This window comes from Odocoileus virginianus, chromosome 4 (assembly GCF_023699985.2).
Source record: "Odocoileus virginianus isolate 20LAN1187 ecotype Illinois chromosome 4, Ovbor_1.2, whole genome shotgun sequence".
In the NCBI taxonomy this organism is placed as follows: domain Eukaryota; kingdom Metazoa; phylum Chordata; class Mammalia; order Artiodactyla; family Cervidae; genus Odocoileus; species Odocoileus virginianus.
In genome coordinates this window covers 6,755,207-6,882,135 of record NC_069677.1, presented here as the reverse complement: position 1 = coordinate 6,882,135, position 126,929 = coordinate 6,755,207, and the positions used below count along the sequence as shown (strand labels likewise).

At 43.6% G+C, this 126,929-nt stretch overlaps 1 protein-coding gene across 1 annotated transcript; it reads right to left on the bottom strand.

The window, feature by feature from the left end:
- Positions 1-6,452: 6,452 nt before the first annotated feature.
- On the bottom strand, positions 6,453-126,182 carry ARHGAP31 (Rho GTPase activating protein 31). Its single transcript, XM_020891750.2, has 12 exons — positions 125,306-126,182; positions 57,045-57,147; positions 54,466-54,610; positions 46,037-46,119; positions 44,766-44,873; positions 43,742-43,884; positions 39,835-40,033; positions 33,084-33,208; positions 23,227-23,289; positions 20,131-20,706; positions 13,523-13,803; positions 6,453-11,151 (listed from the first exon to the last, which is right to left on the bottom strand). Exons 1-12 carry the CDS (start codon positions 125,403-125,405, stop codon positions 8,722-8,724), a joined length of 4,356 nt encoding a protein of 1,451 aa, XP_020747409.2. The 5' UTR covers positions 125,406-126,182; the 3' UTR covers positions 6,453-8,721.
- Positions 126,183-126,929: the final 747 nt, after the last annotated feature.

The following is a 126,929-nucleotide window of genomic DNA, read 5'->3' as shown; positions in this document are numbered from 1 at the left end:
TTGTAAAGTGGTTCAGCCTACATATGGTGGTTCTTGGAGTGGGGGAAGGTGGCAAAGCTGCCATTTCAGTGTACTTTCCTTAGACTCTTGATGATATGCTTTTTTTTAATTTTTAAAATATTATTATTTCTGGCCACACTGCATGACATGTGGGATCTTAATTCCCAACCAGGGATTGAAATCATACCCCCTGCATTGGAAAATGGAGTCTTAACCACTGGACCACTGGGGGAGTCCCAAGATATGCTGCTTTTGACTAACATTTTGATGAGATGACTTGACAGCTAGGAGTAAAATGGGTGGCCGAGGCACAAAGGTGTTTCATCACAATGATCCCAAATTGGTTCTGTCACTGTGAAGTAGCCCAGATAACTAATTATAGAGATTAATAGACTGGTCTTGAAAGCTGACATGATTCCTTCTTCCAGTTTGACTTGGCTATGTTCTAAAGAAGTAGCACTGAAGGACCAGATGCCAACCTGGCCAAACAAATGAGCGAATATAATAAATACAAATAAATTTTGACTAACGGTATTGCACGGTACCCCCCTTCTCCTTCCAGATACAACAGCATCAGAGGTAAAACCTTTCGGTTTTGTCTGCCTATTTCAGCTGACATTTGTAGGTGTCACATTCGGAGGAGAGAATTACTAGTTACTTGTGTATCCTATTTCTTAGGGATCATGTGAAAGGACACCATCTTTATTTAGTGATGGAGATGCATGTCCATTAAATAGCTTTTTAAAAATTGTTAAATATCGGGAAATGGTGTGTGAAAAAAATGGTATAGGTTAGGTGAACTTGGGATACTGCAAAAGGGAAGATTCTTGACCAGTTATCTGGATGGTTTAAGGTGAGTAAATGTGTCTGAGTGAAGGAGGGTGGGTAACATGCATTAGCATGTATTAGCATGATGGTAACATGCATTAGCAATATGTTTACTGTGATTCCATGTTTCCTAAGCTGCTTTCCGTTCCCTCCCTATCAATTACCTCTACACAATCCCTCTCATTTCTATTTATTGAGCAATTACTATGTGTAAATATTGTTGAGTACCAGAGATGCTGATGTTTAGAGTGCATTAACTAGAAGGCAGAGAAGTCAGTCAATTATAACACAGAGGTGCTTAGTCAAGGAAGTACATGCAAGAGAGTGCAGAAAAGTGATCAACTTTGCTGGGGAGCTGTAGTGTCAGGGGATGCTACACTGCATCAGTCACACACGTGATGCCTTTTGAAGGAGCTCTAGTTTACTACAGAGATGAGGGAGGGAGGGCTTATGCAGTGTGAACAGTATATACAAAAACTCACATAGATTTTTAAGGAAGAGTTCAGTAATGCTAAAGAGCTAGGCAAGGAATAGATTGCAGAGGAACTTGAATTCCACATTAAGTGGTTCAGATTTTTATTATCTTATAGGTCACAGATTGTCAAAGGAGTGACTCTTGGGCTGCATCAGATCTACTAAGAATCTTGAGGGTGAATCCCAGTAATAAACACTTTTCACAAGCACTTAAGATAATTCTTAAGTGGACAGAAGGACATCTAATGAGAGATTTTAAGCTGAGGATTTAGGATGACCCAAAGAGTTCTCAGGTCAAGGGTTCTGGAAGTGTAACTTCTGGACCAGCAGCGTAAGGATCACCTACCTGGGAACTTGTTAGAAATGGAAATTATCAAGCCCTACCCCTGAACTGAGTCAGAAACTCTGGATGAATACAACAGTCTGAACACACCCTCCAGAGGATTTTGATGAGAACCACTGTCTTAGATAACTTTAGCAGCTGTACATAGGCTAGGCTTGGAGAATGGGGGGTGTGAGACTTAAAGCAGGGAGATCAGTTAGCCAACCATTCTGAAAGTCCATGTAAGAGAAAACAGGAAAAGCGAGGGTGGGGTGTCACCACTACTGGGTGATAGGAAAAGCTATGGACATGCATACAGTAATGTAGGGAAAGTATATGGAGTGAAAAGAGGACAGAATTCTGATGAATAACAACACTCAAGGGAAGAGGAAGCTTTCAAATGAATCAAAGGGAATGGAAGTCCAAGAGATAAGATGAATCAAGAGGTTCCACAGAGTCATGATTACAGTATCGAATATGAGGTAAGTCAAGAATTGACTTGGCTTTGGTGTGATACCGCTGGTAACTTTAGCAAGAGAAGTTTAATGGAGCACAAGGGTGGACTGCTTCCTCTCAGAAGTTTAGGTACACACATGAATAAGGAGACAAGCATTGTGTGAGGTAGAGGAAACATAAGCATAAACTTGTGAAAGTTGCTCAGTCGTGTCTGACTCTGTGACCCCACTATAGAGTCCACAGAATTCTCCAGGCCAGAATACCTGAGTGGGTAGCCTTTCAGTTCTCCAGGGGATCTCCCCAACCCAGGGATCGAACCCAGGTCTCCCACATTGCAGGTGGATTCTTTATCAGCTGAGCCACAAGGGAAGCCCAAGAATACTGGAGTGGGTAGCCTATCCTTTCTCCAGCAGATCTTCCCAATCCAGGAATTGAACCAGGGTCTCCTGCATTGCAGGTGGATTCTTTTACCAACAGCCATCAGGGAAGCCTGTATAAACTTGTGAAGTAAGAAGCCATTAGGTTTTGAAAGGAGCAGTCCATCTAGAATACTGTGTGAGTTTTGAGAATGAGGCCATCCTTAGGTGATAAACTATCAATTTACAATGGCTTTCATCATGGTTTTATGATTTTCTCTAGTTGAACTCAATAGACACAGTAAAAGAGTAGAGAAGTTGGGTGGTAAGAGTCCTGCTCCTGGTTTGGAGTTTTGCCGTGCAGGTATAGCTGAAGGATGAGTGGCCAAGGAAGTTATGAGAATAACTGAGATGATGGAATGATGTACTTGGGGGTCTGGAAAGGCTAAGGATGAAGGATGAAGTCTGGTGGGGGTAATGGCCATCAGAGAGAGGCAGGCTGGGGCAGGCATTCATAATCTTGAGCAAGTAGAAGAAACAAAGCAAAGACAAGTTCTGAGAAAGGAATATGGGAGTTTAAGATCACAGACTTCTGTGTTATGAAACAGCCTGATGTGTAACTGTGGAAGCAACAGTTGAGGCAAAAGCTGTAAGCAGTTGTGGCAAATTTTCCTCAGGAACATTAAAGGCATCCAGGATGATGATGGGACATGAGGTAGAAAGGAAATGGAGCCTGGTACCAAAGACTGGAAATCTGGGACAAGGATTACATCAGGGCCACAAAGAATGGAAAAATTAAAATAGCTGGATGCCATAAATTCTAGTAGTGAGACTTTTGTATGAGATGGGAAGAAATGGTGCAGAAGCAGGAGTGGGAAACTGGGTAAATTTTCTGGGCTTTTCCTAGTCTGTGTAATGTGGGAGAAATGGGCAGAGAAAGAATTGTCCTCAGGTGAATGTCAAGGTTTTATTGAAGTCGAAGAAGTGGAGGCAACATTCAGTGAAGAAGCTGCAAGGAGGGGAGGACCCTGGGAATTGGAGGAAAGATTAGGAGTGAGGGGAACTGTTGTTGCCAGACTGGAGATGGGGAAGGGTGGTGGGCTCACTCAGGAGAGAGAAACAGAGGAGTGTGGGGATCTGGGAGTGCATAAGAAAAAAAGGCATTTATAACAGTAATGAAGGAAGAGGAGCAGGCCTGACTGGTGTAAAGTTCTAAATAGGATATTGCCAAAATGCTTGAATTTTAATCCTCTTGGTAACTACTTTTCACTGCAAATATCAACAAGTTGTGAGCCTAGGCAGTATCTTTTTTTTTTTTAAAGTCCTCCCTGCAACCCCCTTCTGAGGTAATATATGCCAGAATAGCAAACTTTTGCTTTTTTTCCTTCAGAGCACCATTAACAAAAATCACTGAAACAAACAGTCCTCCCTAACTCAAGTAATAGAAAAACTTGAATGTGAGTTCATGTTTCTGTAGGTAGATCCACACAACTCCTTAAGCTGTGGAGTTCTGAGAATAACTTTTTTCTTCTCATTTTTCATTATAACATCCATTGATTTATACTGGGTATCTTGGGTGACATGTATGACTGCAACAGTAAGAGAGTGAAGTTGTAAATATTTGACAATTATTAAAATGCAAGATAACAAAAGCAAGAAAATTTTACTGAAGCAAATCATCAGGATTTTTGCCTTGAGGAGACCAAACCTTGAAGTAATAAAAAAAAAAAACAAACAAAACAAACTAGAAAAAGAGCCAGAAGGCATATAATCCACTTTTCCTATTATCAATGTAGATGACCCATGTCCTCTAGTTCATAGTGCCATCATGAGCATTATATAGCATTTATTAGAGTACACTTTAAAGCATAACAATCTTTTAATTATACTTAAATGTCTCTATGGATAGGTTTAATATTTATGCTTCTTTAATCAATAGAAAAACATTTTGATTATATCTTTGGAAACATTTATCAAGCTCAACAAACAGCTGAAATGTGGCTTTCCGATAGACTCCTTTGAGAAAGTGCTTTACCTTACAGAATTACAAGCCAGGAAGTACTATGGCATTAAGTTAATGTGAAGCATTTTGATTCATCCAGTAAAACACATGACTCTGTATTTCATGGGTTTCTTATATTTAACTACACCCTCCATCCTCCTAGAAGTGATCCCTGTATTGCTCATAAACTTCAGTGCTACTAGATGATTTACCGTGTGTCAGTCAAATCAGTGGTGGCCCCAACTTTACACCATCTGGACCGACCCTGATCTTAAATCATCATGCTTCTACCATCTCCCATTTCTCTCCATGCTTGGAAAGGTATTGGCTCCCTCTTCTACCTTTATTAGGAAGGTGTTGACAAAGGACACATTCTTTGTCATTCCACATTTTGAACTGATCTTCCTGCTGGAGATGCCTAAGATCACACTCCTGGCAACACTTAACCCCAAGATTCACACGGTAGAACGTGACTCTAATCAGTCCCTAGGGGGAAATGGACCTTCCCTGAACCTCTCCCATTACAATCCCAGACAAATTAATCCCAAGTTTCCCAACAGCTTTTCAAGCAGAACAGGCCTGTGTAGGCAAATGACTGCTCCACCCAACTTGAGGCAAATGTTATTACCATGTGTTAAACATTAGACATGAAAGTAATATATCTTGGACCTATGACTTCATTACCAACAGGAGTTAACCCATTTTGTGATGAATGGAAGTGTCTAAAACCCCCTCTCAAGGAGTATGGAACCCTGATGTTACCTGGTTCATCTGCAAAGATCCAAGAGGATTTCACAGCCAAACTAATTAAGACCACACAAAACCTCAGAATTATTTATTCTTAGTCACCACTCTAATTGTGTTAATTGACCAAAGCAGAATTCTCAACACCTGAATGTCTTCCTAGTACCTTCTACTGGATTTGTAATTGTGTTTCATTTGAGTAGAGTCTGGGTAACTTGCGCACTATTAGCAATCATATTACAAGGTGCTAAGTTGCTGCCTGTTTTCCCCTTCTGCTTTCATTTGGTAACTTAATGGGTCTAAATCTTGCTACTAGTTGCTTATAGGCCATTTCATTTGCTACCATCCTTCTCCCCCTTTTCACTAGAGTCTTCAAGAATTTCAGAGTTCTAAAGTGCCCAGTTATTACTAAATTCTTGCCAAATATTGTCTGTGAGGATGATGTTTACATTTTTAATCTCCCCAGAATACGGAATTTTGCCTCGGCCAATATTTTGAACTTTAAGGCTTAGATTAGGATAACAGTGTCTTAATGGGGTTTTTGGTCAGGCCTTTTCATATTCCATTTGAAGCAGAGAATAAAAGCCAAATTCCTTCTACCTGGTACATTTTGGCAAAAAAGTTGGGGGGAAAGGTTGGCTTGCGAGGGCCATTTTGCCAAAATATAGGTTATTATCCTCTTAAGCAGCCATTAACACTGAAAGAAACATTAGAATATGCATGTTTTCCACTTTAAATTCAAGTTTTAAATCAGTCACCCCCATGTTGAGGACCAATAGTTGAATTTGAGCCACCCCCATATTGAGGATCAATAGCCCTTTGAGAATCTGTTTCTGTAGCCCTTTCTAGGGCACCATGTAGATCCTCCTATAAACAGCAGCACCTCTTCTCTTCCTTCCCCTGGATAGAAGCAGGCAGTCTTATTTCCATCCAGCCATTCTCAGAGGGGTTCATTTTTCAGCCCCAAGTGGATATCCAAATAGGTAATCTCAGATTTGGGGGGAACAATTTCAAGAGAGAAATGTAATGAGTTTTCCCTGTCATGCAATGGAATGTCATCAGTGCCAGGCTTGCCCCAGGAAGCTTATGAAGATGGAGAGGTCCACACTATAGCAGCAGGACACTGACCAAGAAGGTGAGTCAGCTTCCAAGGCCTTCTGGATTGATTGGCCAGGAAAACTCAGAGTAGAGAATATCTTCAGTTGTTATTTCATGATGACATCCACACATAAAAACCCCTGAAGATGCTACAATGAAAGATGTCACAATCTAAGCAACATGGCAGTCATTTAATAAATTTACATGGGTGCTTCAAGTTGAACTCACTTGTTAATGGTGACTTCTCAGTCTATCCCCAAATTAAAATATATCCTCTAAGTGTTACAAACGAAAATTTAACATCATAAACTTGGCTCAGAGTTCTGATGGTGAAGCAAAGTGCAGTTCCCTCCTTCTCTCACCTCCTAACTGGAACATGATCTTTATCAAAACGTAGATACCACGGTGTACTGAGATTGACATACAGCCTACTGGCCACATTTGATAAGGCAGAAATGTCCTTTTCAAATCTGAATGTGGCCTTTCTCATCTGGCATCACTATACTCCTTCACCTTGCTTGCCTAGGGGGAAAAATATACTTGAAGGACTTTTTTTATGGGTTTACATCTCACTGGCTGTTGGTCCAACATCTTGCTCACCCAATGAGAATGCAAAAAACACAGACTAAAGGCCTATTAACTGTTCCCCTTACTCACTCAGTGCCCTCTGAAAGCAGAGCTCATCGGCTGGCCTGCCAGTTATCTCTGCCATAGATACTGATTTTAAAAGTATAGGACAAGGTTTCAAAACTCAGTAAGACTTATCAGAGAAGAAGGGAAAGAGCAATATGTAACTGTTGGAGGGCATTAGCTTCCAATTTCTCACTCAAGGAGGTAACTTCAGTTCAGCCCCTAATCCAGCCCAGTACCAGCCTTGGTGGTGAGGTCAGCCCAGAGGTACTGCTAGCTCTTAAGAGAAATATGTGCAGTGACTGAGCTTCTGGACAGAGTTCAGCCAGCCTTGAACCTGAGAAGAGGTGCACAGGGCTAAAAATAGGTCCTATGCTTTCTTTGTTTCTCAAACAAGATAGTTGTCCTTGAAGGTCTGAAAGTGTTGATACCTTGATGGGTTTTGCCTTGAGCAGGGCTCCTGTGAAGATGCCCTTTTTGGAAAAAGCACCAAAAATCTGTCAGCAGGTTATGTTAATCCTCCTTTCTCTCTCCAGTTGGAAAGAACCACTTGATGTTCTAAGTAACTAAAATAAGATCAGATTGGTTTATTGCTTCTGCTTGCGTACAGACAGGAGGAGAGTAAGGCTGAGCACTGGGGAGGGTGGTGGATGAGGAGGACTATGGAAAGGGGAGGAGTGCCTCAAAGCTGCTGTTCAGCAGTGGAGGGACAGTGAGGAAGGCAGGCATCAAGAAGCGCAGCGGTCAAGTGGGCATGATGGCCGCCCCACATGGGTCCTTCTCTCTCCTCCTGGGATTCCCCCCTTATCTTCTCCTATACTCTGGCCCCAGCTGAGGAAGGAGAGTGAAGCTGAGCTAGAGGTGTTTTTTACGAATGTCCCATTGACTTAAGCACTGCAAGTTTAGAATGTAGTTCTGCCTATGTGTGAGGCTTTTCTCTATGATGACATCCTGTTCATGAACTCTGACACTGGAAGGAGAGCAGATCACTTCACTATCACACACCTAAATGAATATTCAGCACATTTCACTGAGGTAACCCTCAGCTCAGCTCCCATCCTCCCCAACTACTGAATTTATAAATCAGAGGCAGGACAGTCGAGTCCCAAATTAATAAAAGCCAGACCCAGAAAGTCTTCTTGAATTGTGCCAGTCTCAGAGTTTGCTCTTGAGAATACATTCTGATTTTTCTATGCTGGTGTATGGAGCCATCTGGGATAGGTCTGCAGGGATTCAGGGAAAGCATGGGTAAATTCACCCACTTGGATATCTAAGTGTACGTTAGTTTGCATTTCCAAACCTGCTTCTACTCTGGATAGTACACTTTTACAAAGCTTATCAGAAAATCATCTAAAAGAACACATGCTTTAAAGAGCATTAAAAAGCATGAAGTAAATAGGAGGCCTTCAAACCTCAATAGCAACATTTGTCAACATAGGCAAAAGGTTTCTCTTTCAAAAGATATTCTCACATCCCCTCTTAACAGCACTAGATAATGGCAATGGGGGAGTGATGCAACATGTTTAAGCCCCGCATATCACTGGAGGCCAGCATTTCATCCTTTTCCCTTATCTGAACTTTCCCTGCCTGCTCAAGTAGGCTTATTTAAATGTCATCTCTTGTCCTTCCCCTGACCTCTCTTCTGGAAAATGGCCTAATTAATAAATGGTCAAAAGGCTAAAGAAAGAGAAGAAGAGGCCAAAATAAGCCCAAACTTGGATAACCTCTGCCTGGAATATAGGCAAGGAGCCTTTGTAATAACTTCCAGATGAATCATGACATTTTCTCAGGTACCAGCAGGCGAACTGATATCATTCTATTTGCCTTCCACTTCTTCCATCCAGAATCACTGATCTCCGCTGGGGCTGGTAAAAACAGCTTGTTGAGGTCTCCAGTCTCTGGCCATTCTTAGGGATGGTCATTTTATTCCTAAGTGTAACCCCTTCTGGTGTGACCCATGTGTTTTCTGCCAACTCCCCGCAAAGTAGGCCAGGGGAAATTGTCTGCGTGGGACTTCTGATAGGGGACAGCAGGACCTTGGAATCTGTCCCTGTAGATGAGGGGGGTGGGTGGTCCATAATGGGGAAAGGAGGACTGAATAAGATTAGGCTCTGAGGTCTTCCTGGTCTAGACCTATGGAAAGGCTTAGAACCCCCTGATGAGCGCTCTATTTTTGAAGAAAGAAGGTTGTCCCCAGATGGCTCTGTCTCTGATGTGCGCTTTCTACACTGCACTACTGCATCCTGAGTGGTCAGCAGGTTGGTCAAACCTGGTTCTGGAGAAAGGGTGGGTCCCTCGCACACACGAGATGCAGTGGTATCCACTGGCAAGGACTCAATGGCTCCTGTATCTTGCTTTGGCTTTTCTTCCTTTGGGCTTTCCAAGGAGGAAAGAGAATCATCTTTGCTAAGTTTCTGAGAGGTCCCACCAGTGAAGCCAGGTTCCTCTTGGTTCCTCTCCAGGGGCTGAGCCCCACTCTCCTCTGAGCTCTGAGAGGGCAGGGGCTGTGGGATCTGAGTGTACTGAATCTTGGGTGGGATGACTGGGACTGCCCTGGCCTGGCACATTTTGACCATGAAGGAGGTTCTCACAGCTGACACACTCACAGGAGCTGAGTTACGGCGGCCCGTCAGGGCATGAGCAACCATGTCCAGGTCCTGAGAGTCCTGGGAGTAAACCCTCCAGGGGTCTACTTTACCATGAGATGAGGTCAGCCATGTGACCTTTGGGTCTCCTGGCTCAGAGAGTTGCACTTCAGGTGACCCAAATGAGGCTGCATTCTCAAACCGGAAGAGGTCAGTGATGGGAATGGTGGAGTCCAAGTTGAGAGACGAAGGCCTATTTTTCCCCTTTGCGGCCCCACCCTCAGTGCTCTTGAGCTGGAACTTAGGGGGATGCTCTCCAGGTGAGGTGTGGTCCTGCACACCAGGTGAGTTCTCCTTGCTGCTTTCTGGCTCAGGATCACCACCATGCTCAACCTGAGGGTTGTGTGGCCCCAAGTGTGTCCCCAGTTGCTTTCCTTCTGTTAGACTGACAGGGCTGGATTCTGCTGATGTGGGCTGCAAACCACCTGGTGCCTGCTGCTTGGGAGGAACCTCTGTCCTTTTCAGGCCAGAAAACTCTTGAAAGGACCTCATGGCTTTCTCATTCCACCCAGTAATCTCACTCCTGGGTGCCAAGGGCTGCAGGGGGTTGGGATTTCTCTCTGCTTCAAGATCAGCACAACTGCTGGAGGAGGAAACCTTGAGAGTCCACTGGCTCTTAACCATGGTTTTGCCATCTAGAGAATGGCTCTGGCGAAGGCTGGGTCTGTGAGAAAGCCTCTTTTCTAGTCGGTGGCCCTGGGGGCCCTGCATTTGGGTCTCTTGTATATCTTTAAGGGTGGGTGAGTGCAGGGGGCTTGTCACCCACTGGGGCTCCTCCCAGGGCTCCACCATCTCCAGGCCATGCTGGGCAATGTCTGTCACAGTGTCATCGTCATCACAGTCTGAGGGCTCCTGTACTGAGTGGGCAGCATCCTCCTCTCCTTGTGGGGAAATCTCAGCCTCCCTGGTTGGGCTAGGAGAACTAGAGCCTTTGCTCTCAGGAGCAGCACTCTTTGAATTTTGCTTTTCACTTTCTTCTGAAGAGGCCTTGTCTCCCTGACAAAGACTGGGGATCCCAGTGCTGCCTTTGGACTTCAGCTGGTCTGCATATGGATTGGCTCTCAAATTCCCAGATAAGTCTTCTCTCTCAGGGCCACTCTTCAATAGCTGGACTCGAGGTTCCTCCTCTAAAGGTGTTGGAGTGGGAGCAGCAGGTGGGAGCAGAGGAGACAGATTCCTTGGGACTCCCACTTCCATCCTTGCTTGTGGAGAAGACTTCTCCAATGGAACTATTTCCAGAGGAGTCAGGCTGGCAGGGTCTGGGCGCTGGCCCTTTTCGGGCTCTGGCTCAGATCTAGGGAGGATGCTGGCTGTCTCCAGCTTTTCTCTATTGGCTGCTGTGGAAGTGCCAGGTGTGCTCTGATTGGTTGGATTCTTAGTCCACTCCTCCAGAGGGGTGGAGACTGGAGCTGGGGTGGAGCTCCCAGGGGCCTCCGGGGAAGCAAAAGGCCCTGGACTAGATTCAAGAATACGCTGAGTTGGGCTGATCTTTAGAGCAGGTGGTGCCAAGGAGGAGAGTTCCTCCTCAGATTCAATAATTTTCAGCTCCTGTTGAATCTCAGGCCAGATCAGGGCGTTGACTAGATCATCTTCATCCTGAAAAACATCAAGAAACTGATTACTTTAGAACCAAAGACACTGGCACAGTTTCCCAGGGACAGAAGGGACTGCACTACCAGCTGCGCTACCCCAGCACACAAAGGATACAGCATTAATGGTAACTGAGGATGTTTATTCATGCTTACGGTGCACCACAACACACATTAAACGTATTTTCTTAATTGTCCCAAGAACCCTAAAAGATAAATGCTACTGTAATTACTCCCATTTTGGAGATGAGGCAACCTATGTTCAAACAGATTAGACATTTTGCCAAAGTCACAGCAGCAGATCAGGATTGAAATCCAGATTAGTCTACACCAGAACATAAGCACTTAATCCCTGTTTATTGTTGCCTTATGAAATCAACCCAATCCCTGATCTCATATAACTTCAGATTGATCTAATGGCTCATAAGAATGAGGTTCTCCCAATGGAATGAAATGTTAACTCTTGCCCTGACACCTGATTTCCAAATAAATACAGCTATCCCTTCTCACTACTGAAAAAATACACATTTCACATGGAAAAAAGATATGGTACATATTAAAAAAGAATGAAAAATAGCAAAATGGAACTTCCTGGTGGTACAGTGGTTAAGAATCCAGCTGCCAATGTAGGGGACATAGGTTCAATTCCTGGTATGGGAAGATTCCACATGCCATGGGCAACTAACATTTGTGTACCACAGCTACTGAGCCCAAGCGCTGCAACTACCAAGGCCCCTATGCCTAGAGCCTGTGCGCCACAAAAAGAGATGCCACTGCAGTGAGAAGCCGTAATGAAGAGGAGCCCCCACTCACCATTAGGGAAAGCCCAGGTGCTGCAACAAAAAATAGATAATAATAAAATAGCTGTTCTTTTTTAAGCTATAAAATTCTGAGCAAATCAGAAGAGTTTCCATTGCCCTTAGGTTAAGCTCCAAATCCCTTCCAAGCAACCCTGCATGACGTGACCCACACTTTGCTCTGAGCCTCATTTTCTCTAGTTCATGTTCCCATTCTCCAGCCTTGTTTTTGTTCCTTGAATGTTCTGTGCTCTTTCCCATTTCAGATTCACGGCACATCTTACTCTTTCTGCCTGGGAGTCTCTCCCTCCTCATTCTGCTCCCTACTCCTTTCTCCTAGCTTAAGTTTTGAATAGAAATATCTATTCTTCAGAGATGCCTTCCATTAGCCCCCTCCTCCCTCTGACTAGGTTGGGCCCTCCTGTGACACGCTCCCACAGAAGCCATATTTCCATAGCATCCTAGAAAAGACTTGGTTTGTGATCTTTCTATCTATTAAGCTGTCAGTTCCAAGAAAACAGAGATGGTGATCATCTTGTACACTGCAGTGATCCCAGTGCTCAGCAGTGTGTCTCACACGATATAGGTATTTAATACATGTTTTTAAATGAATGAATTGCTGCTTTTACTTGTTCTCATGAATCCAGCCTGGTTCTCCTAGCATAAACTTCATCTGCTTCTCAAAGCAATGTCATTCATACTTTATCCCTCCCAGAATTCAATCCCCAAAATAATCTTTGCATCTTTCTGCTTCTATAAATACAAACATAACTTACAGGAACCCTTAATCAGCCCTCCGGAGGCCACTGTGGTAGCCCTGCGCTGCCCTAACTTCTAGCCCATAAGCCTTTTATACCCGTCCCAGAGACCAAGTTCCTGAAAGCTACTTAAAAGGCAAAGTTCTTTTCTCCTCTGGCATGCTTCTCCAGGTCACACTCAGGTCACCAGAGCTATTTCCCAAATGCAAGACTCCTCTCTCGGTGTCCCTGGAAAACCTCCTCAAACTTCAGCATGAGCAATGATATCCCTTCCCCCAGAACCTTGGAAAATCCCACCTCTGAAAGGTGGAAAAGGTTCAGCATGCTCTGGCATCATACTTAAAAGCTCTCCAGAGCCATGGGAGGAAGGAATAGATCCTGAAAATCTTACAGAAGATTTTTATAAACAAGCATAGATAACTGCCTATCCAGAATGTCTGGAAGAGAGTTGGCCCCCATGAGTGGTCATCATGTTTGGGACTAGGACATGACAAGCAGGTTTTGTGCTGCTTTCTGATTGAATGTCATTACATTCCCAGGACAAATTACTGATTTATGGTGACTTCAGATCAGAAATATTTAGAGCTGAGTTTGTCCTACGGGATTTGAGCTGAATGGTTACTTGTTATCACCACAGAACCCCTGAAAAGTTCACTGCAGGAAAAAGAAAAAATCCCAGACCTGATCAGAATGCTGTGCTCTTTGGCAGAAACTGGTTCTTCAAACAAATAAACAAACAGCAACAAAAAACTTTAAACTGTACCAAGAGCCCTTGAGAAAAAGAAAACCCTACTGACTGGACCAGGCCATGAGTCTACCTTACCATCTCATGGAGAAACACTGCTTCGGCTCTGGCCCCGGGGTTCTCCTGAAGATCAGTGGCCCCCAGCTGGCTGGTCTCTCCCCTCTCCTCCACCACCTTCTCCGCATCCAGCTTCTTCTCTAATTCACTTGAATTCTGAGAGTCTAGGAGGCTTTCTGAGGTTTTCTTCTCCTCCACTTGGGTGCCTTGCTCCAGGGGAAGGTCTTTGCTGCATTCCACTGTTCTCACTGTGTCTGGTCCTGGCTTGGTATTCTCGAGAGCTGCCTTCTTAGGTACAGATGCTGCAATGAGGATAAGAGTTATCAGCTGAAGGAGACTCCATGTCAAGAGAGGCCATTCCCAGCACAGTCATAGTCTTGGACTAGCTCTGCTATACAAGGATGGAAGGGATTCTCCCAGCTCACTACTCCCCTCACATTCTTTACTCTTTCCTCCTATCAATGATCTGTCCTCATATCCCAGAGTCTCAGACTGCTGGAAGTGGGAGGGACCTCGAAGATCATCTAGTCCAGTTGTTTTCAACTGGGAACCATTTACTCCTCCCCTCTCCAGGGGACATTTGGCAATGTCTGGAGACACTTCTTCTTGTTGCAACCAGGTGGGGTAAGTGGCTACTGACATCTAGTGGGTGGAAGCCAGGAACACTTCTAAATATCCTACAAAGCATAAGACAAACCCCCACAAAGAGTTACCCAGTCCAAAATGTCAATAGTTTTGAGGATGAGAAACCTGGTACTAATCCAATCTTTTGCTTGCTGTCTAAGGTCACAGAAATCTGTTATCTACACTAAGCTACAAAGATGTATTATGATTATAACTGCAGCTTCCTATGTGACTCTTTTCAGGGATTACCTGCACAGTTACTTGGATATATTTTTACATGTAAAGTGATTAAGCTCTGATCTTCAACAGTAGAGAGAGACAGTAGAGGCAGCAGATCTCATGTTTGGCCCCTACTGCCTTTCATGAAGAAGGTCCTATTTCACCACACAAGGCTGTTTCCACAGTGTAGGATAAAGTCTCCATACCTTGCAGAGTGCTGGTTATACAGAAGATGCTCAGTGATATTATTTACATTGGAATTAAAGAAGTCTGAGTTTAAATGTTAGTTTCTCAATGAATCTTGTAATCTCGGTACATGGCATAATACTATATAATAATATATTACAGGACTGTTGTGAAGATAAAGATTAGGGAGGCAAAACACCTAGTATAGAGTCTGACATAGAAGTTTATTGATTAAGAACAAATTCTTTTCATTGCCACTAGTTATGCGGGTGACTTAACGCAAGGCTTCTGACCACATGATGGCCTTGAAGCTCAGTCAGACCCAGTAACAGCATCCTGGTGTTGGAACTAATAACACTTCAGACCTGACAACAGTGCTATTTTCTCCTGCCCATCACTTAGCAGGCTTGTTTTTTGAAATTTAATTTAGTCTTTGAATATGTAAAACAACTACAGAGTTGAAAAGTTAAAATTATATGAATCAATGACTTCAGAAAAGTTTAGCTTTCATCCCTGTGTTGCTTCCAGTCTGTTCCACACCCTCACTGTCTCCTATGGATAACCATTTTTATTAGTTTCTAGTTTATTCTGCCATAGTTCATTTCTGCATAGATAAGCAAATACTTGTACCATCTATTTTTTATTCCCCACCTTTATTACACAAATGTGTAATATGATCTATATTACACATGTGATCTATACTGTTCTTGCTTTGCATTTTTTTACTTAAGAACCTGTCTTGAAGTCTATGCCATGTTAGTACATAATGAAATTGACTGTTCTTTAGGATGTGGGCTTCCCTTGTGGCTCAGCTGGTAAAGAATCCACCTGCAATGAAGGAGACCTGGGTTCGATCCCTGGGTTGGGAAAATCCCCTGGAGAAGGGAAAGACTACCCACTCCAGTATTCTGGCCTAGAGAATCCCATGGACAGTCCATGGGGTCACGAAGAGATGGGCATGACTGAGCAACTTTCACTTTCATTTTCTTCAGGATGTGGCTGAGTTTGAGTTCCCCTCAAAATAGAGCCTTAGTCAAGGTCCTGGCAGCAGGCAGCTTATTTGAAAGGTGGTCCCTGGAAACAGGAGTGAGGAGGTGAGACAGAGTTCGAGGAAATGTCAATAAAGTGGTTACCACAACTAGAACAACCAGAATGCAGTCCTTGGTGACCCTCTGAAGAACCGTGAGTAAATGTGCCACATAGTTATTCCACCAAGGGTGGGCAGCAGGCTCATTAGTCCACTGACTCCCATCGCCTACTGGTTGACAGCTGCCTTAGTTAAACTCCACACTTCTGGGTTTTCTTGAGCAAGGGCTGGGTAAGAGTCTCCCTTCAGAAAAAGCCCTGAGGCAGAAAACCAGAAACACAAGGCAGACACTTGAGACAGAATACCATCTGTGTGCAAAGAAACTATCCCTTGCAGATGCATAAGAGTCTGAGGAAGTGGTGCAGGGCTCACAAAGCTATGAACCCCATGGAATTCAACAATGGGAATGCATCCTAGTTATTCAATCCATCTCCTAAAGATGACACTTGAGGTGTGTCCTGTCTTTTGCTATTATAAATAATGCCATGATATGCATACACATTTTGTGCTTGTGCAGCTACTTATTTAGGACAAATTCTTGGAAGTGAAACTTTTGGGTAAAAGGGTAATGTATCAGTGATTTTAAGAAAATATTTTCTTCCCCCTTTACTAAGATCTCTTGGTTGGATGTTGGCCAGTGTCTCTTTCTGCAAAGCTTGGGATCTTCCATTTGTTGACCGTAGACTCTTATAGCGAGGGGTGGAAGAAAGGCCTGCATTTCATGTGAGCTTGTTCAGGCCACTCTCTGTCCTGCTCAAAGCCCTCCTCACTCTGGCCCAGCCACATGTCCACTCCCCTCCCACCCCCTGGGGTAGATGCTGAGCAGACCCAGTACCCCTGACCGGCCTTATACTCCCCTGCTCTGGTCCTTCCTGAGACTCAAACCTTCCCCATTTCAAGATATTAACCTAATAACATATCTTTTGGAGCCTCCCCAGACCACGCTCTCCTTCTCCACTTCCTACAGCGTTCACTGTTATTACCTGTGTGTGGCTAAGCCATCAGGTTACCATTTTCTTTCCACTGGTATGTGACACCCATCCCTGGGTTAAGCTTCTCAGCACAGAGGCAGTACCTATGTCAAGAAACTATCATGTAAGGGACTAGGAGTTCGGTACTTGTTGTGGCTGGATACTTGTAAGCTATAAAGGAGTCTCTGTAGCTCAAAAGAGGAGGAGAGGCATTGTCAGATTGCCAGCATAGGATGCTTTATATATGAAGTTGGTGACCATGGAGATAGAGACTTCTAATGTCCCCTAGTGTCCTTTCTCTTGCTTATTTTGAAATAGAACCATCTCAGCCACTCAAGTTTAGCTAGGTACCTGACCATCCACTCAGCCACGCTTCTCAGCCTCCCTTGAAGGTCAGCATGGCCATGAGAGTTTTGAGATGAAAGGAGAAGTTTGGCCAAAAGTAGAAGAATGGGTTTGAGCAGAGTGACTAAAACTTTGAATCGGGTTACCTGGAAAATTGTCTTAATTCTTTTTCTTTTATCTATTGCTATTGCACAGAAGAAATAAAAAATAATGTATTAAGGAAGGTGGAGTTCTTCATTTGGAATAATTATGAAAGAAGGTAATTAGAACCAATGTTAACCTAACCCCACCAGAGACAAAGGTGAGCCCCCCACCCGCCCCACAATGTCCCTGAAACTTTTGGCATCTCCCTCTGGCCACTGGTCCTAGATTCACATGGCTGCCTCCTGTAAGGTCCCTCATTCTGCCCTGGCTGTCACTAGTCACAGTCAGGGAAGCAGGCTGGAGCCTCCATCAGTGTCTTTCCAAGACCAATTTGATACAGACTGGGTATTCTGATTTACAAAGAGATGAAAGGAGAGAGGGGGAAAAAAAAGGTAACAGATTGTCTGCCAAAGACCCCTTGGGGTTTGGGGACCCTCTCTTTTAAGAAGGACAACCAGTCACATAAAAGCCTTTAGAAACATTTTTTTCCTAAAAGGTTTCACTTCCTCTTCTAGCCCTCACCCTGTTCCACCCATACCAACCGACAGAGCATTCTCTAGACAGGGTATCACTTAACACCCCTAAGTTTTTACTCCTCTTATGCTCCATCCTGAAGGGAAGGGGGAGGAGAATGTTTACTGAGCATCCTGAGGGCCACACTCTAAGCAGGCATTTCATGAACAGTCTCCTGTGCAGAACTCATCCCAGCCCTTGAGACGAGAGCCATCTCCACTCTGCAGAAAAGAAACAGGCTCAGAGATACCAACCAGCTCTCATGCTGCCCCAAAGTGGTGAAGCTCAAATCTGGACCCTTCCAGCTGGAGTCCAAAATCTATACACTTCTCGTAACGGTCCAGTGACTCTCAGAGCAGAACGCCCTTTTCCATATCTTCTGCATTAAAAAGTCCTACACATTAATGAAGGGCCAAATGTCACCACTTCTAAGAATTCTGGAATCCTCCTGAGAGGACTGCTTCAGGCTATCTTTTCTGAACCCCTCTTTCATAATACTTTGGGAACTTATGCGCTCCCTCATTCAAAAAGCCCAATGGAACATATATCCAGACAAAACTACAATTAAAAAAGATACATACACCCCTGCATTCATAGCAGCACTATTCATAATAGCCAAGATATGGAAAAACCTAAATGCCCATCAACAGATGAATGGATAAAGGAGATGTGATACATATATACAATGGAATACTACTCAGCCATGAAAAGAATGAAATAATGCCATTTGCAGCAACACGGATGCAACTAGAGATTATCATCCTAAGTGAAGTAAGTCAGAAAGAGAAAGACAAATACCATCTGATATCACTTGTATGTGGATATTACTTGAATACAGAATCTAAAATATGACACAAATGGGAACGTCCCTGGCAGTCCAGTGGTTAATACTTCACCTTGCATGGTAGGGGGTGTGGGTTCAATCCCTGGTTGGGGAACTAAGATCCCACATGACTTGTGGCCAAAAAACCAAAACATAAAACAGAGACAATATTGTAACAATTCAGTAAAGACTTTAAAAATGGTCCCTGTCAAAAAAAAAAATCTTCAAAATATGACACAAATGAACCTATCTACAAAACAGAAACAGACTCATGGGCATAGAGAACAGACTTTGCCTGCCAAGTGGGAGGAGTTTCGGGAGGATGGGGTTAGCAGATACAAACTGTTATTTATGGGATGGTTAACCAACAAGGTCCCACTGTAGAGCACAGATAACTATATTCAACATCCTATGACAAACTTTAATGAGAAAGAATATTAAAAATGTATATGTATGTATAACTGAATCACTTTGCTGTACAGTGAAAATTAACACAACACTATAAATCAACTATACTTCAATTTAAAAAATAAAATCTCAAAAAAGAAAAAAATAAAGCCCAAAGAGGGTGTTAGGCTACTTCTACCAGTTGACCCTGTGCTGCAGGAGGGTGCAGGGTTTCAGTTTCCCTTCCTAGCCTGTGAGCTTGCTGGGGGAAGGGATTGCATTTTAAGAATCTTTGTAACCCTACAGCCCGTTGCAAACATGAGAGGGAGCATGGCAGAATGCTTGGATTTTTTAAAAGTCTGGATTAAAATCCTGACTTTTATATGTCCTTGCTAGGAGCCCTCAGGCAAGTTAACAATTTCCTCTTTTAGCAAACAGGGATAATGGTAACTATATAATAACCTCAAGGAGTTGTTGTGAGGAGAAATGAGATAACACATGTAGAACACTTAGGACAGTGCCTGACATCATTAAAAGTAATCAGAAAAAGTTAGCTGATATTAATTGAAATAGAAATATTCTTAAACCATAATGAGAATCTGTTGGTTTGTCTCTCAGTCATCCTTTCCTCTGAGGTTCTTATTATTTCCCTTCTGTGTTGCTCACAGTTGGTTGTTGGTTCTCATTCCAGAGAAGACCTGGAGACTCAAGCTTGGCCAATCTTAAAATCCTACTCACCCAGCCACAGTGACTGGCCCAAGGTTGGGGGCGTGACCCAAGCAGACCCAATCAGAATCCTTGCTGTGTCTGATACAAGGAAAGTGAGAGGTAGATGCTCCTTCTCTTGCTAAGTCTGCTAGCCATGTTCCCGGCAGACATGAGGTAGAAATTTGGGATGGGTGGATGGAGAGATTGTGTCTGAAAGAGCTGAATCCTCATTTCCAGCTCTGCATTCCATTCCGTGAGCTTCCCTCCCCTTCCTTCTCACTATGTGAATGAATAAAATAATAATAACAAGTAACATTTACATAGTACTTGCTATGTACTAGACCCTCTTCTGAGAGCTTTACATGTATTAACTAATATTCACAATTTAATATTCGTTAACATTATTCCCATTTTATAGATCAAGAAGCTGAGGCATGGAGTGGTTATATAAACTTGTTGAAGACTGTACAGCAAAATGGCTGAGCCTGGACTTGTAACCAGGCAGTCTGGCTCCAGAGCCCATGGTCCTAACCACCTCACTACGTTGTCTTGCAACAAGACAATGTTTAAGTCTGGTTTTTCCTCTCTTGCAATGGAAAGAGACCCTCTCCTCCCTTTTTACCTGTAGAAGTCTCAGCGCTCAGTGACTTCTCCTCTTCGGGCCACTCTCCACTCTCTGAGCCTTGGAAAGAAAACTCTTCCAGGCTGGAAAGAGACTGTAGCTCCTTTGGGGGGGTTCTGCATGGAGTGCTGTTGGTGCTGATGACAGCTGACACGCGAAGTGGCACAGACACAGCGAAGGGCTTGGAAATGTTCAGGGCCTTGCGCTGGTGACGGGGAGAAGGCTCCATTTGGAAGAGGCTGCTGGTAAAGACAGATCTGCTGGGGCTGTCGTTTGAGGTGTAGAACATACCCAGCATCTTCGGGGCTGTTTGCTCGCTCTCGGGATCTTCAATGGGTCGGAACACCTTCAGCTGCTCAGGCGGGGCCCGGGCCTGAGCGTCCTGCAGCTGGCTTCGGTCTCCGCTCACATCAAAGCCGCCCTCGGCCCCTGCCGGCATCCCCTCCTGGCCCCATTCACCCTCCTGCTTGCTGAGGTCACAGGAGCTGCCAGTGCTAGTCGAGTGCATTTTCGCTGCTGGGATGAAAAATCCACCAGTGGTGACGGTTCGACTGAAATTTCCTTTGGTTTCTTTCCCTAGTGAAAAAGCAAACAAACGTGGTCAGCAGCCTGAGTATAGGCATCACTGCAGAGACTTCCAACAAGGGCCGGCACACAATATTTGAATATTAGAAAGACTGAAAAGATACAGCATGCTAATAAGGGTATTTTGTTGTTGTTCAGTCACTGAGTCGTGTCTGACTCTTTTGTGACCCATGGACTGTAGCCCACCAGGATCCTCTGTCAAGGGGATTTCCCAGGCGAGAATACTGCAGTGGATTGCCATTTCCTTCCACTGGGGATCTTCCTGACCCAGGGATGGAACCTGTATCTCCTGTATTGGCAGGCAGATTCTTTACCACTGAGCCAGCAGGGAAGCTCATCAGTAAGGGTATAGCTATCCTAATAAAGACAGATACATAACATTTGATTGACAAGAGGAAACACGTGCACAGAATTCTGTTATGATATCTTGATAGAACCTTCTTCTGTTGCGTCACATGTATCATAGCCAAACCTATGATTTTTCCAGTAGTCATATATGGATGTAAGAGTTGGATCATAAAGAAGACTGAAAGTTGAAGAATAGATGCTTTCTAATTGTGTGTTGGAGAAGACTCTCTTAAAAGTCCCTTGGACTGCAAGGAGATTAAACTAGTCAATTCTAAAGGAAATCAACCCTGAATATTCACTAGAAGGACTGATGCTGAAGCTGAAGTTCCAATACTTTGGCCACCTGATGTGAAGAGTCGACTCACTTTGGAAAAGGACCCTGATGCTGGGAAAAGTGGAGGGCAGGAGGAGAAGGGGACGACAGAGGATGAGAAGGTTCGATGCCATCAACAACTCAATGGACATGAATTTGAACAAACTCTGGGACAGGGAAGGACAGGGAAGGATAGTGGAGGGCAGGGAAGCCTGGCATGCTGCAGTCCAAGGGGTCGAAAAGAATCAGACGCGACTGAGCAACTGAACAACAACACATGTATCTGAATTAAACTTTGCAGGTAGAGCAGTTTCCAAAAGAAAGATACTGCTGAAATGGCTAAACGGAACAGTCATCCACCAAGCATTAGATGTAGATCATGAAAAAATAAAAAGATGATGGGAGATGACAAAATGATGTTTGCTCAAAATGAAGGTGAAGACAAAAAGTCCAAAATAATAGAGTCTTATTTCATTTTAAAACTTTAAAACTTATTGTTTTAAGTTTTCTCTGGCAGATGGACCCAGACAGGGGTTAGATTTCCCAGCAAGGAAAGAGATGCTGTCTTCAGCTAGACCTTTCTGCCTTTTCACAGACTTCTTCCTGCTGATTCAGAGGCTCAGAAACTAGAAATGCAAATTAACTAAATGTTAGAAATCACAGTTGTGAGGAGTGAGTTCCTGACTGACTTAGAAGTGAAGACAAAGAAAAGTCTGTATGGGAAATAACGAAGCTGAGGCTACAACAACCGAATTGCCAGGGATCTGGAAAAGAATTCTCACAAAGTGCTACATCTTGGATAACACGGTATTTAAAATTCTTAAAAACGCTCTGTAGAAGAAGTGTAATTATCTCCCTGAACACATGAGGAAATGAGACTTGAGAGGTTAGATAACCTCCCCAACGCCCACGGAAGTGGTGACCTAGCTTTTGAAATATTAAATTCTGCAAAACTAGGCAAGAACTGCCCCCGAGAGGTTTCAGAACCAAGCAAATTGATGAATATAAAGGTGAGAAATGCTAAAAGGATCATGTCTGCTTAAGAAGACCTCATTGAATATTTTACAAGTTTAGAATTATTTTTTGAAAGTTGTTTCTAAAGATTTTTTGTTTTGTTTCAGGCTGCCTCATTTATCAAAGAGCAAAATATCTTGTATTAAAGGGATTGGGAAGTTATGGTTTAAGTATGGGGGAGTTTAAACAGCCTGCTGCTAAGGAAGCCCTGGGTCTCGCATGTAGCAATGCTTGCTAGCTACAAAACTGCTTGCTAGCTTGTTAGTTAACAAAAACAGAAGTGACGGCGACAGCACGTCAGTCTTTTAAGGCTGAAGCTGTAAGAACCAACATGGTGAGGTGCTGCTTTGGTGATGGGTGTCAGCTGGCATGCAACTGTATGCGCATCTACTACAATAAGCAAGGACCAGCTGTGTGCCAGGCTGGTGCCCTTGGTGTTTATTAATGAATGAAGGAATGAATCTCCCAAATCAAAATCCTGAATTGACAAGCACAATGAAGCCAATGCCTATGGAAACACCTATTCAAATTCAAAACTCTTCTTTATGCCCTAAGAGGGAGCCACTTCTGCCTTAGTTTTTAGGTGCTGACCTATTATCTGCTTCAGGATTGAATGTAAAGAGGCTGTTGTCTCCAGCTAAGGTTGGAGCAAAGCTGTAGAAAGGGGCTATGTGGGCGTCTGAAGCTCAGGGTCAGGGAGGAATCTGGGCCCGGGGGATTGCGTGTGAGCAAAACTGGAGATGAGCAGCTTCTGGGGTTGATGAAGCAAGTCCTGTGTGGGGGCAGCTCTCCTCCAGCTGTAATCCCCAGTTTCCAATCCAGCTGTGAGATCTTACCTTCCACAGGCACTGAGCACAGTGAGTCCATGCTTTTAGCTGGTCGGATGGTAGCCTTTTCCACTAAAGACAAAAAGAAAAAACATCCCTGATGAATGCACTTTTGGAGGAAGTGTTTAGAACAATAGGTCAGACTGTAAGTACAAAAGAGAAATTTCTTTGGGAAAATTTTTTAAGTATTTATAAATTTCCCCTTTGGAAAACATTCCCCATGCCACCTTAGATGTTCTCACTTTCTTAAGGGGACTGACCTTATAAAAATAGGGCAATTATAGATCAAAGGTTTATTAACATTTTACAGATAAAGGTAGATTACAATTTTGTCACAAAGCTCTGAGCCAATGAGGAGTCCTGAACCCAATTTTACTTTACAGAAAAGATTCAAAGATTCATCCATGGGGCAGAACCCATGGGGCTCCAGGTAATGCCTCCTAGATGATGGACCAGGCAGCAGGATTCTTGACTGTAGCCACATTGCTCAACAACCAGAAATTTAGCACAACAGGTGAGAGGGGTCAGGGAACTTTCCCCTCTGTCTCTCATGAGTCACCTTTTCTCTGTGGGTCACCCTTCTCCCACAAGCAGCTCTGCTCCTTGAGGTCCACAGTCTGGTTGCTCCCCTAAAGCTCTCACCCACCAACCTCACCCTGGAGCAGATCCCAACCAAACAAACTTTTTTTGAGCACCTGCTATGTGCCTGAAGGATTCTATGCATCTTTGTAAGTCACTTAAGCAGGTTTTCAGAAGAGTGTGAAATTTTATTAGTCCATTTATAGGCATAGGCATTTTCACAAAATCATCTCTTTTCAGGAAGCCAAACTGGCTGGAAGGTAGTTCCCTCCAGGTCAAACTTGCTAGGATGGGAGAAAGGGCAATTTAGAAGCTGGCCAGGGCTTCTAAAGTAACTCTTTAGAAGTGGCTTTAAGGTAACTCTGGATCCAGACACATCTGACTTTGAATCCCAATTCTCCCACTGTTGGGCTCAGATAAGCAGCTTACCTTTTAGAACTTTCATTTTTTTTGGCATGAAAAGGAAGAAAAGTAGAGCTGTTATGAGGATGAAATGAGTAATGCATATAAAGTAGATTGTATTAATCTAGACTCAAGTAAATGCTGAAGGAGTCATTATTGTTTATTGTTGTTGATGTTATTCAAGATAAACCAGAGTTCAGCAACAAAGGAGAACCCAGGAAATGGTTCTAAAAGAAGCACTCAGAATTGCCCTAGCCCCAGTTGGGTCTTAACTCACACTTGTTTAATCCCTCTCTCAAAGTTCCTTTTTTCCTTCTTGATCCACATCCTGCTTCTTTTGAGAGGCTCTTAATTAACCCCTTAGCCTCCCAGGCTCGGCGCTTCTCTGCCTGGGGCCCATTGGGCTCTTCAAGGACTTAGCAATGATGATGCCAAGACTGCCTTCTACCTCCTTCCTTTCAGAAGTAAGAAGAATTCTCATCCTTGGAAGATCAACTATTCCCACACGTTTACAAAATGACTTCTAAAACTGCCTGGCCATTGGGACTTCTCTGGTGGTCCAGTGGTTAAGAATTCACCATCAAATGCAGGAGACATGGGTTCGATCCGTGGTGGGGGAACTAAGATCCATATGCTGTGGGGCAACGAAGCCTGCTTGCTGCAACAAAAAGCCTATATGCTACAACAACCAAGACTCGACGCAGCCAAATAAATAAATACTTAGAAACAAACAAAAAATCTTGCCTGGCCAGCCTCCTTTCATTCATGTATTCGTTTTTTCTTTTGGCTACACTATACGTTTGCATGGTAGCTTCTCTGGTAGCTCAGCTGGTAAAGAATCTGCCTGCGATGTGGGAGACCTGGGTTCGATCTCTGGGTTGGGAAGATCCCCTGGAGGAGGGCATGGCAACCCACTCTAGTATTCTTGCCTGGAGAATCCCATGGACAGAGGAGCCTGGCGGGCCACAGTCCATGGGGTTCCAAAGAGTCAGACACGACTGAGTGATCAAGCACAGCACACATGCAGCTTGCGGGATCTCAGTTCCCTGACCAGCAATTGAACCCCAGCCATGGCAGTGAAAGTGCTGAATCCTAACCACGAGATGCCCAGGAGATCTCCATTCATGGATTCGGAGACAAAATTTTTCCTGGTGACCCTGAGTGTCAGAGAGGACGGACAACAGTTCTAGCTGCAGGGCCATCAGTGTTCAGCTTTCCCTTGGGACCCTCTGTCTGACCATGAAGCTCCCTGTGGCCCTGGCGGACACAGAAGTGAACAGTCTCCAACAATTCCCTGGCTCCTTGCCTGGACAGTGACTAAGCACTCAGGGCTCTGTGGTCTATGACCATAGAGTTGTCCCTCAGTATTTGCAGAGGATTGGTTCCAGGACCCCCACAGGTACCATAATCCACTGGATGCTCAAGATCCTTATATAAATGGTGAACTACAATCAGCCTTGTCTACCCATACATCCCACATATGCAGATATGAAGGCCTAACTGTAGATATTTATTCATTCATTCAAAGACCTGAACTCCCCTGGGCTTTCAGGCAAGGGCTTTGTTTGTTTGTTTACTTATTTTTTTTTGGCTGCACTAGGTCTTTATGGCAGTGTGCAGGCTTCTCATTGCGTGGCTTCTCTTGTTGAAGAGCACAGGTTGTAAGCACACGGGCTTTGCTGCTCTACGGCAAGTGGGATCTTCCCAAACCAGGGATTGAATCCATGCCCCTTTCATTGGCAGGTGGATTCTTAACCACTGGACCACCAGGAAAGTCTGGCTAACTGTATTTAGATTATTTTTTCTGCCTGGGACCTTGGCCTCATGGCAATGCACTCACCCATTTTCTTTGGGTCCTTGAGTCCCCTCTCTTAGATTATCTCTGTGGCTTTATTTCCCTGCTCAAAGGAGTTCACTTTAGAGAGTTCCCTGGAATCTTCCTGTTTGATAATATATTGACACAAATTCCAGTACACGTGTGTCTGGGAGACTCCAGACTTTATGTGTCTCCATTCAGTCAGTACCAAAGTTTTTCTTACCTTTTCAGTCAGTTCAGTTGCTCAGTTGTGTCCAACTCTTCTTGACCCCATGGACTGCACCATGGAAGGCTTCCCTGTCCATCACGAACTCCCAGAGCTTGCTTAAACTCATGTCCATCGAGTTGGTGATGCCATCCAACCATCTCATCCTCTGTCATCCCCTTCTCCTCCTGACTTGAATCTTTCCCAGCATCAGGGTCTTTTCCAGTGAGTCAGTTCTTCACATTAGGTAGCCAAAGTATTGGAGTTTCAGCTTCAGCATCAGTCATTCCAATGAATATTCAGGACTGATTTCCTTTAGGATGGACTGGTTGGATATCCTTGCACTCCAAGGGACTCTCAAAGAGTCATCTTTAACACCACAGTTCAAAAGCATCAATTCTTCAGCGCTCAGCTTTCTTTATAGTCCGGCTCTCACATCCATACATGACTACTGGAAAAACCATAGCTTTGACTAGACAGACCTTTGTTGGCAAAGTAATGTCTCTGCTTTTAAATATGCTGTCTAGGTTGGTCATAGCTTTTCTTCCAAGGAGCAACTGTCTTTTAATTTCATGGCTGCAGTTACCGTCTGCAGTGATTTTGGAGCCCAAGAAAATAAAGTCTGTCACTGTTTCCATTGTTTCCCCATCTATTTGCCATGAAGTGATGGGACCAGATGCCATGATCTTCGTTTTTTGAATGTTGAGTTTTAAGCCAGCTTTTTCACTCTCCTCTTTCACTTTCATCAAGAGACTCTCTAGTTCCTCCTCAGTTTCTGCCATAGGGTGGTGTCATCTGGATATCTGAGGTTATTGCTATTTCTCCCGGCAATCTTGATTTCAGCCTGTGCTTCATTCAGCCTGGCATTTCGCATAATGTACTCTGCATATAAGTTAAATAAGTAGGGTGACAATATACAGCCTTGACATACTCCTTTCCCAATTTGGAACCAGTCTGTTGTTCCATGTCCAGTTCTTACTGTTGCTTCTTGACCTGCATACAGATTTCTCAGGAGGCAGGACAGGTGGTCTGGTATTCCCATCTCTTTAAGAATTTTCCACAGTGTGTTGTGATCCATATAGTCAAAGGCTTTGGCATAGTCAATAAAGCAGAAGTACATGGAACTCTCTTGCTTTTTCTATGATCCAAAGCATGTGGGCAGTTTGATTTCTGGTTCCTCTGCCTTTTCTAAATCCAGCTTGTACATCTTGAAGTTCACCGTTCACATACTGTTAAAGCCTGGCTTGGAGAATTTTATGTATTACTTTGCTAGTTTGTGAGATGAGTGCAATTGTGTGGTAGTTTGAACGTTCTTTGGCATTGCCCTTCTTTGGAATTAGAATGAAAACTCACCTTTTCCTGTCCTGTGGCCACTGCTGAGTTTTCCAAATTTGCTGGCATATTGAGTGCAGCACTTTCACAGCATCATCTTTTAGGATTTGAAATAGCTCAACTGGAATTCCATCACTTCTACTAGCTTTGTTCAGAGTGATGCTTCCTAAGGCCTACTTGACTTCACATTCCAGGATGTCTGGCTCTAGGTGAGGCATCACACCGTCATGATTATCTGGGTTATGAAGATCTTTTTTATATAGTTCTTCTGTGTATTCTTGCCATCTCTTCTTAATATCTTCTACTTCTGTTAGGCCCATACCATTTCTGTCCTTTATTGTGCCCATCTTTGCATGAAAATTTCCCTTGGAATCTCTAATTTTTCTTGAAGAGATCTCTAGTCTTTTTCATTCTATTGTTTTCCTCTACTTCTTTGCACTGATCACTGAGGAAGGCTTTCTTATCTCTCCATGCTATCCTTTGGAACTCTGATTCAGATGAGTGTATCTTTCCTTTTCTCCTTTGCCTTTAGCTTCTCTTCTTTTCTCAGCTATTTATAAGGCCTCATCAGACAACCATTTTGCCTTTTTGCATTTCTTTTCCTTGGGGATGGTCTTGATCCCTGCCTCCTGTATAATGTCATGAACCTCTGTCCATAATTCTTCAGGCACTCTATCAGATCTAATCCCTTGAATCTATTTGTCACTTCCACTGTATAAACATAAGGGATTTGCTGTATGTAGGTCATACCTGAATGGTGTAGTGGTTTTCCCTACTTTCTTCAATTTAAGTCTGAATTTTACAGTAAGGAGTTCATGATCTGAGCCACAATCAGCTCCTGGTCTTTTCACTGACTGTATAGAACTTCTCCATCTTTGGGTGCAAAGAATATCATCAATCTGATTTTGGTATTGACCATCTGGTGATGCCCATGTGTAGAGTCTTCTCTTGTGTTGTTGGAATAGGGTGTTTGCTATGACCAGTGTGTTCTCTTGGCAAAACTCTGTTAGCCTTTTCCCTGCTTCATTTTGTACTCCAAGGCCAAAGTTGCCTGTTACTCCAGGTATCTCTTGACTTCCTACTTTTGCATTCCAGGCCCCTCTGATGAAAAGGACATCTTTTTTGGGTGTTAGTTCTAGAAGGTCTTGTAGGTCTTCATAGAACTGTTCAACTTCAGCTTCTTCAGCATTACTGGTTGGAGCATAGACTTGGATTACTGTGATATTGAATGGTTTGCCTTGGAAACAAACAGAGATCATTCTGTCGTTTTTGAGATTGCACCCAGGTACTGCATTTTGGGCTCTTCTGTTGACTATGAGGGCTACTCCATTTCTTCTAAGGGATTCTTGCCCACAGTAGTAGATACAATGATCATCTGAATTAAATTCACCCATTCCAGTCCATTTTAGTTCACTCTTGCCATCTCCTGTTTGACCACTTCTAATTTACCTTGGTTCATGGACCTAACATTCCAGGTTCCTATGCAGTAGTTCTCTTTAGTATCTCCCATTTCTGTTCCATTTTCTAAACATGGTTAAACATCCCTTCACCTGCACCCCCCCCACACACAAAAAACTCCAGTACTATAAACATGGTGAATGAACTTTTAAAATGTTCTTAATTATGAAACTTAAAAAAAAGATTTAAAAAATTATTTAAATATGTTAATCCACTGATTTCCTTTTTCACAAGTATATTTCAACAAATAATCAGATTATTACAGGGTTATGACCACCCCTATCCACCCCCTACCCAGTTTTTAATTTTTAGGGTTTCAACAACACTCTTCTGGTGAAACATGGCCACTCAGGCAATAGTCAAGGTCACAGAGAGCTACTTATATTGACACTGATGGTTCTTTAATTTCACCTCTGCACCCCATCAAAAGCCAGCCAGTTTGACGAACTATTTCTGGCTAGCTTGTTCATGAGGTAGCAGTGGTTTTCAACTCTGGCTGCATATCAGAATCTTCTGGGGAGCTTGTAAAAAGTTACCAATACTCTGACTTTATCACAGTCCTCCTGATACAGAGCTGCCGTGGGTGTGAACCACATCCTGTGGGTGATTCTGAGGTGCAGCCGAGCTGAGAAGCCAGCCAGGGACATCCTGTACATTCTATGAATTTACCACTGTTTGATCCAGCACCTGGAGCTTCTTCCTTTTGAAAACCACATGGGGGTGGAACTCTTCCTAAGTCAAGATCAAAACAAATCATTTATTCTATTTTTACTCAATTGTTTTGTTCTTTTAACTTTTTGGTACTTGGTGAACCTCTTACATTGTGGCACTAATTCTGTAACTGAAGTTCTTGATGATGTGCTTCAGCAAATCTATTATTAGATCAGGAGTTTCTTGCCAGGTACACCCCTTAAATTCTCCTTTGAGAATCCTAACTTCTAACTTGTATCAGGCCTTCCATACCTATGGCGACCTGTCCTCTTCACCTGGCTATCTTGCCATTTTGTAAAAGACATTTTCCCCCATAAAATGGATATTACAGATGCCTATCCAGAATCCATTTCCCTTCCCCTTCTCACAGAGCCCTGTCCAGCTTGGGTGTACCTCATTCCTCACCCAATGGGTGTAATGCCATTCCTCATGCCAATGATTGGTTCAGGAATCCAGTCCTAAGCTGGTAAGCCATAAGGATCCTGGCCATAAGGATCGACCCATGTGACTAAGTGAAGGCTACTATTGTGGGGTGGGGGGTGGCGAGGGTGACAGACACTTAATGCGGAGGTTCTGGGAAAGAAGGGTCCCTGCACCAAGAAGCAAGCTACCAGAAATGATGTTCTTTCTCCTTCTGGTCATAATGATAGTCAAAGGTAAAACCTAGAACTATTAATACTATACCCACTTTATTGCTGCAAAGGGAGCCAGTGTGAGGATAAAGCTGACCCTCATAGGAGGGCATAGCTGAGGAAAACATGGAGAAATGGAAACACAGTCATTAGACTAAATGGTCCCTGAAGCTTTCCCTACATCTGGGTGTCCCAATAAGTTACCTCCTTGCATAAGCCAATAGAGTTGGATTTCCCCTTCTTGCAGTTGAAACCAAGCTTCCCAGGTAGTGCAGTGGTAAAGAATCTACCTGCCAATGCAGGAGACACAGATGTGGGTTCAATCCCTGGTTCGGGAAGACCCCCTGAAGTAGGAAATGGCAATTTGCTCCAGTATTCTTGCCTGGAAAATTCCATGGACAGACGAGCCTGGCGGGCTACAGTCCATGGGGTCACAAGGAGTCGGACAGAACTGAGCACACACATACAGCCTAAACCACTATAGCCACTATACCTGGTGAAATCCCTCATTACTCCAATAGGACAACATGATGACTTCTAACATCTATGCTTTATGATCCTTGGCGTACAATTATAACCAGTGTTGAGGAAGGTTCTTAAAGATATTCTCTAAATTTCCTCCACAGATATTAGTTTTTTCCCCCAAAATCTTTATTGTTAAGAATTTCAAACATTCAGAACCGTTGAAGACCTCTAAACCTACCATCTAGGTTCACATTTTGCCATGTTTGTTTCATCTATTTCTACTTACATTTTGTACATACTTACATTTTGCAGAATCATTTAAAAGTGAGTTTCAGTATTTTGACACTTCATCTTTAAATACTTAACTTTAGCATATGTCTCTTAAGCACCAGCAAGCTATAAAAATTTACTATTTTTAATATCATCTAAAATCTAGCCTATTTGTCCTCAAAATTATCTTTTGTAGCCTTTAAAAATTTTTTTTTAAATTTATTTTTGGCTGCACTGGGTCTTCATTGCTGCTTGCGGATTTCCTCTAGTTTTGGCAAGCAGGGGCCACTCTTCATTGCAGTGTGGAGGCCTCTCACTGTGTGGCTTCCCTGGTTGCCGAGCATGTGCTCCAGAGCGCGGGCTTTAGGAGTTGTGGCACACCGGCTTAGTTGCTCTGCAGCACGTGGGATCTTCCTGGACCAGGGATTGAACTCATGTTCCCTGCATTGGCAGGTGGATTCTTAACCACTGGACAACCCGGGAAGCCCTGTAGTGCTTTTTATTTTTTCAAACTAAGATTCAATCAAGGTTTTCTCATTGTATTTTGTATGTTTACCTTTTACTACTTGTTTTCATAACTATTGCTCTCATTTAAAAAAAAAAATCATGCTTTCAGTCTATAGCACTAAATGCCACTGTGTCAAATTTCTTTGGCCTTCCCTTTCTGATATAATATTCAGCTAGATTGATTTTATTCCCCATTTTATAGTGGTTCCCTTGGTTCCCTCCTGCATCAGTTCTACTTACTACTCAGATATAATTCCCACAGGGCAGCATCCTTATTTAAATGTCAGATCTTCCTTACAGTAAAGTTCATTAATAAATATAGAAAGAATGATGGAAATGGAAAATTACCATATGGTAAATACCATAGTTATAACTGTTATAGGCAAGAACCACTGAAGGATACTAAAATTCATGGATGAAAGTATGATGAGGAAAAGGATATTTGCGTGGTCTGAAAGTATCTCCCACAAGACACTTATTAATTGCAAAGGAAAAAAATAGTAACTTCATAGGAACAAACCTTGTAGACAGCACTTTAACTGAGTGATCAAAGTTGACATCACCAACAATAAAACACTGACCTCATGCACTCTCTGATATGGCACACTGTGACAGGTACAGCATTTGTAACCTCAATCTAACCATGAGAAAACATCAGACAATCCCAAACTGAGGTATATTCTACAAAATAAATGCCAATAACTCTTCCAAAGTGTCAAAGTCAGAAAGACGGAGGAGCTGCCTAGGTTGGAAGATTAAGGAGGCATGACATCTAAATGCAATGTGGGTTCCTCGACTAGATCCTGGCCCCGTGGGGCCTGGACATTAGTAGGACAAAGGGCCAAATACAAATAACATCTGTAAATTATTTAATAGTATTACATTGATAGTAACATTATGGTTTTGATCACTGTATTACGGTCATTTAATACATTAGCTTTTGGGGAAGCTGCATGAAGGGTATATGGGTTCTCTGTGTACTATTTTTGAAAACTTTTTGTAAATGCAAAGTTATTTTTTAAAAAGAAGGACTTCCAAGGTGGTCCAGTGGTTGGGAATTCACCTGTCAAGGCAGGGGACATGGGTTCCATCCCTGCTCTGGGAAGAGCCCACATGCCTCAGAGCACCGAGGCCCGTGCGCCACAACTACTGAGCTTGTGCTCTAAAGCCCACGTGCCACGACTCCTGAAGCCTGCACACCTAGAGCTAGAGCTCCGCAACAAGAGCAGCCGCTGCAATGAAAAGCCAGCGCACTGCAGGGAAGAGCAGCACCTGCTCACTGCGACAGAGAAAAGCCTGTGCGGCAAAGAAACCCAGTGCAGCCAAAATAAACAAATAAACTTAATAAAAACCAAAACCAGCTCTTCAGTTAATTTATAAGTTTCTCTTCTAGGATTAGTGAGCTTGACCTAATCAAACCAAAGACTTAAGAAACAGAAACATATATATCTATATCTCTTTTATAAACATAACCGTTGTTGATTCTTACCTGAGAGCCTCTGTCCTCTCACAAATACACTCCCGTTTCTACTCAGCTTTGATTTGGAGTCTGATCCAGAACGTCCCAGGTTAAATATTGATTTCCACTTCTTGGATTTACTGGAGAGCTTTCTTCTAAAAGAGCCAAGCCACAGGGGGTAAGTTGGATAACTAGCCATTTCAATGGGACTCTGAACTATAGAAGGAATATCCCAAACATGTTCTTCGTTATGAATGACTCTGACATGGTAAGAAATTCTTCTAAAAAATCCAAGTTAAGCCTGACTCTCACCCTGTCCAAGGATGCCCTTGATGACCAAGTCGGGTTTTCATGAGTCAGAGTGAAGGACCACATTTTTCAGATGTGCTATTAAAAGCAGGAAAGAGAAAGTGGCTTAATTGTATTAGACTCTTAGTGACCCCACGGACTGTAGCCCACCAGGCTCCTCACTCCAGGGAATTCTCCAGGCCAGATACTGGAGTGGGTTGCCATTTCCTCCTCCAGGGGATCTTCCTGACCCAGGGACTGAACCCAGGTCTCCCACATTGAAGGCAGATTCTTTACTATTTGAGCCACGAGGGAAGCCCATTAAAAGCAGGGGATGGGGGCAAACAGAGGCAGGGGTCAGTGGGAGACTCAGAGGTCACAAGCAACCACAGTTCTGGGAATTCTGGTAGAAATTCTGATGAGCACTTTCCTCCTGGATTTTCAAAGATATCTATTTCTTACAGGAGTAAACACTAAAGACCAGATACCTCAGTCCTTTTATGCTCCCTGCACTGCAGCCACACTTCTGGGACATACACAGGTGAGGAGAAGGTTAGGGAAGCCTTCAGTGGGCTGGACAGGGGGTGGATGAGAAAGCAACTTGAAAGAGAGCTGGTCTGGGAGAGATGCAGACTGCTGGGTGTGGTCAGTGGTCACTGCAGAGAAATGCAGAGGGTGGTCACTGTGTCTCTGGCTTTGTCTCTCATTTCCTTGATGAAGCAGGGATAGTTGAGTGCTAGACTTAAATTGAAGAAAATGGGGAAAACCACTAGACCATTCAGGTATGACCTAAAGCAAATCCCTTATACAGTGGAAGTGAGAAATAGATTCGAGGGATAAGATCTGATAGACAGTTCAGTTCAGTTCAGTTGCTCAGTCGTGTCCGACTCTTTGCAACCCTATGAACCACAGCACACCAGGCCTCCCTGTCCATCACCAACTCCTGGAGTCCACCCAAACCCATGTCCAATGAGTCGGTGATACCATCCAACCATCTCATCCTCTGTCATCCCCTTCTCCTCCTGCCCTCAATCATTCCAAGCATCAGGGTCTTTTCAGATGAGTCAGTTCTTTGCATCAGGTGACCAAAGTATTGGAGTTTCAGCTTCAACATAAGTCCTTCCAATGAACATCCAGGACTTATCTCCTTTAGGATGGACTGGTTGGATCTCCTTGCAGTCCAGGGGACTCTCAAGAGTCTTCTCCAACACCACAGTTCAAAAGCATCAATTCTTCGGTGCTCAGCTTTCTTTATACTCCAACTTTCACATCCATACATGACCACTGGAAAAACCTTAGCCTACACTAGATGAACCTTTCTTGACAAAGTAATGTCTCCGCTTTTTAATATGCTGTCTAGGTTGGTCATAACTTTTCTCCCAAGGAGCAAGTGTCTTTTAATTTCATGGCTGCAGTCACCATCATGCAGTGATTTTGGAGCCCCCCAAAATAAAGTCAGCCACTGTTTCCACTGTTTCCTCATCTATTTGCCATGAAGTGATGGGACCAGATGCCATGATCTTTGTTTTCTGAATGTTGAGCTTTAAGCCAAATTTTTCACTGTCCTCTTTCACTTTCATCAAGAGGCTCTTTAGTTCTCCTTCACTTTCTGCTTTAAGTGTGGTGTCATCTGCATATCTGAGGTGACTGATATTTCTCCCAGCAATCTTGAGTCCAGCTTGTGCTTCCTCCAACCCAGCTCTTCTCATGATGTACTCTGCATAAAAGTTAAATAAGCAGGGTGACAATATACAGCCTTGACATACTCCTTTTCCTATTTGGAACCAGTCTTGTTCAATGTCCAGTTCTAAATGTTGCTTCCTGACCTGCATACAGGTTCCTCAAGAGGCAGTCAGGTGGTCTGGTATTCCCATCTCTTTCAGAATTTTCCACAGTTTATTGTAATCCACACAGTCAAAGGCTTTGGTATAGTCAATAAAGCAGTAATCGATGTTTTTCTGGAACTCTCTTGTATTTTCGATGATCCACTGGATGTTGGCAATTTGATCTCTGATTCCTCTGCCTTTTCTAAAACCAGCTTGAACATATGGAAGTTCTCGGTTCATGTATTGCTGAAGCCTGGCTTAGAGAATTTTGAGCATTACTTTACTAGTATGTGAGATGAGTGTAGTTGTGCGGTAGTTTGAGCATTCTTTGGCATTGCCTTTCTTTGGGATTGGAATGAAAACTCACCTTTTCCTGTCCTGTGGCCACTGCTGAGTTTTCCAAATTTGCTGGCATATTGAGTGCAGCACTTTCACAGCATCATCTTTTAGGATTTGAAATAGCTCAACTGGAATTCCATCACTTCTACTAGCTTTGTTCAGAGTGATGCTTCCTAAGGCCCACTTGACTTCACATTCCAGGATGTCTGGCTCTAGGTGAGGCATCACACCGTCATGATTATCTGGGTTATGAAGATCTTTTTTATATAGTTCTTCTGTGTATTCTTGCCATCTCTTCTTAATATCTTCTACTTCTGTTAGGTCCATACCATTTCTGTCCTTTATTGTGCCCATCTTTGCATGAAATGTTTCCTTGGTGTCTCTAATTTTCTTGAAGAGATCTCTAGTCTTTCCCATCCTATTGTTTTCCTCTATTTCTTTGCACTGATCACTGAGGAAGGCTTTCTTATCTCTCCTTCCTGTTCCTTGGAACTCTGCATTCAAATGGGTATATCTTTCCTTTTCTCCTTTGCTTTTTTGCTTCTCTTCTTTTCACAGCTATTTGTAAGGCCTCCTCAGACAGCCATTTTGCTTTTTTGAATTTCTTTCTCTTGGGGATGGTCTTGATTCCTGTTTCCTGTATAATGTCAAGAACCTCTGTCCATAGTTCATCAGGCACTCTATCTGTCAAATCTAGTCCCTTAAATCTATTTCTCACTTCCGCTGTAAGGATTTGATTTAGGTCATAAGGGATTTGATTTAGGTCATAGCTGAATGGTCTAGTGGTTTTCCCCACTTCCTTCAATTTAAGTGTGAATTTGGCAATAAGACAGAATGCCTGAAGAATTATAGACAGAGGTTCGTGACATTGTTCAGAAGGCAGGGATGAAGACCATCCCCAAGAAAAAGAAATGCAAAAAGGCAAAATGGTTGTCTCAGGAGGCCTTACAAATAGCTGTGAAAAGAAGAGAATCAAAAGGCAAAGGAGAAAAGGGAAGATATACCCATTTGAATGCAGAGTTCCAAAGAAGAGGAAGGAGAAATAAGAAAGCCTTCCTCAGTGATCAGTGCAAAGAAAGAGAGGAAAACAATAGGATGGGAAAGACTAGAGATCTCTTCAAGAAAATTAGAGACACCAAGGAAACATTTCATGCAAAGATGGGCACAATAAAGGACAGAAATGGTATGGACCTAACAGAAGTAGAAGATATTAAGAAGAGATGGCAAGAATACACAGAACTATACAAAAAAGATCTTCATAACCCAGATAATCATGACGGTGTGATGCCTCACCTAGAGCCAGACATCCTGGAATGTGAAGTCAAGTGGGCCTTAGGAAGCATCACTCTGAACAAAGCTAGTAGAAGTGATGGAATTCCAGTTGAGCTATTTCAAATCTTAAAAGATGATGCTGTGAAAATGCTGCACTCAATATGCCAGCAAATTTGGAAAACTCAGCAGTGGCCACAGGACAGGAAAAGGTGAGTTTTCATTCCAATCCCAAAGAAAGGCAATGCCAAGGAATGCTCAAACTACCACACAATTGCACTCATCTCACACACTAACAAAGTAATACACAAAATTCTCTAAGCCAGGCTTCAACAGGATGTGAACCGTGAACTTCCAGATGTTCAAGCTGGTTTTAGAAAAGGCAGAGGAATCAGAGATCAAATTGCCAACATCCAGTGGATCATCGAAAATGCAAGAGAGTTCCAGAAACATCTATTTCTGCTTTATTGACTATGCAAAAGCCTTTGACTGTGTGGATCACAACTGTGGAAAATTCTTCAAGAGATGGGAAAAACAGACCACCTGACCTGCCTCCTGGGAACTCTGTACACAGGTCAGGAAGCAACAGCTAGAACCAAACATGGGACAACAGACTGGTTCCAAATCAGGAAAGGGGTATGTCAAGGCTGTGTATTTTCACCCTGGTTATTTAACTTATATGCAGAGTACATCATGTTAAACGTTGGGCTGGATGAAGCACAAGGTGGAATCAAGATTGCTGGGAGAAATATCAATCACCTCAGATATGCAGATGACACCACCTTTATGGAAGAAAGCAAAGAACTAAAGAGCCTCTTGATGAAAGTGAAAGAGGACAGTGAAAAAGTTGGCTTAAAATTCAACAATCAGAAAACTAATATCATGGCATTTGGTCCCATCACTTCATGGCAAATAGACAGGGAAACAATGGAAACAGTGACAGATTTTATTTTTGGGGGCTCCAAAATCACTGCATGATGGTGATTGCAGCCATGAAATTAAAAGATGCTTGCTCTTTGGGAGAAAAGTTATGACCAACCTAGACAGCATATTAAAAAGCTGTCTATATTAAAAGCATTAAAAGCAGAGTTATTACTTTGTCACACAAAGTACAGCCTTGACATACCCCTTTCCCTATTTGGAACCAGTCTATTTTCTCATGTTTGGTTCTAGCTGTTGCTTCCCGACCTGTGTACAGATTTCCCAGGAGGTAGGTCAGGTGGTCTGTTTTTCCCATCTCTTGAAGAATTTTCCACAGTTGTGATCCATTTAATGTCTGCATTAAAAGCAGAGGTATTACTTTGCCAACAAAAGTCCATCTAGTCAAAGCTATGGTTTTTCCAGTAGTCATGTATGGATGTGAGGGTTGGCCTATAAAGAAAGCTGAGTGCCAAAGAATTGATGCTTTTGAACTGTGGTGTTGGAGAAGACTCTCGAGAGTCCCTTGGAGAGCATGGAGATCCAACCAGCCCATCCTGAAGGAAATCAGTCCTGAATTTTCATTGGAAGGACTGATGCTGAAGCTGAAACTCTAATACTTTGGCCAACTGATGTGAAGAACTGACTCATTGGAAAAGACCCTGATGCTGGGAAACATTGAAGGTAGGAGGAGAAGGGAACGACAGAGGATGAGATGGTTGGATGGCATCACTGACTCAATGGACATGAGTTTGAGTAAATTCTGGGTATTGGTGATGGACAGGAAGGCCGGACGTGCTACAGTCCATGGGGTCACAAAGGGTCAGACACGACTGAGCGATTGAACTGAACTGAACTCAGATGTGGCCCAGGGAACCTGGTGCCACCAGAGGTCACCAAAGAGGCCTTGCCGGGCTCTGGCTGGTCTAGCCATTATATTTCATAAAGTCCTGGGATGAAAGCCTGCAACCTGTAGGCTCCACAGAGGACCTCTTCTTCACAGGGTCTCATAGAACACATGCTTCTACCATCAGAGATAGACCTGCAGTGCTTTGCAGTTTCTCTCAGATCTAGCCTAATGTTGACAACTTGGCCTTGGGGTAGATTTTACAGTATCGCCTATATCTTGAGGTATGGTGCACCCCAGGTGTGCTTGACAGCACAGAGTAGGTATACTCGATTGTCCTTCAGAGGTATCCTTCTTCCTGATCCCTGGATGAAAGTCTCATCCTCCAAGGATTTGGGGGAGGGGCAGTGCCATCTGTGCCCTCCAGGAAATGGAGGGTTTCCTGCCAGGTGAGATCCAGTCACCCTTCCCAGGCACTCAGCACACTCTCCCTCCCCAGAGGGAAACAGCCGTGCCGTCACATGGAGGACACTGACAAGAGGTCTGAGGCGTCTGTTTTTACACCTCCTTTCACTGAGCAAACAGCAAGGATGATACTCTTCAAGGGAAAAATTGCCTTTCAGCTCCTCCACTTACTGTTTCCCCAGACTTCAGGACTCCTGCTTCCATAACTGAGGAATGTGTGGAGACCAGGGTCACAACAGAAGAAATGAAAAGGAGAAGTGAGGAAAGACATGAGTGAAAATCATGTGTGTTTTGTTTTTGGAGGGAAGGGGCTCTGATAGGAAAAAGAGGAGGAACAGAAGCCAGGATGCATGTCCTCAAGTGCCGTGTCCTCAGAGTTTTCAGTCCAGAGTGGTGCTTTGTCAACTTGTCCTCTGTCCACCTCCATGCCTTTTATGATGTGCCATGAAGGTGAAGGGTGGGAGGAGGCAGCCAAATTTTTCCATTTAGCAGCCTTCCTTTTGAAAACATCAAGGCTATTTTGTCTAAGCTAGGAAATAAGGGATTTTAGTTATGACTCTTGACACCTATGAGCCATCTCCCCACCACAGTACTAGGGATCTCTGGTGGGAGATCAAGGTCTCAAAGACTTTGGGGCAGTGAGGGAATGCACCAGTCGCTGGTGGATGTTGTGGCATCAGCTCCCATCTCTTCTGGAAGGCTTCCTTACCCCCCAAACTAGACCACAACTCCAGTCCATGCTGCCATTATAGCCCTGAGACTCTAACTGCTTCCTCCTCTGTCCCCCGCCACCCAAACATCTCCCAGAATTTGAAAGGAGGCCACTTACTTGTTGTCTGGTAACTCAAGGACAGTGTGGAAGAGGGTGCCCATGGGGGGGACAATCTCAGGCAGGCTATTCTCTCTTCTTTCCTTCCTGGCGGGATGGTTAGTAGCCAGGCTCCGGGCCTGAGCTTCCTCCAGACTCACCAATTTCATGGGCAGTGAGAGGGCAGGCAGGGTCAGGCTCTTCATGATCGGCCGGTTTTCTGTAAAGAGAAGATAAGAGCTCATAGACCTCCTGGGAGTGGACCTGTTCACCAGTTCCAGCCAGATGCCACAGCTCCCCCATTCCTAACCTCCTAGCAGGGGCTTCTCTTGGGCATGGTGGGGTCTGTGGCAAAGACTACACATAGGAATGTGATAGCAATCCTGGCCAGCCCAGCCAGAGGGCACACAGAGGCTTCAGAAGGTAACCTGCATTCCTGTACTTTTCAGAGACGGACTATTCATTCACACAACATACTGAACACTTGCTATGGGCCAGAGTAACAACTGAGGGTATTTGCCCCTGGGTACTGCCTAGTCCTTCGGTCAGGTGAGAATGTGTGTTCAGCCACAGAGGTGGTCTCACTTAGCTAGGGTGGGGAGGAGACGACCACCTTCTCTCTGCAGCTGTAGGCATATAAGATGTGAGAGCTGGATCATGAATAAGGCTAAGGGCTGAAGAATGGTTTCGAACTGTGGTGCTAGAGGAGACTCTTGAGAGTCCCTTGGACTGCAAGGAGATCAAACCAGCCAATCCTAAAGGAAATCATCCCTGAATATTCATCCCTGAATATTCATTGGAAGGACTGATGCTGAAGCTGAAGCTCCAATACTTTGGCAACCTGATGCGAAGAGCTGACTCACTGGAAAAGACCCTGATGCTGGGAAAGATTGAGGGCAGGAAGAGAAGGGGGCAGCAGAGGATGAGATAGTTAAATAGTATCACTGACTCAATGGACATGAATTTAAGCAAATTCTGGGAGATAGTGAAGGACAGGGGAGCCTGGCATGCAGTACATGGGGTGGCAAAGAGTTGGATATGAACAACTTAGTGACTGAACAATGACAACAAATGACTTATTCCATTTTGTGTAAATGTTAAGTATGGTACCAAAGTCAATAAGAATTCATAATTTAAGTGGAATGCACTGAATAATATGGAGGCATAATAATAATAATATCGGAGGCTGTCAAGAGTTAAAGGCTCAGAGGAAACTAAATTTCAATATGTGGGACAAAAGCTGATTAAGGCAACAGTCATAAAAAATGAATTTTATGGCATTTCCAGGTTGGAATTAGGAACACCCTTAACACTAACAGTCATGGGTGGAATTTGCTGTCAAGAAGAACATTTCCCAAAGTCATTAATTCTCTACAATGGTTTATTTATTTGTTTTCCTATTTTTTTTTCCTCCCAGAGGCATCACTGGGTAAGGAAAAATCACAGGCTGGAAGATTTAGGTTCCATATTCAGTCCTATAAGTTGCTAAGCTTTTCTGGTTCTCTGGTTCTTCATGTATAAAATAAGGTTGATAACTTTAGAATGGTTGTTGTGATAAGACAAAGAGATGATATATGTGGAGGGTCCGCCATAGTTCCTGGCATACAACCAGTGAATTACTGGTTGATTCAAAACGATGAACGAATGAAAGCATACTATTTCTCATTCCCAGGTGGCGCTAGTGATAAAGAATCCACTGGAGACTTAAGTTGTGGGTTCAATCCCTGCATCAGGAAGATCCCCTGGAGAAGGAAATGGCTGCCCACCTGGGTATTCTTGCCTGGAGGATCCCATGGACAGAGGAGCCTAGCAAGCTACGGTCCATGGGGTCACAAAGAGTCAGACAAGACTGAAGCAACTTAGCACAAAGTGCAAGTTAAAATAAAGATAAAAGAAATGTCAGCCATTCCTAGGTATATAGTCAAGACAATTAAAAACATACGTTCACACAAAAACTTGTGCATGATTGTTCACAGCAGCATCACAATAACCAAAATGCAGAAACAACCCAAATGTCCATCAACTTATAAGTGGATACATAAAATATGGTATATCCATACAATAGACTATCATTCAGCTATTAAAAAAATGAAATGCTGATCTATGAGAACAGTGCTAAGTGAAAGAAGTAGGTCAGTAAAAGCCATATATTGTATGATTCCACTTATATGAAGTGTGCAAAAGAAGCAAAACCCATAGAAACAGGAAGTAGATGACTGGTTGCCAGACTCTGGTGGGAAGGGAGGACAAAACGTGGAGTGACTACTTTACTGGGTGTGGGGTTTCTTTCTGGAGTGATGAAAACATCCTGGAATTAGACAGTGGTGATGGTTGAACAATTCTGTGAATACACTAAAAACCACTGAAATGCATACTATAAAATGATTAAAGCGGTGAATTTTATGGTATGTGAATTTGAAAAGAAAGATCATAAACCACATAGAGAACAGGGTGGGGGTAAGAATTATTATACCAGGAATCAAAATGGTGATATTAATTGCAATTGATTACTTTGATGGTTATAATTGATTTTCCCAAGCTTATTAGCCAAACTAGAAAAGAATGCTTTGATCAACTCATACAAATATCTTGCAGTTATAGTTCTCACACACACAGGTTCTTGAGGTATGGACCCGGGCCAGTAGCAGCAGCATCACCTGGAAACTTGTTAGAAATACAGATTTTCGGCAGCACTCCAGACAAGCTGAATCAGAAATTCTGGGTATGAGGTCCAGTAAACTGTGTTTCAACAAGCCTTCCCAGTTATGTGATGTATGCTAATGCTGGAAATTGTACCCTCACACAAATGGTAGTTATCAGGTTTACTGATCAGCTGTATTTTTAATTTTTACAAATTAGGCTCATATGAGTTCAAGCAGCATAAACCAATACCAATGCATCCCTGGGGTTCATTATGCTATTACGAGAACTGGAACATCATGTCTTGCATCTCATTACATCCAATCTGAAATAGCTATATGTTTCTCACATATAGTGGGTTTCAATGCTAGCTAGTCTCTATATACATGCACCCACAAACACACACTCATTGCAGTATGCCCAGTGTCCAGCGCAGGGCAGAACAAAGCAAGTGCTCAAGAAATGCTTGCAAGAAAGACAAGTATTATATGATACAGCTTACATGTGGAATCTAAAAAATAGTACAAATGAAGTTATTTATAAAACAGAAACAGACTCACGGAGATAGAAAACAAACTTATGGCTACCTAAGGGGAAGTGGGGGGTAGATAAACTGGGAATATGGTATTACACAGATACACAGTACCATATGTAAAACAGACAATAAAGATTTAGGGTGTAGCACAGAGAATTATATTCAATATCTTATAATAAACTATAATGGAAAAGAACCAAAAAAAGAATATAGGTGTGTGTGTATGTATAAATGTAATTTATATTGTAAATATAAATATTCACAATATTGTAAATCAATTATATTTCAGTTTAAAAAAGAAATGCTTGCAAAGAGAAGGCATTCTGAATATATATGCAAGCATGGACAGGATGCTTCTTAACTCACTCACTTAAGCCTTCTGCAATATCATACTGGAAGTAAAAATAAAAGCTAATAGTTGGGGGGATATTGCCAGTACCTCTGGATAACAACTGGAAGAGTTTAAGAACTCACTAAAAACAACAGAACAGCAGTCAAAGTCACCACACCACGTTCATGGGATAGGCCATGTATGCAACTGATCAGAAGCATACTAGAGCCATATCTGCACACACCACACCTTTGTTGCATAGGCATACACATACACATGCATGATCCTCAGACATTTGACACACAGTGTTGTCAGCACACACACATAGCTGACACTGAGAGCTAGATCCCAACCCACTCTAACTTATTCTTGGATCCCGTGCCTCAGGCAAAGAAGAAGTGTATGCCAGGAGGAGCCATTACCATCGTTCTCCAGTGACCCGGGTGTACCGTTGTTAAAGATTTGATCCACATGATTCAGTATGAATTCAATCACCACCTGCTGGACCCGGACTGCGAGGAAGGCTGCATCTCCATTGCAACCAGTGGCTTCAATTTCTTTAGACCTGAACGGCAAAAGAGACACATTCAGTGAATGAATCTGCCCTACTGACTGAAGCATAAGCGGGGAGCCAGCAGGCCTTTTGCACAGGCCCTAATTCCTAAATGTATACAGCTTGTTAATTTGTATTAATATAACTATTTAAGATCAACTGAAGACACTCTTCAAAGGTTGTGAAGCCCAACACACTGGAGAAATTGGAAATAGTCACCAGGTACTATAAACTGCAAAGCTGTAAACACCGTATTACTCAGTATATAGGAATTGATTTTGCTTTTTTCATAGGATCTCCTTCAAGCTCCAAAGAATTGTTCTAAGGGCAGGTCATCATTTACAAAGTCATGTGAAGCAGCTAATTCAGGTTCTATCTACCTCAGTCCAGTTCAGTTCAGTCGCTCAGTCGTGTCTGACTCTTTGCGACCCCGTGAATCGCAGCATGCCAGGCCTCCCTGTCCATCACCAACTCCCGGAGTCTCCTCAAACTCATGTCCATTGAGTTGGTAATGCCATCCAGCCATCTCATCCTTCGTCATCCCCTTTTCCTCTTGACCCCAATCCCTCCCAGCATCAATCTAGGACCCCACCAAAACCAACAAAAGCCAAGGAACCCCAAAGACCCAGAAAGACCTTTCCAGGAAATTATAACATATGATCCATCACACTGGCCACATCATGATTGTAGCCAGAATATACTTCTGGGTTCCAGAGTTTCCAAGGTTAGCAGGCAAGGGCTGTTAAAATCACCTTTAATTCCCCTGTGTGACAAATAACCACTTAGCCAAAGGTTTGTCTACCAGGGGACTCAGTTTTGAGGAATCCAGGCTTCGTTTGAATTGGGGGCTGCTTGGAGCCCACTGGGGCAGTGAGGTGAGGGGAAGTGGTTACCTGAGGAGGTTTGGTGCCCACACCAGGGCCAGGTTCCTGGCATGCATGTTGGTCTTGCTGCTGAAGGATGCAATGTGGGCCAGGTGTCGAATCAGGTATTCCAAGGTCCTATAACGGTTCATTGAAAAAAAGAAAAAGTAGGAAACTTCAGAGTCTGTGTGAAACCTGACATCTGGAGATAATTTCTAAGGTTGAGTTAAGAGACTCTAAATATGTCTATTTCATGAATTTTGGAAGGTTATCAGGAAGATATCAAGATAGATGGAAGTAATTTTCCTGGCCCTGGGAACACTGGCCATGGGTGGGGAGGAGACAGTCTCGACAGAAGTCAGCTGAGGATGCCAGTGCAGCCAGAGACGGATCCGGGGACTCACAGTGCTTGGAGCCTGTGCCTTCAGTTAACCAGGGCAGCATGGCCTCCACACAGTCTTGAAACTGACCCTCATCTCAGCTTTTATTGTAATTCTTCCAGCTATGGGCACCCTGGTACTGGTTAAGGAACTTGTTTGATAGATGAATAACATCTGTTATTTCTGGGATGTTCTTATACTACATCAAAATCTGCACTCTTATAAAGACCTGGGTAGATGTAAGAACCACTGGGATTCCCTGGTGGCTCAAATGGTAAAGAATCTGCCTGCAATGCTGAGAGACTGGAGTTTGATCCCTGGGTAGGGAAGGTTCCCTGGAGAAGAGAATGACAATCCACTCTAGTATTCTCAATCTGAGAATTCCATGGACAGAGGAGCCTGACAGGCTATAGTCCATAGGGTCACAAAGAGTCGAACATGACTGAGTGACTTTCACGGGGAAAGGTGGCACAATTAGGGACTGAACTGTGAGGAGACGAGAGGATGACAGGATATAAGGGCTGCTACTGATGAGCATACAGAGACAGCAGGCAGCCAAATGCTCAAGAGTGATAGTCAAACCCTGTTTAGAAACCACCTTGGTTTCCACTGATTTGGTTAAGCTCTGAACCTGGGTAAGAATCTAGACTATCTCTGTGAGACTGGCCTGTGCAATCAGAAATGATTCTTATGGGACTCTGAGGTATACTCTGAAAGTAATTTAGACATGGGCTGTCCCTTCCCATCAGGGTCTCTGGTCAGGCACCAACACGCTCTGATACAACTGACCTTTTCGCCTACCTCAACCTACTCCAGAAAGCTACTGTCCACTGAATTTGTCCCCTTTTATGATGCCAGCCTGCATCTGTGGTATTACATCACATTGAGAGTCTGTGAATTTCTTTTACCAAGAATTCTTACCTGTAATGGGATGGGGGGAGCTCCTGGATAACATTTTGGATTCGGGCCAGTTGGCCTTCTTCTGGGCAATGAGACACCGCCTCCTGTGGACAGGAAATGAAGCAATCCAGTGAGCACTCAAGAAGGGGGACACTCCCCTGAACCTGCGGGTTTTATTCAGGCTTCTGGCACTCCAGCCTCTCAGCCATGCCTAGAGACCATCCTCCCAGGAGGCATGCTTTTCTAGAAACAATAAACCACTAAAATCTCCAAGAGTTCATGATGGAAAGCGTCTCTAACAACGTGGGCACACAGGGTCTCTCTGTGTCCTCAGATGGTAGATAGGTGTCTGGTAAAGATGGTATGGAATCTTGGGTGTGTCCTGCGTGGCAGACAGAGTCCTCACACTGGGAGAGAGAAACAGAGACAGAGACCGAGAGAGGTGGAGATGACAGGGTGGCTGCATGTTTATTCAACCAGCCGTCTTTTTGGGTGTAAACAGCCACTCCCATCTAGCCTGAGACTTTCCTGTGACCAGGCAGCCTCTCGCTGATTCCAGGAAGTGGGGACCACGTGAAGACGTGCCTTCTCAGCAGGATAAGAGTTTTGTCCCTGAGACCCGGTGGCCTTGTCCGGACTTGCTCTCTGGTTGTTTCCTGTGTGGGTATGTGGTTCCTAGCTCAGCCCAGGCCCTCAGGAGAGGCAAGGGCTTCAGTACATGCAGTGTGATTCCAGGCCTGCCTGGGGCTCCTGCACAACACAGGTGCCCCCGACAGATTCCCCTATACCCTGTCCTGTGAATCTGTCCTGCCTGTGCTCAGGCTCAAGGGCCCCTCCCAGTGGCTGAGTACTCAAGACTGACCACATGGGAGCAGTACCTAAGTTCAAGGTCAGTAGTCACATTTTTTTTTCACTACGTTATAGTTTACTACACTAAAAATGTACAAATCTTCTGCCACAGCTTCCCGAGTCCTTTCATATGCATAATAACTGTGTAACCCCACTCAGATTAAGACACTCAAACTACTGGCTCCATTTTCCTAAGTGGGACATCACACCAGAGTTTTGGCCACCAACCTGTTTTTGTTTGACTTTTTTATTTAATTGAAGTAAAGCATTCACAGAAGCTAACCATTTTCAAAGGCAATCAAAAATCTCTATGTGGGAAAACTACTTCATTTCCTACTCAGAAGTGGGGAGAAACTTGGGGCTCAGAGGGTCACAGTTGTCTCAGTCTTCTGCTGGGTTTGCAAGCCTCAAAACGGAGCCAGCATAAATATGATCTGTCTCAATTCTTGCTTTTTGAGATGTGCAGATGTAGAGGGTGAGGACCAGAATGGGGCCTGAAGTAAGCACCTGATACCTCTGCCCTCTTCCTGGGCTCTGTCACTTAGAAAATAGATTTGTGGGGGAGACCCTGACTCTCAAGACAGGGAGAATCTCATAAAGCGAGTGAAGGGAGAGAGCCTCAGAGGAAGGAGTGGCGAAGGAATGAGGCGTGGACCCTCCCACCTTCTATCCTGTGAAGGGCGGGTGGGGAGGCCTCTCTTCCTCTCTTGGCAAAGAGAGGATGAGCTTTGCAAAGCTTTACACCCACCCCCTTCCCAAGCCCCCCACCCACCCCACTTTCTAAAAGTGTGTCTTAGGAATAAAGGTGTAGGTCAGTTTAACAGAGTTCATGGAAAGTTTCTTTAATATTTTAGGAAGCTGTTAGTCACCTCTGTTCTGAGAGACTGGGCGGGCTCACCCCTGATGCCTGCAGGTCCCATATGGGATCATTTTATTATTCACAGCTTCTCCCCTTCACACCCCAATCCTATTTGGAAGCTCTCTAGATCTTCATTGTTTTCCCAGAGGGTCTGCTCACTGCAAAGCTATTTTTCCATCTCTTTGTGTTCCCACATTAGGACAGCACAGAGTTCATCACTGGGGAATTGAAGGAAGGGTTGAAACTTTGCCCATCCCAATCTTTTGCCTAAAAGAGAATTTCACTCAACATTACCCAAGACAATCTTGCTGATGGTTAAACTTTAAAAAATCCAGGTTGGATCTGTGACCATTTGTTCTCTTCCAGTCAGTATCAATAAGACCAGCTTTCCTGAACTTTGAGGACTCTGGCGAGGGCTGGTCTCCCATCCCCTCTGGCCAGGCCCAGGCTCTAGTTTCCTCTGTTTATCTGAACACCTCCTGAGCTCCTGAGCCTGGGCAGCCCCATCCCCAGGGTGGATAAGCAACCCGGGTCTGTCCCTTCTAATTGCACCCTAGCTGCAACTCAGTTTTTACCTTTTATTTTGTATTAATTATTTAAAAATTATTATAAAGCCACTTTTGTTATTTTTAATTATTTTAAGTGATTAGGTTAAAAAGTTATTCATGCACATGATTTAAAAAATGTAACGTATTCAAAGGAATACACAGAAGAAAGTGTCTTCCTTCCAACATCAGACCCTCAGTCTCCAGAGACAACCACCACCATTGTCTTCCAGACAGTTGTCATACTTCCCTGTCTTTGTCACACCTGTAGCAGCAGGCACCTGGCCCATCTGCAAATTCCTCATCACCCATCATTTCCTCCTTGCCTGCTCCCTACGGGCCGTGCTGGCCTTCATATATTCCCTCAAACAAGCTTGGCATGTCCTTGACAAGGGCCTTGGCACCTGTTATTTCTTCTCAGCACCCTCTTCCACCAGATACTTGCACAACTTGTTCCCTCGCTTCATCTTTGTCTCTGTTCAAATATCACCTCATAGGAGACCTTTGATTATCAGTGCCTAGCATCCTCTGACTCGTGTACACATGCGTGCTCAGTTGCTCAGTCGTCTTTGACTCTTTGTGACCCCATGGACTGCAGCCTCACAGGTTCCCCTCTCCTTGGAAATTTCTCAGGCAAGAATACTGGGGGGAATTACCATTTCCTACTCCAGGGGATCTTCCTAACTCAGGGATCAAATGTGTGTCTCTCGTGTCTCCTGCATTGGCAGGTGGATTCTTTACCACTAAGCTACCGGGGAAGCCCTCTCTGACCTGTATCCTGCATTTATTGTCTTCATAGTGCTAATCAACAGTTCTCACTATAGAGTTATGCTTTGGATTTATTCGTCATCCATCTCTTTAATTAAAATGTAAGTTTCGTGAGAACCTTGTGGCTCAGCTGGTAAAGAATCCATCTGCAATACGGAAGACTTGGGTTTGATCCGTGAGTTGGGAAGATCCCCTGGAGAAGGGAAAAGCTATCCACTCCAGTATTCTGATCTGGAGAATTCCATGGACTTCTATGGGGTCACAAAGAGTAGGACACAACTAAGTGACTTTCATTTTTCATGAAAACAAGGATTTTATCTGACTTGCTTACCTAGCACCTGGAACTGTGCCTGCCTATATATATGGCAGGTGCTCAAGAGATGTTAGTTGCATGAAGTGAGTAAGTGAATGAATCTGTATTTTGCTTTGCATTTAAAAATGCCAGAAAGCCCCACTTTGGGCCACACTTCCAGGGCAATACCATCCGAGGACCAAACTTCCTTCGTGGGGAGCATCAGCTTTACTGAGATAACTCCCCTCAACTTTCAGCTCCTGGAGAGGTGACTAATCAGCCTGGTTTGCCCGAGATTGAGGAGAAGTGCCCTGGAACTCAGGACTTTTCTGAGTTAAAAGTGGGCGAGTCCCTGGCAAACCAGGACAGTTGGCTACTGCCACGTTGGCATACATCTTGAGCTCACAGCCAAGATGTGGCAGCCTCTACCTGACGCCACACACCTGTGGTCCACCCCCATCGACACTTCAGATGACGTGTGTGAGCCAACCAACCTGCCAGCAAATGTTTACTAGGCAAGAGTCACAACATTCTCCAGTAGCTGGAAAGCAGGGAAAGGAAGCACAAAAATCAGTAAAATAAATATGCTTTCTGTCCTTAGGAGGCTTACAGTTTAATGAGGGAGACAGATACGCAAAGATGCTATTTCAGTATAAAATGTAATGTCTCTTTAAACTGCCTTCTCTAAAGATCCTAAATCAGCAAGCAACTTTTCTCTATCTTGGGTTTAATTATTTTAGCTGAATCAATCTGATCCAAATTGAATTCTTCCTAAAATGAACTTTTTTCTGATAAAAATAAAATGTAGTAGGTTGAACAGTTACTTCCAAAGATATCAGGTCCTAATCTCAGGAAACTGTAAATGTTACCTTATTTGGAAAAAGAGTTTTTGCAGGTGTGATTAAGTTAAGGCTTTTGAAATAAGGAGAGTCTCATGGATTATCCAATATGTGTGTATGCATTCAGTTGTGTCCGACTCTTTGCGACCCCATGAGCTGTATAGCCCACCAGGCTCCTCTGTCCACTGCCTTGTCCAGACAAGAATACAGGAGTGCACTGCCATTTTCTTCTCCAGAGGATCTTCCTGACCCTGGGATCTAACCCTCATCTCTTGGGTCTCCGGCATTGGCAGGCAGATTCTTTACCACTAGCGCCACCTGGTGGGCCCTTAGAAGAGGGAAGCGGAAGGAGATTTGACACAGACCATGGTGGCTCAGAGGATAAAGCGTCTGCCTGAAATGAGGGAGACCTGGGTTTGATCCCTGGGATGGGAAGATCCCCTGGAGAAGGAAATGGCAACCCACTCCAGTACTCTTGCCTGGAGAATCCCATGGACAGAGGAGCCTCGCTGGCTACAGTTCATGGGGTCGTGACCATGGAGGCAGAGACGTGGCCACAAGCCAAGGCATGCCAGCAGCCACCAGAAGCTGGAGGAGGCAAGAAACAGGTTTCCCCCTACAGTCTCTGTAATGATCCATGGCCCTGCTGACACCTTGATATCAGCCCAGTGAAACCGATCTCAGATTTCTGGACTCTGGAACTGTGAGAGAATAACTCTCTGTTAAGTCACCAAGCTTGTGGTTTGTTACTGCAGCCACATAAAACTAATACATGTACTTAAAGGACATAAAAATCACGTGCTAACTCATCACTCAGACATAACTACTGTTAACCTGTTCACACTGAGCCCTAAAAGAAGCAATCTGCCTGGGGCTTCCCAGCACCAAAGATGAACACTGCCATCATTTCCTATTTATTGCATATACTGCTTTTTTCCATTTAACTTTGTACTGTGGCCAGCAAATAGTCTTCAAAAATATGACTTTTCATGGCTACACAGGATTTAAAACAATAGATTTATTATCATTTATTTAACCCTTCCCTTACTGTTGGACATGTAGATACTCCCCAATTTTGTTACTGTTACTACAGCAGTGAAATATTGGTAAATCAATTATCCATGTGCACATCTGATTATTATCTTAGAATGGAGTCTGGGAATAGAATAACTGTATTTTAAAAATATGAGCATTTTAGGACTCTTGATAGTAATTTCAAATGACTTGCTAGATGTCCAGCCAATTTACACTTGCAATAGAAAACTATGACAGAGCCAGTGTCACCACAGGCTTGGCAACATGAAATACTAACATTAAAAAAAAATTTTTTAAATATGAAAATACATTTTTTCTAATACATTTATACTTTTAAAATAACTATGTTTCTTTACAAACTGTCTATTGAGGTTTTTGCTCATTTGTTTAGCAGGGTGTTGTGTGTTTTTTCTTTTTTATTGATATGTAGGAGTTTTATATAATTAAAAAATATTCATCTCCTGTCATCCTTATTGTAAATGTTTTCCATAGTTGGTCATTCACCTTTTAATTTTGTTAATGTAATTTTAATGTAGAAAAATCTAATATTTATGTAGTTTAGTTTGTTAAATTTGTCTTTGGTGATTTTTTTCCTTTGCTTTTATTCTTAGAAAATCTTTCACCCTGAAATCTGTTAAATGGTACGAATGTAACTTGACTTCTCCCCTCTCCCAGCACTTAGCCAATTTTCCTAACATTGTTTATTGAATTGTTCCTTCATTAGTTTGGGATGTTTTCTGTATATCATATTAAGTTATTTAATACCTGAGCCTATTTAAGAGCTGTTAAATCTATTTTAAAAACACTGTGGCAGGTCTGAGACAGAATGTTAAATCTTTACTTTCATTTACTATCTGTATAAACCCAGGCAAGAGTCACTTCAGCCCCAATTACTCATCTGTAAGAGACAGTAAAATCTGTTTCACAGAATTATTTTGAAGATTGAATGTAATAAGCTTATCATATAGTAAGCACTAAGTAGCAGATATCATCATCATCATTACTTCATTAATATTTTTATAATTCTATTATATTCTACTGAAATATTATTCTACTTCATCTGTGCAAGTAAGTTTAAATAAATCATTGTAAGAATGTGTGACAGTGTAATAGAGCTGTTCCCATGTCCCTGGAAAACGTTTGCTTATATTTTTATAATTCATCACTGTGATTTAGAGAAATGTACTCAACTATAAATTCAATGATAGTTAGTCACAAGATCCTACCTATGTAGAGTTCACCTGTCACAATAAAACATCTTTTATTTCTTAGTGTCCTTAAACTATGTTTAAATACAATGTTAAGTTCTCTTGAGATCTGATGACAAGTGGACAGTTACATTGCTTTGATATTTTCTGTTGCTGTGGAAGAAAGAATGATTAGCAATGTCAGGGAACAGAGGCAGAGAGAGATAAACATGGACTTTGTTTTGACTCTATAAACAAGATCTGAGAAGAAACTTCTATTTCTGAAGTTTCTAGACAAGAATTCCTATCTATCCCTAACTATCATAGAATTAAATTTAATTAAAATAGGTTGGACTCATTCAGCTATTTAACATGTGATGTTGTAGTCTTATTTAAGGATGAAACTATTATACTGTACAAAGATTAAAATTATGTAGAAAACAATAAAATCTTATGCACAAATTAAAACAACAATAAGATATTTTTTGGTTGATTGAGATTGGCAAACAATTTAGCAAATTAAGAATATTCAGTGTTGGCAAGGCTGCAGGAAAAAGAACATTCTTGTGTCTCTGCAGAACTTGGCAACATGTGACAAAACTTTAAATAAGATCCTTTTACTTAGTAAATGTACTTCGGTGATTTAAACAGAATAAAGTATAAGGATATATGTACAAAAATGTTTACTATAATGTTGCTTATAAAAGCAAAGTGTTAAGAAACAAAATGTCTAAATATCCATCAGTAGGAATCTGGTTTAAGAAATCACTGTGTATATGAGAGAATACCCTGTAAAAATAGTGTCTCTCTGTATTTTTTACCATGGTAGGATGGTCAAGTTGTTGAATTAGCACTGTTTCATAACATCAGAATGTATTGAATAGTACTGAGGAACAAATGTAGGGAGAGAGAAAGGGAGATAGAGACAGACAGACAGACAAGACAGATCTGTAAGAGTATCTTCTGAAATGTGAACAGCACTCATTAACTCCTATATAATTTCAAATTAAAGAACATTTATATGTCCAAAATAGGTTTATTACAAGAGATATAAGAAAGATTCTTTCCCATGGTAGGAGCCTTGGTCTGGTCCTTACCAATAATTTCAAGTCTTCCATAAACTTAATTTCAAACATCCCCTCTGACCACCCTACTCCAACAGTTTACTGATTTCACTGGGATGAATGATCCATTGATCTATTTTTTCATTGTTACCTGCCTTAGGCCCTCCTTTCTCTTCCTATCCAGACAAAATTCTATGGTCAATTATTTCAATCACTTGCTTGCACACACTCTGATCTCCCTCCCCCTCTTTTTCTAGCTGAGCCTCAACCTTGGTTAAACCCAACTCTTGACCTACTCGGCACCTCCCCCACCCCCATCACAGCCAAATGTTCAAGCCCTATTTTTAAGGTTGACACTACAGACAGGCTCTAAGCATTTATTCTCCTTTTCCTGTGGGGGTGGGATTTGGTGATGATGCAACTGTTAGGTAGGCGTTCTGCTCTTGCCCGTTCGTCTTGCACCACCCAACTCACTGGCCCAATCTATATACTCCCTCTTAGCTGCTTTTTCCAGAATCTTTTCTCTCCTCAGCTTTCTGACCTCTCTCTTGATTTCTGTTTGTTCTCTCTCCCCTCTCTACCCACCCACCTCTTTATACAGCTCCCAACAGAAACACAGAAGGAATAGCCTGAAATGAATTAACCATGGGGGTAGAATCTGAAGTCTCAGGTTTCTGTTCTGTTTGGGGATAGAGCGTGACATTGGGCCAGTCACTTCATTCTCTGCTTCTTTGTTTCCTTCTTATCTACTGACACACATTTGGTTACATAAATATGGAGATGGTTTAAGCTAGCTCACGCAAGCAAACAAACATGATTCTGAAAATTTAAGATAGGAAAGATATAGCAAACAGTCCCACCACCCTGCTTTCCTCACTATACCATCCAATTCCATCACCAAGATAAAGGCAACCAGCTGGTAAGTATTATTATTGTAATTTTAGTGCTGAAACTTTCTTTGGCTCATCCATGCATCCCACCCAGTAACTATAATGGAAATCCAAACACTTACCGTGAATTTCTCGTAGAGCTCGTAAGTCAGGAGGGGGTTGGGCAGCTCCCGAAAGTACAGCTTGCAGAGGGAGCCCACACAGTGGATGTCCTGGAGGTACACTTCCCTTGTCAGATCTGGACATTGATCTGAGCCAAACTCCTGCCTGAAACAACACAGACAGAGACATAACAATCCCAGGAACATGTGTTCCATGTCAGCAGCTACTTGGGCTGCTTAGAGGGTAAAAAGACCCTAAACTGCTGATCTGACCATATTTTTGACCTTGATTCAAAAAGACCTTCTACTCCAGGCCTAAGAAAGCTACAAAAGATTTCCACTTCAGGTCTGGATCTTCCCTGCAGAAGCTGCTGTAATGAGAAAGACATAATCCCATTTACGAATGGATTTCTCATGGCATTATGTCTGTAGTTTCAATTGTGAACAGTGAAGAAATATGAAAACAATTTTCCAAAAACCCTGTTGAGATTTCAGTTTTCCAAAATATTGTTCTAAATGAACTTCTCTCTCTTGGAGGAGAAACCAAACCCAGGGTGAGTCAGATTGTTATCATTCATGTCCACATATTCATGTCAGCCAACTTGTTTTATCTGGAGACTCAAACTCAAGGTCTGAGAACTTCAATCAACTCTCTCTTTGATACTTAGTGGAAACTTCTAGGCTGCCTGACAGTGACTCCCACAGGGCAAATAAGCTTATAAATATCTTCTTAAACAATCCATAGTGGGGTGTTTGAGAACCTCATCAGATTCCAGGCCTCATTTCTAACTGAAAAAACATTTCCTAGCATGATTAATGAATATACTGCCTCAAATGGTATATACTTGCAAGTTAAAAATTTATTTAAAAGATGATAAATCTGAGCATTAATACAAAAGAGAAGTTAGGTTTTTTGAGAGTATTCACTTGGTCAGACAAGAGGTGACAACGGCAACTGGACTCTCAAAATCAGCATCTGGAAACAGCTTGCTGCCCCTTCTCCTGTAGTCTGGTTCTGCCCCTTTAACAAAGAGAAGGGAAATCCCTGATGCTGTCAGAACCTGAAAAGAACTCTGTGAGGCCTTGAAAAGAAAACCATGCAATGGCCTCATAAATTCATAGGCATGTGTTTTTTTTACAAGGGCAGAACACAAACAACTTAGATCTTATTCATTTAGTTAGCCAAAAATTTCCCTTGTCAAGGCTAAGGTCAGCCTTAAGTGAAAAAGAATTGGCCATTGTCCAAGTGTCCTTCCACAATACCAACTACTGTGCAGTATGTTTCAGAGCTGAGAGTAAACCAACACTTGCTGTTGAAACTCTGAAAAATATCACATGAGTAAATTAGTGAACTGATGTAAGCACACAGATCTGTTAAAATCTACGGCTGCAAAAAACCAGTCATTTTTTAAATAGTTATCACTTCGCCAGGAGTAAAAAGGATGTTTTATTCCTGTGGTATAGTTTTATGACAAGTGAGATTTGAGGAGGAGGGGCAAAAAACAAAACAGGAGGAAGAATAAAAATTTGCACAATGTAAAATTTATATATTAATCTTGTAATAAGAATGTTTTATTTTAAAAGTCTACATTTGTAACTAAAGAATATGTAATAAATATATTAAAATGTATTCTTTTGTATTAAAGAACAATATCTAAAATACATAAACCTACGACTTTAGTCCTAGAACAGTATATATATTATATATAAAGTATATATTCTGTATATACACCTATGTGTGTGTGCTAAGTCGCTTCAGTCCTGTCCAGGTCTTTGTGATGCTGTGGACTGTAGTCACCAGGCTCCTCTGTCCACAGGCTTCTCCAGGCAAGAATACTGGAGTGGGTTGCCATGCCCTCTTCCAGGAAATCCTCCAAACTCAGGGATCGAAGCCACATCTCTTATGTCTCCTGCATTGGCAGGCAAGTTCTTAACCATTAGTGCCACTGTATATAATGGATATATTCTATATATACACTACATATACTACTTTTATTTTACAGCTATAATATCAATACATATTTGAAGATTAAAAAAATTCTAGGATACATTTTAGAATTGTTTAGGATAAATCCATAGAATTGGAGATAGTTCCTCTATCAGTGATTTCAAAAATACAGGCATCAATTAGAAAAATGCACAATCATGCAGACTTCTGATTTTTCAACCAGATGAAATTATCAAATGTTGAGTGTGTGTCAACAGAAAAACTCACATTGACTTCTAAGTTCTGAATACCATGTAACGGGGATCTGAGCTTTGGATAGGCAAGTGAGTAATAATAAATCATTTTTTCCCAACTTGTAATTTAAATCATTTGAGTTCAGCTGAATCCACCTAAGAAGAATAAATCTGGTGCAAGACACAGGAACAGATTAAAAGCCCCCAGGAATTTCTGTTGGAAGGAATTACATCAGATTGGAGAGCTTCCTGATTAGATTAAGAACAGTTAGGCATCTGAAAACATTAGCACTTGATCTTGTGCCCTGACATCCTTCCCTCAACCCCTTCAGTTTTTAGTACTCCCAACACCTGCAGATAGACGTATGGACAGAGCAAGGATCATGGGAAAATTCTCTGGGGGCGATTCTTGGACTTACCTTAGCCGTTGTATGTTTGAGGTGACTCCTGAAAGACGATAAATTCCATCCACGATGCCGTGAGTCTCTATAAATTCTGCACAGCTCTTCAATACATATGGAACTATGCAAAGGAAAAGAAAAAAGCATTAGGTTTAAGTGTGACTGTCTTTTAGAGATAGGCTTTTAAAACTCCAGGTAACTTCAAAGAGAAGTATGGAACGCATATGAGTTACAAGTGGAAACAATTACGTTTAAATGGAAGATGATGTTCTTTGGTATTTTAAAAAAAATCATAGGGTTTTGTTAAAGTTGGAAAATGTGTGTGTTTTAAGAGTTAGGTCTTAAAGAATTTGAAAAATATGCAAACACTTGGATTTTTGAAACCAGAAGTGACCTTGGAAATCCCACAACTCAGTCTCATTTCACTGATTCTCCCAGTGTGGTCTCCTGACCAACAGCACCAGCCTCTCTTCAGAACTTGTTGGGAGTGCAGATTCCCAGGCCCCACTCCAGACCCACTGAATTGGAAATTTTAGAGGTGGTGCTCAGCAAACAGTGTTTTAAAAAGCCTTCCAGGTGACCTCTGTGATAAAATTAGAGAACTCTTGCCTATGCTACACATGAGGAAGCCAAGGGGCAGGTAAATTTATTTACCTCACTTAAGAGTACTTGTTGCTTGCAAAACGTAATTAACATATGGAAAAATGCTTATGATGTACCTATTTACCTATGATGCAGATAGGTGAAAGAAAAACAAGGCACAAAATCAAATATATGTTGTGAATTCAGCTATATTTAGAAAACTGCAAAAGAAAAAAAGACTGGAAGAATATTTGCCAGAATGTTAAAGGTGATTTAAAAGTTAAAGTGTCTTTTTTTTTTTAAAGGTGAGAACCACCCCCCACTTCACCACCACCAAATGGGTCAAAGAGTCATTGACTGAATGGACCTCATAAAAGGGACCAACATGGCCTGTTGAGCTCCTGCCGCTCCATAAGTCCAGTGTCTGGGTAGAAGGGTCTGGCTGTGCTGTTCTCCACTCAGGGCTGGACCTGATCAGCCCAGCCAGCTCAGTGACCTAGAATGGAAGCCACAGGCCCTCTGGATGGCATGGAGAGACTGGCAAGTCACTTGCCACTTTGGTCCTTGGGCAGATCCACCTGAGGTCCCTCTGTGAGCGTTCTGTGGATGGTATGGAACTACTAAAGCCTTGGGTGCTGAAGTCTTCCGGCATAGAGGTAGGGTGGAAATTCCATTACTGCGCTGTGCTCACTCCCCCAAAACATACACAATCCATTAATATCTTAGATTAGACTAATACCAATCCATCAGTGCTTAATGCACTTGATCACACCTGCACACAATTCCAAGCTGGACTGAAACTTTACATGAGTAGATACTAGGCATTCAGACTCAACATTCTTCTTGGATTCTCTATTACAACACTTTACACACAACTCCCCCACCATTTCAACTACTAATCATTTTAAATGCTAAGTAAAACTCATCATACTTACCATATCCCACCCATCTTTCAAAGACCATGCATCTCTAGAGCCTTTCCCCTCCAGGACACACCCATGTTTTGTCCCTGTCATTCATGACCAACTTACCTCAGGTGGAAAGAGGGCAGGGAGTGAACTTGCGGTTGGAACTTTTTTTTTTTTTTTAAGTTGTTTCAAAGTAGTTTATTTAGGGGTTCCATTTTCATTCCTCAAGTGGTTTTTGCCATATACTGACATGAATCAGCCATGGATTTACATGTGTTCCCCTTCCTGATCCCCCTTCCCACCTCCCTCTCCATCCCTTCCCCCCGGGGTCTTCCCAGTGCACCAGCCCTGAGCACTTGTCACATGCATCCAACCTGAGCTGGTGATCTGTTTCACCCTTGATAGTATACTTGTTTCAATGCTATTCTCTCAGAACATCCCACCCTCGCCTTCTCCCACAGAGTCCAAAGTCTGTTCTGTACATCTGTGTCTCTTTTTCTGTTTTGCATATAGGGTTATTGTTACCATCTTTTTGTTGTTGTTGTTGTTACCATCTTTTAAAATTCCATATATATGCAGTAGTATACTGTATTGGTCTTTATCTGTCTGGCTTACTTCACTCTGTATAATGGGCTCCAGTTTCATCCATCTCATTAGAACTGATTGAGGCCGGAGACCACAGAGGTGGAACTACTCCCGGTGAATGAATACAGGGTGGGAGTAGGGTGTGGTACATGAGGGGCTGTGAGTGTGGGCAGGGGTCCAGAGTCCCTGCCTGGCTTCAAGCTGAAGAGCTTTACTTTCATATATTTTATGAAAAAGGTTCTTGGTGAGACTTTTGTCTCCTACCCTTGTGCCTCTAAATATATTTTATAAATAAATAAGTAAATGGCAAACAGAGTTCCAATGCTTAAAAAATTTGTCTTGTTTAAAAACAGATCCCTATTGTGCACAACAGGTTGACTTTTTCCGCCACACCAAGCTGCTGTTCTATAACCTGCCACAGGTGGTCACGATGGAGACCAGGTTTGGACTCCTAAGTGCCTTTTGTAACCTCGGGCAAAATATGCAGTAACTCTGTTTCTTAATTTCCACATCTGCAAAATGAGGATAACAGTGATATTAACCTCATAGCTAAGACTGAAATAATACTTGTTAATAGTTAGCACAGACCCTGGAATACAGTATGCATTCTACAACGACAGTTGTTTCTGTTTGAAGTTTCTGTATGATGTAAGTATTATTTGTGAGATGCAGTCTTGGTGAAAACAGTGTACTACCCTCCCGTCTGGTAGACAGTGGGGCAGAGCTGACCAACTGCTTACAAGTTCACATTCACCTCCACTATGCGGAATGGGTTTTGCATCTGTCTATGGTCCAGTGTTTCCATTTGAAGTGATTCTGCTCACCTGATGCCACTTTTCTTTGCACTGAGGTATATCTTCATAAAATAAAGGCAGGGGCACCCAACAGGGTACATACTTTGTTAGATTTCTGAGCTATGCTTGCCCTTGATGTGTTTCTCAGTGTGTGTCCGTACCAAGGAATATGGCTGTTGCAGGGCACAGGTGGACTTGAGAGCTTGGGGACAGTCCCAAGGAGGACTCAAAGACAAAAGCCTCAGCCTCGAAGGGCCTTTATACAGAAGGGCGGCGCAGGGTCACAAGTCTGTCCTATCCCCTTCTCTAAGAGCCACCTCCCAGCACCAGGGCACTCCGCCACAGCCCCTCAGGCTCTGCTTGTTTTCAAGGTGAGAGAAACACGTTCCCGGATGGAGCCTCTGCCATAAATTTACTCTGGCTTCGGTACAGAGGCCCTAGAACCTCTCGTCCACAGCTCTGTTTAAACAGGAGGCAATTTTAAAACAATCCAAGGGAAAAGGTCCCAGTCACTGAGGAGTGTTGGCCTTCCTGGATTCTCGCCTCAGGTCAAGTTGGAAGACGCACTAATTCTCCATCATGCACAGTGAATGGAAAGGAGCCACTTGATCTCTGTAACCATCCAGCTCTAGAGCCAGAGCAGAGCACTTCTCAGACTGTGGTCCCGAAGAGGGCCAGCAGCAGTAGCTGCCTCCCAAGTGCCTCAACGCCGAAGCTGAAGAATCGCTGTCTAGACCAGTGATCCTCATTTTTTAACACTGATACAACCCCCTGGGGTCTTGTGAACATGCAGATTCCAATGGGAGGGTGGGAGTCAAGAATCTGCCTTTCTGACAAATTCCCAGGTGATTCAGATACAGCCAATCTGTAGCCCTTGCTCAGGGTAGCAATGCTCTAAAGGTAATACTGACCAGTGATATTTCAGGGGCTTACTAAGAGTTTAGTCTCAAAGTCTCAGAATTCTTTAGACTATTGTTCCTGGGGTCCAATAAAATTGGGGACAACCTAGGATTCTGGACAGGATAAAAGCTTGAAGCAAAATAGCTGAGTAGTTAAGAGATGGAAATAAAGCGTCCATTGTCTATTTAGGTTGCCGTTGGAGGTTGGAGTCACAGAGCTAGTTTTGTGGGATTTACCATGGACCCAAAGAACTTCAAGTCTCCTCCTACAGAGGGGCACACAGTTGCTGATTATGATACAATGCTGTAACTTCTTCTAATTGTTGCACTGATGGTTCTCTAAGTCCTTTTCTTGTTTTGTTTTTCCTGGATCAGCGATCTTAAACGTTAAACTTTAATCTGAGTACAAAATAAATCTTGAGGTGGTTTTTTATGATGGAAAAGGGCACTTTGATTTACGCTTTACAGTTTACAAAATGTTTTAAAGTCCTTTGTTTCATTTGATCCAACTTGGTATAACTAAAAGACATTGTGTACTTGTAAATAAATGTGGGGGTACTTTCCTCAATTCTCAACCTCTTCAAGGGTTTAAGGAAGAAAAAGTCAGCAGTCAAATCATTTCTTTGACTCGCCCCCAGAGGTAATGTCTGCTAAGCTACCCCAGCCCCCTGCATGGCCAGGATCTAACCAGATCTGGCAATGGAAATTGGAAAAAGCACAGTTTTATTTGGTCAGTTATGTGGTCTTGGCAGCCACATTCTTTCATAATACAAACTGCATTTGTGTTTTAGAGAAACATGGCACTTCTCCCTCCCCATTCTGGATTTTTGTTAAGGTCTTGGGCTGCTCAGATTTCATTTCCTCTCTGGGGGCTGCATCCTTAATCTTCAAAGTAAAGTCTAGTGGTGCAAACACACAATGGACTACTACTCAACAATAACTAAGAAAAACCAGACTACAGAAGAGTACATACTATATGATTCCATCCACACAGAACTGGAGAAAATGCAAACCAATTTCTAGTGGGAGAAAGCAGGGAAGAGGCAGGACTGCAGAGGGGCTGAGAACACTTGGGGCATGATGGATACATTCATCATCTTAATTGAAGTAATAGAAAAGACCAAGGATCACTGGTGGATAAAGAACTGATACTTGCAGAGGGAAAGGTAAAGAGAGACAAGCCGCTAAACAGGGAGGAAAGCTTTGAGACTCGTCTGCTGGGCACAGGGGAGGGAGGGCTTCAAGTAGCTCTGCTGTGCTGTGAATGAGCCCACTCTACAAGGGCAGTTTTTCAAGAGATGAAATAAAGATTTAAATCACTTTTCTATTATTCTTGGTAGTCAGCAGAGAACTTCCTAGCTTTCCATCCCCCAGGAATCCAAAAGCTGTCACAGTGGCTCCCGTACTTCTCCCCCTGCCAGCTCCCACTCCGTATTTCTGTTCCCTCCTGCCTCAGTCCTGCGACCCCATCTCTCCTGCACTGTGTGAGTCTTGGCTTGGCTAAGAGGTCTCTGTCCCCGTGCAATTCTCCCTCTTTGATTCTCCCCCCTCTTTACTTCTTATTCCTCCTCTCTGTTTTAACCTCTTTCTACTCCCTTCCTCCTTGCCTAATGTAGAATTATAGAATTTGTGGTGTTTATTTTTTAAAGTACAATGTTTTCTGTTTTTTACAAAAAGCAAATTAACTGCTTTCTAATTTTCCAAGGGAAAAGAATTTAAGTATGCCCTGTCTTCTTTGGAGTAGTTTCTTTTTTTGTTCTTTTAACCTTAAACAAAATTTGAGTTACAAATCAAATGTCATAAAGTTCACCCTTTACAAGCACACAATTAAGTGGTTTTCAGTATATTGACAGAGTTAAGCAACCATCACATTTCAGAACATTTTCATTACTCCAATTCCAGAACATTTCTCTACGTACAAGGTTATTCACTGCAGCAATATTTGTAATAGCATGAGATACTCCATCAATAGGGAGCTATTTATATAAATTATGGAATAGCCATATAATGGAATACTATATAGTCATCAAAAGAATGAGGAAACCTTCATGTACTGATATCCAGCAGTCTCCAAGATAAATTGTTAAGCAAAAAGAATGAGGTACAGAGCGGTGTAGTAGTATGCTAACATTTGTTTTTTAAAAAGAGAGAATAAAAGAACAGCTATAAAACACTTTGTACATGCATTAAATATCTATGGAAGGACACATAAAAAACTTTAGTTGCCTGCAGGAAAATGAACTGGGAAGCTGGAGTCAGGGCTATAAGTAAGAGGGAGACTCTTCATTATATACTTTTTATACTTTTGAATTTTGAACTATCAGAGTATATTACCTTTCCCCAAATTTTTTCATAAAAACCCAATTCAACAAATACTTACTGCAAGTCTGTTCTTACCCAGCACTAGGTGCTGGGTGTTGCCTGAAACTATGTCATCTCTGTCACTAAGTTGTGAGTTCTCTAGGGACAGTAAAGATAGCACTGTCTTTTTCACCTAAAATAGCCTTGAAAACACAAGTACTTAAAATGTTTTGCTAAACAAGGGATTGGTCATTACTCTCCAGATAAGTTTTCAGTGCTCCATTGATATCTGGGTCCTTCGAAGAAGAAAACACTTTTTATGTGTTATGAAATAATAGTACTGCATAAGGTGTTATTTTTCTCTTTCAGTAGCCTTCTCCATAATCATAGCCAACCCACAAAACAGGTAAAATTCTTGATTTTGAAAATGTGAAATATGATTCTCAGAGAGGTTATGTAAGTTGCCCAACATCACACAGCTAGTAGGTGCCAAGTACATCTATCTGATTCAAACCCTCCTTGTCAGGAGGACAGGTTCCATGAGTTAGTGGCCAGGTATAGAGGCACCATTTAACCATTTAAGGAGAGCTGTTTGATTCCTTGCCCTCAACTACAAAAATGGCTGAAATTCTACCACTGCAGTCCCTACCTTATGGTGGTGATGGCTTTTAGGTCAATTGTATTTGACAAGGAAGCCAAGAAGACTCAATGGAGAAAAGACAGTCTGGGAAAATTGGCACTGGGAAAATTGGATACTCACATGTAGAAAATCAGACTAGACTTGTATCTTATACCACTCACAAACATTAACTTAAAATGAACTAAAGACATGAAACCATGGAACTCCTAGAAGAAGACATAGGAAAAAAACTCCTTGACATGGGTCTTGGTAATGACGTTTTGGCTATAACATCTAAAGCACAAGCAACAATAAAAAATAAACAGGCAGGACTACATCAAACTAAAAAGGCCCTGCACAGCAAAGGAAACATCCAACAAAGTGAAAAGACAACTTATGGAATGGGAAAAAATATTTGTAAACCAGGTATCTGATAAAAGGTTAATATCCAAAAATTTAAAAGAACTCAAACAACTCAATAGCAAAAAACTAAATAATACAATAAAAAAATGGGGAAAAGATCTGGATGGACACTTTTCCAAAGAAAATATACAAAAGGCCAACAGATACATGAAAAACGCTCAACATCACTAGCCATTAGAAAAATGCTAATTAAAACCACAATGAGATGTCACCTCATGTTAGAATGACCATCATCAAAAGGATAAGAGATAGATGCTGACAAGGATGTGGAGAAAAGGGAATGCTTGTGCACTGTTACTGAGATTATAACCTGCTATAGCCACTATGAAAAACAGTATGGATCTTCAGAAAATTAAAAATATTAACAAAACTGCCATATGATCTAGTAATTACACTTATGGAAGAATATCCAAAGGAAACAAAACCACTAACTTGAAAAGATATCTGCACCACTCAGTTCACAGTAGCATTATTAACAACAGTCAAGACATGGAAACAACATGTGTCTCTCAAGATGATTCGATAAATAAGTTGTGGCATACATAGATAACAGAATAATATTCAGCCATAAAAATAAGGAAATTCTGCCATTTGTGACAACATGGATGGACCTTGAGGGCGTAGTCAGACAGAGAAAGAAAAATACTGTATGATCTCACTTATATGTGGATTCTAAGGGGAAAAAAAGAAACTCATAGAAAAAGAGATCAGATTTATGGCTACCAGAGGCAGGGATGGGGGAGGTGGAGAGAAGGGATTGGAGAAAGGTGGTCAAAAGGTACAAATTTCCAATTACAAGATACAAAAGTACTAGAGTTATAATGTACAGTATGAAGATTATAGTTAACATTGCTGTACATTATATATGAAAATTAAGAGAGTAAATCCTAAGTATTTTCATCATAAGGAAAAAATTTTTTCTTTTCTTTCTCTTTATATTATATTTATACGAGATGATGAGTGGCTAACTAAACTTAGCATGGTAAACATTTCTCAATATATGTAAGTCAAACCACTATGCTGTACACCTTAAACTTAAGTACAGTGGAGTATGTCAATTACTAGCTTCCCAGATGGCTTATTGGTAAAGAATCGACCTGCTAATGTAGGAGACGCGGGTTCAACCCCTGGTTTGGGAAGATCCTCTGGAGGAGGAAATGGCAACCTGCTCCAGTACTCCTGCCTGGAAAATTTCATGGACAGAGGAGCCTGGCAGGCTACAGTCCTGTTGCAAAGAGTCGGACACAACTAAGCACAGATACACACATATCAATTATATCTCAATAAAACCTGGGGAAACGAATAAAAAATGAAAAAGATACACAAATATAAAGAGCAAAGAGTGACTGTACAGTCAGTCCCTTTTACACAACATTCCCCAATATCTTAAACAGTAAAAGAGACACACAGTAAAAGTTAATAGCATGTTTTTACTTTTCTATATTCTTAATTTTGCTTTTCTGAATTTTTTGTAGTGAGGATGAGGTACAAAAAATTTTTTTAAAGAATAGGTTTTTTTCAAAAAATAAGTTTCAGTAGAGAAGCCAAAGGGCTTTCTAAAGTTAGTGAGACAATTTCTGCATGTTTGTTGAAGTCCTTTCCAATGACCCTGGGAGGTAATTACTCCTGGTTAAATAGAAGTATTTGCCTAACCTGCTGGCCTGGTGTGGCAGGACGAACTCTGCCCCACTGCAAGGTGAGGCTGCTGACGTCAGACTGCATCCTGGAGGCCCCTCCTCTCCTCCCCTCCAGGCTCTCAGCTCCCAAGTCAAGAGGGTTCTTTCCCACAAAAGTGTCCAGGCCCTCCCTCTGGCCCACAGCCTCACTCATCCCACCTGAGCCCTCTGCTCTCTGCTATCCATACGCCCACCGCTCCCAGTGACAGTGATTCTCCTTCCATCAAAAACACGTACTGAGAGTCTATCCAGCCTAAGGGACAAAAAGGCAAATAAGATCTTTGCTCATGAGAAACCAAGAAGGGAAGAGACGATTCCTGTGCACCTACTAAGTGCTGACCCCTGGGCTCACCACTTTCATGCATTATTTATACACAGTGCAATCCTCCCAACCACTCTCTGAGGAAGGTATGTCCTTGTTTTATGGAAACTGAAGTTCAGAGGCGTTAAGCAACTCAGCCAGTAGGAAAAGACCAAGCAAAATATCTTAAGTGCCCTTGAGAGGCACAAAAATGTGACAGTGTTTCTTCTAAAAAGATTACACAAAGATGGGGGAAGTCAGGCAGGGTTTCTAGGTGTTGATCAAGAACAGGAAATTGTGTGCATTACAGAGAACTGACAGTAGCCGAGGACCTTTGTTAGAGAGGACTGAGGCAAGGCCTCACCTGGGGGCCTCACGATGCTGTGAGATCACTGGATAAAGAAGGACCTACAAGGCTATGCAATAAGAACTCTGACATTGGTTCCCAGAGGGTAATTTGAGATACTGTGATGTGGTAAGATACAATGTGATGCAATATATATTGCGATACATGCAGAAAGCTTAAGTAAGCTTCCAGCATATAATAAGCACTTTGTAAACATTACCCACTTTCTGATGGGAGCTAGGGCAGGGAATGGTATAAACAAGGTAGGAAAACAAGAAATAATGTGGTGAATTCCAAGAATGCTGACTAGACCTGTCCGGTGGAGGGGAAGGTAAATTCAGGTAAACTGGGGGAGTTTTGACAGCTAAGGAAGACTGTGTTCTGTCTTGAGCTTCACTGCCAGACACACCTTTCTAAAACACTATGATAAAACCCCCCTACTCTGAAACCATCACTGGCTCCCCACTGCCTATAGAATAATGTCCAATCTAGACAGTTGCCTACTCAGAGGTAACCCTGGAATTCTTCCCTTCAAGGGAACAGGCTTTTGAGAAAGTTGGGTCAGGGAGTGGGTAATACAAAGGGAAAGTGAAGGTCGCTCAGTTGTGTCTGACTCTTCACAACCTCATGAACTGTATAGAATTCTCCAGGCCAGAATACTGGAGTAGGTAGCCTTTCCCTTCTCCAGGAAATCATCTCAACCCAGGGACTGAACCACTCAGGTCTCCCACATTGCAGGTGGATTTTTTACCAGCTGAGCTACTAGCAAAGTCCTATGAAGGGAAAGATTTGCCACAAACATATCACTCCAACAAGAGAAAATAAGGTGTCCCTTTAGGGTCAGTGTAGAGGACCTCTTAAACTTTGCATAAGATGAAAGGGGAGGTGAGAGGGCCCACTCTTTTCTGGTTGCTCCTGAAAATTCCTTTAAGAAAGGTCAGTGCTTTTGTGACTCAAAGATAAAAGGCTGGTTGAGGGCAGCCGAACACCTGGGGCGACACACCATCAGTTAATGAGCAACTGGAGACGGCCGACCAGGGCCTCACAGTGGCCTCCGGGGTGTGTTTTGGTTTCGGCGAGGGGAGGGTTGTGACCATGAGGAAGGGTGGAGCTGACCAGAGAACCTGGGTGAGGTGGGATGAGGCCACATGGAGAACAAACCTGGAGCAGCCCCCACGTGGTCTCGGGCTCAGAGCGGGCCCTGCCCGCCTTGTACATAGGAACTGTGCAGGGAATGTCACTCTTGTCCCTTGCTGAACATGGGGGTTGCTAGGCTTGCATAATTTATGAAGACTTTTTTTGGCTTGTCTTTCCTACTGTCTGACTTTGCTCTCAGGGGAGTGTGGAGCAGACATCACTCACTCCATAAGGTTGCTCACAGATGCCAGAAAAGTTCTTCCGGGCATGCCCCAGCACACTCCCAGGCCCAGCTGGGAGCATCAGTTCCCTTCTTATTGCCAACGAATCACTGAACTCCTCAGTTTAACTGCATCCAGACCAGTCAGCTTGGCTCACCCGATCAAGATTTTATTTCCTGGACTAAAGCAGACCCTCTCTTTCTTCCCACCTGCTCCTTGAGATGCCATGGATGGAGGCTCTTCACAGTGATGGATAAAGAGGATGGCCACGTCTGCCTACAGAGAGAGTCCCAGAAGGGGGAAAGATGGAGCTGAGTGGGTTAATGAGACAGAAATAGGGAAACCAAACCAGCTTCTTGAACTGCATGCTCACTTATACCAGTCATCTTAAGAATGAGGACAATGTAAGCTTTCTTTCTCATCTGAGTATCTCTAGGCCATCTTTTTTTTTTTTTTTTTTTCCCCTGCATGCCTTAGTAAGTGATCATGGGATGCACTAACCAAATGCTCTGTGGGGACTCATGCTTAACAGTCATTAGTTCATTTAATTCTCACAACTCTGAGGTGTAGGCATTGCTATTCCTATCATACAGATAGAAAACTAAGGTTTGTTGTGGTTAGATGGCTTGCTCAAGGTCAAACTGCTAGTGGCAAAGCTGGGGTGCAATGATGAGTCTGTCTGGATTCCAAGTTCACGCACTTTCCAGTACATTGTATAAGCCTAACATCTATACCAGGGAAACGCAGGCACAGACCAGGTATGGGGAAGACCAGAAAGCTGCAGAAAATTGAGGTGACTGGGGTTTCCCTAGTGGCTCAGACGGTAAAGAATCCCCCTGCAATGCTGGAGATCCGGGTTTGATCCCTGGATTGAAAAGATCCCCTGGAGAAGGAAGAGGCTACCCACTCCAGTATTCTTGCCTGGAGAATTCCATGGACAGAGGAGTCTGGCATAAAGTCCATGGAGTCGCAGAGTCGGACATGACTGAGCAACTAACATTTTCACTTTCATGTCCGAAAGCAACTTGATGAGAAAGGACCTATGACAAGGAATTAAGAAACCTGGGTTCTAGTCCTGACCTCCAGGTACTAGATTTCAGACCTTTAAGGAGAGTATCCACTATGTTCCTCTTTGAGTTGCCCCCAGCTGACTCACAGGTACTAGGTGCTAAGTACATATGAGTTAAAACAACATGACCAGTTGTATATCCGGAGCAAAAATACAGCTACTCCCAGCCTCGGGCTTTCATCTGCACAGGTTCAAGTTCTGGATCTAGATGATGGCTAATGTTCCTTCCAGGTCTAACATCCAATGACCTGTAAACTTCCTGGATGAAGCTGGGGAGAAGCTGGGCTAGAAATTAAGAAGCCAGATTTGACTTTTACCTTCGATATTCAGGTCCTCATCCTACTGGTTCTGGTTTATATCTAGGACTTCCATGATAAAACACTTGAGTTCTTGTTAGTTTTGTTTTTGTTTCTTATTTGTATTGTTCACTGACTCCCCAACTTGTCCCATCCATAAGAACAGAAATTTGTATTAAATAAGTTTCAATCTCAGCAGGTTTACATGTATCTCCTTTGCAATGGCTGGACTCCTATTAACCCCAGTGCTATTCTGATTATTATGGAGCCTGGGATCCTCCAGGAACTTGGTTTTAAATGGTGCTGAGTTCATTTGAAGGTCCCCCTCGACTGATGGGACCATGTCCTGAGAGCCAGAAATATCTGCTCTTGCTTGTTGTACCTTCTGGTTTCCTGGGAGCCTCAGCTTCCTAATGGCTTCCAGGTCTCTGGCACCATGGGTTCTTTTCATTTCTAGGTTTTCCCAAAATCATCTTTGCTAATGAAAAAACATTTAGCAAAAACATTTAGCGAAAACAACTTCATCGTTGGCCCACTGTGTCTAAGGGAAGAACAGCCAGGTAGCCCTTATCAGCTTCTCCCGGCACACCCTCTCCTAGCATCCTTCCATTTCCTGCCCAGTACTCCCGAGCCACAGGCAGCCATTGTTTCCAGAACTGCTCTGCTTGGAAGCCCTGGTACCCCAGCCTCCCAGAGCTTCCTGTTGTTACAAGGCCTCTCCTTCCTGCTGAAAACAACAGCATTTCCCTGCCTATGTAACCCTTCTGAGGCAACTCATTTCTACCATGAGCTTGTTTTGTGCTTGCAAATACTCGGTGCTCATTAAACTTATTTAGTTAGCTTTTTTTCCCCCCTTATTATACAAGGGCCACAAGTAAAAAAGAAATTAAATAGAGATAAGCAAAAGAAAAAAAAGTCACTAAATCTCATGCCTTGCTATTGGCACTTGAGACCTCTTTGGTGTTCAAGGTTTAAGACTATGCATCTACATATGCAGAATTTACCCTGGACCCAGGGCCGCCCATTCCCAAAGGCTGAAACAGAGGCAGGGAGGCCTGCCTAGAAACCAGCCTCTCGGAGGTTCTCATACATTTGTTTGCAAAAGAGGCTCTGAGGAGCTTAAGGAAAGTGCAGATTCCCAGAGATGTCCCTGCAAATTCTCAGCACTATTCTTAGAGAAACTCTGAAAGAGATCCTCTTCAAAACTCCACTAAAAAATATGGCAGGAAGGCTTCCCTGGTGGTCCAGTGGCTAAGACTCTGCACTCCCCAGTACTGGGGGCCCAGGTTCAATCCTTGTTCAGGAAACTAGATGCCACATGTTGCTACTAAGACCCAGTGCAGCCAAATAAATAAATAAATAAAAATTTAAAAATATGGCAGGAGCTCATGCAGCAACTGAACATGAAAAGGTTGGGGAGGTGTCAGAATGGTGACATTGTTGGGACTTCAAGGGCCAGAAGTGAAAGAAAGAAAAAGTCGCTCAGTTGTGTCTGAATCTTTGCAACCCCAGGGACTGTAGCCCTCCAGTTCCTCTGTCCATGGAATTCTGTAGGCAAGAATACTGGAGGGGGTTGCCATTCCCTTCTTCAGGGGATCCTCCCCACCGAGGGGTCAAACCTGGGTCTCCCAGATTACAGGCAGATTCTTTACCATCTATGCCACCAGGGAAGCCCTTAGGGTTAGGAGATTCCCCAATCCATCTCCCTGCAGGCTGCCACGACGAACTTTCAAAGACAGAGATCTGACTGTGTTTGTCCCCAGTGAAGACCAAGAACCACACTGGGGGCATGCTCCGTTCTTTGTGATCTTTTCCTCCGTGCTAAGCTCTCTAGTCACAGCACACTCCCCGTTGGTCCTGAAGACCACCCGTCATGCTGCACTCTTCTTCTGCCCGAGATACACTCCTCAGCTAGATGCTTCATGGTTCTTCGGATTACTTCTCTAGAGCCTTTCCCATAACCTCAAAGAGAGTAAATCACCAAAAAACAAGACCCAAAGCTCTGCTGTTTTGTCTAAAACTCTGGACACCATTTTATGATGCAAGGAAGATCGTCTAACTTCTTTGAGCTTCTGTGTTTTGGCCTCAAGAAACATAGTTGTGGGATATGAGGTAGAGCATTTTGGAGACTAGCATCCCTCCCTTCCCCACTTTTCTCTCTGAATCTCTGACACATCATAACAAAAAGATATGCTCTCCAGAGACTGCACCTTTATCTTGGCAGGGAGAGCATTATTCTTTACACAAAATCAGGCAAAATTAACAGCGATCTGCAGTTTGTTAAAAGGTCAAGGGAAGATGATATCCAAGGTTTTATCCTGGTTTTGTAGCTCATGAATTACTTAGTATTCTCTGAGTGTCTCTTACACAGAACCAGCTTCATTCAGAGGCCAGACACTATAATTCTCCGAACCTGGTCACTCCTTTCCTTACTCACCACTCTTAGACCCTTTCTCTCAGCTCTGTCTTTAGAAGTGATCCTCACCAGATATGTTTAAGACTAAGGCTCAAAGATAAAGATGGCATGAAGGATTACTGTCAAAGTTCTGGGCACCTTCTTAGAGGAGGAGGCAGTCAGAAATAATACCTAAAGAACATAGGCAATTAATAAAGAAAATACTAGTTTACCATGCAGACTTATTTCTAGAGTTGGAGAAGCTGGAAATCAAATATTAATACTTCTCTATACTTTAAGTTTCTAACTTTTGTTCTCTTCACTTTTTCCTTAGCAGTTTCCAAACTGGAATTTTCTGGGATTTCTCTGAAAATCCAGTGATTAAGGCTCAGTGCTTCTACTGCAGGAGGCAGGGTTTGATCTGATCCCTGGTTAGGGAACGATGATCCTGCATGCCTCATGGCAAGGCCAAAAAAAAAAAAAAAAAAAGGAATTTTCTGCTGCTTTCTTTTTGCTATAGAAAATGTCAGCAGTCAGATTCTGATCCAAGGATAGCCCAAGGATGACAGCTTTTAAATGGTAAGACTCAGATTCTGGTCCATTTCCTTGGGTACACAGAAGGGCTCAGGGAAGCCCCGGGGTCCTCTGGCAGATGGCAACAGCCTGTGCTGGAAGTAACAGCCTAAAGAGGCTTCAAATGGAGACTGAGTCTCTGCCTAAGCTTGCACACAAGGAGGCCACTGTAAAGCTTCCACAAAGAGAAAAATGACAAGAAACTGGTGTTGTGAAAGATTTGTTAATCAACTATGCTCCAATATTAAAAAAAAAAAAATCTGTCAGTATCAATCACAGTGAGGAGAAGCCAGAAGCAGAGAAGTCTTCTGGGAGAGAGTCCAGGCACAGGGTAACTCACCTCCAGACTGCCTCCTGTGGTAAGCCATCCCTGATCTCCAAAAGGAGTGAGTGGTCTTAGGGCAACCTGTGCAAAATTCATACTTGATTGAGTGGGTTTTGTTTTGGTGTTTTTTAAGACATCTTTTTTTTATTCCATAAACTCTTTAAGGAGCTATGTCTATCTTGCTCAACTTGTATTGCCCATGATCTTGGCTTACAGTCTGGTCTTCAAGCAGCACATGAAACAAGGCAAAGCTCACACATGGATAGATGATGAAAAGAAGGCTTGGCCAGGTACAAGAATGTCATCTGGACCTTACACAGGACATGATGAGATGACACTGTCCGAGCAAGGACCAGATTAGCTGCAAAGTATGCATCTGTCTTCAGGGCTCTTTTCCTTCCCAACTCCATATTTATTTTCTCCTTCCCAACTGCCCCATCCTTATCTGCAAGCATCTGCTCCATACCTCATTCCTGTTTTCCATGCTTGGTCAACCAGAATCTTTAGAATTTTGGAATGTCAGAACTGGAAGGGACCTTAAGATCACCCGCTTGATTCAGTGTCAGGAAACTGAGGTTCCAGGAATTTGGAGACTTATCCAAGGTCACTCGGCTGGACAGCGGTAAAGCCCTAGCATTAGAGGGAGACTGAAAAAAGGGTATCGGAGTGTTGAAAAGTGATTAGGACTTCCTTTCTTTCAGATTTGTTAGATTAGGGTTTTAAATGCCTGGTAGGCCTCTCTCTGGCCCAGACTGACTAACATTTTGGTGTCAGAAGTAATTTAGGATATTTAAATTGAGGCACACCCTTAGCAGTCAAATCAAATTAAGTATGTTTATTGGATCTTCACGTGTAAAACCATGTGCCAGATTCTGTGGATTCAAAGAAGTATCCTGGACTTATAAGACCCTGCCCATGGCCTCAGTGTACAGTCTAGTTAGTCCAATTACACGCAGTTAAATTGTGGGTAGAACAAAAAAGTCAGGAAGAGCCCTTTCTTGTTCATGCTACAGCTGTCAGGCAGGAGTCAGCTGGGTTTAATGATATCTTTCTGCAGAGAGAGGAAAGGGAGTCAGCTGCCAGAGGCTGACTCTTCCTTCTATAAATTTGCTTTCTCTGCTTAAAAAGTGACTAGCTAATCCTGAGCAAGGAGGAGGGATTTGCTTATTGTTTTAAAGACTCCACAATTCCTGTTTAAAGAGGGTGTGGGCTTGCAATGGCTTAAATCCCCTGAAGACAGAGAGGCAGAATAGCAGCCTTTGAGGGTGCTCTCAGAGCAGAGTGGCAGGTGAGGCCAGGGGACACAGAGGAAAGCAGGCCTGAGCCTGTAGAGGAGATGGGGGACCTGCCAGGAGGATGAGCTCTGTACAGAAGAAGGAGCAGTTCTGGTGCCCCAGAACCCAGCGGAGGGCAGCTGACTGCCCAGGATGCAGGTCATGTGACTGACTCTCCATCCAGGGGATCTGAGAGGGATTGAGGGGGCAGGCAGCAGGTGCCTGGGTGTCCACACAAAGGAGGTGGGCAAGGGCTGATGTACCCCTCATGACTCAGTCTTGAGCGCGACTTCATGACATATGTCCTCCTGTCTTGGTTTGGAGCCCCTTGCTTATTAGCTCACCCAGTGGTCCTCTCTTGCTTACTGTCTCTCAAGCATCTGAGAAGAGAGTCACATCAGGGAAGAGAAGAAGCTCCCTGCTTTGGAGAAGGAAATGGCAACCCACGCCAGTATTCTTGCCTGGAGAATCCCATGGACAAAGGAGCCTGGCGGGCTACAGTCCCTGGGGTCGCAAAGAGTCGGACCCGACTGACGAATATCGCACTCTCTCAGTGGTCCTCTCTTGCTTACCTTCTCTCAAGCATCTGGGAAGAGAGACACATCAGGGAAGAGAAAAAGGTCCCTGCCTTAGTTGTCTACATTGTTCAAGCTGTGCTCACGTCCCACCCCCTTCACAGACTCGTCTGTCCATCAAGTATGTTTTGGCACCCACTCTACGCTTTGGGGGCTGCACACTAGTTGCCAAGGATGCCATGGAACCAATAGGCCCCCTCTTCAAGGAGCTTAGAGTCTATGCTCCTGCTGCTTAGTCACTTCAGTTGTACCTGACTCTGTGTGACCCTATGAACTGTAGCCTGCCAGGCTCCCCTGTTCATGGGATTCTCCAGGCAAGAATACTGGAGTGGGTTGCCATGCCCTCGTCCAGGGGATCTTCCCAACCCAGGGATGGAACCTGGTTCTCCTGCACTGCAGGTGGATTCTTTACCTCGGAAGTGAGTCACCAGGGAAGCCCTTAGAGGTTATGGAGTGGGGAGGGCAGTTCATCTAAATGAATCTCCTCCTGTACCACGCCTGCTTAAGAGCACGGTGTCTGGAGATTTTAGGCCTGGATTCAAATCCTCCCACTGACACTTCTGGCCGGTGAGATGGGCATGTCTCCTGGAGGTGAGTGCCATAATCCTGGTATGACTGCTGGCTTTCAGGTTCTGCCTGCCTTTCTGTGTAATTACCGACAGCAATCCTTTTCACTTTAAAATGTTCCCCAATTTGGGTCAAGAACTATATGGTTAGTTCAGTTTTCTGAACTATATGGAAGGTTCGGTTTCCTTATTGGTAAACTGGAGTTAATAATAAAGCCTATCTCATAGAATGGGATTTAAATATACTTATCTGAAAAGTACTTGTAACAGTATCTCGATAAACCTCCATTACATATTAATAATCTCCATTGCTATTCACATAGTGACTATCGTGCCATCGGACTTGGTCCTTCCTCCACCATGAATGGATCCTTACATCCAGAGCTGTTTTACTCCTCTCTGGATCCCTGGCACCCAGCATAGTGGTGATTCTGACTCTACGTCTGCCCAAAGGCTCACAGGCTTTAGCTACACCAGGGTGCACTTGCAAAACAGCTGATTGGTGACCTACCCCAAAATGTTGCTTCCTACTTTGCATAAGACTGAATCACGGGAGAACATTAGAAGGATATTCTTCTAATTCCCTTTCTGAGTAGGGTTGCTGGAGAAAATACAGAGCACCACTTAACTTTGAATTTCAGATAAACAACAAATAATTTTTAGTGTAAGTATATTCCCAATAATGCATGAAACATATATGAAACATGATTTGTAATTCACCTGAAACTCAAATTGAGTCCATCTCCTCCTGTTTGCTATCCCTTCCCCTCCAACAGTGTTCTCTTTAAGCCTAATACTCACAAAGTCACATCCATAAATCTTCCCTGACCAACCTGAAGAGTACATCATGAGAAACTCTGGACTGGATGAAGCACAAGCTGGAATCAAGCACAAGCTGGAATCAAGAAATATCAGTAACCTCAGATATGCGGATGACACCACCCTTATGGTAGAAAGTAAAGAAGAACCAAAGAGCCTCTTGATGAAAATGAAAGAGGAGAGTGAAAGAGTTGGCTTAAAACTCAACATTCAGAAAACTAAGATCATGGCATCTAGTCCCATCACTTCATGGCAAACAGATGGGGAAACAGTGGAAATAGTGACAGAATTTATTTTGGGGGGCTCCCAAATCACTGCAGATGGTGACTGCAGCCATGAAATTAAAAGACACTTGCTCCTTGGAAGAAAAGCTACAACCAACCTAGACAGCATATTAAAAAGCATAGACGTCACTTTGCTGACAAAGGTCCATCTAGTCAATGCTATGGTTTTTCCAGTAGTCATGTATAGATGTGAGGGTTGGACTATAAAGAAAGCTGAGCACCAAAGAATTGATGCTTTTGAGCTGTGGTGTTGGAGAAGACTCTTGAGAGTCCCTTGGGCAGCAAGGAAATCCAACCAGTCCATCCTAAAGGAAATCAGTCTGAATATTCATTGGAAGGACTGATGCTGAAACTGAAACTCCAATACTTTGGCCACCTGATGCAAAGAACTGACTCATTGGAAAAGACCCTGATGCTGGGAAAGATTGAAGGCGGGAGGAGAAGGGAACGACAGAGGATGAGATGGTTGGATGGCATCACCGACTCAATGGACATGAGTTTGAGTAAACTCCCGGAGTTGGTAATGGACAGGGAGGCCTGGCGTGCTGCAGTGCATGGGGTCACAAAGAGTCGGACACAACTGAGTGACTGAATTGAACAGAACTGAGGCCTATCCATGGGACACCTCTCACAATTTAGCTTTCCCCAACAAGAAGAGGAACTGAGAAAGGTGTGGGGATATGTCAGCGGGCCAGAATCCTTGTTGGGTCAGAGGCATCTGAATGTCCAGCAGTGTTGGTGGGCTCCCCTCCCTGTAGAGATAAGGTGAGCTGTTTCCCCACTTGGTCTCTGGGGGAAAAAGGAGAAAGAACAAGGATGAAGCCAGTCTTGACATCCTGATCAGGGTTTCTCTTCCCATAGGTTTCTCTGTCTTCAAAACCTGCCTCTGCTTGTTCCCACCTCCTGGTGGCCCTTCCCTTGGCTACCAAGTATATTTTTGATTATATGAGTATGTGGATGGGTAAGAATATTTTCGAGCACTCTTTTAGAAAAGGAAGGAGCAAGATACCAGGGTATCCTCTGACTTTAGGGAGTGTGAATTTTGGGAGTACCACCTACTTTTTTCTTAGAACATTTACTGTGTGCCAGGTACTGGGCTAATCTGGTATGTATTACTTCATCCAACCCATACAACCCTGCAAGGCAAGTATAACTATCCTCATTTTACAGTGAGAAATGAGGATCTGAGAGAAGTTTACTGCCTTGCTGAACATTATTTGGTTAGAAAGTGGTGGAACTGGTACTGAAGCTGAATCTCTCTGAGACTGAATTCCCCTCGTAATTAGCCTCCCACTTCACTCTTTTTTCTGAATACACCTTGGCACTTACTAGGTACTCAATTACTATTTCCTGAACAAAGGCTTGATTGAATGTGTAAATGAACGTATCTAGACCCAAGGAGGGAGAAAGAAATGGCAACCCACTCCAGTGTTCTTGCCTGGAAAATCCCAGGGACGGGGGAGCCTGGTGGGCTGCCATCTATGGGGTCGCACAGAGTTGGACACGACTGAAGCGACTTAGCAGCAGCAGACTCAAGGAGACACACTTACTTCTGTAAACTTCACCAGGCAATGATCTTCAAAAGAATGATTTGCCATGATGTGTCTATATATTTTTTATTTTAAAAATTCATCAAAGTATAATTCATGATCAAATATTTCATGTCTACTAATTTCATTACAATATTTGGCCTACTTGTTTTTAAATGAAAATGTTTTGGTGGTAGGTCCTGACTCCCACAGACTTTGATGCTCCTAGTTATAGTCTGCATTTATTACAGTGTTTTGGGGAAACATATCCCTGTGTAATTCAGGAGTCAGCTGGCTTTTTGAGGAATCATCCTTGTGGGATTCTCAAATCATAGCCTCTGGCTGGTCACTGCCTTTTTAAGAACTTTACTGAAACATGCTCTGACCTTCAATTTTATGTGAACCAGCAGTAACCAACTCTCTGCATAACTCTGAGTATTCTACTGAGAAATTTATTTTTCTTTTGATCTGGATGTACATTTGGAATTAATTTTTTTCTTGGTGTGTTTCCATTTACACATGAATGACCTCAGTCTGTTTCTAGCAGAGCACTGCTACAGCTGGATGAAGATGCAGAGCTTACTGAACAGAAAAAAATCCTTGAAGCTGCTGGCCTAGGATAGAACTGTTTTCTCAAAGCACATACAGTCACAGCACACATTCTGTTACATGCAAATACACATACACTTTCTGAATCATAGGACATCAGGCTGTGAAACACAGATGGACTTGACTTTGAGGAATGTGACAATGAATATTAAAAAAGTAAAACAGTGATCATCTTAAGAAAAAAGTGGTGGGGACTAGGTTGGGTACAAGCTGTGATATGCAGTTTGATATGGTTCAGATCAACATTTTTGGAGAGCCCAGAGCTTCTAAGTCTTGTGTCGGAAAGTGAGATGACAGCTGGGAGACTCCTGAGAGGTGGCAGGAATGTCCTGGGCATGGATTTCTGGTTCTTACATAACATCAACGATGGGTTTTTCAATCCAGATATGGGTTTGGACAAGCATTAGCTTACTTAAGAGAAGAGCTAGGCAGAATAATAAAAATGGGATTGTCTCCTGTTCTTGGCCACATGGTCAACAGCAATAAACTGCTCCAGAAAGAGTCATTTAAATTTCTCCTGGAGGCTGCAGCCTTGACAAGTGTGTGAAAACGATACCCATATTCACACTGAGAAAACAAGGCTGGATACCTCATGTCTGCGTGTTTTGATCTGATCCTCACAACACCCTCATATCATCATTCTCATTTCCAGAGAAGGAAACTGAGTTTCCAAAAAAGAGGTCCCTTGTCACATCACACAGTTGATAAGTGGCCCAGATTCCATCCACCTCACCAAGCTGCTACTATTTTGATGGCTAATGGGATCAAATGGTGCTGATTTGAGCTACTCCTATATCTAACTAGTCATTAAGTTCTACTGGAAGTATAGACTGAATTTGGAAGAGCTGGATCTGGAGACCTTTGTGGAGCTCCAAATTTGGGGATATAACTAGAGCACCGAATTTACATGATAAAATGAGAAGAGAACAAGTCACCTTAAGGGACGGCCACTGGGGTGAACCATGCTCTTCTTCTGGCTAAATTTCTGCACATCAGACCCTCAGTGTCTGCCGTAAATGTGTGCCTCAGCAAAATTAGAAGTGACTACATGACAAGTATCTCATTGTAGTTTTTAAGCTGCATTTCCCAAGTGGCTAATGTTGGTAAATACTTTTCATATACTTATCCATCTGTATATCCTCTTCAATGAAATGTCTGCTCATGTCTTTGGTCTATTTTCTAATTGGATTGTTCTGGGTTTTCTTTTTTTTATTGCCAAGTTTTGAGAATTCTTTATATATTCTACATACTAGTCCTTAGTCAGATATGTTTGGAAATATCTTTTCCCCTTCCATAGCTTGTCTCTTATCTGTTAACCAGGATCTTTGCAAAGCAAAAGTTTAGAAACTTTTTTTTTGGCCATGTGGCACAGTATGTGAGATCAGAGATCCCCAATCAGAGAGAGAACCTGTGTCCCCTGCAATGGCAGAACAGTCTTAACTACTGGGCTGCCAGTGAAGTTTCAAAGTTCTTAATTTTGGTGAGCTCCAATTTATCAATATTTTTTCTTTTAAGGATCATGCTTTTGGTGTAAAGTCTAGCAACTCTTTACCTAGTCCCAGATCCCAAAGATTTTAAATGTTTTTCTAAAAGTTTTGTAGTTTTGCATTTTACATATAAGTTCATGATCCATTCTGAGTTAACTTTTATTTTTTTGCTACTCAGCACAGCATGTGGGACCTTAGCTCTCCAACCAGTGACTGAACCTAGGCCCCCTACATTAGAAGTGCAGAGTCTTAACCACTGGAACACCAGGGAAGTCCTGATTTTGAGTTAACTTTTGTGTAAGGTTGAGGCAGAGGTTTATTTTTCGACCTGTGAATATCCAATTGCTCCAGTACTATTTTTTGAAAAGGTTAATTTTTCCTCCGCTGTATTGCCTTTGTATCTTTGTCAAAAACAAGTTGGGTGCACTCATGTGGGGCTATTACTGGGTCTCTATTCTGTTCCATTGGTCTGTGTGTCTATCCCTTTGCCAGTACCACATTCTCTTTCTACTGTAGCTATGTATTGGGCCTTAATATTGGGTAGAGTGATTTTTCCCATTTTCTTCTTCTTTTTCTCAAGATTGCTCTATTTTAGGACCTGTGTCTTTCCATGTATATTTTAGAATAACCTCGTGTTTGTCTACCAAAAAACCTTGATGGGATTTTGATAGGAATTGCATTCAATATATAGGTCAATTTAGGGGGAAACTGACATCATTTCCTGTGGTGAGGCTGTAAGAACCTTTTGATTTGTTCCCTTCTCTATTCCTATAACTGCCACCCACAGGAGAATGTCATTAGTTCATGTCTGAATTACTTGACTAAACTTACAGCTTGCCTTTGGATTGTGCTCCTCTGTCGCTTCCCCATTCATCCTGCATATTGCTGCTGAAATGATGGACCTCAAACCCTCCTCCACAAAGTTCTTGTCTGGGAGTCTCAAATGGCTCTCTACTCAAGTTTACCCTCTTTGCAGACTCCCGAAACGTCCACTTCTCATTCATTCTTGATATATTCAGTAACTCATGACTCTGGAGTTTTCCCTATTCCTAGAACTTAGTCAGGAACTCCTTCCACACTGCCAAGCTAATCTGTTTCCATTTGCTTCTACCAAGTCAAGCTCACTCCATGCAAGAAACATTCCCTAAATAATCCAGTCATCTTGCACATGCTCATATACAGTGGCACACCAGCATATCCAACATCCAGAGCAGGTCCTTTTTAATACCATTTTCCTTTATGTAATGGAATTACTTTCAGTGATAAACATATAATAGTAATACAGTAATAATTGTTATTTTCATATTTTATTCTTTAATTTTACATCAATTTACCTACAAAGGAAAACAGAATTCTATTTTTAAAATATTCATGTTCAGTAAAGTTTTTCATGTATGAACTACAATTTGCACTTATGAAACAAAAAAATTATACCTTGCCATAAATTTTAATATAAATATTAAACAAAAATACACTCTACTTCACTATTTCAAATTTTGACCACAAGTATAAACCTCAAGTGCTCATATAATGAATTAAGTTTGGTTTCCCCCTATTTGTAATCACTGTGCTGTTGTTGTTTATATGACATCTGCTATTTAAATGCAGGGATGTGTAGAACCACTGGAGCTGAAGACATAAATTGCACCTGAAACAAGCTCAAGCTATTCAAACCAATATAAACTGTTAAAATGAGCACCTGTAGTTGAATCCTCCTGTGTTAGGGGATGGCTGTAAAAGTTAGTGGTCTCCAAGTCAACATCCACGTAGAATACAATATTTACTAAGTGATAGGTATTAAAAATGTACTAACATACTAAATATGCGTGCATATGTATTATTAAAACTCATGGTCCCTCAAAATGTTAAACATAGAATCACAGCATGATTCAGCAATTCCACTCCAAGATATATATATACCCGAGAAATAAAAACATACATCTTCTCAAAACCTCATACATGAACGTTCACAGCAGCATTATTCACAATAGCCAAAAAAGTGGAAACAACTCAAATGTCCGTTAACTGATGGACAGATAAGTAAATGGTGGAGTGTCCACACAAAGGAATATTACATGACAATAAAAGGAATGAAGTACTAATACATGCTACAACTGAGTAGTCCCTGAAAACAGCCTGTTAAAAATGAAATAAAACTTTATATAGTTAAATGAGTTTTCTGTAGACTTTTTGTTCAGAAATCACTGTTTTTAAACTCAACCCCAGGATTCAGATTTGCTATGCAGTTGATCAGCTGAACAATTCATAAATGTCTGCTGCTCTTTCCAAACTCCACAACAGTAAGAGTCCTCTATTCCCACGGCTTTGGAGACTCTGATCCCGGGATTATCCCACCCCCGACACCAGCCATGGCCCCGTGCCCCTGGTCCTGAGTCCAGATGCCCATGGAGCATGGCTACCACATACCCTCAGTATTATATAGAGGAGTAAACCACAAGCCCCTCTCTTGACTGTGCCCCAAGTCTGAGGGAGCCTATGTGTTCTCCCCGCCCACACTCTTCTCCTCTGGTATTCCTCACTCCCCTACTCACAGTGCCACCAGCTCCAGCTCAGGACGACACATTTCCCCAGAGGCTCCCAGGCCTACCCACGACTCCACCAGCTCAAAAGAGATTTTGTCTCCACTTTGAGGGTCAGGGTTAGCTAGCGTTTTTGGAATCCTGACTTGCCTCCTGTCAATGTCATAAATGGTTGTCGGTTCTTACAGTGCTATAAGTGCTATTTTTAAATGACTTTCATGTACACTGCCTCCTGTGATTCTAGAACGTTTTAGGAGCTACACATTTTTCTAGCTCCTAGAACACTTCCTAGACATTTTTTCAATGTTGATGATAAAACTCAGGTTCAGAGAGGTTAACTAACTTATTCCAAATCACACAACCAAGAAGTAAAGGAGCTATGATAGAAACCTATGGTTTCTGCTTCCTATCCCAGTTCAGTATTATATAGAGGAGTAAACCACAATGAAATTATAAGTCTGCACAACTTTTGTTGATTGGTCTTGGAGCCTAACCACCATTTTAGACCCCCTTTTATTTTTTCTCTCATGGGAAAATGCATTTCAAATTCCAAGCATTCAAAGTATAAGTGTTCCTCTAGAGCATAAGTCATTTTTAATTTGAGGGCTGACTATCGTCTCTATAGTGAAGTTTCACTTTTATTGATTCCATTATTACACTAGTCAGGACCCAAATAGAAGATTCAAGACAAAGACTGTCGAGTCAGACTTGGGCCTGCCACTTATTAGATGTCACCTCAAACAAAGTATTTAACTTATTTACTTTTTGAGCTTCAGTTTCTTCCTCTCAGGGTGGGTTAACATTACACACATATGATTATCAGGAGAATTAATGAACAGGCAGGCAAGTAAAGTGCCTTCTGCAGTGTTTGGCACTGAGTCCATCTGCAATGTGTAATATTGTTTTAATCGTGGAGTCAGGCTTACTACAACCCAGAATATATCCCCATTGGCCAGGAAGGGCCCTTGTTTATCCTGCTCTGCAGGCGGAATTAGTAAAGATGCCTCCTTTCACTCTTAAGATGCCCCAATATGGATGATAAATTATATGGTCACTTTACCTGCAAATGGCTGGCCAGTGGGGCCCAGGAACAGTGACTTCACAGGATCATACAACCCCAAGGCCAGAGCTCCATAATTATACGAAAGTTGGGCCTCTGTCAGGAGCATCTCACCAGGGAGCTGGGAGCTACTGTTTGGATGTTTCCAGAAGCAAAGTTGAGGCTCTGAAGCCAGGAAGAGAGCTCACAGGGATTAAGGAGCCCAGCCAAAATAACCGACAGTCACGCAAATGTCTGGTCAGCCAGGAGTCCTGCCAAGGAGCCAGGCCACAAGGGCAGGGTGGGGGCTGGAGAGTAGGCCAAGACGGCAAGCCAAACAGGAGGTGAGGGTGAGCCAGCAGACAAAGTGTCAGAGATGTCAGTATGGGAGGTCAGCAAGGTGCTGGAATGGGTCTCACTGTGCATGGAGGGGGTACCTGGGCATTAGGCCCCCATGGTATCTTCTCCATCCTTCCTTATCTTTAAAGGAGCTGAGGCATTGTCTAGGGCACATCTGGGTTGTACCCTCCATGACATCACATATGTGCCAGGGTTGATCAGTGATTCTGAGACTGCCAGAGGTAACAAAGACTAAACAAAATGTAGGGGACTTCCCTGGTGGTCCAGTGGCTAAGACTCTCCTCTCCCAATTCAAGGGGCCAGAGGTTGATCCCTGGTCAGGGACCTAGATCCCACATGCTGCAACTAAAAATTCTCATGCTACAACTAAAAAGATCCCATGTGCCGCAACAAAGACTTGGCACTGTCAAATACATAAATACATACTAAAAAATAAAAAAATAAACATCATGTAGGCAGCATCATTTAAATCTCCCAAGGCAATGTTTCCTCCATCTGCTCATGTCAATTTGCCACATTTAATAAACAGAATTGGCAGCATATTTTAATTTTACCTGAGTACTACTCACAAAGTACTGACTTCTCATGAAGTAGCTATCTCGTAAATGAGGAGTCATGATTGAAAGCCCTACTGATCAAGAGGCAAGCTTGATTAGAGAGAGGAATAACAGGGTAGGAGTCAGAATCCGCTTCTATCCTGGTTCTGCCTCTTCGTGACATTCATTTCATTTATTTTTTCCTTTTGAACATTTTATTTTGCATTAGGGTATAGCTGATTAGGGTTTCCCAGGTGGTGCTAGTGGTAGACAACCCGCCTGCCAGTGCAGGAGATGTAAAAGACTCGGGTTTGATCCTCAGGTCGGGAAGATTCCCTGGAGGAGGGCATGACAACCCACCCCAGTATTCTTGCCTAAAGAATCCCACAGACAGAAGGGCCTGGTGGGCTATAGTCCATGAAGTCACAAAGAGTTGGACACAACTGAAGCAACTCAGCACACACGCATAGCTGATTAACAATATTGTGATGTTTCAGGTGAACAGCGAAGGGTCTCTCTTTGTGACACTGATTCTTGAGATGAGTCATTTCATCTTCCTGGGCTCATTTCCCCCCATTGTCAATGAAGAAATAACTGTTGTGAAGGTAAACAGAGAGTCCTGCAATGGGAGACCTGGGTTTGAAGCCTGGGTTGGCAAGATCTCTGGAGGAGGAAATGGCAACCCACTCCAGTATTCTTGCCTGGAGAATCCCCATGGACAGAGGAGCCTGATGGGCTACAGTCCATGAAGTTGCAAAGAGTCGGACACGACTGAGCGACTAAGCACATAGGTAGTCAAGCACTACAAAGACTGTGGAGTGCTATACAAACACCAGTTAGACATAGAAAGATAATTATGTGGCAATTTTTTTTCTAAAGCAGATGTTCATAATTTGTATTTAAGAAAGAAGCTCAGAAACATACCACATTTAAATAATAAGGCTGAAAGTGAATCTATTAGTCGTTCAGTCTTGCCCGACTCTTTGCGACCCCATGGACTGGAGCCTGCTAGGCCCCTCTGTGGAATTCTCCAGGCAAGAATACTGGAGGGGGTTGCCATTCCCTTCTCCAGGGGAACTTCCCAACCCAGGAATCAAACCCGGGTCTCCTGCATTGCAGGCAGGTTCCTTACTGTCTGGGCTACTATGAAAGTCCCAAATAGTAGGGGAGGGCGTCCCTGGGTGGGCTTGAACCACCAACATTTCTGTTAACAGCCGAATTCGCTAACTGCACACATCACAGGCTCTCTTAGTGAGCACAAGGTCATAATGAACAAGTTCTGTTATATTAGAATCAGGACAATTTCAAACACCAAAGAAATGCTTCTTGAATAAGTTACTAGGAGTTGCTAAGCACACTTACCTTTGGAAACAGAAAACATAATATCGTTCCCCAAAGTTGGGGTAGATAGAGGGTAATAGGCCCATACTAGAACATTAATACTAATGGAATTTTAGAGTCCAGTTTTGAAGAAGGACGATCTTTTCCTTCCAACAAACACACTTGGTTTGAACCAGAATGCTGAGTTGATCTGTTCTGGCCCACTATTTCAACAGATGGAGCAAGCAGCACCTTTGATCAAAACACCATAGTGTTACAGAAAACGTGTGGGCCTTGGAATCTGAAAAGCCTGGGCTCCTTTCCAAGCTGGTCCTGACTGCTTTTCTACGACTTTAGGCAAGTTATTCAGCCTCACTGACTCTCACTGCTCTCACCTGGAAAATGGAAGTGGTGGTAGCCACCTAATCTAGTTGCTATGAGAACTGAACTAAGTAACATCTACAATTCAAGTATAGTGCCTGGCACAGGGCAACAGGGGGATGTGGCGGGGAGAGATGGGGGGAACTCACTGTCACTGTGAAAACACTTTGACCTCCGCCTTGCACTGCCAGGAAGTCTGGGACCAGGACCACGGTAATTGTCTGCTACTAGTTAATGTGAGTGAGTGGTGAGACAAGGCTGCCAAAAAAGCTAACCCACCCCAGGCCTTGCAAATGGAAACATAGGGTCTGGAACATGTGTGTGTGTGTGTGTGTGTGTGTTGTATGTTGTGTGTGTGTTGTATGTTATGTGTGTGTGCATGTGTATGGGGAGCAGGGAAAGGGGGAGAGAGAGAGACCCATGTATTCTGCTTCAATTAGACCACATTCCACATCTGGAGCTCCAGATGTAGCTTACAAATGCCCTTCTTAAAATACAGGGCATCCAGAGGAAGGTGACGAGGAGTCCAGCGGGTGTAAACACTGCCTCATTTGGAGAGTGGCTGAAAGAGTTGGAGGGTTGAACCCTGAAAAGACAAGTCTTAGGACAAAATGAGAACTGTTTCCAACTAGGTAAAGGGTTTCCTACAGAAGTAGGTGAAGACATATTCCCGGTGAGTCTGAAGAGCAAATCAGGACCCAGAGATAGAAATGACAGACGCACTGTGTGGCTCAAACGCAGGAGTGACTCTCAATCACCAGGAGCTCTTCACTCAGGGTAATGTCACCTGGCCAACCTAGTGTCCAGGACTCCTGCCCTGGGCATCGGGGTGATTAACTGCCCTTCCAGGGCCCATCTGAGTCAACTGGCCCTTAACAGCGTCCTGGATCTTATAATCCTGTTATAATTTTTTTTGGTCTTATGAAATCATATTTTATAAACTTGAATTTTTAAAAATGGTTAATTAAGGTGGTTATGCCTGAAGACATGTTAAAAGTCAGAGGAAATAGTGAATATGTTGAGCTGTTTTCCTTTCAATATCAGATTCAGAACACTTTTGATGATTTCCATTCCAGTCTGGAATTAGAGAATAAATATTTTCTGAAATTTCCAGGCACTATATACATACCTCTCCTGACTCCTCCTTCCCACTCAAAAATCCATCCTGGAGTCAGAGACCTGTTTGTTTGGGTTTTCTTTGTTTTTTGGCTGCACTCCGAGATATGGGATCTTAGTTCCCAACCAGGGATCAAACCCATGCCCCCTGCAGTGGAAGCACAGTCTTAACCACTGGACCTCCAAGTCAGAGTACTATTTATCACTGCTTCATCTGAAAATTAAATTATTTTTAAATTTAAAATCTAAAAATAGTGTATATCACTATCCTTAAGCCATTTTAGCTTTAGTCTTCTTTCTCCAATTGTTCCAAAGTTTAGAACGTATTTGTACAGAACACTATCCACACACACATAGCAAGAAACTGATTAAGGGGCCAATTTTGACCCTCTTTTCTCCCCCCAAATACAACAGTTTTTTAATCTCATCTCAAGCATGGACTGCTACACAAGTTCAATTCAGTGCTCACACAATGTTCAACTATTCAGCATGGGACCCTGGGGCTAAAGGCAATCTGGGAACCCTGAGTTCCTAGCCAAGCACCCCTTGAACTCATTTGAACAGGGGCAGACCATCAGAAGTGGACATTTGAAACATGTCAGCAGTTTCAGAGGAGCACCCAATGACATTTTAATCTGAAAAATTATAAACAACCCCACTCCCACCACTAGCCCAGCCACCTCCCAAGGAATGTGCAGCGTGGCGGATCTGAAGGAGCCATTGATAAGCAGAGCAGCTTTAAAATGCCCTGGTGAGGCAAAACTTTGACGGCAGAGATTATTTCTGATGCTTTCAAAGGCGCACACTTTATAAGTGTATTGCGCATACATGGCACAGATCTGTTTCTATGCATGGTATATATATACACGACTGCTGTTTAAAAGCATTTCAAAGCTCATTTAGCAATGGCTTCTCCTAAGTGCTGTGGGGCAAAAGATGAAGAGATAGAGAAGGCCAGGCCTCTCCCCAAAGTATTATACTACAGATGCCCTATCTGCCAGTGATTTCCACACCATCTCCATCTTCCTCATTTGACAGATGAGGAAACTGGGATTCCAAGAGAGGAGGTGTTAAGGTTGTCAGAAAGTTAAGGCTAGGCCCAGGTTTTCTGATTCTAAGACTAGAGTTTATTACGTGATGGTGGAAAGAAAATATCCATACTGTAAACCACAAGGCAATGCTAAAAACAGGCAAAGCCACTGGGGACTGGGAGCCCTGGTTTTCATCCCCAGAGGCACACCCTGCCCCATTTTTTGGCTGCTGCAATACAGACCACGGGGTTCTCACCCGGGTCACAGCAACAGCATGCTGCTGGCATACAATGCAGGGTCGTTCCTATGAAGCCAGCGGGCTGAGCTGCTGGCATCACCCTGCCTGCAGAGTAGAATGAGCCCTACATTACTCAACCTCTGGGGCAGCCCCGGGTTCTCTGATTGCTGTTTCCATCCACTAAGGATATGAAGAGGCAAATGGGAAAAGACACAAACCCCATTCCCTACATTTTGACAGTGTGTAGTCTTGCCTTCCGGCTCGGTTTACTCCTTTCCTGAAGGCTCAGTCCAGAGTACTAAACAGAGCGGTTATTAGATCAGTTCAAACATCAGTCAGTTGAGTGGAAATACCCAGCAAACCAGTTGGGTTTATGAAGCAAGTGGCAGAGTCGCTGATGACAGTGGAAAAGCCACTGGCCTTAGACACAGCCTCACTCTCTTCTCTACTGCGATTCCCTCAGTGTCTGTGTTTGTTTATGCAGATGGGGTCTTCACGTACCGGCTTCTGGGCCCCAGCAAGGACCCACACAATGAGGCTTGGGGACACTGTGGACACGGCGCAGTCCCAGAACAGTCTGTCCTTTCACTGTCTGTGGTGGAATGAGCACAGCTCTGTGAGCGGGCATGCAGGGCATCCTCTGACTGCTAGCCAAGCCCAGCTTCCAAGTTCCCCACTGTAACCTTGGATACGGCAGGGTGGGGGTGGCAAGGCCCTGTGAGGGGCCTTTGTTTGTCACTGGAGGCTCCTCAGAAGGCGTGTATGGATGGCTGGGTTCTGGGCCTGGCAAAGAAGGAGGGAAAAGAATGGGAAAGAGGAGACAGAACTGCTGCAGGCCGATGAAAAAAGGACCCTGGTGGGGATAGATCCACTGCATGAAGCTCTCCGTGTCTCCAGCTCCCCCTTAACATCTTTTGATTCCTCTTAGCTGCTCCCGCACACACAGGCTGAGAAGACTTTACACAGGGGGACCAGGAGGAGCCTGTGGTATTTGCTCAGCACAAGCACTTGGTTCTGGCCTGCGGTAGCACCTCAGGCAACCCTGGGGTACTCAACACAGGCTCCAGTGGCTCCAGAGACTAAGCAGCAGAGAATGGTGAACTTGGTGACCATCTGCCATCATCATCTTAAAAGGCACTGAAATGGCAGGGACCCTGAAGTCTTGAGCTCAGGGTAATTTTCAGGGACTCTACACCCTGGGCCCATATTCTCAGACAAACTTCCTTGTCATAGGGTTTTAAAGTGCCTTCCAAGGTGCTGAAGCGTGCAGTGATCATGTCATGACATCCCATCATGGGTGATTAAGTTGTCCAACAGAAATTTCTTGGAATAATGATGATCATTATTCTTCCAGGAGCCATCATTTCAAGCATCTATATATGCCAGACATCTACATACATGATTTTATTTCCTCTCCCCAACCATCCTGAAAAGTGGGTATTATAATCCTCTTTAATAAATGAGAACACAGAGGTTCAGAGGTTAAGCCTGCACAGCTAGGAAGGGGCAATGATAGCTTGCCTGTCTGATCTCAAAGCTTGTATCTTTATGATGATAAACATAGATGAGAAAGTAACGAGCAAATGCCACATTCAATTTTAAAATCAATTTTAAAACATCTTACACATTGCCGAGGGGCTTCCCTGGTGACTCAGTTGGTAAAGAATCTGCCTGCAATATAGGAGACTGCCCACAGTGCAGGAGATCCAGGTTCAATCCCTGGTTCTGGAAGATCCCTTGAAGGAGGAAATGGCAACCCACTCCAGCATTTTTGCTTGGGAAATCCCATGGACAGTGGAGCCTGGTGGCCTACAGTCCATGGGACTGCAAAGAGTTGTGACACGACTTAGCAACTAAACCACTATGCATTGTCTATTGCCATAAAATGTGTATTTAATTTAGAGTATTGCTCTTTCACTGCCAAGGGCACAACTCATTTCCCTGCTGCTTATACCAGCCAGGGAGCACAAGATGTCCAAAGTGTGATGTGGACACTGAAATCTCTCTGGCAGCATTGCTAGAAGCACAGTGTCTAGAAAGAGGGAGAACACCACTCCAGGCTCCTCAGTTGTCACCTGGCACATCAAGTCTCTTTTGGGGCAACACAGTATAAGAGGGGCACAGGCAAACTGGGCCAGATTCAAGAAAGTCTACTTTGAAGGACCCGAAATAATGTCCTATGCAGAAAAACAGAGGATCTGAGCTCTGTTGGCTTGGGAAAGATTTGGCGTTTCTGGCAACATGAAAGAGTCAGGGTGGTGGGGAGGAGAAGGGATAGAGTAGAGATCTTTCGGAGAAGGCAATGGCACCCCACTCCAGTACTCTTGCCTGGAAAATCCCATGGACGGAGGAGCCTGGTAGGCTGCAGTCCATGGGGTCGTGAAGAGTCAGACATGACTGAGCGACTTCATTTTCACTTTTCACTTTTATGCATTGGAGAAGGAAATGGCAACCCACTCCAGTGTTCTTGCCTGGAGAATCCCAGGGATGGGGTCGCACAGAGTCGGACACGACTGAAGTGACTTAGCAGAGATCTTCAAACTTTGCAGTGCTGTGCAGAAGAAGGCAGTTCTCCAGTGCGATGGTAACAGGCACTCAGTTCTTTATGCTTGTAAAACTAGTGTGAGGATGTTGCCGACTGCCCGACAGAAGGCAGGGTTTCCAATCTGCAGCACTGTTCACAGATAGAAGTGTCTGCTTTGTGAGGTAGTAAGTTTACCACCACCGGAGAAAACAAGCATCCGTGACCTTCAAAGTAACTTATTTAGTCACTCAGTCGTGCCTGACTCTTTGAGATACCATGGACTGTAGTCCACCAGGCTCCTCTGTCCATGGAATTTTCCAGGCCTGATTACTGGAGTGGATTTAAAGTCACTTTGTACCTCTAAATCCCACAATTAATTCATAAATATCATCTCAGATGTTATATTTATTCCTCCTAATATTTCACTGGCATTTAATCTGTTATATTTGGTGGACTTTACTTGAATTAACTGTATTTTTAAATACTTTGACATGAAATTAATAATTAATGGTTTTATGAAGAATCTAAAGAAATTTTTTCCCCAGATACTTGACCTTTTTTAATCAGTCAAACATTTAATCCTATATTCATAATCCAGGGCATCTGAAACAGATCTCTTATCTACCAGAGAGTGCAATTTATCTTTATGAGCACATTATTCCAAATTTTCCTACCTAGTGACCATCATTTCAAATACCATCATCATTTCCCCTTCTAAAAAAGGAACAGTAGCAAGATAGACACTTTTGGCTTTTTCTGCCCTTGAATGTTGAATTTACTGTTTTGGCAATAGCATTGTATACACATTCAATTCAATTCAGTTCATTCACTCATTCAATAAACATTTCTAGAGTGTCTAATATTGTTCCAGGCCTTGATGAGACAACAATGAATAACACAGATGAAATTCTCTGTTACTGTGGAGCTCCCTTTTAATGGAGGAGATAGACACTAGGCAAGATAAAAAAGTAAATATGTACATGATAAAATATATCTTACATGTTTCTCTTTAGATGTACTAAGTGAAGGTGAGAGTTGTGCAGTCGTGCCCAACTCTTTGTGACCCCAGCGACTATACAGTCCATGGAATTCTCCAGGCCAGAATACTGGAGTGGGTAGCCTTTCCCTTCTCCAGGGGATCTTCCCAACCCAGGGATCAAACCCAGGTATACCACATTGCAGGTGGATTCTTTACAGGCTAAAGAAAAGAATAAAGCAGGAAGAGGTGTGTGGGTTGTTGTTTAGTCGCTAAGTTGTGTCTGACTCTTTTGTGATCCATGGGCTGTAGCCCACCAGGCTCTTCTGTCCATGGGATTTTCAAGACAAGAATACTGGAGTGGGTTGCCATTTCCTTCTTCAGGGGATCTTCCCGACCCAGGGATTGAACCCACATCTGCTTGTCAGGCAGATTCTTTGCCCCTGAGCCACCTGGGCAACCTGAAGTGTGTGAGAGGGGTGAGTAAAGGAGGATGCTTCAGTTTAAATAGATGGCCAAGTCCCTTTACATATTATTTAAACAGTGGGAGCCCCACTAAGGAAGGCGACAGTTGAGTTTAAAGTCTCAAAGGAAGTGAGTGAGTGAGCAGGGTAAGTGTATCAGAAGAACACTTCAGGCAGAGGGAATAACAGCACGCAGAGACGCAAACCCTCAGTCATACTCTGGACACCTGCTGAGGGCTTAGCATCACGTGAGACAAAAAGAAGTACAATACAGGGCTCTGCACAAGGATGCTGAAGAGGAAAGAACACATTTGCACCTCAGACAATAAGCAGTCAAACTGCCAAGGGCCAAACTGCAAGTGTCTGAAAAACTTCCCTTTAGTTACACTGGACCAGCCATTGTCCCCCAAAGTACCCCCACATGCCTCCACCTGCAGGCCGCTGACGGTCCACTACCCAGGCCAAGTGCTCTTCCCAGCCCAGCCTGAACTCATCCTCCAAGGAGCTCTTACGGGCCACTGGACTGTCTTGACTCTTAAACAATAGCAGGCCTCACCCTCCACCTAACTGAATCAGAACTCCCAGCTTCACAAGACCCACAGGTGATTCCTGCACACACTGAAGTCTGATGAGCTCTCAGCCACTCATCTTCAAATGTGGCTGCACCCTGTAAAACCCTAAGGAACTTTAAAAAAATACAATGCCTGCTTCCACCTTCAGAGATGCTGATTTAGTCAGCATGGGGCGAGAGTAGGCCACTGAGAATTTTTTAAACTTCCCAGGTTTGATGCTAATATGCACCAAAGTTTGAGAATTACTGGTAGCTCTTCTCTCATTTCCCTCAACGTCCTCTCCCCACTGTTTCTCAGTCTTGAGGTGGATTCTTAGGCATGTGGCACCAGAAGTGGCTTCCCTTCTACCCGCTATCCCCTGGCTCAAGTGCCCTGTACTCGCCTCCCTCCTGGAGGACTGCAAAGAGTGAAGAAGACAGCTGAAGGAGGCAGGAGGGCAGTGGGAGGGGAAACTGAGCAGACTCCCCACCCAGTAATGTGGCCTTGGGCAAGCTGCTTAAATTCCTTCTCTGTATAGTGTGAGCAACAATACTCTCCAGCTTGCCTCCTGGAGTCACAGGATCTTGGGGAATGTCAACAGAGGTCATGTGTTAAAGTGTTTTTAAAATCGGAGGGTACTAATATGCTTGAATGAGCATCAAAGAATTGATGCCTTTGAACTGTGGTGCTGGAGAAGACTTGAGAGTCCCTTGGCCTGCAAGGAGATCAAACCAGTCAATCCTAAAGGAAATCAACCTGAATATTCATCGGAAGGACTGATGCTGAAGCTGAAACTCCAATACTTGGCCACCTGATGCAAAGAGCTGACTCATTAGAAAAGACCCTGATGCTGGGAAAGATTGAAGGCAGGAGGAGAAGGGGACAACAGAAAATGAGACAGTCGGATGGCATCACCGACTCAATGGACATGAGTTTGAGCAGGCTCTGGGAGATGGTGTGGAGAAGGCAATGGCAACCCACTCCAGTACTCTCTCCTGGGAAATCCCATGGACAGAGGAGCCTGGCGGGCTGCCGTCTATGGGGTTGCACAGAGTCGGACACGACTGACGCGACTTAGCAGCAGCAGCAGCTGGGAGATGGTGAGGGACAGGGAGGCCTGGCATGCTGCAGTCCATGGGGTTGCAAAGAGTCTGACACAACTGAGCAACTGAACAATATGCCTGAGAACTGGTGGGGCATCCCGGTGAGGAATCTTAGGATGTTCATTTCCAACTTAAAAATCTGCCTTTCCCCTACTTTCCAAATCTAAGCAAGCAATTTTAAGCAAAATTTGATCTTTAACATCCCAAAGGAATGGGTATGACCGTGCAGTGTCTGTACTGACGTGGCTAAGTGCCATTCAACAGATCTCAAAGACCTCACTGCACCATCGGTGACCAGAAGGCAGTAATTCTGTGGCTTAAGAATATTTTAATTGTCACCAAACACCCTGTGAGTGTTCAATAAATATTAACCAATGAGGCCCAATTTAAGATGGTAAGACATAAGATCACAATACGCTACTACTGAAGAGTATTACTTATTGTTTACCCACATGCCCTATTTTCACCTTTTAAGGAAAAGCATAGCATCTTCATTAGTCATTCTGCTAATGTGTAAACTGAAAGACCAAAAGACCCTGGCACGTTCGAAATAGGTTCTCTGTTTTACTGAAAGGAGTGGTCCACCAAAAGTCAGGTTAATTGCCAAATGCCAGAAGTTAAGAACAGATACAACTGTAGTGCTTTTAACCAGACCAAGCGCTAGCTGTGGAGAGAGTCCAGAAAGGCCTCTTTGCCCACATTTATTTTCCTCACATCCCTCCTTAGAAATTCTTTGAGGACTTCCCTAGAGGCACAGTGGATAAGAATCTGCCTGCCAATGCCAGGGACATGGGTTCCACCCCTGGTCCGGGAAGATTCCACATGCTGAGTAACAACTGAGCCCGTACCACAGCTACTGAAGCCTGCGTACTCTAGGGCCTGAAAGCCACAACTAACGAGCTCCCGTGCTGTAACTATGGAAGGCCACTGGCCCTAGAGCCAGCAAGTTGCAGTGACTGAAGTCCGTGCATCGAGAGCCTGTGCTCCGTAACAAGAGAAGCCACCACAGTGAGAAGCCTGTGCACTGCAAGGAGGAGAAGGCCCTGCTCGCGGCAACTAGAGAAAGCCCCCATGCAGCAACGAAGACCCAACACAACCAAAAATAAAGCAGTGTGTACATGTCAAAAAAAAAAAAGAGAGAGAGAGAAAGAAATTCTTTGAGGTTCTCATTCTGGCAGTTTCTTTGAATAGATACAAATGCCCAAGGGAGGGGCAATAAGAAGGCCCCACCCTCTTGGTGTGAACCAGATGTTGAACAGAACAATGGTGCCCAATTTCTGGTTTTCACAAATCAATTTAAAATTATTTCAGAGGACTCACAAAGGTTCACTGATTCTGTATTTTTCTGAGAGAGGACATCAACTAAAAACAATAATAAAACATTATTATTCCATAGTAGAATGGACAGTTCAAAGTAAATAAAGTTCTAAAGAACATAATTTCAGAATAAAGGACTATTCTCAAGAAAGGCCAATTGAAATCTTAAAACTGTGATGATACCACAGATGTTACATGGTCCATACTTTTCCTAGGGCTTTGCCTGTGTGCTAGGAGAATATGAAGTAAATTAGGAATATTTAATGTCCTGAAGATGGATGGGGGCTAAAGAAGGTGGCATGTTCTTTTTTTTTTTTTTTTCAAAGTTTAAGACAACATGCTCTATTTTGCTTCCTGCATAGCTCTGGTCACCATTTTAAGTGACCTGAATGAGGATAGAAGAAGAGTCGCTCAGTCGTGTCCGACTCTTTGCGACCCCATGGACAGTAGCCTGCACCAGGCTCCTCCTTCCATGGGATTTTCTAGGCAAGAGTACTGGAGTGGGTTGCCATTTCCTTCTCCATGAATGTTCTTAAAAGGTGGAAACAAAGAACAGAAAAAACTCTACAACATTCATTTTGCCTCAGACTACATACAGATAACAGAGAAGATAGCAGGTAACAGAGTCCAACCACATTGGACTTGCATGGAACTTGATCACTTTTAAAAAGCAAGGAAGGCAGGAACCTCACACATCATATTTGAAGAAAGGCGGCTAACAGTAGTAGAATGTCCCTGGTGTCAACTTTTCTTTTTCATTCATAAGTGTACCTTCTCTGTCTCTTCGGGGGTCCCATCTGGAGGGAAGGGCAAGGATGAAGGAGAGGGCACGTGGAAAAAACAGCATCAATAGTCCAAACCTACATTGTTGTTTGTTGGTCAGCTGCTCAGTCATATCTGACTCTTTGCGACCCCATGGACTGCAGCATACCAGGCTTCCCTGTCCTTCACTATCTCTCGGAGTTTGCTCAAATTCACTTTCATCAAGTTGGTCATGCTACCCAACCATCCTCTGTTGCCTTCTTCTCCTGCCCTCAGCCTTTTCTAGCATCAGGATCTTTTCCAGTGAATCGGCTCTTTGCATCAGGTGGCCAAAGTGTTGGAGTTTCACTTCAGCATCAGTCCTTCCAGTGAATATTCAGGTTGATTTCCTTTAGGATTGACTGGTTTGATCTCCTTGCGGTCCGAGAGACTCTCAAGAGTCTTCTCCAGCACCACAGTTCAAAACATCAATTCTTACACGCTCAGCCTTCTTTCCAGTCTAGCTCTCACATCCATACATGACTACTGGAAAATCCATAGCTTTGACTATATGAATCTTTGTTGGCAAAGGGCTGTCTTTGCTTTTTAATACACTGTCTAGGTTCGTCATAGTTTTTCTTCCGAGGAGCAAGCCTCTTTTAATCTCATGGCTGCAGTCACCATCTGTAGTGATTTTCGAGCCAAACGACATACATTAGTATGTATTAAAACGTCAAGCTAGGAGAGCAAAAGAAAATCTTTCACTATAGCTGAAGACTTTCATAATAAAGTTAGTCCCTCCCTTTGAAAGGAAGGATAGGAATCACAGAAGTGATGCAAACATTTTCTGGTAAAGATTCGCTCCATTTTGCCCGAGACCTTGAAGCCCAGAGGACCTGCCCAAGACCATCCAGCCACTGAGATCTAGCCTGGACCCCTGCCCCGCCCCAGATGGCCAGGCCAGGCCTTGGACCAGCCCCCACTGGTGTTTCCACCATCTTCCCTCTCTCAATTGGTAGTATGTCACATGAGGCAATTAAAACAATTTGCTAAAGTTCTGATGCATCTCCTCTCATTTTTCCTTTCCTGTTATCTGACAGGTTTTCCTTCTTCCTGGGTGTGGTTAAGAAAACAAACAAATAAAAGCCCATTTTGGTGTTCAGGGCGCCCCATCTCCCTCCGTTCTTGCTCTGTGTGCGGGTCGGCTCCATGGCCCTGGGGGTGAGGACCCCACCATCTGCCGAGGCCGCACCGACCCGACGTGAGCTCCGGAGAGGTCGGCGGAGATGGGGCCTCGAGTTGCCCGGGGGATCCCCGCGTCGTCTCGGGAAGGCGGCGGTGCCCAGGAGTCCGCCGGACGTCGGGTGACTCAGTGAGGTTCCAGGCATCTGGGAAGCTTGGAGAGGCGTGCGGGGGCCCAGGGCCTTCCCCGCAGCCGCAGGGGGCCAGGTTCCCGACGCGAAAGAGGATCAGAAACCCGTGGGCGGAGTGGCGGGAGAGGAAGTCGTGGCGCAGGGAGAAGGCAGCGTCATTGTTCCTTTTGAGAGGGATCCGAAGGAACGTGGCCGTAACTATAAAGATGAAGATGACGCCCGAAGGGGGACCGAGAGCGGCTGTGCGCTCTCAGGTCCCAGGGGCTTTTAGGGCGGTGTCTCCGTCTCTCCGGCTGGCAGGGGGTGGAGGAGGGGCAGGGCTGCGATGTGGATTGGAGAAAGCGGGGGCCAGGGGGAAGGGGAGGGGGTCGCAGGACCCAGCTGCCTGGGGCCGGCTGGGCCAGTCCCACCCCAGACAAGGTGCCCGGCGCGGGTCTCACCTAAACCCAGGTGAGCCAGTAAACGACAAAGGGGCAGGCAGAGAGGGAAAGGACTCAAGTGAGTGTTCCGCCGAAAAAGAACCCCCTCGTATATCCCCTTCTCGGCCTGTCCTTCTCAGACTAGCGGGTTTTCCATCAGAGATTCCTTTGTTTTCCGCGTCGGCCTCCCAGCACTGTGGTGGGCGGCTGGGGTCGGAGATGGTTGGGCAGGACGGTCGGTCGGAGTGGAAACAAAGATGGAGGTGTGAGGTGCAAGAGCTGGCGGGCACGGGGTGGGGGACATCCAAGGAACACAGCCGGCCAGAAGGAGAAAGGGGACCAGGAGGGGTGATGGGTGAAAAGCTCAACCACCAGGCAAGACAAGTTCATAAACAAAATATTACCCCTGCTCCCCAAAACGTGTAAGATGCGGCAGGGTTGTCACTGTGGGTTAGGCACTTGAATTGCATTATCTCTATTTACACTTATCTCCGAAAGATAAATGCTAATAGGCCATTACAGAGACAGGGAAAATCCCAAAGCTACAGTTCTAGTCTCAGGCCCCAGCCTCCCAAGGTCAAGCACGCCCACCTCCACCCTTGCCTTTGCTCAAGTTTGCATATATGAATCAGTAACCACTGGCCTGCCCGCCCTCCTTTTTTTTAGTAGTTTGAGTTCCTTTACTCCCAACCAAAAAAGTGGTGATTAATAATACACCTTATAATCCAGTAACTTTACTTCTAGGAATTTCCTCCAAAGAAATATTATAATATAATCAAACATATGCCTCCAAATATTCACCATGGCCTTTTTTATAATATATATATATATATACACACACACACACACACACACATATATATATAAGCTAAATGTCAGTATGGCGAGGAGTAAATAAACTGGTACATTTATATGATAAAATATTAAAGCCTTAAAATAATGTTAAAAGTACAGTTTGATAACTAGAATAAGACAAGTTATAATGCTAAGGGAGAAAGCAAGATACAACATTAGATATATGCAATGTACAATTATATGGAAAATATATATTGAAAAAAATAATCCTGGAAGGATTTGTATGGTAAAATTAACTCAAGCACTTTTTTCTTTCTAAAACACTTAAATATTTTCTGCTTTCTGTACAATGAGGATAAGCATGTATCATTAATTATAATGTTGAATATTTAAAAAACTTTTATCTCTGTAAGATACATATATAATGTATGTTTTATGGATATATATATTCTTAAATATAAATATATATATATACAGTAGCAATTTCATTTATATATATATGATATATATATATATATCATATATATATTCATTTATATATATACCAGACCTGGGTAAAAGAAGGTAAGAGGTACTTGAGCAATTTTTCTATTAAATGAAAGATTTTCCATAATTTAAAGGGTATGTGGGAGTTAAAGGGGATAGCAATTTAAAAAAAGATTTTATTGAAATATAGTTATTTACAATTTTGTACCAATCTCTATAGCAAAGTGACTCAGTTATACCCATTTAACATTCTTTTTTAAACATATTCTTTTCCATTATGGTTTATCACAGGATATTGAATATAGTTCCCTGTCCTATACTGTAGGACCCTATTGTTTATCCATCCTATATATAATAGTTTACATCTGCTAATCCTAAATTGCCAGTCCTTCCCTTCCTGACCCCTCCCCCTTAGCAACCACAAGTCTGTTCTCTGTGAGTCTGTTTCTATTTTGTAGTTAGGTTCATTCATGCCATAGTTAGATTCCACATATGTTATATCATACGGTATTTGTCTTTTTCTTTCTGACTTCACTTAGTGTGATAATCTCTAGTTGCGTCGTGTTACTGCAAATGGCATTATTTCATTCTTTTTCATGGCTGAGTAGTATTCCATTGTATACATGTACTACATCTTCTTTATCCATTCATCTATCGATGGGCATTTAGGTTGTTTTCATGTCTTCTTTCACTGGAGAAGGAAATTGCAACCCATTCAAGTATTCTTGCCTAGAGAATCCCATGGACAGAGGAGCGTGGTGGACAACACTCCGTGGGGTTGAAAGAGTCGGACGTGACTTACCAACTAAACCACTACCACCATGTCTTGGCTATTGTGAATAGTGCTGCTATGAACATAGGGGTCGTGTATCTTTTTGAATTACAGTTTTGTCCAACAATATGCCCAGGCATGGGATTGCTGGATCATATGGTAATTCTATTTTTAGTTTTCTGAGGAACCTCCACACTCTTTTCCATAGTGGCTGCATAGCTGTACCAACTTACATTCCCACCAACAGTGTAGGAGGGTTAGGTTGTGGGGATATATAGCTCAGGGGTAGAGAATCTGACTGCAGTGTAGGAGGGTTGGGGAATGGACAATTTTTATGCATCCAGTACACTAATGAAAGGGAAGGGCATGCCTTTGGTGGACGAGAGGAGGGACACATATCTGAGTATTAGAATACACAAAAAGGAAATGATGTGATTGTAGCTGATTCCTGATTGGCAAGGACATGCCAATTCATGGGCGGAAGGGAGCAAGATTGGAATACAACTTTTAATGGCAAAGGAAAGAATACATTCTAAACATACTTAGGAAAGGAGATAAGGGAGTCAATGGTAAGGTAATGGCACCACAAAAATTTCTTTTAACAATAAATGTACTTATCAGGAGAATAGTTTCTAATCATGGAGATTAAATGTTCAAAAGGAACTCAACATGTTTGTGTTTAGTCCATGGCTGTTGATAGCAGTATTTTATATCTCAACTCAAGCAAATGATTATGGATTGGGAAATGCTTTTTAAAAGGCTTAGCAAATTAGGAGCCCATTCCTTTTCCATAGGGAGAGGAGTAGGAGACAACCAAGAAGACTTCATGTCTATGTGCTGTGTGTTCCTGAGATCTTTATGCAGCAATGAAAATATACACTAATTAATAAAAGCAGGTTTCTTCTGGTTTTGTGTGAGGATCTAAGAGAATGAAGAATACAGAAGTATCCTTCAAGTAATTTAACACTAGATATTGCATGAAAACAATTGATGGAGCTGAAATTATATTAGGTAGAAGGCAAAGCTCTTGTTCAGAGATGGAAATGTAGGATTCCCTGAGTGGTGAACACAGAATTTACCAAACCATACATAGAAAGCTCTCTGTCTGGGCTTAATGATGCCCTTGGATGATTCTAGTTCCCCTCCCTTGATTTTCCCCGTCGGGGGAGATTCCTTGCTGATCTCATCGTGTGGACTATTTCTCACTTTCCCTCCCCATCTAATGAGGTGGGAAGACCCACTCTGTTGAGGGCTAGAATCTGGAACTTCATGGACTGACTCTTCCTCTAACAACACTCTGGTCTCCCCATTATCCTCACCCTCCAGCCTCCCCAGCTGAATCACTCTATCTCCATTAATCTGATCTAGTGGGCCAGATTATAGTAGGCAGGAAGAGCCAATCATGGTTCTTTTCAAACTTTTACAATTAAAGGCTAACTAAAGATAGGAGACAGGATGTTTTGGCACTAGGAAAATGTTAGAATATCTACAAACATTTGTTGGTTAAATGAAGAAATAGGGAGCATGATGTTTGGGTTGCATGACTTTGTACCGGGACTTAGATAGAAGGTAGGAACTGTCTTCTTTGCTATCCTGCAATTCACTTAATATAGCAAAATTCCTCATCTTAAAAAGCCTTATGCTACAACATACGCGATTTCTTAATACTGTCCATCAAAAAAAAAAAAAAAAGCAGCAGAGAAATCATCTTATTTTAAAAATATAATAGTGGAACAGAAAGTGTTTCTGTTTACTTTGGTGTTTAAAATCCAAACACCAAACATAAGCACTTGTATGATACTTGGGCTCACAAAATGGAAGAACTTTTTGACCCAGTCCTTAAAACAAACAAGAAAACCTTTTAGAGTCAGTTCAGTTCAGCTCAGTCACTCAGTCATGTCCGACTCTTTGCGACTCCATGGACTGCAACACGCCAGGCCTCCCTGTCCATCACTAACTCCCGGAGTTTACGCAAACTCATGTCCATTGAGTCGGTGATACCATCCAACCATCTCATACTCTGTCGTCCCCTTCTCCTCCTGCCGTCAATCTTTTCCAACATCAGGGTCTTTTCAGTCCTTAAAACAAACAAAAAAACCTTCTAGAGTATGTTTTATAAAAATATGTGCTAAAATCCAGAAAGTGCTTTTATCTCATAGCACCCATACCAGAAGATTAATCTCTGTGGTTGGTGTCGTGTTCTGGTCGGGGTATGTCTGAGCCCAGCTTTGGAATCTTCTTCAGTTAAAACATCTGCTCCACAGTTGTTAATGTTTGTTTGGTATTGCCCCAAAGAAGGGAAGAATTTTTTAACAATGAGTCCCAAGATAGACTAGATCAGCAGCATAGCTTATTTTGAAAAGGCATTTTTGGGGGAGCAATGTGACCTGTATGTAAAAAAAATAAAAAATAAAAACAGGCATGTTGTTGGATCAAGAGATGGATGTCCATCCAATACTGGAATGTAGCTTAGCTTGTTTTAATCACGTCTCACATTTATTTCCCAGAAATATTTGTTCATTGAATTTACTACTCCACACCAGCTGAGCTTAGTTTTAAAATCTTTTAGATAGAGATTTGAATGTTTAACTCAAAGTAAGTCATAAATGAGAGACAACATTTAATTAAGAGTATGCAAGTATAAAAAAAAGTCCTAGTTGTCTTAAGAAGTCTAAATAAAATATGTAAATAATCTGTTTCATTTGGAAATTTGGTGTGTTAGGCAAGAAAAAAGGAAACTATCATTTCTTTAGGCCCTGTGAAATGAAATTAGTTAATCGTGAAGTAAAATGTTTCATTTTTCTAAATAATGCAAGGTTCATGAAAAATCAATCTTACCTGCATTGGCAGAGTGGAAAAGTTACATTCAAGGCAAAATTCAAATTATTAGGTGATGTATTTTTTTTTAAAAGATTAGAGTGAAACCCCTCTGTCAGTAGTGTTTTCTTTATTCTCATCATTATTCAAGAGTTCCAATGGAGGGAGTTTATGTCAATTTTAAATTCTACCTGGTGAAAAACCATTGAGACCTAGCATTTGAAAACTGTAGAAACAGCTGGGTTTAGTTTCAAGCTCCAAAATTAAAATGAAAGAGGGAAAGACCCTAATCCTTCAAACCATCTGTTCAAAGAACACTGGAAAAAAAAATGATGATAGAATCTTCAACCGGGGAAAAACAGTGGCCTCTTAACTGAAATCTGAAAGTCCCTTCCTATTCATGGTTTCAGCCATACGCGTGGCATCCCTGTGAGGTCTATGAAACAAATATTTTTATCCTCATGAAACAGATACGGGCTTCCCTGGTGGCTCAATGGTAAAGAACCCTCTCGCAATGCAGAAGACGTGGGTTTGATCCCTAGGTCAGGAAGATCCCCTGGAGAAGGAAATGGCAATCCACTACAGTATTCTTGCCTGGAAAATCTCACGGACAGAGGAGGCTGGCAAGCTATAGGCCATGGGGTCACAAAAGAGTTGGACGTGACTTACCGACTAAACAAAAACAGATATACTGGGCTTCCCTGGTGGCTCAGTGGTAAAGAATCCACCCGCTAATGCAAGAGACATGGGTTTGGTCCCTGGTCTGGGAAGATCCCACATGCAGAGAAGGAACTAAGCCCATGGGCCACAGCTACTGAGCTTGTGGCCTAGAGCTGGGAAGCCACAACTACTGAGCCCATACACTGCGACTAGTGAAGCCCACGTGCCTAGAGCCTATGCTCAGCAACAAGAAGAGAAGCTGCTGCAATGAGAAGCCCACACACCACAGCTAGAGAAAGCCAGAGCAGCAACGAAGACCCAGCACGGCTAAAGATAAAACATTAAAACAAAACAAAACTGATATATGTTATTCCATGTCACACAAAACATCATTGGCAAAAACAGGACTTCAACCTAGGTTGAAGTCACTTCAAAAATTCTAAAGTTACTTTTCTGTACCAACTCCCAATTTCATTCTTCCTTCCTATCACCCTTCCCTTTTTCCTCTCTTGTCTTCTCTTTCATTGAACCTTCACTGGGATGCACCTGTAGTATCAGAAAGTATTCTATGTTGCCAGTGTTCACATAAGAAATATTTATATCCACAATGGAGGAAAAGTGAAGTGAAAGTTGCTCAGTCGTGTCTGACTCTCTGCAACCCCATGGATAGGTTCCTCTGTTCATGGAATTCTCCAGGCAATTCTACTGGAGTAGGTAGCCATTCCCTTCTCCAGGGGATCTTCCCAATCCAGAGACTGAGCCCTGGTCTCCCTCATGACAGGCAGATCTTTACCGTCTGAGCCACCAGGGAAGTCCCACGATGACGAAAAGGCCAAGGGTTACTCATAGAAATTTAGAGAAGTGTCAATAAGGCCAGCCCTTCAGCTCCACCTCATTTCTTTACTGTTTCCATTGAAAATATAAAACATAAAACAGCACATTACATATCAGAGTTGACCCCCCTCTCAGAACTGGCTTTGCATATGTATTCTGCAGGCTCTGTGAAATGTCTTATCTCCAAACAAAACAAGACACAACACAACACCTGGACTGCCCAGAGGAAGGGCTCCAGAGCAAACCCAGGACAGAAGACCTCAGAGAGGAGATATTAGTGAGGTCAAGAGGCGGCATGGGAGATAAATAGTTGGCTGGGTGGGTGACCATGAGACAAAGTTTGGTGATTTGCAGATTTAAGTAGTAGTGGTTTTCAGACTTTTTTGTTTTTAAGCATGAAGTGCTTTGTTTAGATAAATTTCACCCTGAAGCATAGTAAAAAGGGGCAATGAAGAAAGCAGTGTGTTCTGGCTTAAGCAGTGTTGGTGGGAGGGAGTCCTCCCTCCCTCCAGTAGCCCCTGCTATGTGAAAAGCACAGCACAGATTTAAAGTTATTTGTACTTAAATACCCTTTGAAATAAGCAGGCAAGTTCAATCTCTTAGGATTAAACATGGTCTTCCAGGCAACTATTTCTGGGAGAGCCCCTAACTCAAGCCCACTCTAACCCAGGGGATCCATAGAGAAGCAGCAGCTGGCCAAGGATGCCTCTCTCTCCTGGAAACCTGATTACTTTATCTTCAAAGCTGAGAATCTACCCAAAGCAGGTCAAGGGGTGGGAAAACAGAAGGTTTGGGTTCCTAGGGAGCTGGCTGGGGGTTACTGGATTGTTGTGGGCTGTATTAAGCTTATCTAGTCCTAAAATTGTCAGGGAATGTTTGACGGGAGGATTCCTACGTGCTGTCTCTCATGAGTCCTTTGTCCCTCTTCAAGGGGAACAGCACGCTGCTCCCAGGGACTGAGGTCATTGTGTGAGGCAGGCTTGGGTCTCCTTTAGTAAACATTCTCTTTAAGACAAAACTGCTTAGTCCCCGTCCCCTTTCTTGAGATATGGATTTTCTTCTGACCTTGTGACTAACATTATTCCTTGTTCCCTTGGTAACGATTGCTGTACGTTTGGTTTTCTGATCTCTATCATTCCCGAAAGAAGTTTCTTGTACCACAGCCTATATATACTCATAGGAAAATCATTAAAGCACCTTTGCTTCATCAGAGCTTAGGACCCTGGGTCTTTTTTGTCTCTCTCTCTCTCTCTTTCTGGCTGACTCTCTGGAGCGTGGAGACCCATCGTGCTCACTTTTCTGCCCAGGCTTCTAAGACCCCCTCGAGAGGGCGCCTGGTACCTTGGTGAGTGATGCAAGCCCTGTGTCAAGGACAATATTGGTCCTCTGTGTAAACCAAGGGATATCAGCCTCTCTCTCTTTCACTTTCTTATCATCGACTCCGTACCACCAGGTTCCGGTCCATTAAAGGACCCCAGGGGTGGGAAAATAGAAGGTTTGGGTTCCTAGGGAGCTGGTTGGGGGTTACTGGATTGTTGTGGGCTATATTAAGCTTATCTAGTCCTAAAATAACAATTTTGTTTAGAAAAAGTTACTCACAAACGCATATACCTCAGTACCACACTGGGAAATTAATCATACTTTACAATTGCCTTTCCCTTCTCCGGGCTATCTTCCCAACCCAGGGATTGAACCCAGGTCTCCTGCATTGCATGCGGATTCTTTACCAGCTGAGCCGCAAGGGAAGCCCTTACAATCCTTTAGCAATTCACTATTTTCAAAGCACACTATTTTCATGTCCATTGTTTTGTCATATCCCCACCCCATGGGGCAAGTGGAACAGGTATTATTATTCCCAAATTACAGATGAGGAAGCTAACATTCAGCAAGATGAAGGGAATCCCACAAGGTCACATGACAAATACCTAGATCTTCCGATACCCAAGCCATAGCTTTAAATATGAACTTGATGCACATAAACCTTGCATCCTAGTGAGTAGTAAGTAAAGGCCACAGATTTGGGATGACTAGTTTTGTGTCCTTGGAGAAAGCAGGTGTAACAATGACCTGCTTCATTTTACTCTCAGGGTTGTGAAGGATAAGAGATGATTTGGTGCAATCACTTTGTAAGGTGCCATCTAGGGGTTAGTTACTCCCCAATCCCCAGTCCCCTGCAATCTCCGCAGGTTCTCTGTCCTTCTGGTAGCTCGAACTTCACTTTATACAACCCCCCCACCAAATTTATCCCACACTCTTTTGGTATCATGTAAGTCTCTTAGGAGTGTCAGCCTGTGGCCAGAGCAGCCAGCCGTGCTTTTACACAACCTCAAACTGAAGCTCTCTCCCCACGTTGGAGATTCAGGGATTCACTGCCAAAGGTTGCCAAGACTGCTTTACCCTGAAGCCCAAGCAGTGGCTATAAGGACTGTGGGTCCAGCTGATGTGTAGGAAGGGCCTCAAAGGGTGTATGCATGGGCCTCTGTGGAGTCATTATAGGTGGGGCTCTTTGTCTTCTTGGCAGAATCAGAACCTGAATTCGGCCTGTTCACCTGAGAGTGATCTGTTCTCTGAAACCAAGTTCTGAGGGGACGACTTTGTAAAGTCAAAGGGCAATTTCACCATTTTTCATAGGAATTCAGAATTAGGTCTAGGCTCTATGTAGATGAGGGCCTCGCACAGGAGAGCAAGCTACAGATGACAAAAGATATCTGATGAACACAAAATCAGAGTAAAGCTGAAATAATTTAGATAATATGTATGCTCTTACAAAAATGAAAATACCTTATTGTTTTATCAAAGTATAGACATTATACGTGTTTATCATTAAAAAAACAAACAAACAAAAAACCTCAGACAACACAGCAAACCAGCAAAGTATGCAGAAGAAAGAGAAAAGGATTCATCTAGAGAAAGCCATTGCTAATGTTTGAGCATATTCCTCCACGATTTTTCTTGCATACATAGTTACCAAAATGGAATTACATATATTTCATATACTGTTTTGTAAACTTTTAAACTTAAATATTGACACCATTCTATGACAGTAATTATGTGTTATTTTTTTAACCAGCTATATAATAAGAGGTATTTTCCTCAGGCTGTGAGGTGGTCTTATGAATCCTCCTTCTCTCCTAAAGGCATCACCATCTTCGCCTTTTCTCCCATCTCAGATCCTGGACGCTGGATGGTTCTGAGAAACACAGTGACCCATGATTTGTGGCCAACACCAATAAGTAGCCAGAAAACCTCACTGGGCCAGCTGTATCTTTTGGGGCAAATGACCATACTCCCCAGGGTCCGAGGTTCTCTATGAGTTAAATGAGAGGTTTGGATAGCGATTTCCTAAGATTCTTTCAGCTCAGACATGACGTGCTAGCATCTGGTTCACTTATCTCTGTGTTTGCCTCGGTCCAGGCTGATCCTGGTGCTGAGTGACCGGGGTGCCACTGGAGCCCCGGGTGTGCACCTGCACGCCTTACTTCAAGGTCGTGAAGCACCTCTGCTGGGAGTGGATGGCGGAAGCTGGCAGGGCCGGGGGAGGCACAAGGCTGTGGGGAGGGTCACGTAAGGGAAACAGCTCTTCTGATTTTTCCTTCCAGTATGGCTGTGGGTGAGGTCTACGAGGTGGCATCAGATTCACAGTGTATCATAAATACAGCCTTTGGGGCCAATCAGCCCTTTCTGAGCACCAGTGTCTAAACTGCAGGATAATTACAGTACTTGTTTTCCATTTTAAAAGCCCTTTGCATATATTATCTCATCAAATTCTCAGTCCTGTCTTTTAGATGAGGAAACTGAGATTCGGTGAGTGTTATGACTTGCCGAAAACCAGAGGACATCATTTGTCAAATGAAGACGTGATTCGAAACTCCACGAGAGCTCAAGCCACTTCTCCTCCACCTCCACAGTCTCCACTTTGATCCACAGACATATGACAGATGTACACACGTGCAAAATACCCAGGTGGAACACACCCTCCATCCTCACCCCCTCAGCACACGCACCCAAGACACATTGCCTTTCCCTGATCCATCCACTCATTCAACACACATTGATAAGCATCGTGCTAGGGGTTGGAGGTAAAATAATGAACGAGGAGACATGGTTCCTGGCCTCAGAGTTGATCCAGGGTCAGCTAGAGTCTAGAATGAGGCGAGGATACGGCAGGGGTGAGAGGGCACATTCAGTGTGATAACAGTTCTGAGCAGTACAGGGCACAGTGGGAGCATGTCGGAGGGGCACCGAACCCCTCAGAGGGAGGAGGGAGGCGTCCTGGAGGATGAGCCAACTAGCAGAGCCCCAGAGGGTGGGCTGGAGCTGGCAAAACTGAACTGGCGCTAAAAAGAGGAGCTACACAGAGGGCGGAGCATGCACACACACCTGAGGAAGAGGTGCACAGCACTTCTGAGGAACCACGAGAAGTACAACGTGGCCCGGGGACCTGCTCAGGTCGGGAGATGGTGTCCATTGAGGCCTCAGAGGACACAGGTGTCTGAGGTGATGGGCTGGTAAACCCTGCTGGTATTTGTGGAGTTGATGTCTGTCTGGAGGGCACTTGGAAGTCACTGAAAGGATTAGTGAGTGACACAGTTGACAAGCTTTCATCAAGACATTCTCTTTTTGCCCACTGTAAGAATCTATAGTCGTAACTAATTTCAATCCTACTCTAAGATATCCTCTGGTCTTAGTTTCTGCAAAACTATAGATGGTCAACTTTAGGCTGCTTCTGTTTAGGCTGCTACCTCCCTTTCACCTGCTTTTGATGCTCTTCCTGGGTCTCTGCAGCCTGGGCCAGGTTGGCTTGATGACCAGAGCACTGTGATCAAGACGCCATGAATATACCAGCAAACAGCTTCTCACTATCCCTACTCCTAGCCTCAGCCTTAACCTGGGGCCTGGACTCCTAAGCGAAAGAATATGGGCTGACCAACCAACGTCCTTCAGGAAGACTGGAAAACAAGTTTAAAGTGTAATCAGAAATAACTGAGCTAGCAAATTCTACCTTCATTGTAAGCAAACGGAAGCAGTATTAATATTCAATAAGTTATAGATAATAGAAATGGTCAATGAAAATGATGCATAGCACATACAACATATTCAATAAATACTAAGTCAATCCATCAGTATTTAGACAGTAAGAGAAGCCTTATAGGAACTTGTAAAAAGAGGGAGATTTCTATATAAAGAAATGGTCAAATAGATTATGATATTTTAATGTATTTACAAATGGAACATAAAATATGACACAAACGAAACCATCTATAAAACAGAAACAGAATCACAGACATAGAGAGCAGACTAGTGGTTGCCAAGGGTGAGAGGGTTGGGAGAGAGATGGACATGGGGGTTGTGGTTAGCAGATGTAAGTTTTTATATACAGAATGGAAAACAACAAGGTTCTACTGAACAGCACAAATAATTATATTCAATATACTATAACAAACATAATGGAAAAGAATATTTTAAAAGAATGTATATATATATATATATGTAACTAACAAGACTGTAAAGGAACTACAGTAAAAAATAAATTAGAAAAATTAATTATGGTATTTTATTAAATGTATATTTGCTTATATATGCACAGAATATCTATGAAAGATTTCCAAGAAAATTAACACTAGTTGCTTCTCATGTGAGAAACAGAAAGGATGAGGACAAGAATAGGAGGAAGATTATTTTGTTATATCCTTTATATACTTTTGGGCTTCCCTTGTGGCTCAGCTGGTAAAGAATCTACCTGCAATGTGGGGGACCTGAGTTCGATCCCTGGGTTGAGAAGATCCCCTGGAGAAGGGAAAGGCTACCCACTCCAGTATTCTGGCCTGGAGAATTCCATGGACTGTATAGTCCATGGGGCTCACAGAGAGTTGGACATGACTAAGCGACTTTCGCTTTCACTTTATATACTTTCACATTTTGAACCACAGAAATGTGATACCTGATTTTTTCAAAAATTAACTTTAGGGCTTCCCTGGGGGCTCAGTGGTAAGTAACCTGCCTGACGTGGAAGAGACATGGGTTTGACCCCTGGTCGGGAAGATCCTACATGCCATGGAGCAACTAAGCCTGTGGGCCACAACTATTGACCCTGGGCTCTAGAGCCCAGGAACTGCAACTACTGAACCTGCATGCCCTAGAGCCTTCTCTGCAACAAGAGAAGCCCCACAATGAGAAGCCGGCACACTGCAACTAGAGAGTAGCCCCTGTTCGCTGCAACTACAGAAAAGCTTGTGCAGCAATGAAGACCCAGCACAGCCAAAAAAAATAACTTTAAAAACCATCCATTCTGCAGAATCTCATGCAGTGATTTAAAAGAGTGAGATCGAACTATAATTACAAAAATGGATAGTTCTCCAAGATCTACTGTTATTTAAAACAGCGCATTTTCAGGACATATATATGTTGCAACTTTGTGGGAAAATAATCAAAGAGAATCATTCAATGTGTGTATTTTTTGGTATGTACACAAAGAAAGGTCTCTGTGCTGTTTGATACAGTAGTATGAGCCACATGTGGCTAAAGTTCAGTTCCTTGGTAGTGCTAGCCACATTCAAGTGCTAACAGTCAGACAGGGCCAGTGGCTGCCATATTGGATAGTGTAGACCGAGCACATTTCCCTCAGTGAGAAAGTTCTCCAGACAGAACTAGTCTAGAGGAACCCAGCCCAGACTGTGAACTGATGAATGGAACTGCAACGATGTAGGAAGGGACTCTGTACTTCATAAATCTCTGCATCATTTGAATTTTTTAGTATCTTTCTAATTTTTTAGTATCTTTCTAATTTTAGGAGAAAAGGATAGCTCGCACCTGTGTGAGGTATTTATTCCTCATGAAAATCGCGTCCTGCATTTTTTTTTTCATGACTCCTGCCATTCCACTCAGGAGCCGGGGTGTGGCAGAGCACGGGAGGAGTTAGCCCAGGGAAAGAATGGAGATGCCCCCAGTCTGCGGTGAACACAAGTCTGGGAGGAGCCTCTCAGGCAGCGGCTGACCACGCACCAGTCTTACTCCCTTCTAGGACCACGCTTTTCAGTCACAAGGGACAAAATCAGTTTGAGCGCCAGCCGGCAGGGGAAGCAAAGACTGAAGTATATTTTTAGTGCTTGGAGTTCGGGAATCTGGCAAGGGCAAGGCGGGCATGAGACAGGGAGGCCCACCTCCAAGGGACGCTTAGGTCTCCGATTCAGGGACCCAGGCAGGTGGGAGAAGACACCGCTCTGAGTGGGGGCACCTAGCCAGGAAGGGAATTGGGAGCTCATGGGGCCAAGCTCAAGACACCACCTGGGAGTAGAACTGGTAAGAATGATGGATCTGCTGTCTGCTCTGTGGTTTCTTACATTGGGGGAAGACAAAGATGAAGAGAAAGATGGAGGAAAAAAGAGATGGGATCCAGTAGAAGTGTGACCAGGAGGCAGGTGGGAACAAATGTTACAAAAACTTTCATGTCAAATAAAACTTGGATTTGAAATGTTAGACATCACTCTGGTTATCATCCACAGACAGAGAGAAGTGAAATTTCCCAAGATGGAAAATAAACAGATGATATAAACTAAAAAAGCCTGAGTTACAGGTGCTTGGTGCATCTCACTTTTCCTCCACCTAGAGGAGGGGCCCAAGTTTGGGGCCCAATTTTTTTCTCAACAGCAACAACAGAAACAGCCAAAAGGACACACACTTTAAATGAGGCTTGAGATTCTTCCTTTCTCATTCTGGAATTTACACACTGGCACATTTGTTTATCACTTGTTTTTTTTTCCTTATCACTCTTTTTTTCCCTGGAAGATTTAAACTTATCACTGAATAAGCCATTCGTTCCTATAAACCTCATCCTGGCAGGTAGGTGGCTCAGGCTTCAACCTGTTCTCTTTGTTCTTCTTTTCAGAATGTTGATCCTGCCACCATTTAACACCTCAACACCTTTGCTTATGTTGTTCCTCCTGTCTGGGACAGGCAGAAACTACTTAGATTCCATTCATCTTAGAAGATCTAGCTTCTCTGAGTCAGAATTAATGACATCCACTTCCTCCGGTGGTTTGTGTGAGACTCAGTAGAGGATGTGTCCGCCTCCTGCATCGGGACTGTGAGCCCCAAAGGGACAGACAATGCCTGTTCATCCCTGTGTCCCAGCTGACCCTTTGCCTGGTATGTGGTAAATGCTGAGAAAATGCTGATGTCCATCTCTCCCTCCATTCTCGCAATCAGTACCCTATTCCCTTCATTCACATTATTAACATCTGTGGAGCCGACCATGTGTTGTGGGGAAAAAAGATTGTGGTAGGTTGAGTAATGGTTCCTCAAAGAAGTTCAAGTCCTCATTCCTGGAATCTGTAAATGTTGCCTCACATGGCAAAAGGGGTTTTAATAGATGTGATCAAACTAAAGATCTTGAGATGAGATTATTCTGGTTTATTTGATGTAGTAACAAGGTCTTTATAAGAGAGAGGCAGGAGATCAGACAGAAGGCCAGGTGAGGATGGAGCAGAGGGAGCAAAGGTAATGTGATGAGAGGCCATAAGCTAAAGCATGAAGTCAGCCTCTCAAAGCTGGAGAAGTTAAGGAAACAGAGTCTTCCTGAGAGCCTCCAGAAAGGAACCAGCCCTGCAAACATCTAACACACAGATAAACAGAGAATGGTCAGTTTTCAAGGAGCTCATTTTCTTTCTATTCAAAGATGGAGACAATTTAGGAAACTATGACAGCTATTGGACATGAAAGTGCTAATCACTCAGTCGTGTCTGACTCTTTTCGACCCCATGAACTGTAGCCCGCTAGGCTCCTCTGTCCATGGAATTCTCCAGGTAAGAATACTGGAGTGGGTAGCCATTCTCTTCTCCAGGGAATCTTCCCAATCCAGGGATCGAACCTGGGTCTCCTGCAGTACAGGCAGATTCTTTACTCTCTGAGCCACCAGGGAAGCCCTGTTGGACATGAGCGGTAATAACATCTAAACTTTACCATCCTGATCACCTTCCTCAATATACGTCTGTGTATCAGTTTCCATCTTCAAATGGAGCACTGAGAAATGAAATACAGATGAAAAGTAGAAGGTCAGAGGGCTGTCACTATGATTACAGCCTTTTGCCATAACCCATAACCCTCATTTTATTTCTTTCCAGTTTTGTTTTTAAATTGTTTTCTTTTTCTGATTACTAAAGAAATGTTCAATTTAGAAATTTTACCACATTCTCATTCCAGAAATATTTATCAACTGATAAGAATTTAAAAACTAGCATTTTTATGCATTCAACCAAAGAAAATAAATAATTATCCATATATCTGTTTGTTGCTATTTGGTCACTAAGTTGTGTCAGACTCTGCCACTCCATGGACTATAGCCCGCCAGGCTCCTCTGTGCATGGGATTTCCCAGGCAAGAATACTTGAGTGGGCTGCCATTTCCTTCTCCATAAGTGTATATAGTAGAATTTTTAAAAAAGAAGCAGCAGCCCCTAGGGGCATATGGGGGCCTTGGAATATTTGTTCTCAGATCCTTCTCAACTTGAATGTCTATAGCATTACTCAGGAACCACATTCTGAGTAATGAGGCTGAAACAGGTTAAGATTTCTAATCATCAAGGAAATAACTGTAGTTAATGCTTACGGAAGGTTAACTAAATTCCAGGCAGTACACTAGCCTATTTAATCCTCACAATGACCCTGTGTGATACACACTTTTATTCTCACAACCCCATTTTATAGATGAGGAAACCTGAGGCACAGAGAGGTTTGGTAACCTATCCATAATCACAAAACTAGCATGGGGTAGAGCTGAGATTTGAACCAAGGCAGACTCTCAGCATAAAAGCCACACACTAACCACTTTGCTACATGCTTTGCTTCTCAGAGAGGTTAACTGATTTCATGAGCCTGCATCTATCAAGGCAGGAAACCAAACTGAGACTTTATGAAGATTATTCTTTTAAATAAGGAGTGGAACAAAATGGCTTCATGAAAAATTCAATGAATCAAGATACCCCATTCCCATCATAGTTTTAAAAGATTTTTCCTCTCAATTTAAGTAGTAAAAAATACATGTTCACTGTTGAAATTTGGGGCAATATAAAAAGTGTAACAAGAAAAAAATAAAAATCATGTGGTTTCACTTAGCTGCTTCTTTTTACAAGCTAGTCAGAATGAGATCAGTAGGCCAAAGATACCACAATCAACTGGAGCTCATCTTAAAAAATGTGGATTCCTAGGTCCCGTCTCAGACCTCCAAGAGCAGAGTCTCTGAGGGGCTGACCTCAGAACACCGACCTGCCGGCGCACTTATAGCTGGCAGCCCTGTCTCTGCAGAACTCATTCTGAGGAATCACATGTTCTCCACAGACCCAGATCCTGCAGGACCCACACAAACACCCATCTGAAACTTTTGCTACAGGTCTATTTTGTTTCAAGGAGCTCAAAAGGGAATTAAAGGAGTATCTCTAACAATCTTTATAGTGTCCTAACAGTGCACTAAAATTTGACCAATATTTTTAAACTTTTTTATTAAAATTTTAACTAAATTTTAAATGAAATTAAACTTTAAAAGTAAACACTACAATTTTAGTCAAACTTAACGCCAGGTGGAGTTTGAGTATCATTGCCAGAGCCTTAAAAAGAGAGGTCCAGAACTCCTGAACCCAGAATTCACAACTCACACTGTTCCCTCCCACCTGCCTCCAGAAGAGCGCCCCCATTCCCTTCTGAAACAAAGTTGACTTTAGGGGCAGTAAAAAAAAATGGGGGAACTGAAGAAACCAAGTCTTGTTTGGGTGAGGGAATACAGATTACTCAGTGGGTATGTTCAGCTGCAGGCTCTGTGCCCAGGGTCCAACAGCTAAATGCAGCCCCCGAGAGCCCCTAAGTGGGGTCTGGGCCCTCGGGTCAGAGCCAGATTCAGAGCCCTGCATCCAGCTTCTGCTTTTCCAGAAAGCAAAATGGCTTCTCTTCACTAACAACAGGCCCATACTCTAGCTGTTAGCCAAACAAAGGCTTTTCCAAATATGGACCCAAGAAAGCATGTGCACTTTGAAGGCCACAATGCAGCTTAAATAGCTAAAACTTATTAAAAAGAAAGCCAACAATAGACGCCAAAAAGCGTGAGTCTTAAAGAACAGAACAGTAAGACAAAAGCCAGAAAGAGGAACAAAAATATGCATTGTAGGGGAGGGGCGAGCAGGGAGGTGTAGATTTATATGGAAGAGTTGACATCATTGTTTCCCAATAATACTCAGCATGCAGGAAACAGATGGGAAAGCAGTGGTGGAAGGGGCTACTTATGGTAACAGGGCATGCTCTCTGTTTAGAATCCTGCCATTTGGAACCTACATGTTTGACTTTGAAAAACTGGGGATGCCAGCAGTTTTAGTAAAGTCGAACTAAATCCTTCTGAACTTATCACCTTGACAGTGCATGGGTAAGTGAACTCTGCATATCAGACAGATTTACTGCTAGCATAACTGCAGCGGTTTGGGTCCAGAGGAGACAAAGCCATGGAAAGGGAATTGAATGTTGGACAGACGTGGTTTGAGTTCTGGTTCTCCCAATTCCTAGCTTGGTGATGTTAGGCAAGTTGCTTCACTTCTCTGAGTTGGTCCTCATATATAAAATGGGGGAGGGTGAGTTCCCTGGGGGCCGAGTGGTTAGGATTCCAAGCTTTCACTGCCATGGCCAGGGTTCAATCCCTGGTTGGGGAACCGAGATCGCACTAGCTGCATGGCTTAGCCAAAAAATAAGAAGATAAAATGGGGGCAAAACAGAACTTTGACACACAGCAGGGAGAGACTGAGGTTGCACATTTATGCCACATTGTTAGATTAAGCAGGAAACATAATTAGGGTGGTCAGTTAACATTATTTTATGAGTTTTCCCTTTAAACAGAATTTTCCATTCTCCTGCTCTTGGGCAGGGCACAGACACAGCCAAACCAGCTGCCACGCTTGTGATCAGCCATAGTGCCTTCTCCTGATGGTAGGTCACTCACTGCCACTGAAGACAGCTTGACAACCCAGACAGGGTCTCCCCTTCCAACCCTGGGCATTAGAAGTCACTCTCAACTACCTTTCCCACAGTTTCAGCATCTTCTCCCCCAGGGCTCAGGAGGGTGTGACCAATTACAAGTATCAGGCAAAACCATGTGGTTTCCTGTCTACAGAAACCAACTGCTCTATCTCCCCACATCTCCGTCATTCCTCATGGGTTAGATGATGTTTATTGTTTTATTGATTTTTTTCCCCCCTTACAAACAACCCACTCATAGTTTTCTTTCACTCAGCTGCCTCACATGTTAACATCTCCTCTTGCACCTTCTGTAGAGCTCTCATTTCATTTTCAGTACATGTTTTTTTGGGGGTAAAAATTTTTTAGATTTATTTTAATTGGAGGATAAGTACAATATTGTGATAATTACTTTAAAATACGTCAACATGAATCAGCCACAGGTATACACATGTCCCCCCATCCTGAATCCCCCTCCCACCTCCCTCCCCACCCTTCTGCATTGTCCCAGAGCACCAGCTTTGGGTGCCTTGCTTCATGCATCGAACTTGGACTGGTCATCTATTTTACATATCATAATATACAAGTTTCAATGCTATTCTCTCAAATCACATCCCATTGAGTCCAAAAGTCTGTTCTTTACATCCTCCATACTCGGTTGTTTCCCCATCTTACACAACCCACTAGGCTGAGAGCAACTTGAGACCATCTTTGTGAACCCCAGAGCGTCCAGCATATTAGAGTCCCATTAAATATTTGTTGCATTGAATTGAAAGCCCCATATAAGATGGCTTCTGAATAAAAACATGAAAGGAGCTAGGGAAAGAAATATGCGTAATTACACAAATTAGCTCAATTCTTGAAAGCTACAGATTTGTAGTCTGCCAGACTGCTGCTTTATATGTCAAACAGTTTTCTGCTGTAACAGCAAGAGCTGGTATAAGCTGCTTTTGGGGAAGGTGACCATCCCCCCTCTCCCTCTGGGGGTAGTGGTGAGGGGCCCTCAGAGGCAAGTTGGTCATGGGCATCATACTGGCCAGCATCAGGTCATGGGCATGGCCCCAAGGTCTGGTATGCATCAACCACACTTGAATTAGAACAAAGAGTGCCTGAGACTTGATCCCACAAACTCAGTTGGTTCTGAGATGCCACCAAGAAGGTGGTTCATATCAGTGAGTGACTGGCAAGGCATTAGGGAAAGGTGGTGTTTCCGAGGTGCCCTGCACAAAGCCTGGGCCTGTTTCTATTTGCAAGGAGCTCTGGACAGTCTTGGATTCCTGATAGGCCAGCACAGCAGGCATGGCCCAGGTCCTGAGCTTCCTAGAAGGGCTCTCCCTCCAGCTTCCTGAGGAGGAAACCAATCATCAGCAGCGTGCTGGCCTGGGGGAGGCCAGCGAGCTCCTCAGTCTGCATGAGCTGCCCGAGGCCCCACCTTTAGCAGAGCTCACAGCCACTTGTAAACACAAAGCCAGCGAGAAAACAGGGTAACGAGGAGAATTAGGACTAAATTGGGTGCCTCTGAGTCTCAGGCAAGGGCTGTTCCAAGAAGGAAGGAGGACTGTGGCTGCAGTGGTCAGGGAGGGGCCTGGGAGGAAAAGGTGGGGCCTGGCTGGACTTGAAAGCGAGTAGGTAGAGGTGAAGTGCTGTGCAAACATTAGTCGTTATTATTACTATTCCAGACCTAGGCCGGGGGAAGAACAATGCAAGGGAGAAAAGGCCACTTTTCGCAGGGTTTTTTTTTTTTTGGACAAAACTATGACATAAATGTCAAATTATGAAATCTGCTATTTTGGGAAATTGTGTTTGTGCCTAAGACCATGCGTGGCTTTAGGAGTCAGATAGATCTTGATTTAAATTCTGCTTTTCTTATCTCAATAATCTTGGCAAGTGATTTAACCTCTCGGATCTCTGTTTTCTCTGCTATAAAAAGGGGGAAAATGTCTGAATTCGTACAGATTTTGAAAATACTACTTTGTATGTATCAAGTGACTGGCACATAGTAAACAAACAATGCAGACTGTAATTCTACTAATAAAAATAACAAGTAGCTGTGATTTGGGGCCCAGCATTCATTTCCGGGTTCCTTCTCTCCTTTCTCCTCCTTCCTTTAGTATCCTAACATTCTCATCTTTTTCCATCAAAAAGCTGCTCTTAACAATCTAGCACCAGTATTTGTCCTCTTCTGAACTGAAATCAGCATGTTTCCTCAGGGATCCTTTATTTTAAGCCTGACCTAAAATTGCATCGGGTGGGGTGGGGGGGGCGGCACAGATTTGAGGGACAAGGGCGGGGGTGCGATCTAGACGGCCTAAAGTTCCATCAGGCTGTGGCCCCACCTCAATTAGGACTCAAGGACGGTCCTTTGAGGGAGAAACACCAAAACCCATTAACCTGACACATGACAGTTGTAGGAGCATAAAAAAGAAACAGATCAGGTGGGACATGCACCCGCAAGTAAAAAGAAAGTTAACTAGAAGTGCGATGATGAGTTGGAGAGAAAATGCCACCTTGGCTTCAGTACAGGGCAAGCAATAAGCAAAAAAGAAAACAAAACAGAAAACCAACGGAGCGAGCATAGCCATGTTCCTGGGCCTCAAGACTAGTGTGAAGGAACCACACAGAGGGCAGTGCAGTCCTGAGACCAGGGATGGGGTACAACTCACCCTGAGCAGCCTGCTCTGGAGGAAGCACCAGGAAGTCCCAACCTGAGGGTCTATCGGTACTTTGTTCCAGACATGTTTAGCTGCGATATCTAATGAAGAGGAGCTGGGCGTCACCTCTCATCCCCAGATGGAGTCCTGGGCCTCTGAGCCCTGTCCTCCTCTTGCACCCTCTGCCACAAAATCCCAGGAAACTTTCTGCAGTGAGGTGGCTCCTGGGGACAACTGGTCCTCAACAAGTGATTCAGAACTGCCTTGGTCGCTCAGCTTCTGGAATTTATGTGTTTTTCCCCAGGCCCCACTCCCACAGAAGAAAGTTTCCAGGCTAGCCCACAGATGCCTAATGGACTAAGGGGGTAAAGAAAAAGAATGCATCAAAAACCACAGCTCTAATGGCACTGGGGAGATAATCCACCACCCACAGCATCATCTAAGGGAAAATGTGTTTCTAGTTTCAACCTGTTTCCCTCTGCCCCAGCAGATGGTCCACTGGGCTCCAGGGCAGGTCTGGGACAACAGGACCAAGGGTTTCCTTAACTGTCTAAAGGCCTGGGTCTCCTGAGGTTAGAAGGCATCTAGGCAGCTGTCAGTGGTGATGGGGTGGAGGAAGGGCAAGGCTATGCCTGTGGTCAAGGGGCTCTTGGCAGAGGTCTGGAGAGTGGGCTGGAGGGAGGGATGTGCGTAGGTGGAATGGCTGTTTCCATCCTCTGGGTGGGTTGTTTGCCACATCCAGACCATACAGAGTTACTTACAGTTTGGCTTCACGCTGTCAGTTAGTTTGCTTCAGGTTTAAAAGCCTTAATTCTCCTCTTTTAGTTCTTCCTGTTTCACTGTGAGAGCCCAGATTTGGGGATGCCTGTCCAAACGCAAGCCCAGGAGGTGGCTGTTCTGTCTCCACAAGCTCCACCTCCAGGACTGGACTTCTCTTTCAGTTCCCTGCAGGTCCGGGAGTGACAGGGTATCTTTCTCAGATATTTCTCAGGGCCCTATAGTTTCAGGTTGACGTTTTGCTACCCCGCCACTGTCTACTGACACTCTACTACCAGTGGCACTGGGAAATCCCTCTGTGAACTCTCCGCTTAGTGGGGCAACCAATCTGCTTCCTGTCCCTCTTGGTAATTAATTAACCCATCTGAAAGTGAAGTGAAAGTCGCTCAGTTGTGTCTGACTCTTTGCGACCCCATGAACTATACAGTCCATGGAATTCTCTAGGCCAGAATACTGGGTAGCCTATCCCTTTTCCAGTGGATCTTCCCAACCCAGGAATCGAACCAGGGTCTCCTGCATTGCAGGCAGATTCTTTACCAGGCCATATCATTTATTCGTTTCATGGGAGCCCTCATGCATTCATTTGGTCATGGCATAGATAGTATGTGGTTATTTTAGGGCACATCCAGAATGTTATGATGACAATAGCTACATTTGTTGTTGTTGTTGTTGTTGTTTAGTTGCTCAGTCACGTCATGGATTGCAGTCTGCCAGGCTCCTTTGTTCACGGGATTTTCCAGGCAAGAATATCGGTGTGGGTTGCCATTTCCTTCTCCATGGTATCATCCCGACCCAGGAATCGAACCTGAGTCTCCTGCATTGGCAGGCAGATTCTCTGCACTGAGCCACCAGGGGAGCTACATTTAGAGCTTATCTTATGCATGCCCTATGTGCTTTGCTCGTAGTAACTCATTTCTCTTCACGTCAGTCCCCTTCTCCCCATTTCACAAACGAGGAAAGGAAGAACCAGAGAGGGTAAGTAGCCTGCTCCACAGTTACTCAGCTGGGAACTGGCAAAGTCTGGATTCTGCTCCAGGCAGCATGCTTCCAGAACTCCTAATGGAAGCCCCCAGCAGGGGGCACCTGACTTGGGAGGTGCCAAGGAAGGTTTCCAGAAGCAGCTGAAACCCAAAGGATGGACAGTTAGCTAGGGAAGGTGTGATAATGATGTGGCAGGCAAGACGCTGGGAAGGAAACCACTAAGCCAATTGAATTCCCTTGCCCTGGTTTTCCATTCAGTGTTAAATCTTCTAGTGAACAGAAAAACACTCACCTTCCTTGCTCAGACTTTGTCCTGTTTATGTTTGGGTTTCTTGTCTGTTTAATCAAAGATAAGAGCTTTTGCATTTTCTCCTTCAGTTATAACAACTAACTTCAAAGTTAAATTGAGCCACTGGTTTCTGAGAGTTTGTTCATATCCCTCAGACTGTAAATTTCTTGAGTCTGGGGTGCCTGTTTCTTTCTCTTCCACCGTACCTCCACAGCACCTTATAGCTATTTGTCAAATAAATGAATGAACAAAGTAAGAGAATGACTTAGCCTAAGAAGTACACTTAGAATAACTACACCTCAAAGTTCTCGTTGCCTTATCCTTGTTCTTTGAGATACTAGGGCCATCTTACTCTCATCAAGCTTGAAATTTTTATTTCATAATGAGTGTTGATTTATTCATCATGAACCTTCTAGAATTCCTCAAATCAAATACACACACATACATATTGTTGTTGTTTAGTCATTAAGCTGTGCCCGACTCTTTGCAACCCATGGACTGCAGCACACCAGGCTTCCCTGTCTTTCACTATCTCCTGGAGTTTGCTCAGACGCACATCCATTAAATCAGTACATATTCTTTTTCAACATGATAAGAACTCAAAAAAACCTTCATGAACAATGTTCTAATCAAACACTCATAGGGCACCTTCTGAATAGTCAAGGCTGCTTATCCAAAGAGTAAATGATCTGTAAATCCCTGCACTATAAGCAGTGGTTCTCAAGTTTTCCTGCATAAGAATCATCTAGGACGCTTTTAAAACATACCCATGCACCAAGAGATTCTGATTTAATTGTTCTGAGAGAAGGCCCAGACATCAACTTCTCTTAATGCTCCCCAAAGAGTTCTATTGTGCTGCCATCATGGCAAACCACCCCCCCGACAGTGGTTACCCAGGAGTGAGTCAGAGGACAGAGATTGTTGGGTAGAGTGAGGAAGCCCTCAGCTCTGAGAGTGTGACCAGCACTGAGGCAGAAGACAGCTTTCCTGTAAGGCTCTCTTCCTGGTCCCTTGACTCCTGGCCACAGCATTTCCAGGCACTGTGAGAAGACCCAAGGCACTCGGCCCAGAGGGGAGAGGTAGGAAATGCTCTTGAATGCGTGCTGGTCTCACAGGGCTTCACCCACAGCCTCCCAACTGCAGGCTATCTGCTGTGGTTTTCATGACATAGCTGCAAGCAAGGGTCTTCTTAGTCAGTGGTCAAAAAGAAGAAAAAGAAAACTACTATTTTCAGCATCAGCAGTGAGGAAGGGATGATCTTCTCCCTCTATTCCAGACAGGAAGAGAAAGTTATCTGTTTCCCAGGGGAGAGCTGGGGGTTGGGGCAGCAGCCACTGTGCTGGAGGTGAGGTGAGAGAAAAGCTGGCCACGTTGGCCAGGAGCAACTTCATCCCATTCTTGGAGGTTCTCACCAGGCTGGAGAAAAGTGGCCACAGAAGCAAAAGGGGGAAATTGGTCATTTGCATCAGCTCTGTCTCCAGCTGGGGACGGTCAACAGCAAGATCTGAACCCGGCATCTGCGTGGATGCCCACAGAAACTGTACACAGGATATGGTGTGTGTGTGTGTCTCTGTGAGTGTTTTCTAAGAAAAGGTTTCTGTTTTTCATCAGCGTCCTAAAGATTAAAGACGAAACTGGCCCCAAGCAACGTCTGCTCAAAGATGAACACCTATATGTCACCTAAACATCTTGCCCCATCAGATTTGTTTAACTGGATGCAGCAGGACTCAGCTACAGCAAATTGCAGACGTGACTGACATTTTTCCTCTGTGCTCAGTCCAGGGGTGTAAATTCCCCATGTTCAGGTGACCTGAGAACATTTAATTGTCACCAACCAGCTTTGTCTTGTACCCCAGCTCAGACATTTCCCTCCCTCTCCCACCGACACAGGGGTTTTCTTGGATCCCCCACATCTCTGTTCTTTCCTTCTGCCCTGTGCACCCAGACCTGAATCCGTTTTTTCTGTCTCATTCCATCCTTGAGCTCCAAAATTTGAGGAACTGTAATGTTAGTCTTGGGGCTCCCAGGTGGCACTAGTGCTAAAGAACCCGCCTGACAATGCAAGAGACAGAGGAGACTGGGGTTCGATTCCTGGGTTGGGAAGAACCTCTGGAGGAGAGAATGGCAACCCACTCCAGTATTCTTACCTGAAGAACCCCATGGACAGAGGAGCCTGGCGGGCTACTGACCACTGGTTCGCACAGAGTCTGATATGACTGAAGTGATTTAGCACGCACAATGTTAGTTTTGTGACAGCCTTCTAAATCCTAGTTACGTGTCACTCTCAGCATTCTGGGCTGAACTTCCAAGGTCATGGGCAAAGGAGCACTGAATAAGTCAATTTTTCCTCCCTGGGGGCAGACCAATGCATGTTTCAGAACAGTCATGAGGAGGACACATTGTTTTAGAGAAAACCATTAGCTTTAACACTATTTATTGATGCTACCCTCTAAAAAAAATGAGACAACTGCCTAACTAATTCTAGATATGAGAGAGAAGAAATCCTAATTATTCTCATTTTACATAAGCGCTTATTAGGCAAGCCTAATTCCTACATGGCACAATAATGGTGGGTCATTAAGTGGGTCAGTTTCCTTCTCTTTCAAAGCTGAACTTTATTCAGGTATGTCAGCCTTGAAAGCTTGCTGATTCTGGGGCAGGACCGTCTGCTTTCAATTTAGGGGGAAAAAAAATCATTAGAGGAGAATGTTGGCCTAGACAAGGAAGCCAAGGAGGGGAAAGGAGCCAAGTGGGCCAGAGACCTCTGCTTCCTTCATGATTGACTGTATGACCTTAGGCAGGTCAGTTTACCTCTCTGGACTTCCCCCCTTCTCCCCAGGGCAGGATGCACTGGGTACTGGTTTTAACTTTTTTTTTTCTTTAAGCAGTATCCCCCCCTCTTTTTTTCCCCCCATACAAAACATATATGAAAACTCAAAATATAAATCAGGTGAAAGAGGAACTGTTTAAGGCTGCCTTTGGGGTGTTTTCACAGAACCCTGGGATTCTTTGCTAATCCTAGGATCTGTGACATGGTCAGAACAGGGCAGGGCTAAGAAGTACCTCCATGTACCTCTCAGCTTTGGAGCGAGGGCCCAGAGTTTAACACCCACTTGGTGGGAACATTCATAAGTGAACCCGGACAAGACCCTGAAGCCCCCCTGCTAAAAAACAGGTGGAGGAAAACATTTCATTCTGAAAGCCTGATGGTAGTGGTTAAGATGCATACTTGGAGTTCTCAAAAAAAATAGAAGCAATTCAAGGATGTTATTTCAAATCTACCTCTCTAGATTGCTGGATGGGATTAAATGAATTGACTCAGTTGTGTCCCAGTTTTAAAAGAGGCAGTTTTGAAACCTGTGGTCTCTCAAGCTGTAAAATACTAAGCCATTCATTTGTCCTAAAGACACGGCAGCCTCTGAACTCAAGAATACCACAGGAATATCACACCACTGCAAATTACAAGGTGGTGCTGAGTCTTTAAAAAAAAAGAAATAGAAACAAAAGCACTGCTCTGTTTTCGAGATGCACATTTGATATGAGCTAATCAAATAGTTTTTGAGATTACTTTCCTGGAGGCAGAATTATTCTGCCCAGCTAGCCCTTCAGTTTCCCCGCTTTGTTGTATCTATCTATGTATAAACACAAGGCGCATATAGTGAATTTTTCTCACTGAAGTTTCTGAAGACAAGGCCTTTTTGTCATGGATAAATGCAGGGCCAGTCAACCTTACAAAAGGAGTCATTTAATGCTCAATTTCCCCAACTTTCCTATGATTAAAAACTTCTAACCTCAAATGCCATTGCTCTGTTCGAGATTGTTTTCTTTCACCCTCCCCCCAACAAATGTTTAAATTGTCTCTACTCTGGAGGATTCCCTTTTCTCCAATCTGACCTTGAAAACAGAGCGGCTCTCCTATTCACTTACATGCCCTAAACTATTTTAAAATCAAGGCCCTCTGACCTTTTCACAACACTCTTCTTGTCTGACACACCAAATGCTCCTCTGAAAGCCCAGAGGAGGGAAAGGGTCTGAAGGGTTGGAAAGGGGGAGGGAGGGATGTACTATATATTTGGCATCAGTTCAGAAATTCAGAAAATGTTTGTGCAACCACTCCCCCAGCCAGGATCCACCGCACCCCCTGCCTGCCAGCACATTAATAAAAAAAGATGTGAGCGGACGAAATTGGAGAGCCCTGGAGGGACACCTAAGGCGGTCATAATTACGTGCCCAGAGAAGCCCACTGAACAGCATCCTTCAGGTCCAGCCCTCATCCTTCCCCTCCGACATCCAAAGTTTGGGAGCGGGACCTCTCGCGCCCTCGCCCCCCCCACCCTCCAGAGCAGCCGGTCAGACGGGTGGCAGCGCCGCCCATTAACGGCTAGTGTGACACAAACGGAAGGAGTGACATAACCTCTGCACGTCGGGGTGGCAGCGTTATGCACCTTAAGATCATATATGTTTTTTGTTTAAAAAAAGCACCACGAGCGCACAGGCCTGGAATACATTAACTTGTGAACTGAATGCAACACGCCCTACGAGAGTCTCCCTCTCTCGCTCTGAAACAAAAAGAAGCGGTGGGGGGTGGGGGGTGGGGTGAAGGCACTTTACCATCCTGTCCTGAGCTCTCCAGATACTCCGTCAGGTCACAGCCGAAGGCGCTGGCGGCTCCCTTTCGTTTCAGCTTCTGCTTGGCACCCTTGTTCTTCATGAGTTAGTCCCAAAGAGGTTGCCCCCCCGTCTCGCCCTCCCCTCTCTGCTTGGCACCGCGCCTACGATGGTCTCCGGGGGGAGGTTAGATCAGTGGCTGCGGCGCGGCGCTGGGGGGCCGCAGGGGCGTGGGGGAGAGCCTGGGCCCCGGGGCAGCGCGCATGGAGCCCGCGGGGCGCGGAGCCTGAACTCCACGGCGCGCTCCTCCAGGGCCGCGGTGCCGCAGGCCGTGCGGAGCTGGCAGCGGCGGCGGGCCGGCGCGCTGGGACTGCCACTTCCTCACTTGGAGTCCCCGGGACTTTCACGGCCTCCCGCGGTGTCTTCTTCGGGTGTTTTCCTCCCCTTCGGAGGGAGGGCGAGCTCTCCGGGGTCCGCCTTCTCGAAGCCCGGGGAGTGGCCGAGAGCGCAGGGCAGCCGGCGGCGGCGAGGGGCGCGGAGACCGCCCGGGGGGGCTGCCGTGGGTCCTCCGCCCGGCGCGCGCTGTCCAGTCTTCAGACGGCTTGGGGAGGACGAAAATCCAGCATCCTGTCTCTCTCGCCCGCCCTCACGCCTTCCTTTTTTCCTGTCTTACAAATCCTAGGATCATCCAGCTCAGGAAATGCTGGAAGGAAGTTAGCTAGGGAGGGGGGCGGAGGGTGGAAATTTTTGGCAGCTCCGCTCTGGTGTGTGTATGGAGCCGGAGGAAGTAGGTGGGTGGGTTGAGGAGGACCGGGTGGGGGAGAGAACGCGCTCTTAGGAGAGCTGCTCGGCGGCTCTGGAGATAACTGGGCGGCTCGGAGGAAATCGCCGCGCTCCTAGGAGCACCCGCAGCCCGAACCGCCCGCTTCCTGCCCCACCGACGGCTCTTTGAAGACGCCAGAGGAGACGCACTGGCTTTCTGGTTGGAGGGGGCTAGGTGGGACTGAAAAAAATGTCCTGCCTTGTTTTTATCTTCATTGTCATCATCTCTTTGACACTTTCTATTTCGGTGCCTGTCTCCTCCTACAAAAACACTTAAAGAGTAATGACAGAAACAAAGGCAGGGATTCCAGCGGAGAAACCTGACGGAAAGCGGGTTTCCGCCTGCCACTCCCACCCTCCTCTGCCGGCGCCCAGGTACCCCAAAACCAGCTAAGTCCCTCCCAAGCGGAGGGAGGAATGGTTGCTGTCGCTTTGCAACCACTGCTGAGGAAATCAGTTTTCTGGTTAGAGATTCAAGCATACCACACACACACACACACACACACGCGTTATTGCAAAGTTTGCTAAATGAAAGTGATTTTGGGGGGCAGTCTCGGATTTAAGGTGACTCAGATATTCTACCCTAATATGGAGAAAGCAGTCTCCCAGGTTATTTCATAATTTGTCTCACGGTTTCAGGAGGGCATGTGTTTTCTTCTGTATTTAATTTGAAATTCTTTGACTTCTGTGTACTCAGCACACAGTAAGCACTCAAATTCTTATTATTTAACCATCTGAGGATTAGATTAGACTTCCTGTGTAAATTCAAATCCATATATAGACTTGAAGGGTAGGGACATTCACA

Excerpts from the sequence above, each read along its gene's own strand:
- ARHGAP31 (XM_020891750.2), bottom strand. The coding sequence starts at position 125,405 with ATGAAGAACAAGGGTGCCAAGCAGAAGCTGAAACGAAAGGGAGCCGCC. Across the intron at positions 54,611-57,044 it reads TCAAACATACAACGGCTAAG|GCAGGAGTTTGGCTCAGATC; the intron begins GTAAGTCCAAGA and ends GTGTTGTTTCAG. Across the intron at positions 33,209-39,834 it reads CTTGAGTTACCAGACAACAA|AAGAAAGCTCTCCAGTAAAT; the intron begins GTAAGTGGCCTC and ends TGGCTCTTTTAG.